Genomic DNA, 144,179 nt, shown 5'->3' with positions numbered 1-144,179 from the left:
TTGAGTCCGATTCAGATGATTAAGAAGAGGAATTTGTGATGTTGGACATTGAAATAGTGCAGCTGTTTAATTCAGATACAGAAGATGAAAACTTTGATGGTTTTGTGGCGGAAGAATGAATATTTTGTTCAATAAATGTGTCGAAACTCACTGTTTTACTTCCGTTGTCATTTTTTACTGTATGTTTCAGAATGCGCCTAATACGGTGCGCCTTATGTATGTTTTAAATACAGAAATAGCACCCATAACTGAGACTGCGCCTTTTAATACAGTGCGCCTTATGGTCGTGAAAATACGGTATGTAGGGTGAATGATCTGGGATGACAGCGATGTACCTGCTCTCTTAACATTATTGTTCTATGATTTCTACCCCAGTCTACAGATATTTCAGTAAGACAGCAACAAGCACTCACTTGGACTTTGACTATGATGGACCCTCCATGAAAACAACAGTTCCTGGTCCTCATTCACAAGTAACACACAAACACACAGAGATCTTCAACGGGACCAAAACACAACATTCACCAATGTAAGTGTTAAATTTTTTATATCTGCAGGATCTCTTGAAACAGCTGGGAGATATCCAAGTGAGTTTATCCTATATCTATATCTCTCTAACCATTTCTATTTATCTCACACCTCACCTGCCATTCTCTACATCCTCTCAGTACTTTCCATTACCTTACCACTCTGCCCAAACAGAGCTCACAAATCAGCCACACCTGCAACCCATCCACTTGCAATCAGACACACCTGCACTGAATTCACTTGCAGTCAGCCACAGTATTTTGGTATGCATACCTCCCTAGCATTTTTCCTCAGCTCGCTCAAGTAGTATTGACCCAGCCTGTTCCTGTTGTCAGCTTGCAGAAAATCTGACCTGCCGCCTGTCTCCAACCACGAGTATTTACTCGGGTCCTTTTTATCTTTTGTTGTTAAAAAAGACTGTTGCTGAATTAGAGGTTATGTGGCAAAATCTGTCAGTGCAATATGTCCAGAAATGATCATCGATCTCCTCTAGCCACCTCAAGAAGATCGAGGAGATTCTGCAGCAGCATGAGCAGTTGATGTCTGCTGACGTGGCAGAAGCCAGATAAATGACAGATTCCAATGGACAAGCTTACTAATGGACACAGCAACTAATGGTTGCTCATTCATGCCTTCTTCTCCTGTCACTGATGCAATAGTGCTGCCTGAGTCTCCAAAACTCCAAATAGGAGCCCCGGAACACTACTCCAGAAACCTGTAGTGCCTTACTGACCAAATCTTCTTCCATCCATGCACCTTCAAAACTGAGCCTGCCATCGTAGAATTTGTTTTCACCCACCTGACTGGCTGGGGGGCATCTGTGTAGAATGGTGATATGGGACTCCGCAACTCCTCAGATGAGAAGCAGGTTTTTGGCTTGGGATCTGCCAGATCAAGTAGGACAGGCGGCTTGATGGCATCTAAGCAGGGCGAAAGAACTTTGGCTGACTACTCATTGATTTCTGGACTCTTGCCAGCAAGAGTAAATGGAATTCTGTGGGGATGCTTGATATTTTTGCACTTTTCTTTTCACTAACACTAGATGGCATCACTGAAGAGAGGGAGGGGTAGAGACACCTGGGAATGCTTCCTTTCCAGGCAGGCAGCCAGAAGTTTTAGTTGTCCTACCTCTTCCAACAGAGATCCTTAACCCATGCAGCTGGGTCACACCTACCTCACTCCAGAGGAATTGGAATGATGACATTCATGTGTTAGTACTGTGGGGCATTCTGTGGCAAACCTTTGCTCATCCTTAATGAGATACTAGTAAGTCCAGCAACACTTTCTCCCCAGCCCCAGAGTCCCCTAGTACAAGCCTGACTTCTGCTTCCTGATGGTTCCCACACTTTGGCAACCCTGATTGACTCATCTGCTGAGGCCTCCATCATGGGACAGGCGGTGGCTCACCAGCTGGGGCTTGGAAAGGGTCCTCTGCCACTTCCGTCCTTCCCCAAGCACTCAGTGGTCACACGCTTGGCACTATCTCACACCAGACTCTCACACTAGCCATGCTCCTCTTCCTGGGCTTTCTAAATTTTCTTGTTGTTTTATTCAGAATTAGAGCTTTGTTGCTTCCCCAGCGATGGCTCTCACCAGGAGAAGGAGCTGACCATCTAGTAATTCCGGGTTCTGCCGTTCGGAACCACATGCAGCCCTTGCTGCACCAAATACACCGTCCAGCACCATGTTCAGGACAACTGTGGAGACAAGCCACCTGGTCGAGATCATGGAGTACTCCTAAGTGAACAGCTGCCTGCACAGCACCCACACTGCCACTAACGTGAGAGCTCTTGTTGACAACCTAAGACAGCTGTTCTTATTGGGGGCTTCAACCTCAGGCAGTGGACATGTAACATTCCAGCGGTGGTTGAGCATCTTCCCTTGGAGGCCAGATCGAAGCACACTGAGCTTTGGCTCTCCAAAGACGGGGTGGACCGCAAAATTGACTCTGATGCCATCAATGGGTCCTTTATAGCCAGGAGGTAGTATGGAGGCACAAGCATGGCTGCCGGAACTGCCATCTGTTGTGTGCTAAGCCAGTCTACCCAAGATGGTGGAAGGTCTCAATACGAATGCCCTCCTGCTGTCCCTGTGGTGATTAATCGGCAGGTATAGCATACCGTTCGAATTCTTGTATGACAATGGCACCAAGTTTGTCGGGGGAGAACACGAGCTGAAAGAAGCCTTCAAGGGCATGGCACCAGACTTGCAGGACCAGCTGGCAAAGAAGACCTCCTTCTAATTTACTTCCCCCCAAGGGCACCACATTTCAGAGGAGTCTGGGAACAGGAGGTATGATCCGTGAAGACACACTCAGGGTTATCCTCAGGATGCAAACGGTACCGGAACCAGTGCTGAGCACTGTTTTCAGCTAAGTCGAAGGGCTACTGAATGCCAAACCACTTGGATACATCTCAGCGGATGCATTTGATCCTAACCTGTTCATGCCACACATCCTGCTCATGGGACAGTATGACTCTTCGCTGCTGCAGGTCATATATGACCCCAGCAGTGCACTAGGGACCTGACGGCGGGGACACAGCCAGGTGCTAGCCGACAATTTACGGTTAACCTGCATCCAACATTACCTACCAAGCCTACAAGGCTGGTCCAAATGGCGGCAAGGGTCAGCTCGCCTGGGGTCAGGTGGTTCTGATAGCCGACACGCAGCTTCCACGTGCGCTCTGGCCTGTGGGCAGGATAATGGACATCCATCAGGGAAGGGATGGTCAGGTCCGGATGGCCACGTCAAGGTTAAAGACAGTATGTATGTATAGCCTGCTGCCTGGCTCATTCTGCTGCCTGAGATCAGCGACACAAAGGATCAACCAGCAGGCTTCTTTTCAGAGTTCAAATGTTCTCAAGACAGACAAAAGCACCACCAGCTGAAGCCCAGCGATCTCCTCCCAATGCGGGGTGAAGACCCACATGACCATGTCTCTTGATCCTCAGGAAGTCGGGAAGCCTTTGATCACCAACCATACCTGCCCTATGTTTAACCAATGTTTATGTACTTACCTTACCCTTAGACGCAGCTGCGTGTGCTTACAACTTAGCAGACTCCAGCTTTATGTCTTGTACACTCCTGTATCTACACAACCTAGATAGCACCTAGTTCACCATGTCTCTATCTGTAACACCGAAACTTCCAACCCGACCTCAACTCAGAATAAAATATATTAAATCCAGTCAGACTCATCCGCACCCTCATTCAGAGGCGCATTTGATTCTCTGAATCATAGTCCATAACCTCCCCCCCGCCTCGAGTCCCACTCTCACATAGTACTTGCGAGTTTCCAGGGAGAGGGGGTTCAGTACCAGGTGGACTGGGATGGATTATGGTCCAGAAAAGAGGTCTGGGGGTTGTGTTTGCCAGATTTTGGACACCAAACTGGTGGCCTATTTTCATCAACACCCTGACCAGCTAGCCAAAAAAATGTGTTAATCAAGAACTTTCCTACCCCTGTATGTCCAGAATAGACTTTACTGTCTATGAGGGTCCATCTCTATTTGCTCCCTGGGAATCTGACCTGCTGTCTGTCTCTAACAATGTCGTTTTTTAAATTTTTTTTATCTTTGTTGTTATTAAAGACCGTTACTGTATGTGACTGTATGCGTTTTATTTAAGAAAATTATTCAATCAAACACACCAAGAATCAATTCTTCATCCAACAAACACCAATATCCCAAATAACAAGACAGGTGACACAATACACTACTAAAAAACTTAAAACTAAACTTAAAACCGCAGTACATGCAAAGATACACTATCATTGTGGGTGTTTGCGTAAGCCATGAGAATAATGAAAGATGGGCTTGTCAGAGCCCCAAAATGGAGTGTCTCACAAGAGGTTGTTTTGCCTGATGTAAAATTGGCTGAGAATCCCCTTGAGTCTTGAACTGAGGAAGTAAAAATGTGCATAGTTTGCTGAGCTGACAACTAAGTGTCACTTGAAGTTACAGGTAATGTGGTGATATGCATATTAGTGGGCTAGTTGGAAACAGGTGAAATGTAAGCAGAATTGGCAACAAGAAAAAAAAGGGCCAATATTTTATCACGCAGCAGCTTGATCAGAGAATTGCTTGACAGGGCATGACATTATTTCTCTGGAACAACCCACTGTTTGGGATAACTGTTTTAGCACTTAATAACACTATAATATTATGCCTAGGTATAAACATCCTACTGGTTATTGGCTTTGATAGGGATCGGTGCGTTGCCGTACTGCAGGTTCTCTTGGGTGAGCCTGAGACAAGCAGCGGACTGGATGAAATCTTAACAGATGTTTATCTCTTCTTGACAAAAGATGGCTGTATTTTCCTCTCTAGGCAATAAAGTGGAGCAGTGTATTTTTAAAATTTTGACAGGTGTGATTTTTACATGTAGATCTCTTTCCTTATTCTACTGTGGTGAGGGCCCAACGAGCATTGTGAGGTTTTTCTGATTGTTCATGAAGATCAGATTCTTTGTTGAAGAAATATATGTTTCACTACCCTTGACTTATCTGATGATCAAATGACATTTTATGGCAAAGCAGACAAACCATGAAATTCCACATGGTTCACATACTTTTTAGTGGCACTGGATTTTTATGTTTTTCTATTCACCTATCTCTGTCATGAATGTCACCAATGCTATTCTGTATTAATATGTTTCATTTGTCTTTTTAGAATGTGGGGGCAATCAACTTCTTTTGTAACTATGAAAAGAGCAGGGGTAATTACTTGGTAGATGTGGACGACAACCGAATGTTGGACCTCTACACTCAGATCTCATCCATCCCAATTGGTTAGTAGCAAAACTTTGAACTCTGTTTTAGACAATAAATGTATTCTTTCTTGCATCTTGACCCATATATCAGTGTAGACATGCAGTGAGATCAATCTGAACTTTCATATAAATCTATTCATACTCATTATTCTAATGTTGTGTTTAATTGGTCACTGAAGACGTGTTAAATTGTTGATTTTGACTAGTTTCTTATATTTATTATGTAAGTTCAGTATAAACAATTTCACAACAAAAACAGATTTTCTTACATCAATGTCCACTCCCACTTTGTCCTCCTATAGGATACAACCATCCAGCCCTTCTTAAACTGATGTCTAACCCTAACAATATGGTAGGCATTCAAATGCATGTGCATGCACACACACACACACACACACACACACACACACACACACACACACAAGCCAAAAGATGTATTTTTATTTTACATTAAGGGTATTTTTGTCAATACAATATTGTAGTTATTTTTCCTAAATTTGCTTTTTTGTTTACATTTTTGCATGAGGTTTTATTAGAATAAAAGGTTAGAAAGTCTGGAAACATTCTGACTGCACTGTATATATTAAGTGATTTTCTCAAAATCATCCAAAGTAATTCAGGCTAGTTAGGGCCCCAGACTGCTACTTGAAAGTTTTTGTCTGTGTTCCAGTGGAGCTTTAATAAAATGTTAGCATATAATTGATTAAACAAAACTCAATCTCATTTGCTAAGTTTAAATAAAACCAAACATCTATGAAATTTTGAAATGTAAACACTCTCAATAGGCCAAATTGATACCTTGTTTAAAGTAATCAGAGAGCTGAAATCTCCTCCATTTTTTTCAAGGTGCTCCTTACTCTGTTTCATTATAAAATTGTAAAAACAACAAAAAAAACCCCTCACTAATATTGTTTAAAAAAATAATATTCCTCTTTAACTTTATTCCCTTTGGGAATCAGTTCATCTAGGATTTGAAGAACTGTTCACTTTTACAGAACTTTTTGTCAGGGGTGCCCAAACTTGCATGCCACAGTATGTGCAAATTGAATTACTTTTCAATACACCATGCAGAATTGTTTCAACATATCACAACAATGAATTGGAAAAGTGACCTTTTACTTATGGCTATCTATTAATTAAAGTTAATTAATTAATTAATTGATTGCATTTATGCAATGGTAACGGGTAAAGGCATCTTTTCTTCTCAGACAATACTGCTTATGTTAAAAAGCTCATGTTATTGTACTCTGGAAATGTTAAATGTTTTTTACTCACCAAAATCTTGTTTTTGTGTGGTTCCATTTTTAGAGTACATTCGTAAACCGTCCTGCTTTGGGAATCTTGCCGCCCCACAACTTTCCAGACAAGATCACTCAAAGTCTTTTATCAGTCAGTACCATGCATATAAACATTTTTATTTTATAAATGTGTGAACATTGCTTATTTTCAGACTGTATGTGTAAATGTATGTATGTATGTATGTATGTATGTATGTATGTATGTATGTATGTATATATGTATGTATGTATGTGTATATATATATATGCCTAACTTAATTTTTCAATTTGTCATTCTGGGTTGAAATTATTTAAGTAACTTGGATGTAGTCTGAAGGTCTGCACTTCAGTGATCTTCATTATACTATTTCATATTCATCAGTATGTATGAAGGAAAAATAATAAACAAAACAAAAGCATTATTATTGAAATACTGGCGTTCCCTGTGTGTATATAAGTATGTAATGTCAACTCTTTTATTTTAATCAGGTTGCTCCTAGTGGTATGACCCGTGTTCAGACTATGGCTTGTGGCTCTTGCTCCAATGAAAATGCCTACAAAGCAATGTTTATCTGGTATAGGGTAAGTAAACAGTGATGCAATCCATACAAACTTCGTCCTGTCTCGTCTCGTCTCATCTTCTTCCACTTATCCGAGGCTGGTTCACAGAGGCAGCAGCCTAAGCCCTCACCCCATACACAGCCCATCTCTTCCAGGAGTATTCCAGGGTGCTCCCAGGCCAGCCGAGAGATTTACCGTACTCTCTCCAGCGTGTCCTGGGTCTGCCTCAGGGCCTCCTCCTGGTGGGACATGCCTGGAACACCTCCCTAGGGAAGCATCCAGGGGGCATCTGAAACATTTGCCCGAGCCACCTCAGTTGACTCTTCTCAATGAGAAGGAGCAGCGGCTTTATGCCAAGCTCCTCCCGAGTGCCTGAGCTTCTCACCCTAAGTCTAAGGGAGCACCTAGCCACCCTGTGGAGGAAACTCATTTTGGCTGCTTGGATCCGTGATCTTGGCCTTTCGGTCACTACCCAAAGTTCATGACCATAGGTGAGAGTGGGAGCATGGATTGACCAGTAAATTGAGAGCTTAGCCTTTTGACTAAGCTCTTTATTTAGAATAGAGGGACGGTACACCGACTGCATAACTGCAGAGGCTGCCCCGAGCCACCTATCAATCTCATGTTCTATCTTTCCCTCACTCGCGAACAAGACCCCGAGATACTTGAACCCCTCCCCTTGAGGCAGGACCTCTCCACCAACCTGGAGAGGGAAAACCACCCTTTTCTAGCCGAGGACCATGGCCTCGCATTTGGTTTCACACTTGGTTGCCAACTTCCTCAGTAGGGCATGAGGGCATCATCTGCCAAAAAGCAGTATGACAAACCTTTCATACCACATTTCAGATAATCAGAGTGCTATAATCAAAGACAGCGTTCAAGGAATAGTGAAACCCCAGCAAAGTGCAGTTGCAACATTTCTTAATATTTCAAGATCATAGATCTCTTTTGTGTCATTAGGTTAAATTTATGGTTTGTGTCACAAATTTCACAGTAATTTCACTTTGTCAGTGATGTTTCTGTACTGTTATTTTTTATCCTGATGTGCACTCTGCATTAATTTATTGATGTGTGCTTTACATTTATTTTTGGCAATACCAGTCCACATGCCTTAAATCTTATTTCCATGAGTATCTATTAATTAATTGAATTCATTTATGCAATATTGTGTCAACTGTATTTAAAAAAAAATACAATTGACATGAAGTGTTATGTTGGAAATCGACCAGATCTGGGATTTTCTTTCAGGAAGTTCCTGTAATGTGTATTTTGCTCACTGTGGGACATGCAGCCTCTTTTAGAAATAGACTTCCAAAATAATTTTAGAACTTGGGAGTAAGTTAATTTCTTCTGTCATAGAACAAGGAAAGAGGTAAGAATACTCCATCTAATGAAGACATCAGCACATGCATGATAAACCAGGTGAGTGAAAGAAATTCTCTTCTAAAATTGTAGGACTTTTTTGTATTCATTATGTCTGTCTGTCTGTCTGTCTGTCTGTCTGTCTGTCTGTCATACTATACTATACTATACTATACTATAACCTATCCAAAATGTGTATTTTTTATATTCTTTGTTTTTTATTTATTATTTTTTACTTTTTTGAATTTCTGCCTTAGGCTCCAGGCTGTCCGGACCTCAGTATATTATCATTCATGGGAGCTTTCCATGGGAGAACCATGGGTATATAAAATACATTGCTGATATTCTTTTATACATGTATTTTTGTTGGAAATTTTTTAAAACCATATGTGCTTAAAATCCAGGAAAACATTTTTTTGTCAGTATAATGTCCAGATATGAAACATGCATCTATATTTAACTTATTTAGCTAATGTTTTATACTGTATGTTATATATGTTATATTGATAGTTCTTGGTCTCTCGCTTAAAGGTTGTTTGGCTACAACACACTCCAAATCAATCCACAAACTGGATGTTCCATCATTTGACTGGCCAATAGCCCCATTTCCCAGACTGCAGTACCCCTTAGAGGAATTCACTAGAGAAAATGGGCAAGAGGAAGCTCGCTGCCTAGAAGAGGTAGGCAGATTTGTGTGCAGAAAATATTACTCTGTGTCTTAAGATAGAGTGGTGAGAATTTGATAACCTTTTTGAATTTCATGGGGTTTTTTTTACATTAATTTATCATAGATTTGATCTGAATATCAGCCAAAGGTTTGTACTACACATTCTGTAGGAAACAAACATTTATTTCCATTTTTTTGAGTGCCTAAGAAAAAGGTTGGTTTGAACAGGACCTTTGAAACTTCCTAAAAGGTTAAGCATAGGGTCCTCTCTCAGCAACATAAAAATTTCCTTTTGCAACAGAGTTCTCGACTGCCTATAACTTAGGGTCTATAATATATTACCTACTTGTGTCTATGCTATTGCAGCGGTGTGTGTTTTTCCAGAGAGTTGATGTCTAAACTTATCAGTGCTGTCCTGCTGGATATGCCCTGTTTGTTTAATGTAAAACAGACATCCTGCTTGTTTAATGTAAAACATTAAACAATGTAAAACATTAAACAAGCAGTCTGCTTGTAAAACATTAAACAAGCAGTCTGCTTGTTGTTGAAATCATTTTTTAATCATTTCCAGGAGAAACCTGGATCCTTGTGATTTTCCTCAGGTGAAAAAAGGCACTTCTAGAGACTATTTTGATGTGTGAGTTAAAGGACAAATTTTGATCAAAGGTTACTCCAAGATTCCTCACAGAGAGACTACCGTATTTTCACGACTATAAGGCGCACCTCAAACTGAGATTTTCTCAAAAATCGACGGTGCTCCTTATAATATGGTGCGCCTTGTGTGTGGACTGAGTTCCAAAATCTGCTGTGTGCCTTTGGTAGGTGCAGTACGGTCAATCAATTAGCGGCACACCTATGCGTAAGAACCCCCTAAAATGGCGCCGGTCAAGCGACACGCCTATGAGGCTTACTTTAAACTGCAGGCCATCGAATATGCGGCTGAAAATGGCAATCGAGCAGGTGCAAGACATTTTAATGTAAATGAGTCCATGGTCAGAAAGTGGAGAAAACAAGGAAATGAACTGCGCCAAGTGAGGAAGACGAAGCTGAGTTTCCGCGGGAACAAAGCAAGGTGAGCTGGCAGCCTGAGATGGAAGACCGAGTGGAACAGTGGGTTGTGGAACAGCAAACAACTGGAAGGGGCGTCTCTACTGTGACCATTTGGCAAAAGGCCAAAGCGATTGCTGCAGAAATGGACATTGAGCACTTCCAAGGAGGTCCGTCTTGGTGTTTTCACTTTATGAGGAGGCGACATCTCTCCATACGTGCAAGGACAACTGTTGCGCAGCGGCTGCTCGCACATTACCAGGAGAGGGTGGCTATCTTCCGTACCTACTGCCGCGACAAGATAACCGTGCCCAGCCACATCACCAACATGGATGAACCGGCCGGTGAGTCTGATTCAGGTGATGAAGAAGAGGAATTCGGAATGTTGGACATTAAAATAGCGCAGCTATTTAATTCAGATACAGAAGATGAACACTTTGATAGTTTTGTGGCGGAAGAATGAATATTTTGTTCAATAAATGTGTCGAAACTCACTGTTTTACTTCTGTTGTCATTTGTTACTGTATGGTTTAGCATGCGCCTAATAATATGGTGCATCTTATGTATGTTTTAAATACAGATATAGCACCCATAACTGAGACTGCGCCTTTTATTACAGTGCGCCTTATGGTCGTGAAAATACGGTAGATGCTAGGGAGATACCATCTAGAGCAGTGCTTCTCAATTATTTTCTGTTACGCCCCCCCTAGGAAGAAGAAAACATTTAGCGCCCCCCCCCGACTATAATTAGTATCATTTGTCTATGAAATTGTTTTAAGTACACCTCTGCATAACATTGTATCCTTATTAATATTAAAGAAAACAAAAAAAGAAAGAAATATAGACCAAAGCGGGATGATTGTTGCCAATATTCGGCACGTTTTTGCCGAAATAACGTGACTGGGGTGTAATGTCTTTAAGTGACGCCTTCATTTATTTGGCTTCATGCTGTCCTGCCAACATTTTTAGACACAGTAAACACACCGGTCTTTCCTCGTCTCCCACCGTAGTCGCAGTGAAGCCAAGCGCTATATATGCTTCGTCATATTTCCTCGTCTTAGCTTTCGGGAGACTTTCGTATGTCTCATTATCTCCGTCTCTCTCCGCCTTTCTTTTCATCACTGTTAAGTATTTTTTCATGTTGTCTCTTGGTGGTTTGTTCACTGCACTTCCTATCTCTTGCTCTGTGGTGTGTGCGCGCGGGATGTGCAATTACACTTTATACGGCAAAAAAAAAAAAAAAGTTCTCCGGGGTCACACCCTGGCATCGCACCACTATTTGAGAAGCGCTGATCTAGAGTGATAATGTGATCTAATCTATCCCTGAGAGGTTCAGGACCAAACACCATGACCTCAGTTTTTCCTGAATTAAGGAGAAGGAAATTTGAAGACATCCAAGACTTTATGTCTTTAAGACAGGTCTGAAGCTTCACTAACTGCTCTGTCTCCTCTGGTTTCATGGATAAATATAGCTGAGTGTCATCAGCATAAAAATGAAAATTTATCCCATGCTGCCAAATAATGTTTCCTGAGGGAAGCATGTACAAGGTGAAAAGGATTGGTCCAAGTACAGAACCTTGTGGAACTCCGTGGTTAATCCTACTTTCTGAAGAGGGAACGCCATGGACATGAGCAAACTGGTATCTATCAGATAAGTATGATCTAAACCAGTCTAGTGCTGTCCCTTTAATCCCAATCACATGTTCCAGTCTTTGTAACAGGATGCTGTGATCAACTGTATCAAAAGCAGCACTGACGTCCAGCAGAACCAGCACAGAAACCAGTCCATGATTTGAAGCTATAAGAAGATCATTAGTAACTTTAATAAGTGCTGTTTCTGTACTGTGGTGAGCTCTAAAGCCTGACTGAAACATCTCAAACAGGTTGTTTCTCTGCAGGTGCTCCAGTAACTGAGTCACCACCACCTTCTCAAGGATTTTAGAGATAAAAGGAAGGTTGGATATCGGCCTATAGTTTGCTAACACATCCGGATCCAGTGATGGTTTTTTAAGCAACGGCTTAATCACTGCCACCTTGTAGGACCGCGGTACATAACCTGTCACTAAAGAACAATTGATCTGGTCCAGGATAGAACTGCCTATCAATAGTAAAACATCCTTCAACAGGTGTGTTGGGATGGGATCTAAAAGACACGTGGTGGTCTTGGATTTCTGAATTAGCGATGACGCCGCAGAAAAATATATAGGAGTGAAGCAGTTTAAGATTCAAGATTCAAGATGTACTTTATTCATCCCCGTAGGGAAATTGAATTGTAGTAGCAGCCTAACGTGGATTAATATAACTGTAGACTAGGTTTTGTATTTACAAAGTATAGAAACAGAATAAATAAATACAAAAGGGATTAGAACGTTATAAGCATATATACAGCATATATTATAAGCATATATATATATATATATATATATATAAAAACTCTTCCTCGCCCTCCTGGGCAGTGCCTCCTTCCTTCAGACTCGGGTCCTCTACCAGAGGCCTGGGAGTCTGAGGGTTCTGCGCAAGATCTTAGCTGTTCTTAGGACTGCGCTCTTCTGGACAGAGATCTCTGGTGTGGTTCCTGGTATCTGTTGGAGCCATCTACTCAGGTTGGGTGTTACTGCCCCTAGTGTCCCGATCACCACTGGGACTACTGTTGCCTTCATGCCCCACATTCTCTCCATCTCCTCCTTCAGCCCTTGGTACTTCTCCAGCTTCTCGTGTTCCTTCATCCTTATGTTGCTATCACTCGGAATTGCTACATCTGGCACTGTCTTCCGGTGTTTATCCACCACCACTATGTCAGGCTTGTTGACCACCACCATCTTGTCAGTCTGGATCTGGAAGTCCCACGGGATCTTGGCCTGCTCGTTCTCCACCACTTTCGGGGGTGTCTCCCACCTGGTCCCTGGGACCTCCAGCCCATACTCAGTGCAAATGTTCCTGTACACTATGCCAGCCACCTGGGTATGCCGTTCCATGTATGCCTTGCCTGCCAGCATCTTGCACCCTGCTGTGATGTGCTGGACTGTCTCAGGTGCATCTCCACACAGTCTGCACCTGGGGTCTTGCCTGGTATGGTAGACCCTGGCCTCTATTGCTCTGGTTTTCAGGGCCTGTTCTTGTGCAGACATGAGTAGTGCCTCTGTGCTGTCTTTCAGTCCGGTCTTTGTCAGCCACTGGTATGTTTTCTCGATATCAGCCACTTCCTCAATTTGTCGGTGGTACAGTCCATGCATGGGCTTGTCCTTCCATGATAGCCCCTCAGGTCCTCCTCCTTGGTGGGCTTTTGTTGCCTGAGGCATTCACTCAGCAGTGGGTCAGTGGAGGCCATCTTCTTGATGTATTCTTGGAGGCTTGTTGTTTCCTCCTGGACAGTAGTTCGGACACTTACTAGTCCTCGGCCCCCTTCCTTTCGCTTTGTGTACAGCCTCAGGACACTGGACTTAGGGTGAAACCCTCCGTGCATGGTGAGGAGCTTCCTTGTCTTGATGTCAGTGGCTTGTATCTCTTCCAGTGGCCAGGGTATTATGCCAGCAGGGTATCTGATTACTGGCAGGGCGTAATCAGATCTTGGCCTGGATCTTGTGCTTACCATTCAGCTGACTTTTCAGGACCTGTCTTAACCTCTGCAGGTATTTGGCTGTGGCTGACCTCCTAGCCGCCTCCTCATGGTTACCATTTGCCTGTGGGATCCCCAGGTATTTGTAACTGTCCTGCATATCTGTGATGTTCCCTTCAGGTGGTTCAACCCCGTCAGTTGCGATCACCTTTCCCCTTCTAGATATCATCTGCCCACATTTGTCTAGCCCGAATGACATCCCGATGTCTTTGCTGTAGATCCTAGTGAGGTGAATCAGGGAGTCGATGTCACGCACGTTCTTGGCATACAGCTTGATGTTGTCCATGTAGAGGAGGTGGCTGACGGTTGTTCCACTTCGGAACTGGTACCCATAGCCACTCTTGGTGATGATCTGGCTGAGGGGGTTTAGGCCTATGCAGAACAGCAGGGGGGGACAGAGCATCTCCTTGATATATGCCACATCTAATGCTTACCTGCGCAATTGGCTTTGAGTTGGCCTCCAGAGTCGTGTTCCACAGCTTCATGGAGTTCTGGATGAACTCTCTTAGTGTCCTGTTGATGTTATACAGCTTTAGGCACTCTAGTATCCATGTATGCGGCATTGAGTCATAGGCTTTCTTGTGATCAATCCAGGCAGTGCACAGGTTGGTGTGCCGCATCCTACAGTCCTGGGCGATTGCCCTGTCGACCAGTAGCTGGTGCTTGGCACCTCTGGTGTTGTTCCCTATGCCTTTCTGTGCTCTGCTCATGTATTGATCCATGTGCCTGCTGATCTTAGCCACTATGATGCCTGATAGGAGCTTCCATGTGGTGCTGAGGCAGGTTATGGGCCGGTAGTTGGACGGTATTGTGCCCTTCTGGGGGTGCTTCATTATGAGGACTGTTCGGCCTTGGGTTAGCCACTCTGGGTGGTCCCCTGATGTTAGCAGCTGGTTCATTTGTGCTGCCAGGCGTTCATGGAGTGCAGTCAGCTTCTTAAGCCACTAGGCGTGGATCTTATCGGACCCTGGTGCTGTCCAGCTCTTCATTTTGGACACTCTTGTTTGGATGTCTGCTAAGGTGATGACTACTGGGTCTTGTTCTGGGAGTTGGCTGTGTTCAGTCTGCAGGTCTTGCAGCCATCGGGCAGTAGTGTTATGCGTTGCCTCTTTCTCCCAGATACTCTTCCAGTATTGTTCCGTCTCAGCCCTGGGGGGGTCTGTTGTCATCTTGTTGCACTGCCATTGAGAGTAGACCTTTGCTGGATTAGTGGAGAACACCATGTTTATTCTCCTTTCCTCTACTTCTCTTGTGTACCGCTTTAGTCGGGTAGCCAGGGCTGTGAGCCTTTGCTTAGCAGTCTCCAGTGCCTCAGGTATGGACAGTTTGTTGTACTTCTTGGGCCGCTCTGTCCTTAGATTCACGCCTCTACTCAGCTCTGTTAGGAGGCTGACTTCTCTCCGTGTTGCCATGTTTTTTGCCTCTAGCCTTCTCCTCCATGGGGCCATTTGCTCCTTATGGCTATTCATGCTCTTCATCTTATAGCCAAGCATCTATAGGATTACCGTTGCCACTGCATACATCAGCTGATTGGTCTCAGTGATGGTAGTGGTAGGGATGGTTGACAGTGCCATGTTCAAGTCTTCCAGTAGAGATTCATCTGGTACTTTGTGTGTTTGGCTTGGCAGGGAGGTAGTTGGGTTCCCCCAGGACTCCATGATTCTCTCTCTCAGGTCAGCTGCCCTTGTCCCGATTCCGTCTGTCATTGGGGCTGTGTACCCAATCTCGATATTGGGTGACCTGGCGTCCTGGCTCCCCCTGCCGTAGCATATTTTGTACCGTGGGTGAGGCAGACCGCCGTGCCTCGTCAATCTCTAGCTGTGATAGCAGCTTCTTATTGCGGATATTCGAACACTGAGCTAAGAGCCGCTTCTTAGTCAGTGAGGATGTGGGGTTTCGAAGTACCCATCTCTCCCACATCCTCTGCATGTACCCTCTCTCGCTGGGGTTACTCCCGTAGTAACACTCCATCAGTACCATGTTCTCTTCCCTGCTCCATGAATGCCTTGTTCCAGTAGCCAATTTGACATCAGGCAGCCCTGGTTCCCTGACCCCTGACGCGGACCTTGTTGACCCGGGCGACGTCTGAGCCGGTATGACTCTATCAGTTACTGTTCCGCTCATACCGAGGTGTAGGCATATATGTGTAAGGAGCCTTGCCTAAACGTCGCCTCTTCGTCCTCTGTTTAACCCCAGCCTTACTCCCTCGTTGTTTCCTCCTCAGCTCCTTCGGGATTTGCGGTTTCTCTCCGACCACGAAGGATGGTGGTCTTAGAGCCATCAGCTGGTCTCGTGTGTAAACAATACCGGTCCGCTTCTCGGCACAGCTGATGGGGGCCACGAATAACCCAAGCACCGCAAAACAGAAAAAAGTATTCGAGCCTCCAGAACATGGTGCAACTGAATACTCCAGTTGTAAATGGAAAGAAAGAAAGAAAATCCAAATATAAAATAATCTAAACAAGTATAGCAAACACTACGAAAAAAAAGAACAATTAAGTGTAGGGAGCTGCTACTACTGGCTGCCGCCTGGGACAGCGCCATTTTTCATTTTAAGGGCTCGTTGGAGAACCTGTATGTTCCCACAGTAAGCACATCTGGTGATGGTCCAGTTGTTGGGATGGCCCGGTTGGCTTTTTCTCTGATAGCTAGAACTTTATCAGTGAAGAAGCTCATGAAGTCTTCACCACTAAGGGAAGAAGGGATACGTGGATCTAAAACACTGTGACTCTTAGTTAATTTGGCCACAGTGCTGAAAAGAAACCTGGGGTTGTTCTTGTTTTTACGGAGGGCCTTTTTGTAAAGTACCAGACAGTCTTTCCAGGCTACATGATAGCTATCTATTTTACAAGAATACCACTTCCTTTCTACTCTTCACACTTTCTACTTGAGGGTCCTGATATGTGAATTATACCAGGGGGCACACCTCCTCTGTTTTACTATTTTCTTTTTCAGGGGGGCAACAGAATCAAGCGTGATTCTCAGTGAGGTTGCTGCACCTTCAGCAATAGAGTCAACCTCAGCAGGGCTAAGGTTATAATGATTGATCCCTGGGGAAACACACAGTGGTCCTGGGATTAGCACAGGGATCACTTCCTTAAACTTAGCTACAGCATTATCTGAAAGACATCTGCTATAGTAAGACTGTGTACTGAGCATAGAAGAAACCTTAATCATAAATGTAAAAGTGATCAAAGAATAAGAATGATCTGACAGGAGTGGGTTCTGAGGGAACACTGACACATGTTCTACCTCAACACCATAAGTCAGAACTAGCTATAGGGTGTGGTTGAAGCTATGAGTTGGTTGGTTTATCTGCTGGAGGAAACCAACTGACTCAAGTAATGAAATGAAGCCATTTCTAAAGCTGTCATTTATAATGTCTATATGTATATTAAAGTCTCCAATAATAATGACTTTGTCTGTTCTAAGGACGAAGTCAGATAAGAAATCAGAGAACTCAGATAGGAACTCTGAATGTGGTCCAGCAGGGGGCCGATATACAACTACAAACAAAAGTGGCTTTTCTGCCTTCCAGTTCAGATGGGTGATGCCAAGAGTCAGGCTTTCAATCAATCAATCAATCAATCAATCAATCAATCAATCTTTATTTATATAGCATCTTATACAATCAAAATTGTTTCAAGGCGCTTTCCAGAATCCCAGGGCCTGACCCCAGACAAGCAACAGTGGCAAGGAAAAACTCCCCTTTAACAGGAAGAAACCTTGAGCAGGACCAGGCTCATGTAGGGGGACCCTCCTGCTGATGGCCGGCTGGGTAAAGAGAGAGGAGAAGGGGGAGGACAGGTAGAGGATGGGATAGGTAGGAGAGGAGAGGGGTAGAGGAGAGGAGAAGTAGAGTGAAGGGGAGGTAGAGGAGAGGAGAAGGAGGAGGAGGGGAAAGAGGAGAGGAAAGAAGAGGAGAGGGAGAGGAAAAGGAGAAGGAGGGGGAGAGGAGGGGAGGGGAGAGGAGAGGAGAGGAGAGGAGAGGAGAGGAGAGGAGAGGGAGAGGAGAGGCACAGAGCACAGAAACACACAAAAAAAATATGATGCACAATCACTTCAGCGGGGCCGGAGGTCATTATGCAGCTCCGAGGGCGGCGATACCTGTAAATAAATAGGGGGGGGAAGCAGAAAAACTACACAAGAATCAGCATAACTAGTCTGCTTGATGAGGAGAGGAAAGGAGAGGAGAGGAGAGGAAACCATGACCCAGTGGAGTGACAGAGGCCTGTCAGGTGATCATGTTTCCGGACCCCGGCAGCCTTGGCCTATAACAGCATAACTAAGATGTGACCTAACGATTAGACGACCCCCTAAGTATGATAATTTGTCTGTCTATGATAGTAACTGGAACTACTAAATTAGTAACAATAAGCTTTTTCAAAGAGGTAGGTTTTGAGTCTGATCTTAAAAGTAGCGATGGAGTCAGCCTCCCGTACCTGGACAGGGAGCTGGTTCCATAGCAGGGGGGCCTGGTAGCTAAATGCTCGGCCCCCCATTCTACTCCTGGAAACTCTGGGAACCACAAGTAGACCAGCATTCTGAGAGCGGAGCGGTCTATTGGGCTGGTAAGGTATCACTAGCTCCTCCAGGTAGGATGGAGCTAGGCCTCTGAGGACCTTGTAGGTCAAAAGAAGGGTTTTAAAAATTATTCTAAATTTAACGGGCAGCCAATGAAGCGACGCCAGTACAGGAGTAATGTGATCTCTTTTGTCAATACCTGTCAGAACTCTGGCTGCAGCATTTTGGATCAACTGGAGGCTTCTTAAAGAGTTGTTTGGACACCCTGATAATAAAGAGTTACAGTAGTCCAGCCTGGAAGTAACAAATGCATGGACTAACTTTTCAGCATCATGCCGCGTCAGCAGTTTCCTGATCTTTGTGATGTTCCTCAAGTGAAAAAAGGCACTTCTAGAGACTAATTTAATGTGTGAGTTGAAGGAGAGATTTTGATCAAAAGTTACTCCTAGATTCCTCACAGAGAGACTAGATGTTAATGAGATACCATCTAGAGTGATCATGTGATCTAATCTATCCCTGAGAGGTTCAGGACCAAACACCATGACCTCAGTTTTTCCTGGGTTAAGGAGGAGGAAATTTGAAGACATCCAGGACTTTATGTCTTTAAGACAGGTCTGGAGCTTCACTAACTTCTCTGTCTCCTCGGGTTTCATGGATAAATAGAGCTGAGTGTCATCAGCATAACAATGAAAATTTATCCCATGCTGCCGAATAATGTTCCCTAAGGGAAGCATGTACAATGTGAAGAGGATTGGTCCGAGTACAGAACCTTGAGGAACTCCATGGTTAACCCTACTGTATGAGGAGGGAACACCATGGACATGGGCAAACTGGTATCTATCAGATAAGTATGATCTAAACCAGTCTAGTGCTGTCCCTTTAATCCCAATCACATGTTCCAGTCTCTGTAACAGGATGCTGTGATCAACTGTATCAAAAGCAGCACTGAGGTCCAGCAGAACCAGCATAGAGACCAGTCCATGGTCGGAAGCTATGAGAAGATCATTAGTGACTTTAAGAAGTGCTGTTTCTGTGCTGTGGTGAGCTCTAAAGCCTGACTGAAACATCTCAAACAGGCTGTTCCTCTGCAGGTGCTCCAGTAACTGAGTCACCACCACCTTCTCTAGAACTTTAGAGATAAAAGGAAGGTTGGATATTGGCCTATAATTTGCTAATACATCAGGATCCAGTGATGGTTTTTTAAGCAACGGCTTAATCACTGCCACCTTGTAGGACCGGGGTACATAACCTGACACTAAAGAACCATTGATCTGGTCCAGGATAGAACTGCCTATCAATGGTAAAACATCCTTCAACAGGTGTGTTGGGATGGGATCTAAAAGACACGTGGTGGTCTTGGATTTCTGAATTAGCGATGACGCCTCAGAAAAATATATAGGGCTGAAGGAGCTTAAGGGCTCGTTGGAGACCCTGTATGTTCCCACAGTCGGCACAACTGGTGATGGTCCAGTTGTTGGGATGGCCTGGTTAGCTTTCTCTCTGATAGCTAGAACTTTATCAGTGAAGAAGCTCATGAAGTCTTCACCACTCAGGGAAGAAGGGATACGTGGATCTAAAACACTGTGACTCTTAGTTAATTTGGCCACAGTGCTGAAAAGAAACCTGGGGTTGCTCTTATTTTCAGGAGCATAGATGATGCAGTCTCCATAGCACTGCACTCTGTGCTCACACACCTGGACAACACGAACACTTATGCACGATTGCTGTTTGCTGACTTCAGCTCAGCTTTCAACACCGTCGTCCCCTCCAAGCTGATCACCAAACTTGGAGACCTGGGCATCAACCCCTCCCTCTGCAACTGGACTCTGGACTTCCTGACCGACAGACCACAGCGTGTTAGGTCAGGTCACAGCTGCTCCACCACCATCACACTCAGCACCGGTGTGCCACAAGGCTGTGTGCTGAGCCCGTTCCTCTACTCTCTATTCACCCACGACTGCAGACCTGTACATGGATCCAACTCCATCATCAAGTTTGCAGACGACACAACGGTGATTGGTCTCATCAGCAACAACGACGAGACAGCCTACAGAGAGGAGGTAGAGCGCCTGACCACATGGTGCGCTAACAATAACTTGGTCCTCAACACCAGCAAGACCAAGGAGCTCATCGTGGACTTCAGGAAAGCAAGAGGAGGCACACAGGACCCCATCCACATCAACGGGATGGCCGTCGAGCGTGTCTCCAGCTTCAAGTTCCTGGGGACCCACATCTCAGAGGACCTGTCCTGGACCACAAACACCTCCAGCATCATCAAGAAGGCTCACCAGCGCCTCTTCTTCCTGAGGACACTGAGGAAGAACCAGCTATCCTCGGCTGTCCTGGTGAACTTCTATTGCTGTGCGATAGAAAGCATCCTGACCAACTGCGTGTCAGTCTGGTATGGAAGCTGCACTATCGCTGAGCACAAGGCCTTGCAGAGGGTGGTGAAAACTGCCCAACGCATCACAAGGACTACACTCCCTGCCATCGGAGATGTCCAGAGGAAGCGCTGCCTGCATCGAGCACGCAGCATACTCAAGGACTCCTCCCACCCTGCCCACAGACTATTTTCCCTCCTGCCCTCTGGGAGGCGCTACAGAACCCTCAGGACTCGGACCAGTAGACTGAGGAACAGCTTCTTCCCCAGAGCGGTGTCCCTGTTGAACTCCTGCTGACCCTTACACACTCCACACCTCACTACACTACAGCAGTTTACACAACAACTCACTAGCTTAGTAACCAATGTAGCTACTGTTTAAACCTGTCCTGCGCACTCATGCACTTTATCATCTGTATCTGTATACACGTAATTTATAATTTGCACATCTCCTCTATCTTATGTAAATAGCTAAATAGCTCCTGCACTTATAGTCCAAGGCATTTAATGTAAACACCATCTGTAAAATATGTTTATAGCACAACCCGGTAAACAATTGTAAAATAACCGCCATACTGTATTTATTAAGTTATTATCCTCACTTGCTGCTTCTTTTGCACTTCTGGTTAGATGCTAAACTGCATTTTGTTGCTCTGTACCTGTACATGTGCAATAACAATAAAGTTGAATCTAATCTAATCTAATCTAATTTTCCTCAATCAAAGAAGAAAAATAAGCTGTTCTAGCCTTGCGAAGGGCCTTTTTTGTAAACTAATAGACAGTCTTTACAGGCTACATGGTAGCTGTCTAGAATGCCACTTCCTTTCCAGTCTTCGCACTTTCTGCTTGAGGGTCCTGATATGTGAATTATACCAGGGGGCACACCTCCTCTGATTTACTATTTTCTTTTTCAGGGGGGCAACAGAATCAAGCGTGATTCTCAGTGAGGTTTCAAATGAACTGTAGCCATGTTTTGGTCTAGGATTAATTAATAACTTGGAGTAATAGATTGCTGCCCCTCCCCCTCCTCGACCAATAGCACGAGGAATATGATAATTAAGATGGGTAAGAGGAGTAGATTAATTTAAGCTAATATACTCCTCCTGAAGCCAGGTCTCAGTCTGACAAAATAAATCAATGTGATAATCCGCTATCAGGTCGTGCACTAACAGGGATTTGCACAAAAGAGATCTAATATTTAATAGTCCACATTTAATTGTGATGTTAGTTTCTCCAATTTGTGCTATTGTATTAATTTTAATAAGATTATGGTGATTGACCGCTCCCCTGCACTGTGCTTGGTGAACTTTTAACTGTGGAACAGAGACTACCTCTATAGTTATTATTGGTGGATGGGGGTTCTATGGAAGCAGCAGAGAGGTGTGTAAGACTACAACTCTGCATCCTGGTCTGGACCCTGGATTGTCAGGTGACTTTGGGTCTAATAAAATTAGCCAAGTTACTAGAAATGAGAGAGGCACCATCCCGTGTGGGATGGACACTGTCTCTCCTAATCAGACCAGGTTTTCCCCAAAAACTGCAACTAAACATTTCATCGCTCGCCAGATTGGGGAGGGGACCAGAGAATGCTACGGAGTCCGACATCGTTTTTGCGTAGTTGCACACCGACTCCCTGTGCTTCATATTGCGCCATACATTTTCAACTGGAGACAGGTCTGGACTGCAGGCCTGTCTGGTACCCGCACTCTTTTACAAGGAACCCACATGCAGAATGTCCCTGGATGTCTCTGAAAAAGAAACTGCTCGGATGGCAGCGTATGTTGTTCCAAAACCTGTACAGTACTGAACTATAGAATGAAACCAAAAATCAAAACACTTTTTTAAAGCCCAAAATTTGTTTAAAACAATAATTTTAGTATAGTAATACAAGGTTGGAGACATTGTCACTCGCGTATTTCACAGTCCCAGCTGTGCCTCTTCGTCCTGACTCCGCTCCGCTGTAGCGTCTGTTTCTACTGAAGGCGCAGGAGTCTTTCTCCGAGAGAAGAACATTGTTATGGGTAGTTGTTGGCGCTCTTTCTTTTTCTGAGCAAGAAGATTTTTATAAACGGATATGCCACCTTTGATTATATTTGAGAACTGCAATGAACGACTTGCAAAAAAAATCCGTGAAGCAGCGAAGCCGTGAAAGATGAAACGCGATATAGCGAGGGATCACTGTATATACTTTTCACCATTAATTGTCTCTACATGGATGTGCAATTTACCTCAGGCCAGGGACACTAAAACACTTCATGCTATCACAGATGTTGGATTTTAAACTTTGCACTGATAAAATTGCATAATGTCCTTTTCCTCTTTGAACTGGAGGACACATGGCCTGTGATTTCCAAAACAATTTGAAATGATGACTTGTCAGTCCATGGCATACTTTTTCACTTTGTGTCCATCCATCTCAGATGAGCTCGGGCCCATGGTGGAGTTTTAACTTGCACTTGTAGATGTAGTAACAAACTTCATTAATTGAGAATGTTTTTCTGAAATATTTCTGAGCCCACATAGTCATATCCTTTACAGAATGATCATTTTGAAGGGCATTGAAGGTCATATCAATTCGATGCTGTTTTTTGGCTTTGCTGTTTCCATGCAATGATTTCTGCTGTTGATGATATTATGGACTGTAGATAATTTGAATTTATTAAAGGATAGCCCCTTGAGATGCAACATCTAATTTTCGAGTGGATCCAGGAGACACATACAGAATTATGAAAAATAAAATACAACATTTGCTACATACTAAGACATACAGACATTACAATACATTACAATACAATACTGCCCAATACAGTACAATAAAGACAATACATTATAAAACAAAATAGAGACAACTCGCTCACCCTCAACCATCCCACCCACATATCGCAGATATTACAGTATATGACACCAGCAATGGATTGCAATTTTACATTGCGAAACATTGTTCTTAGCCGGTTGGACTATTTGCTCACAAAGTAGTGAACCTTTCCTCATCCTTGCTTGTGAACAACTGTACCTTTTGGGGATGCTGTTTTCATACCCATTAGTGACACTGACCTGTTTCCGAATAACCTGTTCACAAGTCTGTCGTTGCCCTCAAAATCAAAATATTTGCCAAAAACAATAAGGTGGGTTTATTATTAAATATCTTGTCTATGTAGTGTATTCTATGGAATATAAGTTAAAAACGATTTGCAAATCATTGTGTTAAACGGAAATAAAAACAATACAATACAAAACTTTTTTGTTGAAACAAAAAGAACAGCAGTAGCATGTAGCCTATTATGCAAGTCTGTTAGATGCCACATTAGGACAGCTAATGCTAAGACTGTAGACTTGGCTATGTTTAAATAGAAAATAGGTTTTCAAATAATAGGAAGTTTTGAGTCTGTATGTACAAGTTCACTCCAAAAGAAAAATGAAAGTACATGTAAACCAATCCGATCCACTTATATAATTATTATATTAGACAACTATTAGATTCTATGTTCAAGCAAAAAGGCTCAGTGTACAGTATTATTTACAGGAGGTAGTGTGCAATTGATTAAAAATGTCTCCTTTTTATTAAAGGTAACCTTGTACAGTCCATATCTAAATAATGGATTCAGTGCAGAAGCACATTCAAGTGGCTGCCAAGACTGTTATTTTTTGAAGGTGTTATATATTATTGAAATTATTGTTTTAAACCCTTGCTGAAACCATTTACTCCATTTAACAAGATCTGTTAAAATTTAAACTTCACTCGTTAAAGTGTAAGTAAGACGTGTGTATATTATGTGGAGAGTGCATAATTAAGTGCCGTTGTTCCTTGTGTCAAAGATGAAGATCCATATTTTTACTTGATTTTTTTGTTTGTTTATCTTCAGGTGGAAGATTTGATTGTGAAGTGGCGACAGAGGGGAAAGCCTGTTGCTGGCATTGTGATTGAACCAATCCAGGCTGAAGGTGGAGATAACCACGCCTCTCCGGACTTCTTCCGAAGCCTTCGCAATATTGCACGCAAGGTACAAATATCAAGAAGCTGCTTTTCTAAAATTAATAAATCACTGAAAAACTTGGTTTGTTTGGACAAAATATTGGCACAAAAATGGCAAACTATGTGTATACACATTTTGGAAGAAAGCCTGCAAGGTGTGGTCCAGCGATGGCACCAGCAGGACTTCAATCCTGGTTCTGTAAAGGACCAGTGCCAAGAGGATTTGATCACAAAGCCCTCTACTACACTAAAAAGTTAAACATTGTGCTTTAGTTAACAACCTTAAGATGATGTCTGTAGCTAGTAAATAACTGGGCGAATGAATCTTTTGTAAACCACTGAACCACTTGGCCCAATTGTTTCAAAAAAGCTTCAGTTATAGTGTCCTCTTCTGGCGAAAAGTGAGTCTTGCACTTCAGGTTTGCAGTCAAATTAAATTACACGGGGTAATTAGTGAACAAGAGGCGAATACACACCTCAATTTGGTTGGATCTTTACTTTGATTTAGGATGGGGACACTCAAAGATTTTATTGAGGTACATTTTTTTTCAAACGGTATTTGGACTTAACCAGTTTTGTTTTTTGCTCACAATTGGGAGAATATCCTTTCACGTGGTACAAAAGATGCTGATGTGCATAAAAAATGTTTTGGCCATCTTAAAAAGGTTGGGGCAAGGGTGCATGTCTCAGGTTTAGCATTCTGACAGAGACAAGCATATCGGCTCCTGCATCAGTCACAATTGAAGTCATTTTTCCCTCAAAGCCCCATTCTCCAATAAGAGACCTGGCAGCAGCACTAATGTTTGCAGCTGTATCTGGTTCAGCTTCACAGGGTCCTCCACATAATGGCAGGTCACTGCAAGATATGCATTCATATTAATGGATACCCACATATCTTCTTTGAGACTCGCAGCCTCGTCCCCTACCACTTATGCCTTGCCCTTGGTTCTCTCCTTCTCATATATCTTCAGGACCATGTTCTTGGGAGCTTTTCTGGTGGGAAGAACATCTGTGGGTTCAAGCAATCCCACAAACTTCTTGAATCCACAGTCATCCACAATGAACAAAAAAGATTGCGAGTGTTTTACCACCATATTTATAAGAGCCCGAGCTCTTTCTTCCGGTCCACTATGACAAGTAAAAACAATGCAATAAGTAAATGGTTAAAACAAACAAACAAAAAAATCATGCCAAAATACATTTCAATGAAACAGGCTCATGGAACATCTTCACAACATATTACATGCTACTGTCTCTAGTTATCAATGAAATTATTACATTGTCTACCTTGATTTGTGTTAACCTGCTTTTCAGCAGCTCCATGTTTGGCAGTGAAGGGCCTAATCATGGAAAAAGTATTAACGTGACACTTCAGCTCAGTGGAACACACCAAGGACCAGACCTATACAAAAAGTCAATTGGAAATAACTTTTAACATACAGTACATGGTATAGATACACCATAGCTATAAGGAGTGACTTCACTTCCTGGCTGGCTCCATAATGATCTAATTCATCAACCCAACCCAACAGCAATAACTCTCTGGTAACAACCCACAAATTGTGCATTTTTAGTATGATATAAGTAGTTTAGTTGCTCAAATTTCAACCTGTCAGAATTGAGACGAGGCGGTGTTAATGAATCGTGCTTAGACCGCGAACCAGTCAGGTGGTTCAGTCAGGAAACAAAGCAGTTGCCGCTTTGTACGTCATTGCCACTTGACTTTTCCACACCGAAGCAAGCTTCGAAGCACTGGTTCTGTGGAATTTTAGTCCAGGATTTGAAGCCTGTACCAAAGCTTTGGGGTCGTCTTGCCATCACTTCTATGGCACTGCTTTAAGCTTTTTGCACCATCTCACTTCTGTTTCATTCTGACCAACTCTTTGGCAGCAAATTAATCTAGTCCATAATCTGCCACCCAACTAGTAATAATTCTTAAGTCTAATTCTTGAATATTGGTGCTTCCGGCCAGATTCAACGCAACCTAAAAAAAATCATAGATAATACAGTATCAGAGCATGCCTCACCCTCCAAGCTAAATTCCACCTATCTCTGTGCTCAGCTCCACCGACCAATATTTTCCTTTAGAGCAGCAACCGGAGCAGGTCATCCCACAGTTCACATACCCATAGTGGTTCCAGGACATCCACAATGGAATTAAGAAGACTCGTATGATAGGGAGCACCTGCTGCTGGATGATGATGAGACAGGAACAATGGCTCCAGGAGGAAGTGCAGCGGCACCGGGAGGGGTTCAAAGAAAAATAATCACTTATTAGGAAGATAAAAAGACAGTAGTGCCTAACAAGAGTGGAGCAGGTTGCCAGGCTGTGTTCTTCATTGCTTTACAATGGGATTCCTCTACCTTCTCCCAGACCACCAGACAAGCTTTTCCCTGACTAACCCTCACCAGTGCGAGACAGGCTTACATGCCTCCATCAACCCCTTACCTCTAACACTTATTGCTGTAATGGGCCCAGGCTGCTGGGCAGAGCAGCGGGCCATTCATAGGGACCCTTGGGCTACGGGTCCCTGGTGGTCCAGGACAGGTAAATGGCTCACATGGTAACTGGCCTCCTGCTGGTCCCTCAGGGTCTTGTAGGTTTGAGCGTTGTGTTCAGTGATGAACAACCTGTTGGCAGTTGGGGACAACAAGCCCATGAAATCCCTCAACCCCTCCTTGCCAGTGTTCGAGGGTGGTCAGGACTTTGCTGCCCTGACCACCTTGGCATCCTCTACTTAAGGTAGTCTTGAATGCCACTGTCAAAAGAACGAGGGTGATGGAGGATGCAACATTTGCCAAAAAGTGTAATGATTATCTGCCTTGTTAAACTTAAAAAATCAAATGGCTAAAGTAAAGTTTAATAAATTCAAAATTAAGGTCTGACTTGTCAATCTTTTGTCACTTCAGCATGGCTGTGCTTTCCATGTCGATGAAGTCCAAACTGGTGGAGGTTCCACAGGAAAGTTTTGGGCACATGAGCACTGGGGCATGGATGACCCTGCTGATATTGTTTCCTTTAGCAAGAAACTTCTGACTGGTGGATACTATCACAAGGATGAATTACAAGCTGATAAGGTTGGATTTTGGAGGATTTCAATATTTTATTTAATTGCAGCAACTTTATTATGTGTATTTTTTAAATTAAATGTACTGTATCAAGTCTTATTGTTTTCTCAATCCCAGTTTTTGCTTTTTTTCTCCTCAGCCGTACCGGATTTTTAATACATGGATGGGTGACCCATCAAAGAACTTGTTTCTACTTGAGGTTCTTAATGTTATTCGCAGAGAAAACCTTCTGGAACAAGTGACTCATTCTGGAAAAGCCTTGCTAGATGGCCTTCAAGAACTACAGGTAGTGTTCTTTATTGAACTAAAATTAATGACGCACCATGTATGAGTGAATATTGATGACAAAATTGTGGTGCTATAATTAGGTCATCATTTTTGATACAAACAAAATTAACCCTAAAATCATGTGAAATTAAACTATTTTGACCATTTTATATAACAACCATGAGCTTGCTTTTCAAAAGTGGGGAAAAAGCTAACTAAAATTCTATGTGATTTGACAACATAAATTATTTATCATTATTTTGTATGTTTTCATGTTGGTTGTCAGTGTTTTCAGACAAGTTAAATTGAACTTTTTGATGTTTTTACTTCTCTAGCCCTGAAAGTGTGGAAAATTTTGTATTTATTCTCAAAAAATGTTCTCAGTTGGGTCTTTATTACTGTTATCCATGCTTTCTCTTGATACACTGCTGCTTGCCAACATGAGTAAATTGGAGTTTCGTAATCACCTTAAAGTTGTGGCTGATTTTATTTTTGTTCCTATGATTAGTGTTAATTTATTTCTCTTTTCTCTCCTTTCCTTACTCCTTTGTCCCCACTCTACTAATTAGAGGCGTATCCTGTAATAATTTCTTTAATTAGGTGTATTCCTTAGAATGAAATTTCATTTTTCAAGGTTGTTATGAAGTCTTGTCACCATTTTGGCTTGTAAAACCACAAGGTCAGATTGGTTTTCATCTGCCCTGTTTTTTAAGCAGATCTATACTATACATATACTAGCAGGTTTATTCCCCCTTTCTTTCATCCTACTCTGCTTGCCATCATCTGGAGGGTTTATTCTTAAGAGCCCATATTGCCCATATTGCTTGCCCAGTGGTCAGGCACTGAATTTCTGAAATGCTTGCAGATGCCGATGCTGAAATGCTCTTGATTGTACCAATGGTATATAAAGTTGTGTTGAATTAGTTTCATTCACTGACACATATTTTAATGACAATACTAATGACCTTGTGGTCTTTGTATTTTAACATTTTCAATAGATATATCTAAATGTTTCCTTAGGTTCAATACCCCGGAATATTAAGCTGCGCTCGAGGGCAGGGAACATTTTGTGCCATTGATGTCTGTGATGATGAAACACGCAATAGTATCCTGCTCAAGACAAGAGACAAAGGTATACAGTTAATTATAGTTTATTTTGTTTCATGTTCTTGATCACTTTATTGTTTTCAGCATACACCGCTGGATGAGTCGGCAGCCAAGCGCAGGGCACTGTGCTAGCATAACTTTTGTACCATCTAATGTCAACTTTTCTTAAAAATCTAAGAATGCAGCAACAACCCTTGTGGAAGATGCCATTGTTGCCAAGTTTAGAATTGTCCATACATCCAGCTAGGGATATCTGTCCATTTAAAATGTCCGACCTTGTATTACCTTGTATTGCAAATCTTTTGTTCAAATCAGCTATCTATACTAAAAAAGGTAATCTATTGATTTATAAATCCTTCTGACAATATATCAGCCTCAGACATATTTGCCAAAAACATGACTATTAATGAAAGTTAAATTATTCTCATTAGAAATAGCATTAGGCTGTTATTTCTTTTTTTTAAAAAAAGGTCCCTGATATGCAAGGACTGAATATATTGAGTTCCTTAAGGCCCTGGATGTTGTAGGGCTGTCGTGGTTGACTCGACTCTGCAACATCACGTGGACATCGGGGGTAGTGCTGCTGAATTGGCAGACCGGGGTGGTAGTCCCTCTTTTTAAGAAGGGGGACCGGAGGGTGTGTTCCAACTATAGGGGGATCACACTCTTCCCTGGTAAGGTCTATTCAGGGGTACTGGAGAGGAGGGTCCGCCGGATAGTTGAACCTCGGATTCAGGAGGAGCAATGTGGTTTTTGTCCTGGGTGTGGAACGGTGGACCAGCTCTACACCCTCAGCAGGGTCTTCGAGGGTGCATGGGAGTTCGCCCAACCAGTCCACATGTGTTTTGTGGACTTGGAGAAGGCATTTGACTGTGTCCCTCGGGGGGTCCTCCGAGAGTATGGGGTGTTGGGCCCCCTGATACGGGCCGTCCGCTCCCTGTACGATCGGTGTCAGAGTTTGGTCCGCATTGCTGGCAGTAAGTCGAACTCGTTTCCGGTGAGGGTTGGTCTCTGCCAGGGCTGCCCTTTGTCACCGATTCTGTTCATAGTTTTTATGGACAGAATTTCTAGGTGCAGTCATGGTGTTAAGGGGGTCCGGTTTGGTGACCTCAGGATCGGGTCTCTGCTTTTTGCAGATGATGTGGTCCTGTTGGCGTCATCGGCCCGTGACCTCCAACTATCACTGGATCGGTTCGCCGCCGCATGTGAAGCGGCTGGGATGAAAATCAGCACCTCCAAATCCGAGGCCATGGTTCTCAACCAGAAAAAGGTGGAGTGCCTTCTCCGGGTCAAGGAGGAGATCCTGCCCCAAGTGGAGGAGTTCAAGTACCTCGGGGTCTTGTTCACGAGTGAAGGAAGAATGGAGCAGGAGATCGACAGGCGGATCAGTGTGGCGTCCGCAGTAACAGGGACTCTGCACCGGTCCGTAGTGGTGAAGAGAGAGCTGAGCCAAAAGGCGAAGCTCTCGATTTACCGGTCGATCTTCGTTCCTACCCTCACCTATGGTCATGAGCTTTGGGTAATGACCGAAAGAACAAGATCATGGGTACAAGCGGCCGAAATGAGCTTCCTCCGTAGGGTGGCTGGGCTCTCCCTTAGAGATAGGGTGAGAAGCTCTGCCATCCGGGAGAAGCTCAGAGTAGAGCCGCTGCCCTCCGCGTTGAGAGGAGCCAGATGAGGTGGCTTGGGCATCTAGTTAGGATGCCCCCTGGACGCCTCCCTGGTGAGGTGCTCAGGGCATGTCCCTCCGGTAGGAGACCCCCGGGAAGACCCAGGACACGTTGGAGAGACTATGTCTCTCGACTGGTCTGGGAACGCCTGGGGATCCTTCCAGATGAGCTGGAAGAAGTAGCTGGGGAGAGGGAAGTCTGGGCTTCTCTTCTTAGGCTGCTGCCCCCGCGACCCGACCCCGGATAAGCGGTAGAGGATGGATGGATGGATGGATGGATGGATGGATGGATGAATATATTGATATCTTTCAAGCTTATAAAAACTGAGTTACTGACTGTAATTCCTGAACTAATAAATGTGCATTGCACATAGTTTGCATGTGCAAACATTTATTTAAAGTGAGTGTACAGTTGTAAATGTCTAAACTGCTAATGTTTGTTACAAAGGACATGCCATTAATGTATAAAACAATCCGGGAAGATTTGTCTATGTGGGGCAGTGTGCTGTCAGTACCATTGTCTCTTTTCTGTTTCTTGTCTTTTCTGTTCTGTTGAGGCTTTTCTGTGTGAAGTTTGCCTGTTTTTCCTGTGTCTGCATGGTTCTCTCCCTTTCCCCATGGTTCAAAGACAATGCATCGGTCGACCCGAAAGGTTATTTTCTAAGATCAATTAAGTGTGAATGGTTGGGTCTGCTAGCCCTGCCATCAATCAATCAATCAATTTTTATTTATATAGCGTCTTTTACAATCAAAATTGTTTCAAGGCGCTTTACAGAATCCCAGGGCCTAACCCCAGACAAGCAACAGTGGCAAGAAAAAGCTCCCCTTTAACAGGATGAAACCTTGAGCAGGACCAGGTTCATGTAGGGGGACCCTCCTGCTGATGGTCGGCTGGGTAGAGAGCACGTGACTTGTCTGGGACCACTTGAAGGGCAAAAGGCTGTAGAAAATGGATATATATAATATATATTCATATAATAGATGAACTACCATTGCCATTCATCTATGTTTATTCAGCTATTCAGTCATTCAAATCCTCTTACAGTCATTCATCTGAATTATTCAAAATTAGACCAATGTATAATTTAAAGGCAGGCATAGTTTTATGTGATCATTATGTACAAGTTTAGTGACCAATCAGAAAGTCTAAATATTTCATTAATTTTGTACCAGTAGGAAGTCCAAACAGGCAAACAAATGTAAATCAACAGACAGCCTGGTCCTGCTCAAGGTTTCTTCCTGTTAAAGGGGAGTTTTTCCTTGGGGTCAGGCCCTGGGATTCTATAAAGTGCCTAGATACAATTTTGATTGTAACAGACACTGTATAAATAAAGATTGATTGAGACAGAATCAGGTCAGTAAACAGCAACAGTAATAAACCAACTCATTTTAATCCTAAAAGAGCATGAGGGTTCTGCTGTATTGTTTTCCAAAAGACAATATAAGTAATAAATAATAATTTAATAAAATTATTTTTTCCTCCAGAAAAAGATTGTAGTGTGAGATGAGATGCGAGTCATAAATTTCAACAAACTACGCTGTATTTTTATGAATGGATGTATTTGGTTCGGTTTCACTTCGAGCTCCACACTACTAGGAGCATTTTGATTCGAGCTCAGAGTATGCATCAGTTTAGTAAAGCTCAGATAGCAGTAGGTTGTTGGATGAACTGCTAATGGGCAAGAAATTTTAGACTTTCCAAGAAACGGCCCTCTGAGGTCACACTATACATACTTGAATGAAAGTTTTGGGTGTGGCTGAGAGTAAGGATCATCTTTACATATCATCTCAAGGTGCTTTGCAGAAACCCATGGTCTGACACCTAAGAAACAACAGTGACATAGAAAAAACCCTGTAAGCCTGGTCTTACTCAAGGCTCATATGAGGGGACCCTCCTGCCTAAGGCCAGCTAGGCAGAGAAGGGAGGACAGATATGATCTTAAAATCTTTATCTAATGTGCAATGTAGCATACATAGAGCCGGCTGATTATATGGGCTTAGTTGGATTAGTAGTAATTTCCTGTGTAGTTTTTCTGCTCCCCCCCCCCTCTGTATCCATTTACAGGTATCGCCGCCTTCAGAGCTGTATACTGACCTCCAACCCTGCTGACCCACTCAACCAGCAGCTTATTCAATTCAATTTAATTCAATATAATGTATTTTTGTATGTATTTCTATGCTCTATGCCTCTCCTCTCCTCCCCCCTTCCCTCTACCTCTCCTCTCCTCTCCTCTCCTACCTATTCTATCGTCTACCTGTCCTCCCCCTCTCCTCTCTCTCTACCCAGCCGGCCATCAGCAGGAGGGTCCCCCTACATGACCCTGGTCCTGCTCAAGGTTTCTTCCTGTTAAAGGGGAGTTTTTCCTTGCCACTGTTGCTTGTCTGGGGTTAGGCCCTGGGATTCTGGAAAGCGTCTTGAAACAATTCTGATTGTAAAAGACGCTATATAAATAAAGATTGATTGATTGAGTAAAGCTTGCAATGTAGTAGGAGCTTTGTGATCAAAGCCTCTTGGCGCTAGTCCTTTATAGAGCTAGATTCAAAGTCCAGGTCCTTGATCAACAGGCCACCTTTCATCTTATTCTGGGGATGAAGGGTCCTGACTAAAAAAATGTAAAACGTATCCAGTAGTATTGTCAAGTTGAATCACATATACTGCATAAATACCAATATTGTAACATTGTTTTTGACAGGTGTCCTTCTGGGTGGATGTGGGGATCGATCAATTCGCTTCCGACCAGCGCTGATTTTTAAGGAATACCATGTTCACCTTTTCCTCAACATCTTCAATGATGTGTTGGCCCAATTCAAGTGAAAGAAACAGATACTTCAATAGACTGTTGATTCAGAACATTAACTTCAAAATAAACACAAATCAGGTCAGATCCATGCAATAAGAAATAACGCAAGACCCTGGACCAATAAAAAGACCTGTCCAGAATTATATTTGTTGTCATAAATAATTTAACGCTAAGAGAGTGTACCACTGTTGGAACAACTTATTTTGTTGAATATTCAATTTTTAATATTTTAATGCTGGGTTTGATATGTGTAGTGTGTTACATATACTGACTTGAGTCATAGTATACTAGAAGATGGCATGTGTGTGTTACATCATAGTAATATACTCGACACCTTCTTCCACAAATTCTACAACCAAACACATAATCTTTTTTTAACACATATACATCAATAAAATAAAGAAAATATTTATAAATACAGTAGCTTATTAGCTTCTCTTAATAGTGCTCAATTTTAGGAGGGCAAAAAAGAAAAAGGAATTGAAGAAAATACTGTGCAATTGTGTAGCAATATACAAATCACTAAGCCTGCATGTAATTTAATGGTATCCAGTGATTTGTATTTGACAGAAATATTTTTTGCTCCTGTTATTTCTAAATGAGTTTTAATTGCAATGATTTTCCTGAAAAAAATGTGAATTTCCTTTTTGACCTTGTTTTGTCTTAATTTTATGCTAAACTGTAATTTGTTGTATATTTTTTTAAATGTAACATTAAAGTGATGGACTAAATATTTTTCCACTGCATTATCATATTTCATCTTTGAAATCATATCACATTTTTCAATAACCAATTCCCATTTGTAAAATGTGTACTTTGCAATACTGCACAATATTTTCCTTCAGGCATAATGAAGTATATTCTATTCTATACCAGTAGCCCAAAAGTAAAAAAAAAAGAATAGTGTGAAAAGTATTTCAACAATGACAGAAAGTGTAAATTTTTAGCAAAAATGATTAACTTGGTACACATGCTGTATGTTGTCTAGCTTGACAAGACATCTTATAAAAATGTCTGGAATGTTATTTCTCTTAAAAGGTTCTTTTTTAGCACTCTTACCAGATTAACGTAGTAATAACTGGACTTGGATTAAAGGGTGAAAAGGGTATGGTTACAGTAGTGGTAATGCAGCATTAAAGAATCTTGAGGTCTTGTCAGCAATGAATAAAGAAGAAGCTGCATTAAGACCACCAGGAGTCACTGGGCACAATACACAATATACAAATAACTGCCTAATTCTGGTCAAATAGGGCAATAACTAAGAGACAAGACTCCGAAGGTGGCTGAAGGTTAGGAGGCTGGAATGGAGAAAACAAAAGTTTTTGATGAAGAAACACAGTATTATTGATTTCACTACAGCCAGCAAGCTCAAGGCTCCTGTGATTGAAAGATTTAATTGCACTTTTAAGGGTAAATATGTCACACATGACTTGGTAAAAAGCTATAATCACAGCGACCATAGTATTTAAATAACCCCTCTAATGTTACAGAACCTCTATGGTGTCGCATCTGGTTGCAGATGCAAATACAAATTTGTAGAATATCTAGGGGTGGGCAAGTGAAGCCTCATGAAGCACTGAGGCTTTCCTAACAATTGTGTCGAAAAAGATTCAAAGCTTCGAGACTTCAGTGACGGTGACATCTGGTGGACAGCTGAAGCCATAGCAACCTCCAAAGAGCATGACTGAAGCACTGGCACCGTTTCAATCCCATGACACTAATAAAAGTTAATTGTGTGCTCATCCAGGGGTTTTGTTCATTCATACCAAATAATGATTATATCGTCTTTACAATAAAATATGCAGATGCTCTCCCCCTTACTCTAAAACACATTCAAGATTAACCCAAAGAATAAATGCAAATTATATTAAGGGTTCGGTGTTGGTTAAGGGTTCATTGAACACTTTGAGATTTATTTAAAAACTACTAAAAGTCCCTAACAGGATTAGAGATCCTTCCTACTTTGCTCGTGGTGTTTGAATTCAGAAACATTATTTTTGTGTGTGTGAAGTGTTTTTAAGGAAAACCTTTAAAGATAATGGTTTGCCTTTTGTCCTATGTTTGATTTGGAATGATTTTTCACAGAAGCAGAAAAGTTATTTGTCCTCACAAACTCTAGAACGTCGATTATTGGTGGTACTCGCCATGAAACTTGCCAAAATACTCTAACTCTCACTCTCCAAATCTCTATCTCCTCACAACCCAACAATTTTGGAGCATATTAATGCATCTTATATAGCTGATATGCCATCAAACCACTCAAATCTGTCTCAGAATGCATTGAAACGCCATGAGCCAATGACACACACTGAAAGGCTGAGCCAATGAAAGGCTTTGAAACATTTTGAAGCAATGAAGCGCGAAGCGAAACAGCGAACGTCATCGGTCACGTGACACTGGTGTTTCGTACAAGCTCCGACACAGTGTTTCGAATCACTCCGCTTCGGGAAGAGTGACACAAGCTCCGAAGCCTCGGTATCATTTGCCCATCACTAAAAATATCTAAAGTGAGAGGAGTGTTTGGTAAATATTTCTAGCTTAATGGATGAGGTGTTAACAGTGATCGAGCACATCCGGCGCTCAAAATGATGGGAATGATGAAACTCAAATGATGGGAACTTATGCAAGTTTCAGAAACTTATGAGGCTGAACTAAGGGTCAAAGCGGGCCCTGGCAAACTGTATAGTGGAGGAAATTTTAAAATGGTGTATGATTTGTGGTTAAAAAAACACTGGCTTTTGTGAAGTGCAAAAATTGGCCCGAAAACAGCTGGGCTGATGCTGTAAAATGTATAAAATAGTCAGACAGAGAGTATAAATCTACGCCTGTCAAAAAATTATTTATGACTGAATTAATGGATATGATTTATGACTCCACAGATGCTTCACATGATGGGTTTCCCATCCCTTGAAATCTTCCTGTCATAAAGTCCATTCATGTATACTGCAATTTAAGTCATAAAACCAGAGAAGGGTTTTTTACTCCCCAATGGAGCAGATTGTAAATGAGAATAATGCATCATTGTTCATATACAAGTTCGATATTCAATTGGTGTACAATGCTATCCACAGACAAATTCAATTTCAAGCGGCTGGGAATTTTCATTTGTTTTTCCCTCCTCCATGGGCTCACATCTTGGGTGTTGAAATGGCTGATTTTGAGAGGCTCACGCCCTAAAATGAAGATTTTACTGAAGAGGATGGTTTCTATCGTATGTACTGCTACAGTATTGTGGTGCACTAACTTGGGAACTTGTGAACAGTGAATAATGTTCCCTAAGGGAAGCATGTACAAGGTGAAGAGGATTGGTCCAAGTACAGAACCTTGAGGAACTCCATGGCTAACCCTACTATATGAGGAGGGAACACCATGGACATGAGCAAACTGGTATCTATCAGATAAATACGATCTGAACCAGTCTAGTGCTGTCCCTTTAATCCCAATCACATGTTCCAGTCTATGTAGCTGTTCCTGAGTTAAGGAGGAGGAAATTTGAAGACATCCAGGACTTTATGTCTTTAAGACAGGTCTGAAGCTTCACTGCTCTGTCTCCTCTGGTTTCATGGATAAATAAAGCTGAGTGTCATCAGCATACCAATGAAAATGTATCCCATGCTGCCAAACACCATGGACATGAGCAAACTATCTGATATTTATATGATATTTATCAGATAAATATGATCTAAACCAGTCCCCTCCCAATCACATGTTTCAGTCTATGTAACAGGATGCTGTGATCAACTGTATCAAAAGCAGCACTGAGGTCCAGCAGAACCACCATAGAAACCAGTCCATGATCTGAAGCTATAAGAAGATCATTAGTAACTTTAAGAAGTGCTGTTTCTGTGCTGTGATGAGCTCTGAAGCCTGACTGAAACATCTCAAACAGGCTGTTTCTCTGCAGGTGCTGTAGTAACTGAGTCACCACCACCTTCTCAAGAACTTTAGAGATAAAAGGAAGGTTGGATATTGGCCTATAATTTGCTAATACATCAGGATCTAGTGATGTTTTTTTAAGCAACAGCTTAATCACTGCCACCTTGTAGGACCGGGGTACATAACCTGTCACTAAAGAACCATTGATCTGGTCCAGGACAGAACTGCCTATCAATGGTAAAACATCCTTCAACAGGTGTTGGGATGGGATCTAAAAGACACGTGGTGGTATTTGATTTCTGAATTAGCGATGACCAAGACCACTAAGGGAGTTCATCTAGAACTCCATGAAGCTGTGGCACACAACTCTGGAGGCCAACTCAAAGCCAATTGCATGGGTGAGCATCAGATGCTGCAAATATCAAGGAGATGTCCTGTCCCCCCTGCTGTTCTGCATAGGTCTAAACCCCCTCAGCCAGATCATCACAAAGAGTGGCTTTGGGTACCAGTTCCCAAGTGGAACAACCATCAGCCACCTCCTCAACATGGATGACATCAAACAGTAGGTCAAGAATGAGCATGACATTGACTCCCTGATTCACCTGACTATAATCTACAGTAAAGACATCGGGAAATCATTCAGACTAGATAAATGTGGGCGGATGATATCTAGAAGAGGAAAGGTGATCCCAACTGATGGGGTCGAACTACCTAAAGGGAACATAACAAAAGTGCAGGATGCTTACAAATACCTGGGGATCCCGCAGACAAATGGTAACCATGAGGAGGCAGCAAGGAGGTCAGCCACAGCCAAATACCTACAGAGGTTAAGGCAGGTCCTGAAAAGTCAGCTGAATGGTAAGAATAAGATCCAAGCCATTAAAACCTATGCCCTGCAAGTAATCAGATACCCCACTGGCAAAATATCCTGGCCAGAAAGAGATCCAAGCCACTGACATCAAGACAACGATGTTTCTCACCATGCATGAAGAGTTTCACCCGAAGTCCAGTGTCCTGAGGCTGTACACGAAGCGAAAGGAAGGGGGCAGAGGACTAGTAAGTGTACAAACTAATGTCCAGGAGGACGCAATGAGCCTCTGAGAATACATCAAGAAGATGGCCCCCACTGACCAGCTGCTGAGTGAATGTCTCAGGCAACAAAAGCCCAGCAAGGAGGAGTAGCCCGAGGGGCTATCATGGAAGGATAAGCCCCTGCATGGTATGTGCCACCAACAAAGGAATTGGCTGCTGTTGAGAAAACATGCCAGTGGCTGGAAAAGAAAGCACAGAGGCACTACTCATGTCTGCACAAGAACAGGCCCTGAAAACCAGAACAATAGAGGCCAGGGTCTACCATACCAGACAAGACACCAGGTGTAGGCTGTGTGAAGATGCCCCTGAGACAGTCCAGCATATCACAGCAGGGTGCAAGATGCTGGCAGGCAAGGCATACATGGGGCGGCAGAACCAGGTGGCTGGCATAGTGTACAGGAACATCTGCACTGAGTATGGACTGGAGGTCCCAGGGACCAGGTGGGAGACACCCCCGAAAGTGGTGGAGAACGAGCAGGCCAAGATCCTGTGGGACTTCCAGATCCAGACTGACAAGATGGTGATGGCCAATCAGCCTGACATAGTGGTGATAGATAAACACCAGAAGACAGTGGTGATGATAGATGTAGCAATCCTAAGTGATAGCAACATCAGGAAGAAAGAACGTGAGAAGCTGGAGGAGTACCAAGGGCTGAAAGAGGAGATGGAGAGAATGTGTGGTCCCAGTAGTGATTAGGACACTAGAGGCAGTAACCCCCAAGCTGAGTAGATGGCTCCAACACATACCAGGAACCACATCAGAGATCTCTGTTCAGAAGAGGGCATTCCTAGGAACAGCTAACATAGTGCATAGAAACCTTAGACTCCCAGGCCTCAGATAGAGGACCCGAGTCTGAAGGAGACACTGCCCAGTAAGAGATTTTTTATATATATGTATATATATCCTTTCTCTATTGTCTAGTAGGTTTTTGTCTGTTTTGTAATTGTCCATCGGTTTACAGGTTCCCGATCAGTCGGGTTCAAGATTAATTTATAAAATAAATTCTTACTATTCATAATGGTACAGGATGGGTTTGTCAGGCCCATCCTAGCAGAAAACAAAAAAGGGGAGGAGAGGAGAAAGATTCTTAAGACTTTACTGCATAGTATCAAATCATCACATTTTATCTTGACTAGCAGTTCCTCACAGTTCATCACATGAAATTGCATAAACAACCCACATTTAACATTACAAGAAACTCTGTTGAAAAAGCAAGGAACTCCCACTCAATTAGAGCATCTTTCGTTTTGGTTTTCATGGGACTGATTTTCATAGTCATCGTACTCATTCTGGGGCATTTTCCCACAATAAATGCAGTGTAAGGCAATGTACCGGTAACTCAAGCTAAACTTGATCCAAAGACTAAATGTGGCAATAAGCTGTGGAAAGTTGACAGTTACATCGCAGTATTGTATAGATAATCTGAGGAATACACATGATTTGCATGCACGTGCATCCACACCCAAACATACACACACACACACACACGTGTAATACAGTGGAATGAGGTTGACGTGCCGATTTCCTCGTCTTCGTGATAAGAAAAATACAGAGTCTAAATGAGCACAGAATAGTAAAATCCAAAATGTTTATTCCGCCAAAGTAGCGATGGTACAGCAGAGAATAAACATGAGCAATCCCAAGAGAGCTCCAAGGAAGAACTAAAAACCAGTTTGCCTGTCTTTTTATACCTTAACGAATGGTCATGAGGACCATCCTTACGCCTCTTTTGCTCATGTAACTGTTACTTAATTTGTTGTATTGGTGAATTACTTTGGCTTCCCTTCCCTCCCCTCCCTGGTTCCAATTCTATTGATGTCTTAGATGCCTCACTGTTGTTTTAAAAAAAAAAAGTATAAATCAGGTGTCAGACTCTCTGGCGCCCTTCGAGGCCAGGGCCCTGTATACTCCCTCAGGCCCTCAGCCTCGGGGGCTTTCCACTATCCTACAGTCTTCTAAATGCATAATGAAGTCTGCATTGGACACATTTTATGAGAAGAATAATCTCATGTGGATTTGTGTAGGAAGGAAAAAGAAAATCAAAACTAATGGCAAACTGAAATACAACAAAAATCTAGTTGTATTTGGAAAAAACATTTTATTGAGCAATACAGAAATGGAGAATGTCACACCAAATGCTCTGTTGTCAAGATTTACAAATTGTACCAGAATTCTGTTCTGTGATCAAGCAAGTTTCAAACCAAATTGAATCCCACATACAAAAGGTTTTTATCAAGAAGCAGTCTTGTTAGTAAATTGAGTGGGATTATTAATTCAAAACAAACCGAAAGCAAAAGCTCAGGACTCCAGACGACAAATAGGGCTGTCATAGACCATCTGTAGATTGACCTTGTGTCCCACTAGTTCTCTGATGTTATTGATGCCATATTTGATCATGGTGGGCCTGTATGTTACAAGAAATACAGCAAGATTGAGGGATATTGCTCAAAGACAATTATCATTTTCGTAACCTGAAACTTTCGCATGTAGAGACGTTCGTAAGTAGAGGTCCCACTGTACTTACCTTTCCAGTGAGAGCCCCCAAGCAATCACAGATACATCCTCAGGAAGTCCCATGGGTAACAGCATTTCTGGTCGGAAGATACCTGAATTTCCTACTTCCACCCACTTGTTTAATCCTAAAAATTGCAAAATAGATTTTAAAATAATAATAAACCTGACATACACTCAAATGATATTCCAGTTCTACTTGAGTGTTTGTCTACGGTGAAATAAGATTTATGTTTCTCTATATAATTTTATAGGTTAGGTCTGATTGCCTGGTTCTGGTAAGAGTTGAATATGCAAAAAGTGATTAAACCTCACACTTTTTAACCAATATCCTAATTTTTCGCAACTACTCTTGTAGTAATATATTACATAGTAATATATAACTATACCTTCATGGTAGCTGAACACTTCCATGCTGGGCTCCGTGTATGGATTATAAGCAGGCTTGAAGCGCAGTTTTGTAATTCCTACAAAAAATGAAATCAACCATTTGAGTAACTTTAGCAATATTCATGACAGAATGTTACACAGTCAAACTTTATTGGCAAATAATCAGACCTCAAATATTTTAACCACAATTTTCACGAATGAAAAAGCCTGACCAGATAAGGCATTATAGACTTTGCCATATTTCCGTTACATTTCAAACTACATTTAAAGCTCTGAGTGTTAAAGCAGGCCTTTCTTGCTGTAGGATGATCCTGTGGAATCTATATTCATGACGATGAGAACTGAAATACTAGTGACCCTCATCACTTAATCTGATTAACTCGTGCCAATCAGCCACTAATTCTGTTCACATGCAGGAGAAAGGTGTTTCTATATTAATTCGATATGAGGATGAGAGGGATGAGCCTGAAACCATTATATTTTCTTATTAGCTTATATTTATGGTGTTACTGACTGACCCAATTTTGTGAAGAACTGGTGCAGGATGCCCATGAGGTCTCCTAGCGTGAGCCCATAATCTGCAACAACACCCTCTATTTGATGGAACTCTGCAAGGTGGGTGGCATCCAAGGTCTCATTTCGAAACACGCGGTCAATGGAGAAATACTTGATAGGACTGAACTCCTCCTGGTAAAAGAGTTGGAAGGTAGAACATTTCAGCCTTTTAGTGAGGACTATAACTGTGTCATGATGTTAGGTTTACATAATGTAAATAATTTACACACCATCAAAATGGATTTAAAGGAAATATAATTAGCTCTATACTAAATTACTTTCATGCTCTGCTCACTGGCCTTCCCAAAATGTTGATTTTTAAATGTCTTAATAGCCTCGGGCCTTCATATTTATCAGACCTGCTTTTACCATATCGACCCTCCTTTGGCACCGGCCTTTTGGTTATCTCCAAAGTTAGATCTAAAACCAAGGTTGAAGCTGCATTAAGTTTTTATGACCTACGTTTATGGACCAGCCTGCTGGAGAACGTCAGGACCTCAGGAACTGCTGATATTTCCCAAAAAGACTCATCTTTAGCTTTTAGTTAATGCTAATCTTATTTACACTTTACACTATTTTAGAGTACTTAAACTGTTTTGTTTTTTTTAACTTGCATTGCTCTGTATTTAATTCACAGCTCCAGTTTTTACTTGTGAGGGGCCATTCTCATCAAAGTTTGTGTCTGGTCTTTCGGCCCGTGTGGAGGATGTCTTGGGGCCCCGCTGGCCCTGGAATGCCAGGAAGCTCCCAGGTTTGGCGTGTTTTGCTTGGCACTTCCTGTGGCAATGGGCTGAGATACACCTAGCCATGGACAGCTCCTAAGGCCAGTTGTTTTCTCACTTGGGTCTTCGGTGCTGTACCATGTTTCCTGAAGTATGCTTTATGTGCGGGTGTGTGCTCAAATGTATGTACGTGTTTTTTTGCGTGGATTCTGGTTATTGCAATTGTGGGAAATGAGAGGGAGTTTTTTTTATTTTATTTTATTTGCATTGTTTTATTTTGTTGTGTTTTATCGCTGTAAAGCACCTTGTGTTGCTGTAGTATGAAAAATGCTATGCAAATAAAGTTGACTGATTACCTTAATTATCAATAAATTCCTTCTAAGTAATAAACACTTTAGAACATTATAATACAAAAACACTCAAGCTTTCACCTTGTCAATATGTAATTTTGTCAAAAGCTGTTCACAGAAAAAAAAAAACCCAAAGCAATGTGCATATCTAGAGGGCACAGAAGCAACAAAGCTGCATGTAGTTGGCATGCCTTTCACTCCAAATCACTGCGATTGCTGTAATCTTGATTATTAATTAAGTTGTGTGTAAAACTAAATCTATTAATGGCACTTAAAAAAAACTATGACTAAATAATAATTTTGGTTTAGATGAGTTTTTAAAAGTTTGAAATATAGTTAGTTGTGTAAATTCTGTATAGTGATCTGTATAGTGATCATCAAAAATGATACTCACTTGTTGTGCCAGTTTATACAACATGCGTGCGCTAACAGCTGTAGTATGAGTTCGAAGGATATTCTTCTGAGCTTCTTCTGTCTTCCACTCATATTTGTACCTAAGCCAGGAAAATAAAATTATAGATTAATCAATCAATCAATCAATCAATCTTTATTTATATAGCATCTTATACAATCAAAATTGTTTCAATGCGCTTTCCAGAATCCCAGGGCCTGACCCCAGACAAGCAACAGTGGCAAGGAAAAGGAAAAGGAAAAGGAGAAGGAGAAGGAGAAGGAGAAGGAGAGGAGAGGGAGAAGGAGAGGGAGAAGGAGAGGGAGAGGAGAGGGAGAAGGAGGTCGTCATGCAGCTCTGAAGGCGGCGATACCCGTAAATGAATAGAGAAGGGGGGGGGGGGGGGGGGGCAAGAATCAGCATAACTAGTCTGCTTGATGAGGAGGAGGAAAAGAGAGGAGAGGAAACCATGACCCAGTGGGGTGACAGGCCTGTCAGGTGATCATGTTTCCGGACCCCGGCAGCCTCGGCCTATAGCAGCACAGCTAAGATGTTAATCCAATGATTAGACGACCCCCTAAGTATGATAATTTGTCTGTCTATAATAGTAACTGGAACTACAGAATTAGTAACAATAAGCTTTTTCGAAAAGGTAGGTTTTAAGTCTGATCTTAAAAGTAGAGATGGAGTCAGCCTCCCGTACCTGGACAGGGAGCTGGTTCCATAGCAGGGGGGCCTGGTAGCTAAATGCTCGGCCCCCCATTCTACTCCTAGAAACTCTGGGAACCACAAGTAGACCAGCATTCTGAGAGCGGAGCGGTCTATTGGGCTGGTAAGGTATCACTAGCTCCTCCAGGTAGGATGGAGCTAGGCCTCTGAGGACCTTGTAGGTCAAAAGAAGCGTTTTAAAAATTATTCTAAATTTAACGGGCAGCCAATGAAGAGACGCCATTACAGGAGTTATGTGATCTCTTTTGTCAATACCTGTCAGAACTCTGGCTGCAGCATTTTGGATCAGCTGGAGGCTTCTTAAAGAGTTGTTTGGACACCCTGATAATAAAGAGTTACAATAGTCCAGCATGGAAGTAACAAAAGCATGAATTAACTTTTCAGCATCATGCCGCGTCAGTAGTTTCCTAATCTTTGTGATGTTCCTCAGGTGAAAAAAGTCACTTCTAGAGACTAATTTAATGTGTGAGCTGAAGGAGAGATTTTGATCAAAAAATACTCCTAGATTCCTCACAGAGAGACTAGATGTTAATGAGATACCATCTAGAGTGATCATATGATCTAATCTATCCCTGAGAGGTTCAGGACCAAACACCATGACCTCAGTTTTTCCTGAGTTAAAGAGGAGGAAATTTGAAGACATCCAGGACTTTATGTCTTTAAGACAGGTCTGAAGCTTCACTGCTCTGTCTCCTCTGGTTTCATGGATAAATAAAGCTGAGTGTCATCAGCATACCAATGAAAATTTATCCCATGCTGCCGAACAATGTTCCCTCAGGGAAGCATGTACAATGTGAAGAGGATTGGTCCAAGTACAGAACCTTGAGGAACTCCGTGGCTAACCCTACTGTATGAGGAGGGAACACCATGGACATGAGCAAACTGGTATCTATCAGATAAATATGATCTAAACCAGTCCCCTCCCAATCACATGTTCCAGTCTATGTAACAGGATGCTGTGATCAACTGTATCAAAAGCAGCACTGAGGTCCAGCAGAACCAGCATAGAAACCAGTCCATGATCTGAAGCTATAAGAAGATCATTAGTAACTTTAAGAAGTGCTGTTTCTGTGCTGTGATGAGCTCTAAAGCCTGACTGAAACATCTCAAACAGGCTGTTTCTCTGCAGGTGCTGCAGTAACTGAGTCACCACCACCAGAACTTTAGAGATAAAAGGTTGGTTGGATATTGGCCTATAATTTGCTAATACATCAGGATCTAGTGATGGTTTTTTAAGCAACGGCTTAATCACTGCCACCTTGTAGGACCGGGGTACATAACCTGTCACTAAAGAACCATTGCTCTGGTCCAGGACAGAACTGCCTATCAATGGTAAAACATCCTTCAACAGGTGTGTTGGGATGGGATCTAAAAGACACGTGGTGGTCTTGGATTTCTGAATTAGCGATGACGCCTCAGAAAAATATATAGGGCTGAAGGAGTTTAAGGGCTCGTTGGAGAACCTGTATGTTCCCACAGTCAGCACATCTGGTGATGGTCCAGTTGTTGGGATGGCCTGGTTAGCTTTTTCTCTGATGGCTAGAACTTTATCAGTGAAGAAGCTCATGAAGTCTTCACCACTAAGGGAAGAAGGGATACATGGATCTAAAACACTGTGACTCTTAGTTAATTTGGCCACAGTGCTGAAAAGGAACCTGGGGTTGTTCTTATTCTCCTCAATTAAAGAAGAAAAATAAGCTGTTCTAGCCTTGCGAAGGGCCTTTTTGTAAACTAATAGACAGTCTTTCCAGGCTACATGATAGCTGTCTATTTTACAAGAATGCCACTTCCTTTCCAGTCTTCGCACTTTCTGCTTGAGGGTCCTGATATGTGAATTTCACAATGGAATTCTTCCAACATCATTAAGGGGAGCCCTAATCACTTTATTACCAAAACCAGGCAAACCAAATAACAAATGTGAAAACTTTAGGCCAATCAGTCTCTTAAATGTGGATTTAAAAATTTTGAGTAAAATAATGGCCAGGAGACTGGAGAAAATAATTCCAAAAATTATTGACAAAGATCAAAATGGCTTTGTACAAGGTAGACAAGGCTTCCATAACGTTAGGAGAATCCTGAATATATTATTTGAGGAGAAGGGAGCAACAGATACAGCGCTTCTGTCATTGGATGAGGAAAAAGCCTTTGATAGAGTGGAATGGCTTTATTTATTTGAAATCCTCAGACGTTTTGGCTTTGGAGACAACTTTAATAAATGGATAAAACTACTATATACAGAACCATTTGCTGAAATAATGACTAACCGTAATATATCCAAAACCATTAAGATACAAAGAGATGTAGATAGGGAGATCCCCTATCCCCTCTCCTCTTTATTATAGCTATAGAACCACTGGCAATAGCAGTAGGAACACACAAAAATATAAACGGCATATCAATTGGACCACAAGAACACCGGCTGGCTCTGTTTGCAGATGACGTAATCATATTCCTTAGAAAGTTGGGAAAAATCAATCCCTGAATTATGAGAACTCCTTCATATATTTGGGAAAATCTCAGGATATAAATTAAACAAATCGAAATTGTCAATAATGCTTTTAAATCAGTTAGAAAGTAAATGCCCTCCTAGAACAGTCAATTTAAAATTGTTGACTGTTTTACATATCTAGGAATTCAAATTGTCCCACAACTCAAACATATTGTAGCCAGTAATTATGATCCCTTACTACAAGAAATCTCAAAATTATTGGAAAGGTGGACACCTTTACCCATGTCACTAATAGGAAAAATAAACGTCCTTAAAATGAATATAAGATTAAGATTAAGATTAAGATGGACTTTATTCATCCCCGTGGGGAAATTGAATTATAGTAGCAGCGAATGCAGAGTAAAGAGACAGAAAAAAATAAATAGATAGATTAGAATGTTATAAGCATATATACAGCATATATTATAAGCATATATATAATATATACATAATATAATATATACATATTATAAGCATTATAAGCATATATACATAAATATAGAATAAATTAGAAATAAAATTACAACATAAACATTACACAATTATTGTTGAGTTGGTTTGAGTGAATTGTACAGTTTAATGGCGGACGGCAGGAATGACTTCCTGTACCGTTCCTTGGAGCAGCGAGGCTGCAGGAGTCTGTTGCTGAAGCTGCTCCTCAGTTTGTCCACTGTGTTATGGAGGGGGTGGGAGGGACTGTCCATGATTGTCCGCAGTTTCAACACCATCCTGTCCCTCACCACCTCGTCCAAGTTATCAAGTCTACAGCCAACAACAGACCCTGCCTTTTTGATGAGTTTGTTGAGTCTGTTGGCATCCTTTGCTTTAATGCCTGCACCCCAGCACACTGCAGCAAAGAAGATGGTGCTAGCCATAACAGACTGGTAGAACATCTGGAGCATCCTGCTGCAAACACTGAAGGACCTGAGTCTCCTGAGGAAATAGAGTCTGCTCATGGCCTTCTTGTAGACAGCATCGGTGTTTGTGGACCACTCCAGTTTATTGTCCAGCTGAACACCCAGGAACCTGTAAGATGGGACTATTTCCACGTCCTTCCCACTGATGCAGACTGGGGAGGGTGGGGACTTGCTTTTTCTGAAATCCACCACCATCTCCTTCGTCTTGGTCACGTTGAGCTGCAGAAGGTTCTCCCTGCTCCACCTGACAAAACTCTCCACAAGGTCCCTGTATTCATCCTCCTGTCCATTCTCCACACACCCGACTATGACTGTGTCATCCGAGTACTTCTGGAGATGACATGTCTCAGAGTGGTACTGGAAGTCGGCTGTGTAGGTGGTGAACAGGAATGGGGAGAGCACAGTTCCTTGAGGAGCTCCTGTGTTGCTCATCAGGGGGTCGGACACACAGCTCCGCAGTCTCACAAACTGTGGCCGACCTGTCAGGTAGTCCTCGATCCAAGAAACAAGGGGAGCATCCATCTGCATCTTCTCCAACTTCGCCCTCAGCAGTCTTGGCTGGATGGTATTGAAGGCAGAAGAGAAGTCGAAGAACATGACCCGCACTGTGGTGTTTAGTCTGTCCAAGGAGGAGTAAGCCCTCTGCAGCAGGTATATCACTGCGTCATCAACCCCCACCTTGGGCTGATAGGCAAACTGCAGAGGGTCCTGAAAGGGGGCTCACCAGAGGTCTGAGGTGTGACAGCACCAGCCGCTCCATGACCTTCATAATGTGGGAGGTCAGTGCTATTGGCCTGTAGTCACTCGGTGCCACAGGATGGGTCTTCTTTGGCACCGGGACCAGGCAGGATGTCTTCCAAAGCACTGGGATCCTCTGAAGATGAAGGCTCTGGTTGAACAGGTGCTGCAGTATTCCACACAGGTGCCTGGAGCAGTTCCTCAGCACTCGTGGGCTGATGCCGTCCGGTCCGGCAGCCTTTCTCTGGTTGAGCCTCTCCAGCTCTCTCCTCACCTGGCCAGACGTGAAGGATAGTCCTGTCGGGGGGATGGGTGACATGCTGGGATCCATGTAGGGTGTCAGCAGGGGGGAGGGGGAAGAAGTTGGCAGAGGTGTTAGGGGCTCTGGGAGGTGTGAAGGGGACCCATTGTTATCCAGAGGAATATTGGGACAGCTGGGGGAGGGGGAGCTAGAGTCAAACCTGTTGAAAAACTGGTTCAACTCATTGGCTTGGTCCACGTTCCCATCAGCTGAGCGTATTCCTTTCTTCTGGAAGCCAGTGATCGTCCTCATCCCACTCCAAACATCCCTGGTCTGGTTCCTCTCCAGTCTCTCCTCCAGCTTCTTCCTGTAGGCGTCCTTGCTCTCCTTCAGACTGCGTTTCAGTTCCTTCTGTACACTCCTGAGCTCAGCCGGGTCCCCAGCAGTGAAGGCCCTCTTCTTCTTATTCAAAAGGGCCTTCAGGTCACTTGTCACCCATGGTTTGTTGTTTGGGTAACAGCGTACCTTCTTGGTGGGGACGGAGTTCTCAGTGCAGAACTTGATGTAGTCGGAAACACAGTCTGTCAGTCCATCCAGGTCCTCACCATGTGGTTCACAGAGAGCAGACCAGTTGGTGGTCTCCAGGGCATCCCGCAGACAGTCCATGGCACCATCAGACCATTTCATAACAGTCCTCACAGTGACTGGTTGCTGCTGAACCACAGGTGTGTATGATGGGGAGAGCAGCACGAGATTGTGGTCAGACTTGCCTAGCGGAGGGAGTGCAGTGGAAGTGTATGCACTGGTGACATTAGCATACAGTAGATCCAAAGTCTTCCTGTCTCTCGTGCTGCACTGGACATACTGGTGGAATGTAGGGAGAGTGGACTTAAGGGAGGCATGATTGAAGTCCCCTGTGATGAGGATAAAGGCTCCGGGATGTTTAGTCTGCAGGTCAGCCGTGACAGAGTGGATGACGTCACAGGCCGAGTCCGCTTTACCGGTCGGAGGAATATAAACGGTGATGGCGATGACGTTAGTAAACTCCCGTGGCAAATAGTATGGACGGAGTCCGATAGCAATAAGTTCCACGTCGGGACTGCACACGCGCTCCTTGACGTGAATATGCTCCGGGTTGCACCACCTGTTGCTAACGAACACGGCCAGTCCCCCTCCTTTCTTCTTACCGGCCGCGGTGGTGTCTCGGTCCGCTCGCACAGTGGTGAAACCAGCGATCGTCACATTAGAGTCCGGTATCAGTCCATGGAGCCACGTCTCCGTGAAACACATGATACTGGCCTCTCTGTACTCCCGCTGGGTCCGTGTGAGCGCCTCCAGCTCGTCCATCTTATTCGCCAGGGACCTGACATTCCCCGTTATGACCGCGGGGACGCAGGGTTTAAAACGTCGCCTCTTCATCCTCTGTTTAACTCCAGCCTTAGTCCCTCGTTGTTTCCTCCTCACCTCCTTAGGGATTTGGGGCTTCTCTCCGACCACAAAGGATGGTGGTCTTAGAGCCATCAGCTGGTCGCGTGTATAGACAATACCGCTCCGCTTCTCGGCACAGCTGATGGGGGCCGCGAATAACCCAAGCACCGCAAAACAGAGAAAAAAGTATTCGAGCCTCCAAAACATGGTGTCTGAATACTCCAGTTGAAAATGGAAAGAAAGAAAGAAAATCCAAATAGAAAAGAATGTAAACAAGTATAGAAAACACTACGAAAGTTTAAAAAGAACAATTAAGTTTAGGGAGCTGCTACTACTGGCTGCCGCCTGAGACAGCGCCATTTTAGAATGATAATGCCCAAATTGTTGTATTTGTTTCAAAACCTTCCACTTCCTCCTCCAAGCAACCAAGCAAAATAAATGTTTAGTAGATGAAAGTACAGAAACATCAGCAGGGCGGCTGGGAGCGTGGAGAGAAGATCTGCAGGAGGACATCTCAATAGAAAAGTGGGGCGAGGCATGCTCTCGAGCACAATCAAAATCTACTAACACACGGCTGAAAATATTACAATACAACTGGTTGATGCGAACATATATCACTCCAGAAAAACTTAACAGTTACTGATACTTGTGTTAAATGTGGGAGGGAAAAGGGTACATTTTTCCATTGTATCTGGCAATGTATAAAAATACAAAAATTCTGGCAAGAAATAAAACATGTATTCAAAATATTTTACAAATTTGAATACCATTAGTTCAAATGGTATACCATATAAACGAATACCATTGTTTATATTAGGTCTATATCCAGATAATTTGAAGCTTAAAAAACATCAACGAATATTTATAGATTTAAGTGTATTAATGGCAAAGAGAGTACCGTATTTTCACGACTATAAGGCGCACCTAAAAGCCTAGAATTTTCTAAAAAATCTACGGTGCGCCTTTTAACCCGGAGCGCCTTTTGTATGGATTACGGTAATATTGGTTAATCGCGGCTACCGTAGTCAGTAGGCGTGGCCGAGGTAACAGCAGTAAATTCAGTCCCAAACCATTTCTGTCTGTAAAGACCCCAAAATGGCTCCTCGCAAGAGACGCGCTTTTGACGCAGAGTTCAAACTGAAGGCTATCAGTCACGCAGTTGAACACGGAAATAGAGCAGCGGCAAGAGAATTTAACGTGAACGAATCAATGGTGCGGAAGTGGAGGAAGCAAACAAGACGACCTGCGCCAGGTAAAGAAGACTCAGCGGAGCTTCCGAGGAAACAAAGCATTAAGTGGATTAACAAAGGAACTCCAGCCGCTAGATATTAGTGTCAACGGGGCATTCAAAACTAGACTGCGAACTGCGTGGGAGCGGTAGATGACGAACGGCGAACACACGTTCACCAAGACGGGGAGACGGCGCCGAGCGTCATACGTCACTATCTGCCAGTGGATCGTAAATGCCTGGGCATCGACCGTGGTCCGAGCTTTCGGGAAGGCAGGGATTGTCACTGAAATGCCAGACAACACCAGCGACACCGACCCTGATGACGACTTTGACGAGACGGAGCCGGCCATGTTGGACGCCGTATTAGCACAACTGTTCAATTCGGACACCGAAGAAGAAGAATTCGAGGGATTCCTGGATGAGGAATGAACTGATAAAGTGATCTTTACGTGTTTCATTTGTGTGTTCACAACTTAACAAGGCTGGTCATACTGTGAATATGGACATTACCGTTTGAACAACGTTGTTATGTTGCTATTGTTATATTGCTATCGCTTTGCACTACTTCGAGAGTTCGAGTTACCGTATATTGTGTTTGCACTAACGTTTGATTTACCGCAACGGTACTACGTGATAAAAATGTTGCACTAAATCGAAGATTTATTAAACTCCACTTGTGATAAAAATGTTGCACTGCCTGTTATAACTCGCTGTTATTAAACGAACTGTGTTACGCAAAAACACTACGTCACTCGGGGAAAAAAAATAAAACAGCTGTTTATTCGTTTTGGGAGTGAATAGAGTTGTGAGAACGACGGTTTGTATTCTATTAATAAAGTTTGACTGACTTATCTGGCTGTTTTATTGACATTCCTTTTAGCGCAGCTCGATCTAGTGAACGCGTCATGAAACCACAGGCACTACGCAGTTTCTATGCTATGCGCCTTATAACACGGTGCGCCCCGTGTATGAAAATATTTCTAAAATAGGCTGTTAATTGAAGGTGCGCCCTATAATACGGCGCGCCTTATGGTTGTGAAAATACGGTAATAGCCCTTTCATGGAAAAACACCAGTAGCCCAAGTGTGAAGAGGTGGTTGTCTGAATTGTCTTCAACTCTCCCTCTAGAGAAAATCACATATACAATAAAACACCAACAGTATAACTTCCATCGGATCTGGGACCCCTTTATCAGTTATGTATCGAGGACTGACTTGTCTCATATGTTGGAAACACCTGGGGACATGTAAATAGTAGTGCGTTGCAGTATTTAGTATTTAGGATCACAGAAGTGTTTGTTTTACGATCATTTATTTTTTTCTTGTATAACTTAATTCCCAACCAGGAAACTGAAAGCCTGTAATGACCGGGGGTGGGGCGTTGACATGTTCGTTCATACCATGTAACTGTATTTTTTTTGTATTTTCTTGTTATATTGTGAAAACAATAAAAAGAATGGTGGTAAAAAAAAAACCGTCTGTACCGGGTATTAAGACCTGCAGGATTAAAGAAGCATGTAACTCACCCTTGTGAACCAAAACCTCCTTCTGTGTGGACCGTTTTCACTCTCACAAGGTAGTCATGGGGAAATTCATGGGAGATTTCTGGGTCTAAAAAAAATTATTTCAGAAAGAAAATTATTTTCATAAATTACTTGTATACAACTAATGCGTAGTTGAGAAAACCATGAAACACACCAGACAAGAAGAAGGTATCATGCTGGTCTCTAGCTGGATGCTGCTGGGGCTGGAACAGGGAGTCAAAGTTCCAGAATGAACTCTCTATAAAATTGTTGGTTGGCATCTCTGTGAAGCTTAAAATGCAAACAGATTGGAGGTCATTTTGACTGTGACTAAAACAGGACATAAAAAAAGTTTCTGTAATTTAAATCTGTGAAAATATTAGTCTGGAAATGCATTAGCCTGGAAATCTTCATATTAAACAAACACCTAAATAATGAATTTGTAGATCTGATATTGCAACTATCAAAAATCTAATTCAAATTGAAGCGAGTGTCATAACCATTTTCAACATGTTCTACAACCTAGTAATTGACCTTTAGTCAGTTAAAGATGCAACAAAACAAGAAGCCAATATATATAAAGACAAAAGCAACAAAATTTGCTAAATAGAGGGCATCTACCAATATAGATGGATTCTCATTTTTGCACAGCACAAATAAGTATTAGTTTGCCAATAAATAGCATTTTTGTTGAATGTTTCCTGGGTGAGGGAAGAATTCAACTGGTAATCAATATGAATCTGTAAGGGGGGGAAAACGATCAGTTTTAGCTGCTTTTGAAGAGAGATAACTGCATTCCAACTAAATGGCCTAGTTGAGCAATTACTATTACTATACTAAGATGAACTGTGAATAAATTGTGGTTATAGTACCAACTACTCACCCCATTTCCAGGAAGATTTGCCTAAACTCTGTTCTCACTTTCATTAGTGGATGGAGATGGCCAGAATCAGGGGCCGCACCCCAGGCATCAAAATTATACGGTTTAAACTTCTTGCCTTTCCAGCTGCCACTTAAAAAAAAATAAAAAAATAAAAAATAAAACTGTCAGAAAAAAACATTTTAAAGCCATCAGTCATTTCTCACTATTTCTCACTTATAGTAAGGTAGAATACATACGTACATACAAGTGTATTACTTACGCTACAATCATTTCAGCGGTGAGATCTGTGTCATGTTTAGTTAATGTTGTGCTAAACGAGCTGCCTTTTACAATCCAGTATGATTTTACCGTCCTAAGCAGAGAGGGAGACACAGTTTGTTAGAGCAGATATTTGGTTGACAAGAGCTCCACAAAATTAATTTGCGTTTTGTCCTACATATCCATGTCCTACAATTTTCTGGAAATATTGATAATGGACCAAGAAAGGGCTCATTAAAATTTGGTGATTGTCTGGATTCTGGAGAGCCTTATATGTATATGTGGGACAACACAAGTGTCATCACTTCTGATCAGCCCATTTTAATGAGGCTCAGTGACACTCCAGGCGCCAGCAATGGCACAAAAAAAGACGGTTTGCCTTCTTCATCTCGCACCTCTGGTCAGCGAGCGTCCTCTCAGCCTACTCCTGAAGTGGACCCCCCAGACACTCCTCAAAGCTCTCTTCAAGTCCACCGCACAGCCCACTTCTTCCACTGAGCTCCCCAGCTCACAGGCCACCGCATTTCACATCAACATATGACTTGTAACTAGATTGCCAGTGTTCATAATACAATAAAGCACTTTCTAGATTGGCTTGAGGACAACTGGCTCTTGATGGACGTTGGGACAATCACTAATCATCACTTCAATGACGGTCTTAGTGATTATCCTGTCAGGAAAGCTATGGTGAACTCAGCTACACAGACCTAGTATTTTCATCAGTTTCCATCCCAGGTACTCCTTGTGCCTCCTCAGAAACACAGACAGTTTTTAGTCGATACACAATCCGCAGAAGCTAAATTTAATTAAGAACGCCCTCCAGCCATGGTATGATGTATAAGATGGTCTGTTGTAATGTTTTGCTTAAATAACCAGCATCTTTGTTTAATTTAAATTGATATTGAACAAATTTAGATTACAAAACTCAAAACAATAAAACCTACGACAAAACAAAAAGTAAAGTCGGAAAAGTGACACCCAGAAATAATGTTCGCAAACCAATGATGACTCCCCTGATTTACTCCCCTCTATCTGTGTAGGCACAATTTATGGATGCAAATTGCGTCTCTGTGGCGGTTCCAGTTATTACAATACCAATGCAAACCCCCTGTAAGCTACACAGATGGAAAAGCATAATAAGGCCTTAACCAGCATAGATGACTATGAATTGCCCCAGTCCTAAACTTGTCACAAGGTGTGTCCACTTGCACAAAAGAAAAGTGTTGGACACCGTAGCTCGACTACAATCAGCTCAGAGTAGTCCAAATGTAGAGACACTACCAGCCCCAGATCGCTAGGTTGTGAGTCGACTTACAAGAGCATGTGGATGGTGAACTGCCCTGTGCGCATGCGTATCATTTCACTGATATTTAGCTAACCTAGATGCAAAAGCTTTATAAATAGCAACCAGTTCCAAATACACTTTGCCAACGTATTATTGGATTGATGCAGAGACCACCAGAATGCTTATGTATCTTAAAGAACTCAACATTTTAAAGTTCATGGATGGGTACAAAACCCAAAATTGAGATTCATTTAAAAGAGTTGCAGAGCGACTATATTTTCCGAGAGCCCATAACAATATACTTTTTCCCTGTGAACAGAACATACAAACAGCATGCCAAGTATTGAAGTATAAACTCATCATTTGAATCACTACTATGATAATAATAGTGCCCTGACTGGTATGTGAGTGAAACATTACCACTTACACTTCAGAAAGAAGTGTTCTCTTCTTTAATTCAGTCTTGTCTTTCTCATTCAGCTCAGTTGCATTGCCCTTCATCACCAAAAGCAGCTTCTCTCTGACATGATCCTCTATGTTCTTTACCTAGTGGCCAATACAACATCGTGCCCCATGAACATTAAGAAAAATAGTGATGATCATGAGGTGACATTAATGGTACAATTTTGGGCCACATATTATACATACATTTCGGAATATCTTTGGGCCACCCTCAGAAGTCTTGTCAAGTCGGATCCACTTGTTTAACAAAGCTTTGCTGAAACCAATTTTCCCGAAGGGCAATTTCTATAAAATAAGTACAGTTTAACAATCAATAAACTGTCTCTCTTTAATATAGATCTATAGATATAGATTTTTTGACAGCCTATGTGAATGCACTTACCATCAGGTCATTGTGTGGAAAGCCCTCTGGCGGGATGCAGTTGAAAACCCGAGCTTCATGACTGCCTTGCTCAACTACCTCTGTACCCTCCGCAGTCAGTCCGCAGTGTTTGGAGGAGCGCAATTCAGCAGAGATTACCTGATAATTAATACAGAACAATGCCTTCTAGGTTGCACGAAAGAATAGTGATACAGTGGATGCAGTGCACTGTGTCAGTAAAAACGACGATTTAAAAGAGTGTTTAAAATAGACACTTTAAAGTTTGATTTAATATGACTGGGGTATAAGATTTCAGTCTTTAGCATTTTAGTATTTGTCAAATAGCAATACAGTAAATTTCCGACACAAAATCTAAAATACTTTTGCCACGAAATTACCTTTAGGAAGACGAAAAGTATTTAAAGCAATTTTTGCACTGTACATTGCATCAGCCATAACAGAGACGAGATAACGCTCGCTAATGTGCAGTCGATAGAAACTCACATTTCCAATAGCCTGCAGACTTTTTACGGCGCCAACAATGGCCTGGTGGTCGACGCCGAGGCTACTGGCAGCCTCCAAGCTGTCAATGCCATTGTTTAAGTTTTCAAGCAACTGCAAAAGCGACTTGACAACGCCACCATCCGCCATGGCAAAGAGAAGGTGTCAGAACATCTCCTTCTCTACGTTCCTTACGGGTCGCAACCAACTTGTTAATGTTTATATCGCCACCTACTGTCCTGGAGTGTGCAACCTCATGGTAGCGTGCACTACAAGTTACAATCTAAATATATCAAAATTTTTAAAAAAGCGGGAGATGACACACAAATCATTTCCGGCATTCACGTCCTGTAACTTTTTAAGAAGAACACCAGAACATTAGATCATTCTCTCATTTTGTCCCTTCTCCCTAACAGGCTAAATCATTTGACTCCATAGTCAATGCAGTTCATACATTATCTTTTAATTCCTTCCTTTCTGTTTCCCACTTACTGCATTCAATAATTGCATTTGTTCATTTATGTATCAAGTGTGTTAATTTCAATCCTGAATATCCTAATCTTTAAAATCTTTTTAAAAGATTACTTCCTCTTTTCTACTTTCCTATGAAATGTTTCAAGTTCTCTTATAATTAGAATCTGCATCCTATTCCATTTGCCATAAATTCCTCATGTCTTTATAATCATGGGTGCTTCCACGTCAATTAAATCTAACTATTCAACTCACACAAATAGCATGAATGCAAACAGACTTTCTGTCTTCAAAGCAGTTTGTAGTTGTTGGATTATGGGTGTTCTTTAAATTCATTTAATTTTATTCATAGTTTGTATTCAGTAAAAAAAAATTGCAAAAGATAAAGATTAAGATATTTTTTCTACTTCATGTTTTTTTCCCTCTGCATTCCTTTTGCTATTCTGTATTTTGAGTAAGGTTTTACTAATATATCACTTGATTTTTATCTCGTGCATTGCAAATATGTAAATAACGTTTTCATTTAAATGGCTATCGCACACTGCCCTCTTGTAAACACAAAGGCAACGACCCATTCTTTGACCTGCTTTACCATTGTTGTTGACCTCTGTGTTAAGAACTTCAGACAAGAACTGAACCCCAAAGACAGATATACACACACTACTGAATCAGGTGTAAGTCTTTACTGAGGTTTGGCAGTAGAAACCCACAATTCACAAAAATAAAAGTCAGTGAGTTTGAAGTTGGCTGGGCGAGATGGGCAGGATCAAGCAACAAAGTTGAAGAACTGCAAAAAGGACAGACACTGTAAGTTCAAGGCACGAGAATAGGAATAACCAAACATGTCAGTCAGAAAAGAGTTTTGGGCCAATCTGTTACCACGGAGGGTTGAGCAACGAATTGCCGATGATGTGTGAACCAGTCTTGTGCTGGGGTTAGGTGCGGGTTTGGAAGTAGGGTGTTGGGGTTCTGGGTGTGTCTGTCTTTGTCCTGCAGGGGGTGGAATGGAGCACAATTGTCTGATAGATACCAGTTTGCTCATTTCCATGGTGTTCCCTCCTCATACAGTCGGGTTAGCCATGGAGTTCCTCAAGGTTCTGTACTTGGACCAATCCTCTTCACCTTGTACATACTTCCCTTAGGGAACATTATTCGGCAGCATGGGATACATTTTCATTTTTATGCTGATGACACTCAGCTTTATTTATCCATGAAACCAGAGGAGACAGAGAGGTTAGTGAAGTTAAAGACATAAAGTCCTGGATATCTTCAAATTTCCTCCTCTTTAACTCAGGAAAAACTGAGGTCATGGTGTTTGGTCCTGAACCTCTCAGGGATAGATTAGATCACATGATCACTCTAGATGGGATCTCGTTAACATCTAGTCTCTCTGTGATAAATCTAGGAGTAACTTTTGATCAAAATCTCTCCTTCAACTCACACATTAAATTAGTCTCTAGAAGTGCCTTTTTTCACCTGAGGAACATCACAAAGATTAGGAAACTACTGACGCGGCATGATGCTGAAAAGTTAATTCATGCTTTTGTTACTTCTAGGCTGGACTATTGTAATTCTATATTATCAGGGTGTCCAAACAACTCTTTAGGAAGCCTCCAGCTGATCCAAAATGCTGCAGCCAGAGTTCTGACAGGTATTGACAAAAGAGATCACATAACTCCTGTAATGGCGTCTCTTCATTGGCTGCCCGTTAAATTTAGAATAATTTTTAAAACCCTTCTTTTGACTTACAAGGTCCTCAGAGGCCTAGCTCCATCCTACCTGGAGGAGCTAGAGATACCTTACCAGCCCAATAGACCGCTCCGCTCTCAGAATGCTGGTCTACCCAGAGTTTCTAGGAGTAGAATGGGGGTCGAGCATTTAGCTACCAGGCCCCCCTGCTATGGAACCAGCTCCCTGTCCAGGTACGGGAGGCTGACTCCATCTCTACTTTTAAGATCAGACTTAAAACCTACCTTTTTGAAAAAGCTAATTGTTACTAATTCTGTAGTTCCAGTTATTATCATAGACAGACAAATTATCATACTTAGGGGGTCGTCTAATCATTAGGTTAACATCTTAGCTATACTGTTATAGGCCAAGGCTGCCGGGGTCCAGAAACATGATCACCTGACAGGCCTGTCACCCCACTGGGTCATGGTTTCCTCTCCTCTCCTTTCTATCCTCTACCTGTCCTCTCCCCTCTCCTCTCTCTACCCAGCCGGCCATCAGCAGGAGGGTCCCCCTACATGAGCCCGGTCCTGCTCAAGGTTTCTTCCTGTTAAAGGGGAGTTTTTCCTTGCCACTGTTGCTTGTCTGGGGTTAGGCCCTGGGATTCTGGAAAGCGCCTTGAAACAATTTTGATTGTAAAAGACGCTATATAAATAAAGATTGATTTGATTTGGTGTAACACATAGTTTGTGAACCTTTTAAAAAAAGAAACAAAAAACTGTCATTAAATGTTAGATTTTATTAAAACTGTCTTACCAAATTTTGTAGCAAAAATAATTGAATTACATAACAGCAATAACAACAATAATAAACATAAGAACACACACACACACACACACACATTATTTATCCAAAAGTATTCCTTCACCCACCTTCACTCGCATTTGAACCTAAGTGAAATCCCATTCCTAATCCATAGGGTTGAATATGACATCAGTACACCCTTTACAGCTATAACAGCATCGACTCTTCTGAGAAGGCTGTCCACACGTGTGTTTTTGGGAATTTTTGAAAATTCTTCCAGAAGTCCATTTGTGAGGTCACACATTGATGTTGGATTAGAAGGCCTGGCTCTCAGTCTCCCCTCCAATTCATCAGGTTGAGGTGAGCACTCTCTGCAGAAGAGTCAACTTCATCCACACCAGACTGTCATCCATGTCTTTCAGGACCTTGCTTAGTTCACTGGCGCACAGTCATGTTGGAAGAAGAAGAGCTCCAAACTGTTCCCACAAAGTTGAATGCTGTCCAAAATGTCTTGGTATGCTGAAGCATTCAGAGTTCCTTTCACTGGAACTAAGGGGCCAAGCCCAGCTCCTGAAAAATAATCCCCCTCTCCATCAAACTTTACACTTGACACAATGTAGTTCGACAAGTATCGTTCTCCTGGCAACCACCAAACCCAGACTTGTCCATCGCCCATGGAAACCCATTCCATAAAGCTCTCTGCATGCAGTTCTTGAGCTAATCTGAAGGCCACATGAAGTATGGAGGTCTGTAGTGATTGACTCTGCAGAAAGTTGGCAATCTCTTTGCACTATGCACCTCAGCATCCACTGACCCCACTCCATCAGTTTACGTGGCCTACCACTTCGTAGCTGAGTTGCTGTTGTCCCCAAACACTTCCATGTTACAGATGATAGTTGACTGGGATATTTAGAAATGAGGAAATGTCACAACCGGATTTGTTGCACAGGTGGCATCCTATCGAAGTTCCACACTGGAATTCACTGAGCTGAGAGTGACCCATTCTTTCACAAATGTTTGTAAAAACAGTCTGCATACCTAGGTGCTTGATTTTATACAACTGTGGCCATGGAAGTGATTGGAACACCTGATTCTGATTATTTGGATGGGTGAGCAAATACTTTTGACAATATAGTGTATATGAGAAATACACATTACTGGAGGGGGAAAATAACAGATTCTTGCAATTTTAAAACACCACAACAGTCAAAAAGCATTACAAAGTTTATCAGCCTTTTAACCATCAGAAATAATTTTTCTGAAAATAAAGAAACTCCTAAAATCAGTAATTACAACACCAAACAGTACGTTCAGCTGAAAATCAGCACAAAATAACTGAGGTTAACATGGAAAAAAAGTACAATTTAAGCCAATACAATAAACACCTACAAGCCATCTGTAACTTTCTTAGGAATCACAAACTAATACAGTATAATTGATGTCAATAATCCAGAGAGCATGTCACAATCTATCTGTATTGGTAATTGGTAATCCCTACATCTCCTCTAATATAGCCACCTGAATCGTGGTAATGTGAGTGATTAGTGCCAAATCCCTGGTTGCCACCTTCTCCGCCACCCTGTGAGTTGTAGTTGGACTGATTGCTGAAACCTACAAATAGTTTCAAGTAAAACAAATGTTAGTAACACTATCATTGGCAACATATGCAGATACAAAAACATTATTAGTTCGTCTTGCATATGTCAGAATGTTTTCCAATAATGTACACTTTAAAGGGTAAACATCTTGTACACACAATATATATACACACACACGTCTGTCTATCCGTGTATATATACACACATACATGTGTATATTTATGCACATTTGTGTATGTGTGTACCGGTATATATGCGTGCATATAGATAAGGTATTTCTGCTGACAGAATGAGTAGCTTAGAGTGCAAGGATTGTAACAAACCCAAAAACATAAGGGACTGAGGTTACTTGTAGAAGCATAAACACAACAGCAAGATGGAAGATGAAGGCAGGTTGAATGAGTTTACTTTCCACTTCAAAAGCAAAATCTACATACAGTATTGTTCATCAATGTTCGAGGACGAGGTTAGTTCTGGCAATTAATTTTTTCCATTTTAATGCACGCACACACACACACACACACACACACACACACACACACACACACAAGCATCAATGGCACTCAATGAGATCAGAAGAGGCTTTCTCGTTAGAACCCCACTTGTAATTTTGCCACCATCTCTGAAAAAAACCTGTCAGCATCCTGAATGCATTTGCCTCCATTGTTGATATAATATGGCTGGAAATCATGGTTTTCAAACATGATGAAATCCTCCCTCCCAACCTTCTGGATTAAATTTAATAGGATAAAGAAGAATGTAAGACACAAGCTTTTCGATATGGTTTCATCTCTGAATCCACAAGTCAAGATGTGATACATAAATGAGGAAGGGGTTGCACCCATCCAGGCCAGGCTGAGATGACTACATCTGTGAGTAATGTAAATAATTGTAGATACATAGATATAGCGAATATTAGTTCAAGAAAAACTAAAAAATGTAAAATGTGCTAATGAAAGTGCTATTAATTAATGTGCTCTAATATACATTTTGAATTTGGATGTCAAATATATTTCATTAAACATTTGTTTTCAAGACGGGCCCAATTAATAGTGAGACTTCAAACACAGCAAAGGATACACCCAGCATATTGGAGAGAAAGGAGATCACTGGGAGAGCCACCTCAACCCGTCCTAGTCCACTGAGTTTACCGTGACTATCAACACTGGCCAAATAATACGTGACCACACATGTAACAAACGCCCCCTCGGAAAAGAGCCTTTAGCACTGGGGGAATATAGTGACCTGCCTCAGGTCAGCTCGAATGCCAGAAAATGTGGACAGATGTTTTTTTTTTAAATTTGTAGGCCTGTAGTATGTTCCCATTTCTTGCAGTAAGTACCTTTGATGCATAGGCTTTAGTATTTTTGCACTTTATAAGTCCACTATGCAATGGCAATTTGTCTTTTGTAAGCCTGTAGAGTATTTTCAAAAAATTATTTATTAAATTTCTTTGAGACTTCATTTTGAATAGAATTGCTTTCTTCACATACTATTTATTTAAAAGTACAAAAAATATCTTCAATTGACAAGAAATAATTGAGATTAATAATCCCAATTTCAATACTGATAAAATAATCCTGATTATAATTTTGGCCATAAACATATAGCACATAAATATATAGCCCTTAACGGTACAAAAGAAATGATAGAAAAGCAGCGGTGGTTGTTGTAATAATTGCAAATGATAGTAGTGATACCTATGGGTGGGCTCATAGAGGAACTAAACAAGATGCAAGAGGTAACTGCAGCGGTATTGCCAGTAGTGATTGCTGCACCCAAGGCTATGACACCTTATTCCAGCTTTGGGATCAAAAACATGTGCTCAAAAGGCAATCTCACCTTCATAGCTGTATTCCTGGCCTCCTCCAGAACCCCCCGTCACCTGGCTTGGGTAGGCTGTGTTGCAAGTGTATGCACTTGTACTCCCCTGGCTGTGGCTGAAACTTCTCTTTCCCTGTCCATAGACCTGGCAATATTGGTTATTGGATGGTTGCCCTAAACCACTGCTAGACAGGTAATTCCCCGCACTTATTGTCCCTAGTGGTCCTTGAAAAAGAGTCTTTCCTCCTTTATGGAAGGGGGGGTTCTTTTTAGGGGCTTTGGCTGCAGATGTGGGAGTGTTGTAGCCATCACCTTGGTAGTATGATCCCTGTGCTGATCCTGAGGTCGATGGGCTTTTGGATAGCCCACCTTCTCCCTTTTTACCATCAAAGTTGAAGGAATCTGAGAAATAAATGCATGGTACATACTTAAACTTGGCATGAAAACCTATATTTCCATAAAATTGATGACTGGCACTACAATGAAGGCTGTTATTCCTTTTATTTAACAAACATAAATCCAGAAGCCCTGGTGATATTTCTAACACATGGAATATTGCAATCAGTATAGTAGAATAGCTCCTCATGCAATTGGCAGACACAAAGTGCAGAATTAACATTAAAATAAGTTGAATACAAACTGCTCTGTTATGAGTGTTATGCTGTACCTCTTTGTTAGTACCAAATACAGCAGGTGCAACAATGAAATTACCGTATTTTTAGGACTATAAGGCGCACCTAAAACACTGAGATTTTCTCAATCGACGGTGCGCCTTATAATATGGAGTGCCTTGTGTGTGGACTGAGTTCCAAAATCTGCTGTGCGCCTTTGGTGGGTGCACTACGGTAAACGCTCCACCCATCGATTAGCGGCACACCTACGCGTAAGGATCCCCTAAAATGGCGCCGGTCAAGCGAGACACGTATGAATGAGGCTTACTTTAAACTGCAGGCCATCGAATATGCGGCTGAAAATGGCAATCGAGCAATCTTAGTGTTTTCGCTTTATGAGGAGGCGGCATCTCTCCTTACGCGCAAGGACAACTGTTGCGCAGCGGCTGCCCGCGGATTACCAGGAGAGGGTGGCCATCTTCCCTAACCCTGACCCTAACCAGGAGAGGGTGGCCATCTTCCCTAACCCTAACCAGGAGAGGGTGGCCATCTTCCCTAACCCTAACCAGGAGAGGGTGGCCATCTTCCCTAACCCTAACCAGGAGAGGGTGGCCATCTTCTGCACCTACTGCCGCAACAAGATAACCGCGCCCAGCCACATCACCAACATGGATGAGATCCCTCTGACTTTTAACATCCCTTTGACCCACAAAGTGGAGAAAAAGGGACCAGCACAGTGGCGATACGCACAACGGGGCACGAGAAGTCGTCGTTCACCGTGGTTCTCGGCTGGCACGGAAACGGACAGAGCGCTGGATGACGGAAGGCGAACACTCCTTCACAAAGACTATGAGGCAGCGGCGGGCAAGTTATGCCACCATATGCGGGTGGATTGTAGACGCATGGGCTATGATACCGTCTTCATGTATTGTAAGAGCTTTCACAAAATCAACGCTGAACCGGAACCGGTCAGTGAATCCGATTCAGATGATTAAGAAGAGGAATTCGGGATGTTGGACATTGGCGGAAGAATGAATATTTTGTTCAATAAATGTGTCAAAACTCACTGTTTTACTTCCGGTGTCATTTTTTTACTGTATGTTTCAGCATGCGCCTTTTAATACAGTGCGCCTTATGGTCGTGAAAATACGGTAACTATTTTACTTCTAAAGATCATCTTAGCACAGGTCAAAGTGAAAATTATCTAAAGGAAGCATTTTTGCAGAGTTCCTGAACTCAAATGAAGTCTTATTTCCCAGAGAACAGATATACAGTGGTTTATGGCAGTGGGGTTCCCAGGTCTTCAGGTAAATCCACTGCATTTGGAAATATAAATGTCATAAGAGGTGTTCCTTTTCACTTATTCCTCAGGGTGTGCACTTGGAGATGAAGGAGATCAAGATGCTGCTGGACCACTACAAGTGAATTGTCTCCTTTTATGCTCTCTATGGAAGTCTATATATTTTGCTAGCTCGTAGGAGAAGATCTATGTTGCAAACTCATTGTAGCCACAGAAGTCTGACACAAAGTCACCTAAAGAGTGAGACAGGGCAGAGAAGAAAAAAAATTAGATTTGTAATATTGATGCCATAATTGTGGCAGTTAAATGAATTATCTGATTGTGTTTATCAAATTGAGTTTAAATGGAATTGGATTTTTTTTAGATTTCTCTGCCCCTCTCACACTCAAGTAGGTCAGTCCACAGAACAGGCTGCCAAAGAGGAAAATGGTAGTCTTGAATAAGGGAGGTGCTTGACAAAAACTGATTTCAATCCTGTGGCTTTAAAGCAGAGAAATGTAAAATCATCAAACTGGGATAATCCTAATTATTCTGCATCAGGACATTTTCCACAACACATTGTTGACACGTGGACACATTTAGTAAATCAACTTTTGACTAAAGTACACTATAATGGATTAAATAAATACTTACTGTATCCACTGTTAAGATTGTTGCTGTAACCATATGTTCCATAGCCACCTGCAAAAATGACATGTTAGACATGCTCCCTTTCTCACCATATAAACTCCATCTACTCTATCAACTACCTCCTTGGCCATTATGGAATGCTCTGCCTCTTCCACGACCTCGGCCACCTCGCCCTCTGCCATGTGAAGAAGCTGGATCTCCAACTCCTAGGGTTTCCATCATGCTAAAGGCTGGAGAATGCTGTTACAAAACAAGGATTTTTCAACATGTTTATACCAGCGGACTGGAAGGTGAGCACCACACTGTTAATGCATATACCGGTAAATAAAAATCCAATATATAGACATGATTTTAAGCAGGATAGAATAGATTACATTGAATGTGACACTAATACTGTTATGAGGTTCATAAAGGTTCATAAATTTACAACTGCTGCTTCTGCTTCAGAAGTTAAGGTACATCTTTACTAAACCACTACACACCGAGAATAAAAAAAACATTTTTCCCCAATTATTTTTCTAGTTAGATTATAATTTACAAGTGTGACTTTACATAGAGGCAGTTTGATGTATGATAAATTCTAATTCTGAGCTTAAATCATCTGCTTTAGTTAGGTACAGTAGTCTCAGTGCTCACCATGAGTGGTCCCTTTTTCTTTTTTGATAGGTCTGCCAGAGATCCCTCACTGGAGAGCCACTCCAATGCAGCCAAGGCAGCGTAGGCTTTGGCAACCTTCTTATTGGACCCACTGCCCTGAAACTTCTGAGTGTCTATATCCACTTCCATTACAAAGCGTTTGTCATGGCTGCCACCAGTCTCTGAAATTAGCTCATATTTAAGGCCACGTCGTTTCTCGTTCAGCTCCATTACAGGGTTCTTTCCATTTTTAGTCAAAATTGGACCCTGCTGCCGGACAGTCTAAACAAAATGAGTTATGACTGGTAAAAAAAAGAAAATCTCAAGAACTTTTTTACTTAATGTCATAGAGTAAATTGTTACCTCTGCAGTATCAGGGGCCTCTACATTGGATGTTAATGAGGGTACAGAGGTTGTTTCAACAGGTTTGATGACCGTCTTTAATTCTTCTAAAGGGGCCATTATGACCTCATCCTCCGACATTACTGGTTTAGTCTTTAGTTCAACTCCTGTGGCAAGGCCCATGTCTTGAAGAACCTACAGTTAATTCAGAAAAACAAGTTGTAAAAGATGACATGAGAACATTGGAACTTTGCGACTTTATAATATTGCAATTAAGGTTGATTTTCCTCAACCTTAAGCATCTAGGTCATTTAGAAATAACTCTAAATTCTGTCTACATGTCATTCTGGGATATGAAACATTCAGAGCAAACAATTTCTACTGCTTAACAAAATGTGAAAGACTGAAAAGTATGGAATGCACTGTTAATTGTACTGAATTTATGCTGCTCTCACCTTCACTGCTACATGAAGCTTAGCAGTACGTTTAGAAGGGCCTGAAGCTTCAAACACTGTTCCATCCACTTCCACAGACATAGTAAAGACAGGAACATGAACTGGGCCAGTCTGAGATACTAATTTATACTGAAGACCTGGCTTCAGCTGATTTAGCCTCATCAATGCATTCATAGTTTGTGGAAGATCGGTCTTTTCCTCTGGAGCTGATAAAATGAAAACACAGCGATGAAGCAAGTAATCACATATGTATATGCACACGCGCGCACACACACACACACACACATTTAGGTATATATGTGTATACATATTAATATATGTACGTTTTGTATTTATTTTCCAGACCCTTTCATCACCATCTAATATGAATACATTCACTATCACTGATCAGTATATCCTATTAATACTGAAAGGGTGACCAGATGTAAACAGAATTTTTGCCAATTTATAACAAGAAGATGCTCCCTGACTTATATATATCCCATAATCTTTTACGAGTGACATGCGGGAAGCTAAACATGATGCTAATTATTAAGTTAACTTTTCGGGACATAATAGTAAACCAACAAGCAAATAACCAATGTATCTTACATTTATTAATCAGTAAATTAAATTAAATAACATTACTGCAGTGCTGACCGATTTATCACTGAGTGTACAAAGTAGTGTACTCAAGCCAATTCCTTATATAGTGAATGAGGAATAGGGAAGGAGAGTGTAATTTGTAAAACTATTGATCTCCACTTGCAGTAAAGTCAATTGAATGGACACAATTTGTGAAGACACACAGTATTGTCTGGGCATGGTCTTAACGCTGAATTTGAAGTCTTAGAGTAAAAACCAAATCACAAGGTCAGAAGATTTGTCTTTAGAGATCAGGATTGTCTCGAGGCACAATCTACGACAGATGTACCTCCATAATTCTGATATGTAGTTCTGTATGTATTCTCTATGATCTATGCCTATTCTCTCCTCTACCTCTCCTCTCCTGCCTATTCTCTCCTCTCCTCCCTATTCTATCCTCTACCTGCCCTTCCCCCTTCTCCTCTCTCTCTGCCCAGCCGGCCAGCAGCAGGAGGGTCCCCCTATATCCTGCTCAAGGTTTCTTCCTGTTAAAGGGGAGGTTTTCCTTGCCACTGTTGCTTGTTTGGGGGTCAGGCCCTGGGATTCTGTAAAGCGCCTAGAAACAATTTTGATTGTAAAAGACGCTATATGATTGATTGATTTGGAAATTTGAAACAACCAAGTCTCAGGGTTGGCTTGATTTTGAGAAAATACAGGCACCACATCATCTGCATACATCATCCATCAGCCAAGCATGGCAGTAGCAGCATTATGTGGTTGGGAGTGTTTTTTTTGGCAGCTGAGACAGGGATACTGAACAGTATCAAAGGTGCTCTTGCCCCTCAGAGTGGACCAGATATTTGGCCTCCAAAATATGAGCTTTAAGCAACCACTATACAGAGTCCATCTTGCCTTTTTTGTGGAAAAATTAATAAAATAAAAATAAACTTCCACATACCTAAAACATAACTGTAGCCTGCTGTTTTAAGAATAATAAACAAAATTAGGGCAGTTTGTATTTAATATTGGAATGACTGCATTTCAGTGTGCCGTCATCTATTTTTTCACTCAGCTGTTTACAGAAATCACCCATTAAATCTGAACATAAACCACATAAGCTCGGGTCCATAATGTTGACAGAATGTAATGTAATGTGTAAACCCTCCGCTGTCAAAGGGGCTTTAACAACGCACTAAGTGAAGACTTGCGTGAATGCAATATCTTTGTTTCTGCCTTTTGATGTTTCCAAACAATTCTAAAAATTGTAAATATTTCTAAACTTCAGTTGTAGGGTATGGAGTGTAGACTGATTAGCAAATATTAAAAGTTTTTCTTTTGTTTTAGCAGAAGGTTGCAACATTACAAATTGAAAAAAAGACTTGAAAGGCTCTGGAAAACAAAAAAAATAACGACTCCCCATTTTCATACACATGTGGAGTGTTCAGAGTTGAATAAAACACATAAATACATATTAATTATGTGTATTTACATTTTTTTTGCAACTTCTTCTTCTTCTTATTTGGGCTCTTGTCATCAGTCCCATCTTCTTCCTCAATAGGCCTTTTCATTGAAGGGTTGTACATTGTGCTGGGTGGAATTTGCACTGAATTGCAGACATATACGTTTACCACAAGATCATACTATGCACATTTTACAATGCACCAACATAACAGAAATCTTAAAAAAATAAAAAAATAAAAATAACCAAAAACAGAACAGCAGCTCCTACTGATGTGTATATGTCAAAGTTTACCTGTGTACTCAATAGGTGTTTCGCTACGAGGCTTTTTGGGCATTTTAGAAGGAAGGGGATCCATTCCAAGCACTTTGTGAAGTTGTCCAAATGCTGACAGTCTTAAAGCATGCTGAGAATGCCAGAAATGGGGTTTGGTTTATCATTAACCACCATATAAAATAGACAGATACACAAATACACAGTGTTTTATCCGACTCACTTGTGCACTTATTGTAATGTCTTCTCGCTGCTGTAGATCCAAGTGATCAATTGCATCTATGGCCTCCTTTTCACATGGGTCAGAGATTCCTGCTCCATCTACAGCATGGATATTGCATAATATATTAAAAACATTATGAACAAAACACTTAAAACACACAGAGGAGGCATACATAATTACCTGCCAAAAGGATTCCTGAAGCCAGGCACTCTAATACCCTCCGCAGAGCTTCCCCTGCCCCCATGGGACGGTTCCCTGTCCCAATGGCTTTCTCACAGATGAGCTCCAGAGGCTACAGAGCATATCATGGAAGGACATATCCATACTTTTATGTGTCACAAATCTTTGGTCACTGCGCTATAAACCAGTGATCAAATGGTGCTTTACATTTTCCCTTGGCATTCCATGAGGAAAATATACTTTTTAAGGTCTATGATACAGTTCCAAGTATCAAACCCCCATGTTGTTTAGCAGCACTCTCAAAATGACTCAATTTTCTGTCAAGAAAAAAGCAACTCAATAAAAACAATGTGATCATTCACAGACAGACAGGCAGACAGAAATATAGACACCACATAAAGCTAAAAAGATTGCAAAATATATTAAATTATACAACTCTTAATGGAGGACATCTCACCCATCCACGAAGCGGTGCCCAAGTGGGGACGCGGGCACAAAGGTCCCGTAAGATCCGGATGACAATGACACAAGAACGTAGGCCATTGGCTCTGGCCTGGGAAAACAAATTGGATCGAGACATGCACTTAACTGTATAAAGCACAAGAGGCAACAAAGGTACAAGAAACAGTATACAAATGAATTCATATGGACTGTATGGAAATAATTATGACAATATTGCTTTCCTGACCCTATTCAAAAAACATTATCACATTTGTGAGCGCATGTTCATAGCAAACAATATTATGGGTGTCAATTAAACCTTTGAATCCATTCAAAAAAGATGTAGCGGAACATCAATAAAATTTAGTAGATGAAATTGTTTCTTAAAAAAAAAAAGTGACGTGTCTAGAGCACTACCAGAGAAAAGCACGTTAAGATGTAATAGTCTTGTTTCGGTTAATCAAAGCGTAAAAAAACTGTATGATTTGGAAAGTTATTAAAATTTGAATCATTTATGTAAGCTATTAATACTGTACACACATAACAATATACACTGTGATAAACAACAAAGGAGATCACACATCCCAGATCTCAGTTAATTAAATTTTGTCATTGAAAATCGTCATTGATTAAATAGTGTAACCACGTGAGAACAAAATAATCAAAGAAGCATCAGTGGAAATCACCTAAATCAATCACCTAATATAATCATCTAAATTCAAAAGGGAAAAATTAAAACTGTTCCACAGGCTGATCCAATTTATGTGGATTTCCGCAAGCATTCACACACCTGAATGCACAGCCTACAATGCCTGGGAGGCATACTTTTGATTAGATGGTCTCCTAAATTTTGGTCAGAGGAATAGCCACCCACTCAATAGCCTTCATTATTCAGGTGTTGAAATACTGCAGCTACATATACCCAGCATTAATTTGTATTGCTTCCGATGAAACCCAGGGCACTATGTTCCAGCATATTGTTTGGTAATGGAAGTTTGTGTGGACCCTTTTAAGGACATGCATCTAGGGCTGGGCCAAAAAAAAAAAAAAAAGATAATGATATGTTCCACGATAGATATGCAGTCAATATCAATAAAAATGCATTTGATAAAATGCGTGATAATTTTCTTTTGCTGTTAGAAACCAGAAGTTGTGAAGCGCAGTTGGTTGCCTGAATAAAGGCACTCGCTCTCTGGTAACCTGTCAACATAGAGTGATCACTGATCAGTTAAAGTGAAATGCTAACAGTCAATAATGTAACAGTATGTTTAACTTCGCCATTTTCTCAACTTGGTTCTTCACATGGAGTATGGGAATAGTAAATGAGTGCCACAGTGCGCAAAGAAATTGTAAATAAACCGAGCAAAATCAGCTCATCAGTATTGCAGATTTTTGGTTTCAACAAATCGGACCGTAGTCAGCCCAATGTGGTCTGTAACTTTCTGTATGTAAGACCATCATCCCCACTAAGAGTGGCAAAACAACAAACCTTTTTTTACTACCTCAGCCCAGCTTTGGAGCAAATACGTATTTGCCAACGTCCAACATCTACAGCCGCAGCACTACCTAACAAGCAGCAGTCCACCATGGAGAGATACTCTGCAACGGTATCTCAAATCACAGAAACGTCTCCATTTTTCCACACACAAGCTGGTCACAGAGTCAAAAACTAGGTAGGACTCAAGACAGAAGATGTTGGAAAGGGTTCTAGAGCAACAAAAGGCCATCGCTGAAGTTCTCTCTTCTGACAAACACAACAGACACCTGATCCCAACATAGTGGGATATTGACATTCTTGAGAGTCAATGAATGCAGCATTAAACCTTACAGACTCCCTTTCTGGGGAGTAGCATGTGACAGTTTCTTACATTAAACCTCTGCTCCACTTTTTCCACTCCAATTTGCTGAAAGTCAGTGAGAGAGACACTTAGCTCACAAAAGAAATGAAAACAACAATAATGGCCTCTCTTGATGAAAACTATGCTTGTGACACAGTTGATCTCCTTGATATGGTTACCCTCGTGGACCCTAGGTTATAAGCTCCAATACATCAATCCAGAAAAGGTAGGGGCTGTTAAAATGAGATTGGTGTCTGAAATCATGGATGAAGACCAGGGCTAGGACCAGGGTCACAGGCAGGGCCAGGCAGGGAGCAACAGACCAAAGTGCAGAAGGAGGGCTACCAGCGGACCACCTCTGCCATTGGGCTTGAAAAAGAAACCGAATTCATTGGGGAGCTTCTTTAATATACTCCTCTGGACTGGTGGAGAAAACATGAACATAATTTCTCCAGGTTGTCTCGGATGGCAAAAAAGAACTTGTGCATCCCTACAATCAGTACCCCCTCATATTTCCATGCCATTTTTACTGTATATATATATATATATATATATATATATATATATATATATATAAACTGCTTAAAAAATTAAAGGAACACTTTGAAACCACATCAAAAAATTATGTTGGATATCTATACAGATAGACAGGGCAATGCCACATCCTTTAAGCAAAATAAAAGTTTTCAGCCTACAGAGGTTTTAATTGTATAGACACCCTGAAAATCAGAGTCAAATAATGACGCGGCAGGCTAGTCCATTTTTCCACAATTCAATTTCTGCAAGTCAAAATGCTTCTCAATATCTTGTGTGGCCCCCACGTGCTTGTATGCATGCTTGACAACATTGCAGCATGCTCCTAATGAGACGACAGATGTTGTCATGTGGCATGGCCTCTCAGATCTGAGTATGGGCATCCCTGAGCTCCTGTAAAGTCTGAGGAGCCCCTTGGCAGTGCCTGATGGACCGAAACATAATGCCCCAGAGGTGTTCTATTGGGTTTAAGTGAGGTGATCGCGAAGGCCATTCAATTGTATCAATTCATTCATCCTCCAGGTACTGCCTGCATACTCGTGCCACATGAGGCCTCGCATTGTCGTGCATCAGGAAGAACCCGGGACCTCCTGCACCAGTGTAGGGTCTGACAATGGGTTCAAGGTTTTGATCCCGATACCTAATCGGAGTCAGACTGCCATTTTCTAGCCAGTAGAGGTCTGTGCGTCCCTCTATGGATATGCCTCCCCAGACCATCATTGACACACCACCAAACCTGTCATGTCGAACGATGTTATAGGCAACATAGTGTTACCCTCGTCTTCTCCTGACTCTTTCACGTCTATCACAGGTGCTCAGGGTGAACCTGCTCTCATCTGTAAAAAGTACAGAGCACCAGTGGGGGACTTGCCAATTCCGGTGTTCTCTTGCAAATGCCAGTCGAGCTCCCAAGGTGCTGGGCAGTGGACACAGGGTCTGCTACGGGACGTCGGGCCCTCAGGCCACCCTCATGAAATCTGTTTCTGATTGTTTGGGCAGAGGCCTTCACACTAGTGGCCTGCTGGAGGTCATTCTGTAGGGCACGAGCAGTGCTCAACCTGTTCTGCCTTGCACAGAGGAGCAGGTATAGGTCCTACTCATGGACTGAAGACCTTCTATGGCCCTGTCCAGCTCTCCCAGTGTGACTTCCTGTCTCCTGTAATCTCCTCCATGTTCTGGAGATTGTGCTGGGAGACACATTGAATTTTCTTGCTACAACGCGTGTGGCTGTGCCATCATGGAGGAGTTGGACAACCTGTGCAACTTCTATAGGGTTAAGGAATCGTCTCATAATGCCAGTAGTGATAATGATCACAGCCAAAACCAGCACTAGTGGAAAACCAGCCAAAAAGATCAGGAGGGAGTAACTTGAAATTACCTCCATGTGTAAAACCAGTCCTATTTTGGGGAGTTTTCTCATTGTTGCCACTCTCGTGCACCTGTTGTTAAGTCCATCAAAACCAATATAGCTGGATATGATTAACAATGCCCTCTGCCACTTAACTAATCAGATCATTATCAGAGAGGTTCAATTGATTTGATTCCATGCTCAATAAAACATGTTCCTTTCATTTTTTTGAGCAGTGTATATCAACCGATACAAAAAACGTATATAATGATACCGTTTCCAGCCCAGCCCTATATGCGTCCCCATATCACTACTAACCAACCTGTCATGCTTTAGATGTTGCAGGCAGCAGTATGAACTGTGAGTTTCTCAAATCTGTTTTATGTGGTCAGTGTTAACCTGCTCTCATCTGAAGAGTAAGGGCTACCAAGGTGACTGCCAATTCTAGTGTTCCCAGACACCTCAAAGCTGTGAATACCCCACAAGACCCCATGTTGTGTATTTGCACCACCTTCTTAGAGTGTGTCTCAGAGTAGTGGCCTCTTGGGGCTGTGACAGCTTTCGCTTGCACTGGTGTAGCCTGTCTCCTCTCGGTAAAAATGTCCAGCCCTTAAAGTCGGAAAATTCTTCTTTTCAGTTTGAAATAGGTAAACTTTGAAGGCATTTTGAGCAGAAAGGCCAAGGAAAAGGGCATTGCCTGCACACTCTTCATATTTAACAAACCACAAAGAACTATAAGAAGTCGACCTTTTGATTACAATAAGTGTGGGGTGCAATCAGCCATAATACAGGAAAACCCTGTGTGGGTGCAGAAACCACCACTAGTGGTAAGGACACTGAAAAGACAAAACTTGCCCAGAATTACCCAGAAAAGATGGGGACAGAATATGGTCTATATATTCACAATATAGTATGCATATATCTTTAAACTCATTTAATATAGTTTGAGATTCATAAACATTCATCACTATGGTCTTGAGTCAGTTTGAAATGCAACACTCCAGTAATATCTATACTGCAGTGGTATTCAGAAGGTATACACATGACTAGGTTAATCATAAAGGTTTCCTATGTAACAATCACCTTAAGTACACTTCAAAGGAGTAATAACAAAATATACAATATACACATGGGATGTTCAAATTAAAGGCAAAAGAACATTCAACAATAAAACCATACTTTAAACTAATTCTGTTTAAGAGACAAAGACGAGATCCAAACCTGGAACCACTTTGCGTGGCGAAGAGATGCCAAGGCAGTTAGGCATTTCTGCCTGTCCAGAACATCCAGGGGATCGTTGACTGAAAGCGATTCTATTGGCAGGTGGAATAAGAAGACAAGGTACAGTTTGACCAAGGGGAGTTCTGTCAGACGGCCAAGGGGAACACAAGCAGCCTTTCCAAACCACAGGCAGGAGGAGAAAGAGAAGGGGGAGACATCTCTCCAGAATGATTATTTTAACCTCCCTGCATAACTAAGCCCAGTACTATGAGTACGGTAATGTGATATCATTAGCTGTATTTAGTAGAAAATAAAATTCATGTTCAATAAAATAAATACATAAAATATGTATTTATTATTGCATGTATTTACAGTACCAAAATGTTAAAGTAGGATTTTTTTAATGGTAAAGAGGTGCAATGATACACAGAAAATCTTTTCTGTACAACAAAAAAATCAACCAAATCAACTGTGTGACCAAATAGATCTAACTACTCTTTCTAATAAGTCTGTCAATACATCTGCAAAAGTCTCCAACCTGTATGTGTAAAGCAAAATTTTAAATAAATTCTAAAGTGCAATTACTTGTTACACTGTGTTGCAAAACAAATCCACTAAAATTTTGTATTCTATTCTATTTAACTCATATACTTGTGTTGTATTGGTAAAAAAAATTAAACATACTGACAATCACTGCACCCCTTCATACGTCATACAGTGCTTCTGAGGGAGGTAGGGTCTGCTCTAATTTAGGTGTTACTAACAGGAGGTAAAACCCCCTTCCCCTTTTCCCCTATACTGGGTGCACTGCAATTTGCCCCTTCCGAGACAGAGAGCGGCCAGTTGGTCAAAGGTCCAGCGTCCCTATAAATTGACAAACTAGAAGGCTTGACAGAGAGAATCAGAATTTGAACCTGAGGTTCACAAGTTATCAAGTGCACAAAAGGGGTGTATCTAAACAAGTCCACACTGCAGCAAAACTGATGGCTTAAAAAAGAGCCAAAATGGGTATCAGTGTTAGCTCAGGGATACAGATAATGTCAAGGTTAATCCCCTACATACAAAGAAATACTCATCACTATCAAACTTTTATAATGCAAAAACAATTTTGTCCTCTAATTTCAAACCTTGTTTTGCAGTACAGTTAGCTTTATGCTCATCAACCTAAGTTATAACCAAGGCTGAACTGTGTGAAGCTAGACATAACTACAGTGCCCCATGCCATAATCTGTGACCATAAGCCTTCACTGTTATGTCCGAGACCAAATTGGTCATTTGTTGGGTCAATATTTACTGCATGTTCTGCTACTCATTTTTGCTGCAATGCAAACTGTCCATCATGACAAAAACATGCAAACAATGTAGTTTCTTCCATGTTTGGGCAAATTCTCAGTGAGCCTTCATTTTGCTAATATTTGTGTTGGGGAACCGCATAAAAAAAAAAAAATCTTCAGCAGTCAGCTCAAGGTCCTTCTGTTTAAACTTACCTCCAGCAGAAACCTTTTCTACATCCTCCCGAACCACTGGGGAGGTCAGGTGAATAGTCAGAGTAAGGGGAGGCACCTTGCTGTTCTTGATAATTATGCAAGCTTCATTTGTTTTCGCTGTCACCACATACTTGTCTTCTGTTGCCTGAAGATATAATATTGAAGACATAAACCACTTTCCTTAAAAATGGATAAACTCAGTTATAGGAACTAACTTGCCAGGGATCTTTCAATATCTTGGTACAATTTGTTACAAGTCACAAGTTGGGCTGACTTAACAACGATATATCATTTATACATAAATATATTTCTATACTGCAAAGCAGAGCTGTGGCAGAACCTTGAAAAATCATGTATCCAATATTGGATGTGATGCAGATGTAATGTATTGTGTCATAGTCATGGCCATTTTTAATACTTAAAAAAAATTGAAACAAGCCAAGAACCTATGGTACTCAGCTATGTTATGTTATGCCTAGAAAATTGCACTGAAAATCCCAAAATGAAAATAAAGATATTACATATTTTTATTGCTTGTTTTATTGCTTTTGAAATATCCATTAAGGCCTGGGGGGTGATAGATTTATCAAAATGTATTTTCAAATATCAGTCATATTCATCTTTAAAAGTATCCCCCCTCCTTTGAGTGACATCCTACTTATGCAAGAAGATACCTGTCAAACACATACCAACATCCAAAAGATATCTGTTCTTCGTTAAAAGGACAAAGGCTACAGACAAAGTTTTTAAGCATGTGCTCAAAGCACCAAAAGCTGATGTTTCCACAAATTTTGCTGCAACTTTGGGGACAATAAAGATGTTATTTTATGTGTATGATTTGTAAAAACTGAATTAAAAAGCTGCCACAAAGATGAACCTATGCAACCAATTTAAGAGGACACCGAATGATCATATTACCAGGTGCTGTTTGGTGCATAAACACCTCAAGAGTCAGAAGTCAGGTCTTTGAGAAGTGTAGAAATCAGAAATTTAGGGGGCTATTACCAAAGTACTCTGTCTTCATTTTTTAAGATTAGAACAATATCATCCCTTTTTGTGCTGCAAGGTTTCAAAGAAATTTTGCCCAAAGAGCTTACAGTGCTGTTTGTCCTGAAATGGTTCATAGTTCTGCCCCTCAACTATCACAATAGGACACCACAGGGTACAACAGTCTGGGTTAATGGGGAAATGGGAAAATGAAAATAAACCCAATAAGACCAATCTGTAATGAATTGTGTTATTCATGACAGTATTCTGCATTAAATTTTTTCATTGTCATTCATTTTGAAATTCAGCCACATTTGAGATTTTTTTTTTAAACCTATCTCTTCTCCTTGCTCCACACTTTCATCTTTCTCTGCCATTTTCTCCTATACAATCTCCTCTCCTGAACTTTGATGCTCTTTAGAAATCGATATTCTTTGATTTATATACACTATATAATGCCTTGACAGAAGATTTGCATGATTTTATTTATTTATTTTTTTAAATCAACTACTAGCATTAACCTGCTCATGTATCACAGACTGGAACTATACTCGATTTGGGTTTAACTTTGTAATCTGTCCTGTTCCTTGATGCATCTAATGTTGCAGGAGTGTATTTAGTTAACAAATTTAAACGTGTACTTTTTGTGTCATCATTAAAATATGTATTCTGGTCTTCATTGGAATAGAGGGCTACAATTATATAAAGCATCTTTACAAATGCATGTCAACTTTTAGAAATGATTAAATAATTTTATTATACCTTAAAAATAACAGAAAATACATAACGGACAGTTGATATTCTTACCTTGAGTTGTGTGACAAGATTTTCTGATACATTTTTCAGCAGATCACTAGTAGGCTTGTCCCTACATAGAAGAACCAGCTCTATGTCCAGGTCCCCTTTCAGGAGTAGGCCCTTGGCAACTAGTCCCACCCTCATTACACCACGCAGAGTGCGTGTAGCCTGATCTTTGTTTTCACTGTCATAAAAACAGATGGAGGAAAACAAGTTTAAAAAAACTTCACAAATAACTACACATCTTGTTTATGGATTAATTCACTAGTGAATTCATGAAAATTACTAACCTTTCCTTATCATTGTCTGTGCTGTCAGACTCAGACTTTGTGTTTCCTTTCTCTTCCTTATCCAGCCAGTCAGACACAGCCTTAAGGGCTCGCTCCGTGTGGGATACCATATTTTGTACATTTTCCAGTTCCTCCTGACTTGGGTAGATGACCGAATGTTTAGCCATAACATGTCGGTCATCATTCATGAAGACACGCATGGAACGATGACGCATTGGTGGAGGCTGGATGAAAGAGGAAACTGAATTTTACACTTCAAGCTTTATCTGTATGCAACTTTAATATATACAATGTAATACAAATTGTTTCACATGGAAGTTAAATGAAAAAGTAAAAACCAGATCAACCCTACCACACACCCATTCAAACATGCATACAGCTATTAGCAGAGATAGTGGATTTAGGTCCAGACCACTGCAGCAATGTGAGAGCTAAGGCCCTAGCTTCTGGTTACACTGCCTTCACAATCAGTTACACCAGGGGTCGCCAACCTGTGGCTCTGGGAGCCACGTGTGGCTATCTATTCAAAGACATATTGTGCAGAAAACCAGATATGCCTCCATTTCTCTCTCACTCACTCACTCACTCACTCACACACACACACACACACACACACAGATTTGATTGATTTTTCAAAAACTCAATTTAATTTATGTAATTTTCAGAACAAAATCATGATCCAAACAAAAAGAAAAAGACATTCAGTTGATGAGACCTCCAAAGACCAGCTCCTCGACCTCCACCAGACATAGTTCATCTTTGAGGCACCATGCGCTCTTAAACTCATAAAAAATTGCGTGTTGCTCTGTAAAAATTAAAATCCGTTCTTATTTGAGCTTTCACCATCCTACAGAAGATGGTCTGAAGATCCCAGTCCAGAGATCGGCCTATCTTGTTCCTCCTGTTAATGTAGATGTAATGTAGGCCAGTTTTGTCTGACCCATAAGGAAGTTCAGTAACTGGCACTTAGCTTTCTCTCTCCTGTTGTATCTGAAACCCATAATAAAGACAGTTTGTGTAGAAGGCTTCACCAAGTAGGGAGAACATCTGACTGAGCATCAAGAACAGCACAGAGAGGCGACCACACTCTGAGAAACAGTGGAACACCATCTCTCTGTGGTCACAGGATGGACACTCAGCCCCGTGAAGGATCCTCCATTGTAGGTTGCACGTTTTTCAAAAGCAGCTGCGAGTCAGGAACATTCCCCAACGCGGGTGTTAACCTCACGTCCAGAAAAGGGTCGTTATGATTAGCTGGCCTCCGTCCTTTACAGAACTCACTTATCAGCTCCAGTTGATGTCTCCACCCTCCCAACAGCTGGTTCAGGACCCTCACTGACCTCACGCCTGCATGCCGAGCCAGTGCTGCTGCATTGTCCAACCGGGGCCCACACACGTTCACCAACTGCCCCAGTGGGATGACACCAGCCTTATGCATTTTCTGGGCCAGTTGTGGTCCTGCCTCACACCCGAAATGGGTCCCATAGATCACCAGTTCCTCCAGAAGCCAGAAAATGGAGTTGCAGGTAGCCCATCTCCCCTGTGTAAACAACCTCCATACCTTAGAAAGTCTGTGATAAAACCCTGGGAGGTCATCCATTCTGACCCCTCTTAGGTCCATTAGAAACATGGGTGCTGCCAACCCCAGTCCACTACATCGCCTCAACACAGCTTTAGCCACAGGTCTCCAGACCAGATCCGGTGGACCACACAGCAGCTTTTGGACAAACTAGAGCCTGAACGTCGCTCCTCTGCTCTCCAGGTGGACCAAGCCAAGTCCTCCTTCCTATGATATCCAAAACAGACAGTCCCAGAGAAAATCCACAATGAACGCCTGTATCCTGGACAGCAGGGTTGGGGGCTATCTCTTTGTTTGTTTCTTTGTTTGTTTGTTTGGGTCTTTGTTATTGCTTAGAACTATGGACACTTGTCTTCTAAAGGATGTCTCAGCAGTGGGGACTTGCAGCCCAGAGGAATCCACCTCATCGGGAACACGACGCGTCCATGTCAGCTGAGCTCCCGCAGCCATAACTTGTTCTAGAGGAAGGGAGGGACATTCGAAACCACCACCTTCTTAACTGGCCAGAGGAAACAGCGGCGTCAGCACACCATAGATAACCACTACAGCCTCCACCAGCTGATCAGCCTTATCGGTGCAGTCCACAAAAACCACCACCGTGCTGTTCATCCTGGAAGCAGACTTCATGCTTCCGTGACCCACAATCCTTCCCACAGCACACACCTCCATGGACACACCGGTGAGGAGAGTTTGACGGCATGTGTGTGGGTTAGTTTTTCCAACCTTGAGACTCCCAGCCAAAAAATTCCAAAAAAGACAGTGAACAAACGACCAACAATTACAGAAAAGTGCTCCCCAATGTGATTAAACACCACCCAGGGTGACAATATAGGTTAGAAATTAGAAAAGGTTTGGAAAATACACTCCTAACAATCACTCACTCCCATAGCCTGACACACTCACCATTACTCAGAAAGAGAGGACAGAAAGTGGCTGACATTTTATTGCAAACCTGCCAATAACTGCCACTGTGCACTCAAAAACTTTGGCCGGAATGCACAGAGGTGATGAATGTTGTCATTCAGACTGTAAATAGCAAAAACTTTAAAGAGCCTTCAGTTTCGTTTGTCACTGGATGAGATGGAAGTATGTACTTCAATGTCTTGCTGTCTTACAAAGATGTGGCTGTCCAGAAGGTTTGTGCTAAGGCATTTGACTGCATGTCTGGAAATTGTTAAACATTCCTGAGCAGCAAAGGGCTAGCCTTTTCAGAGCTAGAACAGCCAGAGTAACTGGAAAAGCTGCACTTTTATGGTAGACATGACAACACACCTGAACACACTGAACACTGAGTTTTGTTGTATACAGAAATAAAATGTAATTTTCTGTAGTACTTTATTTATTACATAAATTCAAAACACTATTCGTACTATGAGTACGTGTCTGCTTTGTTAACTTAACATATTAACAGTTATTCAGATAACTATACCATAAAGAACATCCGAGCAAGGTTACCAAACAATCAAGTCTAACTCCATAGACGAAGCACCGCTTCTTCTTCTGCGTCGCTAAAGGAACTCGTTCCTCAGGTACACACGCCTAGAGCTCCCTCTTGTGGTTGTCAGTGTGAAAATAACGAACATGTGAAATTCTGTAATAATGTATTTATATAAGTCGCTCCAGAGTACAAGCCCTGACAAACTTTGGAAAAAAAGGAGTCCGGAAAATACGGTACATTTTAAATGTCAAAAAAGAATTGCAGCTCCTGGCAATTTCTTTTTTATGGAAACTGGGTCCAAAAGGCTCTTTGAGTGTTAAAGTACCGTATTTTCACGACTATAAGGCAGACCTAAAACACTGAGATTTTCTCAAAAATTGACGGTGCGCCTTATTAATATGGAGCGCCTTGTGTGTGGACTGAGTTCCAAAATCTGCTGTGCGCCTTTGGTGGGTGCAGTACGGTAAACGCTCCGCCAATCGATTAGCGGCACACCTACGCATAAGGATACCCTAAAATGGCGCCGGTCAAGCGAGACGCATATGAATGAGGCTTACTTTAAACTGCAGGCCATCGAATATGCGGCTGAAAATGGCAATCGAGCAATCTTAGTGTTTTCGCTTTATGAGGAGGCGGCATCTCTCCATACGCGCAAGGACAACTGTTGCGCAGCGGCTGCCAGCGGATTACCAGGAGAGGGTGGCCATCTTCCCTAACCCTAACCAGGAGAGGGTGGCCATCTTCCCTAACCCTAGCCAGGAGAGGGAGGCCATCTTCCCTAACCCTAACCAGGAGAGGGTGGCCATCTAACGCGACAAGATAACCGCACCCAGCCACATCACGATACGCACAATGGGGCACGAGAAGTCGTCGTTCACCGTGGTTCTCAGCTGCCACGGAAACGGACAGAGCGCTGGATGACGGAGGGCGAACACTCCTTCACAAAGACTATGAGGCAGCGGTGGGCAAGTTATGCCACCATATGCAGGTGGATTGTAGACGCATGGGCTATGATACCATCTTCATGTATTGGAAGAGCTTTCACAAAATCAACGCTGAACCGGAACCGGTCGTTGAGTCCGATTCAGATGATTAAGAAGAGGAATTCAGGATGTTGGACATTGAAATAGTGCAGCTGTTTAATTCAGATACAGAAGATGAAAACTTTGATGGTTTTGTGGCGGAAGAATGAATATTTTGTTCAATAAATGTGTCGAAACTCACTGTTTTACTTCCGTTGTCATTTTTTACTGTATGTTTCAGCATGCGCCTAATAATACGATGCGCCTTATGTATGTTTTAAATACAGAAATAGCACCCATAACTGAGACTGCGCATTTTAATACAGTGCACCTTATGATCGTGAAAATACGGTATGTCAACCCCTGACTTACACCCAGGGTAGCCTTCACCTCAGCTCCAAGATCACCATTGCTGCATGTCATCCTCTCGGATTGAGTTCCTCTTCTCACAAATTTTTAAATACTATTCAGAGGCAAAAATGTGCCATAGCCTGAATAGTCCAAAATATGTGCCGGATAATCAACCTTCAATCACTTTCATATAACCAGACAGCCTTTAACAAATTGACATTGTAAAAAAAAAAAAGCAATATTTACCATTGTCAAAGATCTGCCAACTTCAATATCCAATGAACACTTCAAATTCACAAAGGATCTCCTTTCAGAAAATTCTTCTTCTATAAAGAATAAACATGTACATTTTAGGAACATTTTTGTTTCAAGATTAAATTGTGTTCTATGACATTTAATATCTCACATGAAAAATGTATCCAAAATTTTATCATGTATACAAACATTGTCCATGCTTATCCCTGAACATGTGCATTTCTTGGGGTGTATTGTCGATTTGTTTTTGTGGGTTTTGCATGTTTAATTTTTACTGGAGCCTCTTGGCAAGGTCATGTTTTCAAAATTCCACATTTTACCTGTATGAAAGGGTTAATTTTTTTTAATTTATTTTTTATTTATTATAAGAAGTTAATTTCCCCACATTTATTGTGACACACACACACACACACACACACACACACATATATATATATATACATACATGTGTGTGTGTGTGTGTGTGTGTGAATATATGAACTGCCCATTACCGTCCAAGTCATGGACCTATTTTGCACGTCCTGTAAAGGTCCAGAAACGGTTATTGCCCGGCGGATGCAATATATAGAGTAGACATCCTGCACGTCCATCAGACGTCTAATGTTTAGTGGGCAGTAACTTCATGCTGGCGCCGGGCCTATTGGCGATGCCGTTACATTTCACCCTACAATACAATTTTCAGCAACTAAAAACATATTCTAATTACGGTATGACAGATACTCAATGTAAACAGATTGTTTTATTTTACTGTTATATTCTATAAAATAATCAGGACGGCAGCTGTTTAGCCACTCTTAGCTGTTAGCTTACCAACGCGGCATTGTGCTGTGTGTTAAACAAAATTAAAAACATCAAAAAGCTGTTGTAGCAATATTGTTGTGCATTGTTGATATATCTTACACACATGCTAACATTTGAGGGACATTTCTCTTTTTACTTACCGGGGTTTTGTTACTGCGCTGTTACGATGCAGAACAAGCAACCAGTTTCGGCCGCAACAATGCAAATAAAAACACTCCCATTGAGCTCATTGGTCAAAACTCTCACGTGACAAATATCAGCGTATTGCATACAGAGTATTGCACAAAGGCCCTAGAACAGGGGTGTCAAACTCAAATTCACAGTGGGCCAAAATTAAGCGGTGAAGTAAAGTCACGGGCCAAACTCAACATTTATTGAAAAATTAACTGCAACTGATATGTAATGTTTAACCTTTTCATATGGAAACAAACTTTAGTTTTGCTTATATACTGAATCTGGAACAACCAACGCTTGATATTGCAAACACATGAGAAATTAAATTTGAAATAAAAGACACATCAGTGGTATTAATTCCTTATTTAAATACATAAATAAAGTATGTCTCTCCCCGTATCCTTTCAAGTTCCTTTTTAAAGTAAATATTTTTCAAAGCCAACAACAAAAGAACCAAAAATAATAATGTCATTCAATAAAAATCCAACATTTCAACTATTAACAGACCATGCCTTGCAGTAGAAAAAGTGCATAAGAAACAGATATATTCAAGCTCAGTTTACTACACTCTGGTTTACTCTGCACATTGGTCTAAGCCAGATACCTGGCATCTTTTCTTAGATGCAAGTTCATCAATGTCTGGGGTCAGGCTCTGAGCTGAGGAAAGCCTCAGGACGGAGTGAAGGTGTTCATCAGTGAGTCGACTTCTGTGAGGTGTTTTGTTCACCTTCATCATAGAGAACAGTTGTTCACATAGATATGTGCTGCCGAACATTGAGAGCATCTGAGCAGCTTGGGTGCGTAATTGAGGCATTGTGTCTGGGAGGAAACATGGAAACCGCGCAGCACCAACAGAGTCATATTTTGATTTGAGCATGTCATTACATTGGAGTTCAATTAGATCCATTTGGAGGCTGGTTGGTGCGCTATCCACGTCGATCGCAAACGGTTTACTGAGCAGTTCAAATCTCCCTTTCTGAGCCTCAAAGTCGGCAAATCGCCGGGAAAACTCGCCGCTGAGTGCGTTGATTTTTTCAGCAAACTGTGCGCTAGGCAGCACAGCAGGAGAAATTTGCTCTGCCATGGTTTGGCAGCACGGAAAATGACCCAAGTTTCCTTGCAGCATCTGAGTCTTCCACAGACACAACTTAGTTTTAAAGGCCCTCACTGCTGCGTACATGTCTGTGATGATGTGGCCCCGTCCCTGAAGCTGCAGGTTAAGGACATCGAGGATGGCTCACAATGTCAGACAGAAATGCAAGCTCACACAAAAACTTTTTATCTCTCAGCTCTGTTGTGTCCTTCCCTTTGTTTTCCATAAACTGACAGATTTCCTCACATAGCTCAAAACATCTGTTCAGTACTTTTCCTCTGCTTAGCCATCTCACCTCTATGTGATAGGGCACATCTCTGTATTCCCAATCCAACTCCTCCAGAAAAGACTTGAACTGTCGGTGATTCAAACCTTTGGCTCTTATGAAGTTGACTACTAGCTTTATAGAGCTCATAACATGTTCCATTTGCAGAGCTTTGCCACAGAGTGCTTCCTGATATATGATACAGTGATAAACTGTAAGTTCACCTGCATCTTCCTCCTGCATCTTCTCCTGAATCCTGCCGACCAATCCACTCTTTTGACCACACACCGCGGGTGCACCATCTGTCGTCAGTCCCACAAGTTTATCCCAAGGCAGGCTCATTTCAGTTATACATTTGGATACCTCTTCAAAGATATCTTTTCCTGTGGTGGTGCCATGTATTGATTTTAATCCTAAAAGTTCCTCTGTGACGCACAGGCTCGAGTCTACTCCACGGATGAAGATTGACAGCTGGGCAGTATCAGACGTGTGGCTGCTCTCATCCACAGCAGGGGAGTATGCAATAAAATCTTTTCCCTTTTTTATTAGTTGTTCATGTAGATTAGTGGAAAGCACACACACGCGGTCAGCCACGGTGTTTCTGCTCAGGCTCACATTTAAAAATTCTTGCTTTTTATCTGGGCACACGATGTCGCAAACTTTGACCATGCACTTTTTGACAAACTCTCCTTCATTAAAGGGCCGGGCTGATTTTGCTATCTCTGCTGCCACAATAAAGCTGGCCTTTACAGCAGCTTCACTTTTTGATTTTGCTTTCATGAACATAGACTGCCGGCAAACCAGACTTCTTTCCATCTCCTCCACCTTCTGCAGCTTCTGTTTTACGTCCAGGTCCTTGTACTTTTTATAATGTTTTGTTTCATAGTGTCTTCTTATGTTATATTATTTCGTTACAGCCACGTTAACTCTGCACACAAGACAAACAGGTCTGTCCTTTATATTCGTGAAGAGATAATCTGCCTCCCACCTGTTTTGAAAGCTCCTGTTGTCCATCCTTCGTTTGGCCATTTTTGTTGTCAATGACTGTCAACAGAAAAAAGGAGCGCTTGCCGGTTTCAACTGTGCGCCAATATATGCTAGCAAAGCATTGTGGGATTTGTAGTATTAGCGGTACAGTACTGTATTTTCACAACCATAAGGCGCACTGTAATAAAAGGCGCAGTCTCAGTTACGGGTGCTATATCTGTATTTAAAACATACATAAGGCGCACCGTATTATTAGGCGCATGCTGAAACATACAGTAAAAAATGACAACGGAAGTAAAACAGTGAGTTTCGACACATTTATTGAACAAAATATTCATTCTTCTGCCACAAAACCATCAAAGTTTTCATCTTCTGTATCTGAATTAAACAGCTGCACTATTTCAATGTCCAACATCCTGAATTCCTCTTCTTAATCATCTGAATCGGACTCAACGACCGGTTCCGGTTCAGCGTTGATTTTGTGAAAGCTCTTACAATACATGAAGACGGTATCATAGCCCATGCGTCTACAATCCACCTGCATATGGTGGCATAATTTGCCTGCCGCTGCCTCAGAGGCAGGTTATCTTGTCGCGGCAGTAGGTGCGGAAGATGACCACCCTCTCCTGGCAATCCGCGGGCAGCCGCTGCGCAACAGTTGTCCTTGTGCGTATGGAGAGATGCCGCCGCCTCATAAAGCGAAAACACCAAGACGGACCTCCTTGGAAGTGCTCAATGTCCAATTCTTCAGCAATCGCTTTGGCCTTTGGTGACAGTAGAGACGCCCCTTCCAGTTGTTCGCTGTTGCACAACCAACTGTTCCACTCGGTCTTCCAGCTCGGGCCACCTTGCTTTGTTCTCGCAGAAACTCAGCTTCGTCTTCCTCACTTTCGTTCACTTTCTTGTTTTCTCCACTTTCTGACCATGGACTCATTTACATTAAAATGTCTTGCAGCTGCTCGATTGCCATTTTCAGCCACATATGCGATGACCTGTAGTTTAAAGTAAGCTTCATACGCGCATCGCTTGACCGGCGCCATTTTAGGGGATGCTTACACAGAGGTGTGCCACTAATCGAAGGGCGGAGCGTTTACCGTAGTGCACCGACCAAAGGCACACAGCAGATTTTGGAACTCAGTCCACACACAAGGCGCACCGTATTGTAAGGCGCACCATCAATTTTTGAGAAAATCTCAGTGTTTTAGGTGCGCCTTATAGTCGTGAAAATATGGTATATACCGCGGGCCAGCTCTAATGCACATTTGATATGATCTCGCGGGCCAATTGTAATTACACTGGCCTGAGTTTGACACATGTGCCCTAGAATAAGCTTTATTGATAGATAAAGATTTTTTTTTAATCTTCTAGTCTCAAATTTGGGCATGCCCGTCAATATACGTAATAGTATGCCTTGCTTAAAAAAAAATCATCCATTTGTTGAACAATAACAAGCATGTGCTGTCATACTCAAGCCTAAACTTATCAATAAAGGAATCAAAATTCCTAGGAATACATCATGAATTGTGTGTGCTGGTTTCAAATAGGAGAATATATACAAATTATATTGTGACGTAAATATTAATGGCATATGGTTGGATAAGTTATTCTTATGTAGCGTCTATGGCCGCTCTTACGCAGACAAAGGAACACGTACTCTTGGAGAGAAGATATGTCGCAAATCCCACATGAGGCTTATATTTGCCTATAAGCATGTGGCTCGGTTCAAAATGGATATAGCTGACGGAAGACTGCCTTTGTTTACATGCCATGAGCAGCCCTTTTTTTTTTTGCTGGTGCTCTTTAGCTTGGAAAATCACCTGGACATTATTAGATTTTTGAAGACGTATTAAGTGTCATCCAGGAGGTTTCTTCAGTTCTAAGCTAAATGGGAACCCCAGATTTTATGTACTGTTTTGGTTTACTGAATGCTAACAGTAGTGGTCATTTTAATTATTAAAGAGATGTCAATCAAATCAAATCAAATCAATCTTTATTTAAATAGCATCTGCAATCAAAATTGTTTCTAGGTGCTTTAAAGAATCCCAGGGCCTGACCCCCAACAAGCAACAGTGGCAAGTCCCCTTTAACAGGAAGAAACTTGGAGCAGGACCGGGCTCATGTAGGGGGACCCTCCTGCTGATAGCCGGCTGGGTTGAGAGAGAGGAGAAGGAGGAGGACCGGTAGTATGGTTTAGTTAGACTAGATAGATTATAGATAGATTAGGCAGAGATCATAGAGATACATTAACAGTACAAGCTGCTGGTATAAGAGTAGAGTGGGTCATCATGGTCGGAGGTCGGCAGGCCAGCATACAGCTATAAAGGTGGTGATACTTTTAGATGGATACAGAGAGAGGGAGGAGAGAAACTACCGTATACAAGAAATAACATGATCAATGATCTCCTCGGAGAGGAGAGGAGAGGAGCATATAAAAGCATATCTAAGATTTTAACCTAATAATTAGACGACCCTCTAAGTATGATAATTTGTCTGTCTAGGATAATAACTGGAACTACAGAATTAGTGGTAATAAGCTTTTTCAAAGAGGAAGGTTTTAAGTCTAATCTTAAAAGTAGAGATGGAGTCAGTACCTGGACAGAGAGCTGGTTCCACAGCAGGGGGGCCTGGCTAAATGCACGGCCCCCATTCTACCTTTAAAGACTCTGGGGACCACAAGTAAACCAGCATTCTGATAGCAGAGCGGTCTATTGGGCTGATAAGGTGTGACTTCCTCCTCCAGGTAGGATGGAGCTAGGCCTCTGAGGACCTTGTAGGTCAGAAGAAGAATTTTTAAAAATATTATAAATTTTTAATGGGCAGCCAATGAAGAGACACCAGTCCAGGAGTTATTTGATCTCTTTTGTCAATACCTGTCAGAACTCTCGCTGCAGCATTTTGGATCACCTGGAGGCTTCTTAAAGAGTTGTTTGGACACACTGATAAGAAAGAATTACAATAGTCCAGCATGGAAGTAACAAATGCATAAACTAACTTTTCAGCATCATGCCTTTATGTCTTTAACACAGGTCTGAAGCTTCACTAACTGCTCTGTCTCCTCTGGTTTCATGGATAGATATAGCTGAGTGTCATCAGTATAACAATGAAAATTTATTCAATGCTGCTGAATAATGTTCTAATGTTCTTCCTAAGGGAAGCATGTACAAGGTGAAGAGGATTGGTCCAAGTACAGAACCTTGTGGAACTCCATGTTAACCCTACTGTATGAAGAGGGAACGCCATGGACATGAGAAAACTGGTATCTATCTGATAAATACAATCTAAAGCAGTCGAGTGCTGTCCCTTTAATCCCAATCATATGTTCCAGTCTCTGTAACAGGATGCTGTGATCAACTGTATCAAAAGCAGCACTGAGGTCCAGCAGAACCAGCATAGAGACCAGTCCATGATCTGAAGCTATGAGAAGATCATTAGTAACTTTAATAAGTGCAGTTTCTGTGCTATGGTGAGCTCTAAAGCCTGACTGAAACATCTCAAACAGACTGTTTCTCTGCAGGTGCTCCAGTAACTGAGTCACCACCACATTCTCAAGAATTTTAGAGATAAAAGGAAGGTTGGATATAGGCCTTGTGAGGGTGAAGTTTTGATCACCCGCACTGTTCATTCACTAGACTCAGAGTAACCACGCAAACAACTGGAGTCCTTGCAAGGGAGAGCTGAGCAGCAGTTCAAGCTTCCTCTGTCAACTCCGCTCGTCTGCTGCTCACTCACCTCTTTTATTGGTGCAAACAGAATGTGTGTCCAAACAGGATCTCATAACTCATTGCCTTCTGACATCTTCTCCCATCTTAACAAACTTCTCTTATCTTGACAAACAGGATACATCTGGGTGCTGGGTCTGGTTGTAAGCAGCTTCAGCACTTTTGCAACACATTCTCATGTTCTTCTTTTCCTGTCAACATTCCTGAAACACTCAAAATCTACACATCACAGCATCTAAACGATAATACATATAACAACAATTCTTCTCACAGCCTATAATTTGCTATCACATCAGGATCCAGTTATGGTTTTTTAAGCAACAGTTTACCGTATTTTCACGACTATAAGGCATACCTAAAACACTGAGATTTTCTCAAAAATTGACGGTGCGCCTTATAATATGGAGCGCCTTGTGTGTGGACTGAGTTCCAAAATCTGCTGTGCGCCTTTGGTGGGTGCACTACGGTAAACGCTCCGCCAATCGATTAGTGGCACACCTACGTGTAAGGATCCCCTAAAATGGCGCCGGTCAAGCAAGACGCATATGAATGAGGCTTACTTTAAACTGCAGGCCATCGAATATGCGGCTGAAAATGGCAATCGAGCAATTTTAGTGTTTTCACTTTATGAGGAGGCGGCATCTCTCCATACGCGCAAGGACAACTGTTGCGCAGTGACTGCCCACAGATTACCAGGAGAGGGTGGCCATCTTCCGCACCTACTGCCTCGACAAGATAACCGTGCCCAGCCACATCACCAACATGGATGAGATCCCTCTGACTTTTAACATCCCTTTGACCCACAAAGTGGAGAAAAAGGGACCAGCACGGTGGCGATACGCACAACGGGGCACGAGAAGTCGTCGTTCACCGTGGTTCTTGGCTGCCACGGAAACGGACATAGCGCTGGATGACGGAAGGCGAACACTCCTTCACAAAGACTATGAGGCAGCGGCGGGCAAGTTATGCCACCATATGCGGGTGGATTGTAGACGCATGGGCTATGATACCGTCTTCATGTATTGTAAGAGCTTTCACAAAATCAACGCTGAACCGGAACCGGTCGTTGAGTCCGATTCAGATGATTAAGAAAAGGAATTCAGGATGTTGGACATTGAAATAGTGCAGCTGTTTAATTCAGATACAGAAGATGAAAACTTTGATGGTTTTGTGGCGGAAGAATGAATATTTTGTTCAATAAATGTGTCGAAACTCACTGTTTTACTTCCGTTAAACATTTTTCATTTTTTACTGTATGTTTCAGCATGCGCCTAATAATACGGTGCGCCTTATGTATGTTTTAAATACAGAAATAGCACCCATAACTGAGACTGCGCCTTTTAATACAGTGCGCCCTATGGTTGTGAAAATACGGTAATCACTGCCACCTTGTAGGACCAGGGTACATAACCTGTCACTACAGAACAATTGATCTGGTCCAAGATAGAGCTGCCTCACTCACTCTCACTCACTTTCTACCGCTTGTTCCTCCACTGAGGGTCGCGGGGGGACTGGAGCCTATCCCAGCTCAATGGGCGGAGGCAGGTTACACCCTGGACTGGACGCCAGTCAATCGCAGGGCTAACACATATAGACACACAACCATTCTCTCTCACACTCACACCTACGGGCAATTTTAGAGTTTCCAATTGGCCTAATCCCCAATCATGCATGTCTTTGGACTGTGGGAGGAAGCCGGAGTACCCGGAGAGAACCCATGCAGGCACAGGGAGAACATGCAAACTCCACACAGAAAGTAAAACATCCTTCAACAGGTATGTTGGGATGGGAAGTAAAAGACACGTGGTGGACTTGGATTTCTGAATTAGTGAAGACGCCTCAGAAAAATATGTAGGGTTGAAGGAGTTTAAGGGCTCGTTGGAGACCCTACATTTTCCGTTTAAAAGTTTTTTGCCTTGTTTTTATTTGGACTTTTCCCTCCTGTGGTCTTGTGGTGTTTTTTGCATGCCCCAGAGGTTTGTGATTCCTTCAGTGCTGTTACCCGCAAGTTTTTAATAAAGCCATTTATTAAAGCTGTCAGGAACTGATGTGTTTCGAGTGGATCCCACCACACACGTGCCAGTACAATCTGGCCAGGAATCGATCCAGCACACGGCCCCTCACTACTGGCTCACCTTCAGAGGATTGAGGTGGTTATACAGCAGCATGAGACTATGATGGCCATGGCCGCTGCAGAGGCCAGACAAGCAGCACAGACCCAATAACGCACACTTGCTGGGCTGGTATGACAGCTACAACAATTAACCACTGCATTGTGTCAAGCTGCTGCTGCTCCTGTTGCCACTGGTGATGATTCTGCCCCCGTTCATGCTCCAGCTTCTGTTCTTGTCCTGCCTGCAACTGCAGAGCCAGAACCTCGGGTAGGAACCCAGAAATGCAATGATGGGACCCGTGAGACCTTTCACCTTTTCCTCACCAACTGCTCACTCCTGTTTGCTCTGCAGCCCCGCACCTTCACCACAGAGAAAGCAAAGGTGGCATTTGTCATTAACCACCTGATCAGCAGAGCTTGGCTATGGGGAACAGCTGAGTGGGAGAGCTGTTCGTCCGCCTGTGCTCACTTGACCAGCTTGCTGCAGAGCTGCATATGCTACTGTGGTGTGGAGGAATCTGGTGGGCTCATAGGACTGAGGCATGGAGTACATAGTGTGGCAGATTATTCCATAGACTTTCATACCAGAGCCAACCAGAGCGGTTGGAATAGTTCCTTTCTTTTTGATGCTTTCCACCATGGTCTAGAGGACCCACATCGACCTCAGAAGCTATTTGCTATTTGCTGCAGGTCTCATCTGTCCTTCTTCTTCCCCTGCAGGGGCCGCAAGAATAACGGGACACTGAGACCCTGTATTGCCTACCGAGGTCTTAACAGCATTACCATCAAGAATCGGTACCCCCCCTCCTTTTGTCTGCTTTCAGATTGCTCCAGGAGTCCACTATTTTCACGAAAGTAGACCTATGCAACGCCTATCATCTTGTCCGCATTAGAGAGGGGGACGAATGGAAGACAGCCTTCAACACACCCACAGGACACAACAAGTACCTCTTCATGCCGTTTGGCCTCACCAATTCCCCAGCTGTCTTTCAAGCCTGAATTAAAGACATTTTATAGGACATGCTCAATAGATTTGTGTTTGTCTATCTGGATAGCATTCTGATCTTCTCGCTTTCTCGGCTTTGCCAATTTCTCCAGTTGTTTCATTCAGAACTATAGCACCGTTGCGGCTCCTCTTACTGCACCGACCTCCTCTATAGTGCCCTTTTGATGAACTCCTACAGCAGAGGAGGCTTTCCAGGCTCTAAAAACCCGATCCACGTCTGCACCCATCCTCTAGATGCCTGACCCTACACGTCAGTTTGTTGTGGAGGTGGATGCCTAGGATGTAGGGGTAGGGGATGTCTTGTCTCAGCGGTCTTCCACTGACCAGAAACTCCTCCCATGTGCTTTTTTTCTTTTTCGCCTATCCCTGGCAGAGAGGAATTACGACTGATTGGGATTTGCTGGCTGTTAAGTTAGCCCTCGAAGAGTTGCGGCACTGGTTGGAAGGGGCTAGGGAGCCTTTCCTCCTCTTAACTGACCACAAGAATTTGGAATACATCAGGTCCTCTCCTCTACCTGTCCTCCCCCTTCTCCTCTCTCTACCCAGCTGGCCATCAGCAGGAGGGCTATATGAGCCTGGTCCTGCTCAAGGTTTCTTCCTGTTAAAGAGGAGTTTTTCCTTGCCACTGTTGCTTGTTGGGGTGAGGTCCTGGGATTCTGTAAAGTGCCTAGAAACAATTTTGATTGTAACTTACAATAGTAACAATAAACTGTAACTTGTAATATAAGTAAAGATTGATCGATTTATTGAGGTCCACCAAGAGACTGAACTCCCATCGAGCCCGCTGGCCTTTATTCTTCACCTGGTTCAACTTCACCCTCTCCTACCACCCAGGATCCTGCAATACCAAACCTGATGCCTTGTCCCAGTAGTTTCAAAATGAGGAGACAAACACTGGGTCCAATTCCATCCTTCTGGAGTCATGCTGCATCGCCATGGTTACCTGGGAGATTGAAGAGAAGGTGAAGAGAGCCACTGAGGGTCACCCAGGTCCTAGTGCCTGTCCGCTGAACTGTCTGTTTGCCCCCCTCCCTTCCTGCCACGGTCAGAGGTGTTACAGTGGTTTCGATCTTTTAAACTTACCTGCCATCCTGGAACACTACGCACCCAACAGGCCATTTGCCATTGCTTCTGGTGGCCCACGTTGAGGGAAGACACCCGGGAGTTTATCAAGGCCTGCCCAGTCTGCAACCGGTGCAAGACCCCCCGCCAACTTCGTGCGGGATGCCTGCAATCTTTACCTATCTCACACTGCCCTTCCTTTCACATCTCTTTTGACTTTGTCGCAGGACTTCTCAGTCATATTGACCATTGTTAATCACTTTAGTAAGATGACCCATTTAGTTCCATTGCCCAAGCTCCCTTCCGCCAAGCACAGCTGATTCTGCTCCATGTAGTCCGTCTGCATGGTCTCCCTAACGATGTGGTGTCAATATTCTGGAGGGAATTTTTCAAGCTGTTGGGTGCCACCACCAGTCTGTCTTCCGGGTTTCAACCAAAAATGAACTACTGAATGGGCAAAGGGAGCCTGTGAAACAGGAGATGGAGACAGCCCTGCGATGTATGGTGAATGACAATCCCTCCTCCTGGTCAGAGAAGCTTCTGTGGGTTGAATATGCCCACAACTCCCTCATCTGCTTTGGGAACATAATGGATGTTTATTGTTTATTCTCATTATTTCTATCATTTGACATGTATCTTCTAATATGACAGTACCATCAGTATAATGTGACCAGTATAATCCACAAGCTAGAAGATGCAGTTAGGTAGAACACAGCAGAATGTAAATTAGTAGAAGAGAATGGAATGTAGAGGGCTGGAACAGGAGGGCCCAACGCTGGACTTAGGCAGAGAAGTTATGACCTGCAGATAACCATATATAGTAGTGTTCTTGGTGTGAAAAGCTCCCCAAAACTGGAATATTGCCAAATAAGGTAACCAAAGTGGAAGGAGACAACGCTCCTGATTGTATATTGTCTTCCATACATTCTTGTATCTCGCTTTTCGTCTGCAACCCTCAGTGTGTGGTTGTCTGTCCGAGGGCCCCAGCTGAGTCCTTAGTTCTCAATTCACTGACCCTTGGATTTGTTTTATTCCATGCTGAACACCTAAGAATATTTTGTCTCATGATGACACTGCTCAGCCACTGGTTTTTCACCATTTCAGTGCCGTTATGGGTACCAACCCCTGCTGTTTCCTGCCCTTGAAAAGGTGGTCACTTGTCTTTCCGCTGTTGCCTTCATTCACCTCTGTAGTCGCAAATGGTACCAAGCACGGGCGTCTCTTCTTCGTGCTGCTGACCGTTATTGTGTCGCCACCAATCAACACCGACCTCAAGCAATGGTCTTCAAAGTTGGTCAGAAGGTCTGGCTCTAATCATGTACATTTTTTTTCTGTTTTTAGTATACTGGAAGTACAAGTCCTTTGCGTTCATATTTAAGAATAATTGTGTTGTGTTAAAAAGAAAAAATAAACAAACAAAAAAGAATAAATCTTCCAGCAACCAATGCCAGTGGTGTATTGTCCTTATTTTCTGATTGGCTGAATTATAGGGACAGCAGATTCCCTGTTCTGTTATCTGAGGCTACAGATATTGAGAAACAGACATGAAAGAAAAAATAATTCTGACTACAGAGCATATCATCCCTAGTGAAATAAGTCACCTTTAATGAGAAAGCAATGATATTTTGCTACTTTTCTAGGGCATTGTACATGCTTATTTTTTGCAGTATATCTCTACTTGGTTGTAGGCATTCACTGATGCTTGATGTAATATTATAGACTTGAAGAACAGCAAAAATTCAGACTATAAGACAACTGGGCCTTTGTAAAAACAAGACAAATTGTCTATAATAACAATGAGGCTGCTCAGACCAAAGACTACTGAATCAAACACAAGAATATGAAATATTACATACATTATGTGGCAGTGCTTAAATACAATGCAAATGGTATGCTACATTTAGTGTACAGTATATATTCCAAACATAGCACTTGAAGTTCTATTTTACACATTTAAAGGGGACATATTATGCTCATTTTTATGCAAGTTAACATGGTTCCTTGTTGTCTAAATTAAGTGTTAATAATGTGCTTTGTTCAAAAAAGCCAAAGAATTAAGCACAGATGGACACTAAATGCATCAAGGCTGTAATGCCCTGCTCTGAAAGACCAGACTGACTGTCTTTCCCTCTAAATCCTACTGAGCTACTGTTAGCACCACACAGACAGGTTTTGCACCATCCAAGACTTGAGGGCAGTGTAGGTACAAAATGTGTCCAGCTGCCAGAATTATTTTAGAGGGCTTTGCCTTATGATGACCAAGCATATCATGATTGGTTGTGATTATTATTGATTATTATTATATCATGATTATTATTGGCTGTCTATTTACATGGCCAGGATAAAAACATGAGAAACAGGAAGAACTGTGTGAAAGTATGGCGAAAATTAAAGTGATGAAGGACTTCTACAAGGTGAGACAGGAGCGGACAGTGGGCTTCAGTGCCCCATCCCCATCTTAATTTGACAACTAAACAAGATCTTCAGTGGGACAGTGATTTTTAATCAGTAATATATCATATCTCAACAACATATTCAGCAGTATGATGAGTACAGGAGGTTAACTGATGTTAAGTTGGGACATTTTATACTTTTAATCGATTTGTCCTTATTGATATTTGGCATTGTATGATTACAAATAATGAATGTTCAATTGCACATCATAAATGGTTATAGATCTTCATTTTCAGTTCATATTGTTTGCTACACTCATTATGCTACACATATTTTTCTTAGGTGATAACTGTAAGAGTTAAGAACTATTGTTGATAGTTGTTGATTTTGTTGATATATTATTCCTTAACCTTATATTATATTCCCTTATATGTTACATGTTTTGCACCATGGTACCAAAAATACCATCTATGTTAACATACTTTGGACAATAAACCTGATTCTAAGAAAACATTGGTTTTATCCCTGCAAATTCACAATCAAAAAATTAAAACCAGACACGAATATATTAAATTTGAAAAATCTTGTGTAAAGATGTGTCACTCTAACTGTATCAAAAATCCATTACTGAATGGTTACCCACTTATCTCCAAAAGATACATTTTCAGATGATAATATCTCGACATAAGATATCTGTTGTAATGGTTTGTCCTACATAGCATTTGTTGCGATGTCATCGCAATGCAAATTGCTGGGCACATTTGGTACCTACTTCAGTGTCATGTGACCACAGTTTTAAAGATGTACATGACACGGTCCAGGCAGTTGCATGCAGTTAAAGCAAGAATGAGAAAATGGTGCCATAGGCAGATCCATGCACAGATAGCTGTGGTTGTGTGGAAAGAGATACCCAGCATCAGGGTGAAATTATACCAATCACCCAAACTGTTACTTAATAGTCCCGTGGAAATTCAAATGGAGCTTTTAAGACACATTATCTTACTCCAACAGCTTTTAAAACGTTGGATTACTTTTCAAAACTGACATTTATGAGGTGGAGAGGCACACTGAATATACAAAAATATGTACATAAGCAAAAAAGTGAGGTTTCCTTAATATGTCCCCTTTAAAATCAAATTTTAAACCTTTAAAAGAAAAAAACTGTGAGCTTAAAATGATAATTCAGTTTTAGGAATGCTTTAGGATATTAATATTGACTTTGGGTTTTATTGTAGAAAACAGTGCTCATCCCTTTCTGTGTTTAAAGCAAGTAAGCACACAGTATACAGGAAATTCTTTTACAACATTTCACCCCAAAACAAAACTTGTACACGTCTGAACACAGATTTTTGAAGCCAAAATGTAACGCTGGTACTAAACTGTGCAATAGAAAAGCCTCAAAATATACAACATTAAGAAGTAATATTGTAATGTTTTATATCCGATCACTTAATGTGATTCTGCGTAGCATATAGGCAATGAGATCACATTTCAACAAACTGTTGTCTGGTTCGCAATGCAACGCCTCAAATTTAGATCCAAATGAGTGGAAAAGCAACATTGATTATTTCTATTTACAGCCAGTCACTTTTGATTTGATTATAAAGTATCTGGTTAGCAAACAGCACACACAACATATCTCTCATATAAAGATTAGTCAAAAAAACAGAATACAAGTGAGCAAAAGGAAAAATACACCAGATATTCTGGTTGTCATGTCGTTCAAATGGGCCTGGAGGCTATATGACCAGGCATCTTTGTTAACTTTAAATAGACAGTGAACAACTGCAGATCACCTTGACCAGAATGATTTACTTATGATACAATAAGAGGGAGTAAATTTGCAGAAGCGACAAGACAAAATTACATATTTTGGCGGGTCTGCGTAGGGTCTGCAATTCCTTTTTGAGTAGTTACAATTTTTGGAAGGTGTGTATTGCATCTCTGCAGCAGTTGTAGAGGGCCCGCAGACTTGACTACACAAAGGATAAACTAGGCTTCAGTCTAACCCCCGACTCATCAGGAAGTTCTTAGTGATATTTGTTAGTGTTTGCTTGAATTATATAATCTTTAGATGAGAAAGTGGTACAGACCTGGGGCCTTATGTACAAAGAGTTGTGTGGATTTCATACTAAAACCATGCGAATGCTCAAATCCAGGAAAGTGCATATTTGCTTTGTACATTCGAATCAACGTGGAACTGAGTGTACGTTTTTGAGTACCAGTCTCCTCCCTCACCACACCCTAAAAAAATATGCAAATTAGTATATAAACAGGGTGGGATTCCCCTCTTTGCACGATCAGAAACAAGCCATGAGTCACAAAGGTAGGCAGAGGAATGTAATAGATTTGCGAGTTGGAGACACTCGTCATGACGCCGAGGCACGAAAAATACATTTTTGGCACATTGTCCACTGGTATTAATAATGAATGGAAGATTAGTTATATTCTGTACAAAATGCAATCAGTTGCCATTTTGGAACATTACACAGATAAAAGAATTGTTGTAGCGTCTGTAGCATAATAAGCAACCCACACCACTGACGAGTGTACACCGAATATAATGATGCTGAACTCTGCATCATTATATTTAGGGGCGAAGATGCTCAATGTCTGTCAGGGGGAGTAATTTTAGGACAGATAAATTATTTACTTACTAAGAAGCCACCCATCCTTCATGCAAGCTTGTATGCTGAGTATGTTGGTCAGAATGAATTAATTGTGTGTTGATCCAGGACACCTCGCATCAATATTAATTATTTGCATTTACGCATCACAGATGATCATATACATTGACCGGATGAAAATGCTTCCTATATACATAAATTCATCATCTGATGGTGCCTGTATAGAAATGTGTGTTCAGCTGATAGCTCCGATTTCATTTAGAAAACTGGCTACAATTTACACTTTTATCTTGGCCTGTTCGACTGTAATGTATATGGGAATTTGATATAGGTTACTAATATTTGGATAACTCAGAGCAAGGCAAGTATTCAACAATGATTTCTCCTCATAAAACTTGATACCTCTAATTGCCATCCACCCCAATGCACAGTACTACCAAGAGTGACTGATTTACAGAAGTGCTGAACACCATTTAAATAGCTGCTGAGGGGGCTTGACAATTGTTTTGAATGATAAAGTGGAAAGGTGCTAAAATGTAAAGGCACGAAAAACACACTCACGTTAATCAAATAAGTAAAAGTGAGGCAATGAGCTTAATTTTAAACTGTTACAGAGGACATGACACGAGAAGCTAGATGCTTCTCTGAGATCTTTGTAATATCTGTGGCAGCAACAGTGATACCCTCACAAGAGTGAATAGTCGGTGGAAGCCTCATGTGGCCTGGAGTCATTCGGAGGGCAGTTGTTGTGAAGGTGGTAGAACAGGTGGAGGTGGCAGCTTCTAAAGTTAATAGTTTTTCCTCTGGAAGTTTTAATTTGGAATCTGCAGGCTTGTCGTAATTCATCTTGAGGATGTGCTGTTGGAGATGTCTGATCCAGTCCTCTTGCACAGACAGTGGACCATGAAACTCCACTTCACAGAAACTGATACAAGTACAAAACAAATTAAAGCTGGAATATTTTCAAGCAGCACTGAAGAACCAAAACTCTTCAAAACTTCTTCTTATTTCTTATTTATTTGTTCCTATCCTTATTTTTGTTTGTTAATTTTGTGATTTCTATATTGAAATTTACCAACTGAAACCAAAGCTTTAGGACAAATATTTACTTCAAGACCCAAAGCTGGAACACACAACTAAAAGCTAAAAACACACTACTTTTTCTATTTAACATAGAAAACAGTGTTTGATCAGTGTTTGACAATGTTTGATCCTTATTCCACACTTAATATGTTTTTCCATTAATAAAGACAGTGTTTTAAGTCATTAAACTTCCAAATTATGTGAGTTTTCACAGTTACAAGTTTTAAATACAACACTTTGGAGTCCATGCAATATAATATTTTGGAAAAGCAAATCAGAACATGTAAATGCAGGTGTAAATATTAATGCAAGGAGTAGATAAATGTGTGGAGCCTGCATTAATGTTAAGCATGTCTTTTGAAAATATGAAATATTTTTGTGTTATTTTTGTATTTAACTTTTATATTATTTTATATTAATGTACAAACCAACAGTAAAATTGTGGTTAATTTAAATGTAGGTAAAAAAAAAAAAAAAAAGTATGGACACTTCCGGACAGCATCGAGGCTTTTGGATGAAGGGGTGCACACATGTCCTTTAAACATCAATAGATCAAGACCTTCAGAAGTATGTAGTCGTGCTAGCCCAATGAGGTTTTGTTTCCATATTTACAGTTAAGCAGAACAGATGAAACAATGTGTGGCGGTAGCGATACAGAGAAAAAGATGACTTGACTATTTTAATAGGCCAGTATGTTGAAGTTTTGAAAGTTAGTAAATTTTCCTTGTAACACATCTGTGTCGTTTGCCAGCTTTAAAGTAAGTAATTTCCTCCACCATCCTTCAGATCTGGTGTGTGGTACTATTTTGGTTTTTGTGTGACACTGATGGCAAACATGTCATTGGACAATTATAGATAAGACATATATACATAAACATAGATGGGGCGATGGCTACTTTTATTGCTGTTGACACGCAACCTTTTTCTGCTGTGGAAAACACTAGGTTTCAGGACATGTTGTGGACACTGGAGCCACGTTCCAAGATTCCTTCAGAGACCTATTTCACAGATATTGTTGTTCCTGCTTTGTACAACAAAGCAGAAGCCCAATTAGAGCAATCAGTGTCCGTAGCACCCACTGTTGCTCTGACCTCGGGCTGCTGGACCTGAAGAACTACAACAACCTCTTAAAGCACATTATATTACAGCAGAATGGGAAAAGAAAAGCCACATTCTTCAGACATGCTTCCACAACAGCCACAACACTGATGGTTTAGCCAACGGTCTGACAGAAGCTGTGGAAGTTTGTGTCACTAACCTGTGACTACTGATAATGATAAGAATGTATGTAATGGTGTCACAGGCCATGGCCTGGGGCCACAAATGTGATGCTTTGCACATACCATTAAGCTAGCTGCTCTAAAATGAATGGCAGTGTAGAAGATTAATAATTAAAAAAAAGTTGTGGCATATTGCTACGCAACCTGTACGTATATAAACAGTACCCGATGTTGATCACTAAATCTGCACCATCTGCATCCATGATCCTGCCTTTAAAAGCCAAACTTCTACAATGCATGACCCCAAGTGAGTAAAAAGCACCATCACTTAAGATGTCAAACAGCCATTAGCGAGGACCCAAAGCCCAGATATACTTCACCCCCTAGTCGATCTTCTCAGATCTACTGCACTGATCCCAGATTAAAGTCCCTAACTCACCTAGACCCTTTCCTATGCCAGAGGAGAAACAGTGACCTCTGAGATTGAATAGTCAGACAATTGTTTTATATGCCGCTATGTACTAGCAACACTCCAGAAGATGGGTGACTTGAAGCTCCATCAGAGAGAAACTTGTTTTATAAGATCTATTGTGTTATTGTTTAATATGCTGGTAAGAATATAGCCTAGAAGAGGAGATCGATATTTTTTTGTACAATATACTTTGCTGTTAAGAAGCAACACAGAAGATGGGTCATTTCTCCATCAGATACATTTATTCTACTATTATTATTTTTTACATGTCTTATTTTTATTTTACATGGTGCAAAGTATGCACAGCAGAAATTGTGACTTGTTCTTATTCCTATTCTTATAGAATTTTGTTATTACAATGTGTCAAAATAAGAGTTATTATGTTTTTGATCTGTTCAAGCTGGTCAAAAGTGGTGATTATTACATGTATTATTGTGCATGTCTGCACAATAGGAAAATAGGGATGCAATGAAAGACATACAGTTATCAAGGCAATATGCTCATCTTCTCTGCTGATACAGGTGGTTCTAAGATGGTAATGCTCTTAAGTTTGATTGTGCAAAGAAGTGGACATGTGAGGGCGATGCCTACATTTTTAAGTCCTGGGAAACCTAAATCCTGAAAGCACAACATTTTTAATGCTGGTTGATTAACTGGGGTTATGCACATACGACAGGAGGTTGTCAACTTATTCCTTCCATCTCTTAATGATGCATTATAACCAAATTAATGGGATGTCTAGTGAGTTCAAAATCATTTTGTTGCCATATCCTGTCACATTCTTATCAATGAATTTTTCTCTGAGTTGCTCGGAGTGTTCCTTTTTTAGCTCAACGAGTCACAGGACACACAAACACCAAAGGTGTTAACACTCCAATAACCTGTTAGACAACTACACTCTCATCTCCATTTCCCTAATGGTGTCACTGCTGCTAATGACCAGTTGGACTTCTGTTGAATAAGGCCAGTCTCTATTACATGTATTCCACAATGTATATTTTGTAATTAATTAGTTTCTATCTGTCTGTTTTCACTTTGACATAAAATTTGGTCAAAGGTCTTGGTCAAAAAAGTATTATATTGATCATAATTTTAGGTATGAAAACAACAAAAGGGGTAAACATCCAAGGGGTGAATACTATTTACATTGTACACTGGAGTGATAAAGTGTTTTCACTGAAACTATGTTGTTTGTTTGCCCTTCTGCAATGTTTCTGATCATAACTGTGTGTTTTTATTGAAGAGGCTCAGTCATGGTCAACTCATACTGGTTTTCATAAAATGATAGATGTAATCATTACATTCTGAAGATAATGACATTCACAAATTTTGAGAATAAAAAGGTAAGACTTTTAAAGAAATTTTAAAGAAGCTTAATTAGACATTGTAGTATTCTGCCAGCTACAGTCCTTTTGATTTACACAGCAATGAAAGGTTTTGACTTACCGGCATTTGAGGGTATAATACTTGCCCACCATTTTGACCAGTGGATAAGTGGGTGGTTTGGGCACCAGCGCTGGGACAGTGCCACTGCGAGGCATGCTTGCAGTAAGCCTGTGACTCTCTGTTCCATCTGGACAAGTTGGATGTTTTAGGGGCCGACGTTCAAAACCTTGGGAAGAACATGACTGTTTATTGTATATGATGCAATAACACCAGCAAAAGGTATTGGTTCCTATTTTGGATGTGATTGTCAGAAAACATTATTAGTAGTGACAAACACATAGCCTCCACACCCCTGACTGACTGCATTTTATCAGTGTATTAAAAGGTCTCATATATATATTTGTGTAAATACTTTTGAATTTAGTGGCATAGACTAGGGATACAAAAGAAACTATGCGGCATGATGTCTGTATTTTCAAAATGTGTTAAACGTGTGAAACAGAATTGTTTTTTAAATTTTTTGAGTACATCCCAAGCCAATATGTGATAATATGTGATATATCCTACGTTTGCAACAACAGTAAATTTAAGGTGCAATCTGATTAATAATTAAACGAAATTATAAAATAATACAATTTTACAAAAAAATATATCAAAATTTTAAAGAAATATCATGATAGTGCACACTCACAACCAGGTATAGACCAATCATTTATGTCAATTAAATATAGATTACATCCAATTATTTATGTTCTCTAACCAGGGTCTTCATTACTGATCTTCAGGTCAAAGAAGTCAATATTTTTTGGAAAGGAGCCAGTGAAAAAGTGATTATTCTCCCAAAAGGATAATTAACTTTTTGGGTAAAGATTTTTTATGACATATAATAATGTGTGGAAGATCCTCGCTCTCTTAAATCACTTATGTTATTACTTGAGGACACTAAACTGAACTTTTCCAAAATAATGAAAAAAGAAGCAGAGGTGATCCCTGGTTCATTTGAACTGGGCATGATGACTTGGACCATTTTGCAGACTATTTAAAGCCTCAAACTTGAATTTTAAGGTGGAAGGTGATTTTAACTTAAATCAACAAATTGCTGCTATAGTTAAGTCCAGCTTCTTTCATCTTAGACAGCTGGCAAACGTGAAGCCCTTCCTTGCACGAAAGCACTTAGAAACAGTAATCCACACCTTCATCACATCTTGGCTGAATTATTGTAATGCAGTTTACTTTGGAGTCAACCAGTCCTGCTTCATATACCTCCAGTTAGTACAAAACACTGCTGCTTACCTCTTAACTGGAATAACTAAGAAACTAAGAAAAACACATTACTCCCATTTCCGGGAGGCTGACTCCATCGCTACTTTTAAGATCAGACTTAAAACCTACCTCTTTGAAAAAGCTTATTGTTACTAATTCTGTAGCTCCAGTTACTATCATAGACAGACAAATTATCATACTTAGGGGGTCGTCTAATCATTAGGTTAACATCTTAGCTGTGCTGTTATAGGCCAAGGCTGCCGGGGTCCAGAAACATGATCACCTGACAGGTCTCTGTCACCCCACTGGTTTCCTCTCCTCTCCTCTCCTCTCCTCTCCTCTCCTCTCCTCTCCTCTCCTCTCCTCTCCTCTCCTCTCCTCTCCTCTCCTCTCCTCTCCTCCTCCTCATCAAGCAGACTAGTTATGCTGATTCTTGTGTAGTTTTTCTGCCCCCCCCCCCCCCTCTCTATTCATTTACAGGTATCGCCGCCTTCGGAGCTGCATGATGACCACCGGCCCCGCTGACCAGCTCTCCTCTCCTCTCCTCTCCTCTCCTCTCCTCTCCTCTCCTCTCCTCTCCTCTCCTCTCCTCTCCTCTCCTCTCCTCTCCTCTCCTCTCTCTTTACCCAGCCGGCCATCAACAGGAGGGTCCCCCTACATGAGTCTGGTCCTGCTCAAGGTTTCTTCCTGTTAAAGGGAAGTTTTTCCTTGCCACTGTTGCTTGTCTGGGGTTAGGCCCTGGGATTCTGGAAAGCGTCTTGAAACAATTTTGATTGTAAAATACGCTGTATAAATAAAGATTGATTTGATTTGATTTGATTTGATTTGATTTGATTTGATTTGGGCCTCTCTCCATGTGCATTTTAGAGTTAATTTAAGATCCTATATATTTTTAAAAAAAATCTTTAAATGATCTCATCCTGTCCTACCTGTCTGAGGTGCTCTGTCCCTACACTCCTGCTTGGTGCCGCAGGTCAGCTGATCAGCTGGTACTGGAGGTACCAAGGTCTAAGCGGAGGTGATCAGATCAGAGGTGAAAGAGCCTTTTCTGCAAACTATGGAAAGACCTCCATCTACACATCAGAAAAGCTCCTTGCCTATCCATTTTTAAAACCTTTCTTAAAACACACTTCTATTCCTTGGCTTTCAACCCAGCACAAGATTCTGCCAGTTAAAGCATCTCATTGGTTTTGGTATAAACTCCCTCACTCTATGCATCATAAACCCAAAATAAACCTTTTGGAAGCCCCTACGTATTAAACTCATGAATTACATTACATTCTTAATTCCTTTATTTCTCACCCTCAGATTCTCTGTCAGTTCTGTAATGCCTATATTACTTCAGGCTACTCCAATAATAAACCGCCCTAACTCCCCCCACCTCTTTGCTCTCTGACTCTCACAACTTCGGGCCATCGGCTGATATCCTCTTAGCTACCCAACCTGCTTGCTTCCTGACTCCTGTTATCTGCATTGAAATCTTGTTGATAACGCAGTTATTACCAAACTCTGGTAAAATCTGCTATGCTATTTAAAGCTGCTGTATACCAGATACCAAACCATTCACTGAGGCAAAGGCCGCTTTTTGTTTGAGCGTGAAAATATGTCGGGAATATGTGGATCCTCTTCATCAGAGAAAATCGGAGAAGCTGTATTTGCCCAATGCTGAATAATGCAGTGATTCCTTCTAACAATAACGCAGGAGGAGGAGCTCTATCCTGGTTTAGCATGCAGCATGCGGTGGGCCCAATCAAGTGACATTTTAGACTCCAGGTAAAGCAGGAGTTAGAGGGGACCCTCCATCCCCTCAGGGAAAGCCAATGCATCTGATGAGTTATTTTATCTGGAGTGAACCTCCAGTTCCTTACACTTCCTCCTCATGAATTCCACTGTTGCTGTCAACGAAGCTACATTAGCTTGCAGGTCAGCTGCTTGGCTATCCTGCTCATTAGTACATTTTTCTGGAATGACGACAGAAGATATAGTCTCCTTTGGGTCATCCAGAGGTCACATGTGACATTGTTGGTATATATAACCGGACTGCGCATGCGCGAATGGGAATATTAAGTATAAAGCATCCCCTTTGGTGGTCATTCATGATTAATCGATTCATAGTTACATCCATAACTTTTCATTTTATCTCAAAGAAATGAAAATAAAATTGTTAACTCTGATACATAGTTAAACAAGCAAAACAAAACACAACATTTCCAATTCATTCAAGTAAAAAACATGATTTAGCTTTGCATACTTCTGGGTAGTCGGACGTTCAGCTCACTATGTGCTACTTGTGCTTGAACTGGGAGGCCAGTGCATCTAGGGTGTTTTCTCGCCAGGTGATCAGACCTAGCATCACCTTCAGCATTCCTGAAAGAATCCCAGACAGCCTTGCCACAGTGCGGTTGTGCCAGTCGAATAGCCAGAGATGAAGACCACTGGGAAAAGGAGGAAGAGTGCATGGAACAGGAGTCCTGCAATTATATGGGGAGGTTTGTGATCATTTTCTGCAAACAAGAGAGAAGAGCTTACAAATAAGAATAATAATGAAATGCTCTAGAAATGGTGTAATGGAGAATTTGTCATTAGTCATACCTATGCTAGGAGTGCAGTTGGAAAGTTTTCAGACCCTTTTAAACTTTTTGTGTGTTTTCATCATATGAATGCCCACCTGAAGTAAATAAAGGACTTAAAGGACTGGCAGACTGTAAAATGTACCTTTTGTGGTCTGTTGAAACCAAGTCTAAACCTTTTTGGAACTCTAAGCATAATTTTTGGAGGAAAATGTCCTTCCCTAACATGAAGCACAGTGGTGGGAGCTTCATGCTATGGGGATGTTTTTCAGCAGTTGAAGCATGGAGACTGGTCAGGCCTTGGAAAAATTCTGAATGGAGCAAAGTAAAGAGATGTCCTTCATGAAAACTTGTTTCAGACCACACAGGACCTCAGACTGGGGTGAGGGTGCTTAGGGTGACCCTAAGCCAGGGGTGCTGAGTACATCGATCACGATCTACCGGTCGATTGCCAAGGTACAATCGGTAGACCACGTGACATTAAAAACAGACGTCAGCCTATCATCTGACCCGTCACTTGATTGATCTACAGGGCAGCCAGTCAGATGACATCTGAATTTTGGTGACACTTAGGTCACTGTGCATGCACAAACAACAGCAATAAGTGCAGCAAAGCCAACAAGCTAGTCATCTTATTACTGCGATTTTTTCGCTTTTGTTTTTTTCCTCTTAAACTTAAGATATTAAAATGAGTGAGGGAGCTTGACCACGTAAGAAGAATAAAACGTATCACTTTGATACAGAATAGGAGGAAATAGGAATAGGACTTTTTGTTCACGATTACATTTTCAAAGTGCGTTTGCCTCATCTGCCAGTCTACCATCGCAATACCAAAGAAGGGAAATGTGGAGCGGTATTTTCAGACTGTTCATGGAAAATACGACGCTAAATACCTACCAAAAAGTGAGCTGAAAAAGAAAGGGAAAGACCCAGTTGTTTTTCACAATGGCAAAAAATACATAGTTAATTATGTTGTGTTGGGTAACTGAGACCTGGCTTCAGGAGGAGTATGTTAGCTTAAATGAATCTACTCCTCCTAGCCATCTTAATTAGCATATCCTCATGTTACTGGTCAAGGAGGGGGAGTTGCAGCAATCTATCACTCCAAGTTATTGGTAAAGTTATTATTCACGTCGGAGCCAACGACACCCGGCTTCATCAGTCGGAGGTCACCAAAATTAACATAGAGTCGGTGTGCAACTACGCAAAAACGATGTTGGACTCCGTAGCATTTTCTGGTCCCCTCCCCAATCTGGCCAGCGATGAGATGTTTAGCTGCATGTCGTCGCTTTGTCGCTGGCTGTCACGGTGGTGCCCCGAAAACCAGGTGGCTTTTATAGACAATTGGAGCACTTTTTGGGGAAAACCTGGTCTGATTAGGAGAGACGGTGTCCATCCCACATGGGATGGTGCCTCTCTCATTTCTAGTAATTTGGCTAATTTTATTAGACCCAAAGTGACCTGACAATCCAGGGTCCAGACCAGGATGCAGAGTTGTAGTCTTACACACCTCTCTGCTGCTTCCTTAGAACCCTCATCCACCAACAATAACATATTTAGCACTATAGAGGTAGTCTCTGTTCCACGGTTAAAAGTTCACCAAGCACAGAGCAGAGCAGAGCGGTCAATCACCATAATCTTATTCAAATTAATACCAAAGCACAAGTTGGAGAAACTAATATCACAATTAGGTGTGGACTGTTAAATATTAGATCTCTTTTGTGTAAATCCCTGTTAGGGCAAGACCTGATAGCGGATTATCACATTGATTTATTTTGTCTGACTGAGACCTGGCTTCAGGAGGAGTATGTTATCTTAAATGAATCTACTCCTCCTACCCATCTTAATTATCGTATTCCTCGTGTTACTGGTCGAGGAGGGGGAGTGGCAGCAATCTATCACTCCAAGTTATTAGTTAATCAAAAAAATCAAAATCAAAATCAATCTTTATTTATATAGCGTCTTATACAATCAAAATTGTTTCAAGGCGCTTTCCAGAATCCCAGGGCCTGACCCCAGACAAGCAACAGTGGCAAGGAAAAACTCCCCTTTAACAGGAAGAAACCTTGAGCAGGACCAGGCTCATGTAGGGGGACCCTCCTGCTGATGGCCGGCTGGGTAAAGAGAGAGGAGAGGAGGGAGGACAGGTAGAGGATAGAATAGGTAGGAGAGGAGAGGGGTAGAGGAGAGGAGAGGTAGAGTGAAGGGGAGGTAGAGGGGAGGAGAAGGAGGAGGAGGGGAGAGAGGAGAGGAAAGAAGAGGAGAGGGAGAGGAGAGGAGAGGAGAGGAGAGGAGAGGAGAGGAGAGGAGAGGAGAGGAGAGGAGAGGGAGAGGAGAGGCACAGAGCACAGAAACACACACAAAAAATATACACAATCGCTTCAACGGGCCGGCGGTCATTATGCAGCTCCGATGGCAGTGATACCTGCAAATAGATAGAGGGGGGGGGGGGGGGGTGGAGAAGCAGAAAAACTACACAAGAATCAGCATAACTAGTCTGCTTGATGAGGAGAGGAAAGGAGAGGAAAGGAGAGGAAACCATGACCCAGTGGAGTGACAGAGGCCTGTCAGGTGATCATGTTTCCGGACCCCGGCAGCCTTGGCCTATAACAGCATAGCTAGAATGTGACCTAATGATTAGACGACCCCCTAAGTATGATAATTTGTCTGTCTATGATAGTAACTGGAACTACTGAATTAGTAACAGTAAGCTTTTTCAAAGAGGTAGGTTTTGAGTCTGATCTTAAAAGTAGCGATGGAGTCAGCCTCCCGTACCTGGACAGGGAGCTGGTTCCAAAGCAGGGGGGCCTGGTAGCTAAATGCTCGGCCCCCCATTCTACTCCTAGAAACTCTGGGAACCACAAGTAGACCAGCATTCTGAGAGCGGAGCGGTCTATTGGGCTGATAGGGTATCACTAGCTCCTCCAGGTAGGATGGAGCTAGGCCTCTGAGGACCTTGTAGGTCAGAAGAAGGGTTTTAAAAGTTATTCTAAATTTAACGGGCAGCCAATGAAGCGACGCCAGTACAGGACTTATGTGATCTCTTTTGTCAATACCTGTCAGAACTCTGGCTGCAGCATTTTGGATCAACTGGAGGCTTCTTAAAGAGTTGTTTGGACACCCTGATAATAAAGAATTACAGTAGTCCAGCCTGGAAGTAACAAATGCATGGACTAACTTTTCAGCATCAGGCTGCATCAGTAGCTTCCTGATCTTTGAGATGTTCCTCAAATGAAAAAAGGCACTTCTAGAGACTAATTTAATGTGTGAGTTGAAGGAGAGATTTTGATCAAAAGTTACTCCTAGATTCCTCACAGAGAGACTAGATGTTAATGAGATACCATCTAGAGTGATCATGTGATCTAATCTATCCCTGAGAGGTTCAGGACCAAACACCATGACCTCAGTTTTTCCTGGGTTAAGGAGGAGGAAATTTGAAGACATCCAGGACTTTATGTCTTTAAGACAGGTCTGGAGCTTCACTAACTTCTCTGTCTCCTCGGGTTTCATGGATAAATAGAGCTGAGTGTCATCAGCATAACAATGAAAATTTATCCCATGCTGCCGAATAATGTTCCCTAAGGGAAGCATGTACAATGTGAAGAGGATTGGTCCGAGTACGGAACCTTGAGGAACTCCATGGCTAACCCTACTGTATGAGGAGGGAACGCCGTGGACATGGGCAAACTGGTATCTATCAGATAAGTATGATCTAAACCAGTCTAGTGCTGTCCCTTTAATCCCAATCACATGTTCCAGTCTCTGTAACAGGATGCTGTGATCAACTGTATCAAAAGCAGCACTGAGGTCCAGCAGAACCAGCATAGAGACCAGTCCATGATCGGAAGCTATGAGAAGATCATTAGTGACTTTAAGAAGTGCTGTTTCTGTGCTGTGGTGAGCTCTAAAGCCTGACTGAAACATCTCAAACAGACTGTTCCTCTGCAGGTGCTCCAGTAACTGAGTCACCACCACCTTCTCTAGAACTTTAGAGATAAAAGGAAGGTTGGATATTGGCCTATAATTTGCCAAGACATCAGGATCCAGTGATGGTTTTTTAAGCAACGGCTTAATCACTGCCACCTTGTAGGACCGGGGTACATAACCTGACACTAAAGAACCATTGATCTGGTCCAGGATAGAACTGCCTATCAGTGGTAGAACATCCTTCAACAGGTGTGTTGGGATGGGATCTAAAAGACACGTAGTGGTCTTGGATTTCTGAATTAGCGATGACGCCTCAGAAAAATATATAGGGCTGAAGGAGCTTAAGGGCTCGTTGGAGACCCTGCATGTTCCCACAGTCGGCACATCTGGTGATGGTCCAGTTGTAGGGATGGCCTGGTTAGCTTTCTCTCTGATAGCTAGAACTTTATCAGTGAAGAAGCTCATGAAGTCTTCACCACTAAGGGAAGAAGGGATACGTGGATCTAAAACACTGTGACTCTTGGTTAATTTGGCCACAGTGCTGAAGAGAAACCTGGGGTTGTTCTTATTTTCCTCAATCAAAGAAGAAAAATAAGCTGTTCTAGCCTTGCGAAGGGCCTTTTTGTATACTAATAGACAGTCTTTCCAGGCTACATGATAGCTGTCTATCTTACAAGAGTGCCACTTCCTTTCCAGTCTTCGCACTTTCTGCTTGAGGGTCCTGATATGTGAATTATACCAGGGGGCACACCTCCTCTGATTTACTATTTTCTTTTTCAGGGGGGCAACAGAATCAAGCGTGATTCTCAGTGAGGTTGCTGCACCTTCAGCAATAGAGTCAACCTCAGCAGGGCTAAGATTATAATGATTGATCCCTGGGGAAACACGCGGTGGTCCTGGGATCAGCACAGGGATCACTTCCTTAAACTTAGCTACAGCATTATCTGAAAGACATCTGCTATAGTAAGACTTTGTTCTGAGCATAGAAGAATCCTTAATCATAAATGTAAAAGTGATCAAAGAGTGGTCTGACAGGACTGGGTTCTGAGGGAACACTGACACATGTTCTACCTCAACACCATAAGTCAGAACTAGATCTAGGGTGTGGTTAAAGCTGTGAGTTGGTTGGTTTATCTGCTGGAGGAAACCAACTGACTCAAGTAATGAAATGAAGCCATTTCTAAAGCTGTCGTTTATAACGTCCATATGGATGTTAAAGTCTCCAATGATAATGACTTTTTCCGTTCTAAGGACCAAGTCAGATAAGAAGTCAGAGAACTCAGACAGGAACTCTGAATGTGGCCCAGCAGGGGGCCGATATACAACTGCAAACAGAAGTGGCTTTTCTGTCCTCCAGTTCAGATGAGTGATGCCAAGAGTCAGGCTTTCAAATGAACTGAAGCTATGTTTTGGTCTGGGATTAATTAATAACTTGGAGTGATAGATTGCTGCCACTCCCCCTCCTCGACCAGTAACCCGTGGAATATGATAATTAAGATGGGTAGGAGGAGTAGATTCATTTAAGCTCACATACTCCTCCTCCTGAAGCCAGGTCTCAGTAAGACAAAATAAATCGATGTGATGATCCGCTATCAGGTCGTGCACTAACAGGGATTTACACAAAAGAGATCTAATATTTAACAGTCCACACTTAATTGTGATATTAGTTTCTCCAACTTGTGCTTCAGTATTAATTTTAATAAGATTTTGGTGATTGACCGCTCCCCTGCTCTGTGCTTGGTGAATTTTTAACCGTGGAACAGAGACTACCTCTATAGTGTTAAATATGTTATTGTTGGTGGATGAGGGTTCTAAGGAAGCAGCAGAGAGGTGTGTAAGACTACAACTCTGCATCCTGGTCTGGACCCTGGATTGTCAGGTCACTTTGGGTCTAATAAAATTAGCCAGATTACTAGAAATGAGAGAAGCGCCATCTCGAGTGGGATGGACACCGTCTCTCCTAATCAGACCAGGTTTTCCCCAGAAGGTGCTCCAATTGTCTATAAAGGCCACCTGGTTATCGGGGCACCACCGTGACAGCCAGCGACGAAGCGATGACATGCGGCTAAACATCTCATCGCTGGCCAGATTGGGGAGGGGACCAGAGAATGCTACGGAGTCCGACATCGTTTTTGCGTAGTTACACACCGACTTCAAGTTAATTTTAGTGACCTCCGACTGACGAAGCCGGGTGTCGTTGGCTCCGACGTGAATAATAACTTTACCAAATTTACGATTACGTCTCGCCAGCAGCCATAAATTTGCTTCTATGTCGCCCGCTCTGGCCCCCGGAATGCACTTAACTATGGTCGCTGGAGTCGGCTTCACGTAGCGCAAAACAGAGTCGCCAATTACCAGGGTCGGTTTCTCGGCGGGTGTGTCGCCGAGTGGGGAAAAGCGGTTAGCCACGGGAAGCGGTTGGTGGTGCACCGTGGGCCTTTGTTTTGGGCTACGCTTCCTACGAACCGTCACCCAGCCGCCCTGGCTAGCCGGCTGCTCGGCTGCTGCCGGGGGACCGCTAGCTGTAGCTACGCTAGGCGGCTCCGCAGCAGCTAGCTTACCCTGGCTACATGACGCAACTCCAGCTAACTCCAAGCTGCGGAACCGCGTCTCAAGCTCGCTAAGTCTCGCCTCCATAGCCATAAATAAACTACACTTCTTGCACCTATTCCCTTCACTAAGGGAGGCAGAGGAGTAACTAAACATTTCACACTCTGAACAGACAAAGACACCGGGTGAAACAGACGGTGAGGCCATGCTAACGCTAGTGATCGGCGAAGCCCTGTATTTGTTTAATATGGGTTGTTTCTTACTGTTGATATCAGGTGACTAGAATGTCTCAAGTGTTCAAAATTTTAAGTAAAGTGAATACAACACACCAAGTGTTCAATATTAAGTGAATACAACACACCAAGTGTTCAATATTAAGTGAATACGGCACCCCGTGCACAATGCAACCAACGAACGATAGAAGGGACAGGAAGTGACGCAATACTCACTCACCCAACAATCGAGTGCTTAATCATAGACCAAAACATGGCTCCAGTTCATTTGAAAGCCTGACTCTTGGCATTACCCATCTGAACTAGAAGGCAGAAGGCAACTACTGTTTGTAGTTGTATATTGGCCCCCTGCTGGGCCACATTCAGAGTTCCTGTCTGAGTTCTCTGATTTCTTATCGTTATCATTGGAGACTTTAATATCCATGTAGACGTTGTAAATGACAGCTTTAGAAATGGCTTTATTTCATTACTTGAGTCAGTTGGTTTCCTTCAACAGATAAACCAACCAACTCATAGCTTCAACCACACCCTAGATCTAGTTCTGGCTTGATTGAAAGACTTTTGGAAAGGGATTGCATTGAAAAAGCAACTCAAAAAGTAGGGAAACAAAAACAGGAAAAACATTTTTAGTCAACCATTAAGCTGTAAGACAAAGTGTCTGAAGCTTTCAATGAAATAAAACATCTAAATTCTACTCCAAGGAAACCCCCAATGCAAGTTGGTAGCAACAGTAATGATGGAAATGAGAGGAAATAGAAATACTCTGTCTGAATGTATGTCAGTGTTTACAGGCAGGCTCTACAGAATGTCTCACCTTCTTAAGCGTGGAGTGCGTGCTCTGCATATAGCTGCGGTGCATCTCCAATACCTTTTGTGGCCTGGTGCGTATCCATGCACTGAGAGTCTCAATGGGGGATCCATTTACACTCCACTCAGTCACACCAAACTGTCTCAGATGGGCTCGGGCATGACTGGCAAGAGCCTTCCTGTTCTCAAAGAAGAAGCCACACAGCTCACAACTTGGATCTAAGAACAAAAATTGATCATTAATGAGGATGTTATAAGGTGCTGAACACATAATTATTTGAAATAAAATTAAACTAATAATCACTCACCACTTAATGACCTACCCTGATGTCCAGGCTTATTTGGGGAGGACTTTCTTGTGACAGTGAAATTATGTGTGTGAGATGAGATCGCCTTAACTCTAGGTGGTAGTGAGTTGTCAGAATCTACAGACTCGGGTCTTTTTACTGGTGAGATGATCCTGAAGACCTTTCCTGTGGAAGGGGCAGCAGATGTTGATACCAAACCTTTTGGAAACCCTTTATGGAGCCTTGACTGCAGAAATCTGAGAGGTGATTTGTGGAATTTGGAGAGCTGCCAACTGGAGGTAGGCAAACCTTGTGAACTGCCAGTTTTCTCTATGCTCTCCCATGATAAACTGTTGAATCCCCGACTCCTTTCCTTCTTCAATCCAAGGTTTGGCAAGGAAGACTCATACTCACATTTCTTCATCATTATCTCCCTCAGGGTGTCAATGGGTGAGCCATTTACAGACCACACAGTAATGCCCATCTGGCGAAGGTGGGAGCGGGCATGACTGGACAGGCCTTTGCGGTTCTCAAAATATTCACCACAGAGCTCACAACAAATATCCTTTGTGGGTTCTGGTTTTGATACCATTGCTATAAAGAAACCAGAGGGACAAACATGTATAAAACAAATGACCATGCAATTCAATTTGTTATTTATTGGTAATGTTTTCTATTTTCCCTCCACACATCTAAATAAGTCAGTCAAATTTTGAAGTTACCCAAGTTAAGTGGGAACACACTAGCAGAGCTGCTCCAGTTGTGTGTTTCACAAGGGAAATTGTGAGATTTTTCCACAGGTCCAGACACAGTGACATCCACTTGTGCTGGTTCAGACTTTAGCTTTATCGTTAAGCCTCTAGAACATGAGATTGGGTGTAGAGATATTGATTTAGATGCCGCCAAAGGCTGAGGAATGCTAAAGGGCTGAATGCAAGTTGAAGAGACTCTGCTGAGAAGAGAGACTTGAGGAGATGATGAGGCCTTCAAAGACTTAGGGGGTCCAGGAGATGATGGTGATGTTTTCTTAAAAGATTTAATCGAAGAAGAACAAGACAGGCCCTGTCGTGTCATGACATCTCTGAGAGTGTCGATAGGTGAGCCGTTGACAGACCACTCAGTGATTCCCATCTGACGCAGGTGGGAACGGGCATGGCTGGATAGACCTTTACGGTTCTCAAAATATTCCCCACAACAGTCACAACCTATTTCCTTTGGAGGCTTACCTATTTAATGAAGAAAAATGAAAAGCAAAGAAAAATGAAACCCAAGAAGTATCCAAGCTATTAATAGTACCTTGCTTTCTACATTTATGATTCCCACAAATACAACCAATTTATTTTCTAATTATTGATAACCATTAATGATATACAGTGTCTATTGTACATGTAAATTTTTAATATAACTTATTAAAGTTATAAACAGTAACAAAGGTTACATAAGACACTTATTAAAACTAAAAGAAAAGGTGTCGTTTTTTCTAATTGCTTATAAACACAACTTATAAGAATTGGGAATTTAAAAAAAAAAAATTGAAAATCAAAAGAAAATTAATCTGTCATGCTGCACAATCGACCTGTGAAATAATTACTCACTGTGTGGAAGGGCCATGGCATCCCCACTACTTAGGTGGAAGACTTGCATACAGGAAGACTTTTGACGTTTTGCAGGTGGGCCAGGCAATGATAAGGCAGATGAAGAGTAAGGTTTGGATGTTGATTTACCCTCAAGTGCAGTTACCTTATACAGCAGGGATGAAAATGAAGAGGATGAGGAGGAAGGAGAACTCAGCAAGGGGGACTGCTTAGAAAAACAAACTGTGTTTGAGAGACCTGGTAGTTCATTTAGACTTTCCGGTTGCAATGTACTGGAATTGTTTTTGAAGTTATCAGTTTGAATGAGCTGGTTCAGCAGGTCGATAGGAGAGCCCTTCGATTCCGAGCACTCCAATCCAAAGTGTCGCAGGTGGGCTCGAGCATGGCTGGATAGACCTTTCCGGGTCTCAAACCAAGCACCACATAGTTGACAAATAATGTCCTTGTTGGGGTTCACCTCCAATGCTGCTCAAAGATAAGTCATTAAAAAAAGTAATTAGACAGTAAAAAACCAAAAACAAACTCAATGTTATTCAGACTTTTTTGTGACATTTGAAAAGAAATTATTAAGATTATATTGCAATATCGTGAATATTTGTAAATACTTGTCATTTAATGATTACTCAAGATCTGGAGCAAATCCACATCATTCAATTCTGCATTTACTCTCTGGAAATCTATCAGGCTGCAGGATAGCCACAATGAGCTGTCCTTCAAGACACCAGTTTTAGATTCAAGCATCCTCAAAGTGCATTCTTTCTCTTTGAGAATGTGCAAAATTGTTTATTTGGCTGTTTCAGCATCATGCATTTCATGTTGGGTTTTTTAAAAAAAATAAAAAATTATCTGACAAAGAGAAAATATACAGTATGTATGTCGGGATATTTACCTTCCTACCTACCTACCTACCTACCTAAGCAATACTGTGCCAAACCTACATGCAGGCAAGAAAAATACTGTAAACTAACCCTAACCCTAACCAAAACTGAAAGTGTTAAAAGAGAGAAAGAACAAAGGGAAAATCTAAATCAAATAAATATTTGATGCCACCACCTAATGCCTTCATACAGCATACATCTTATTTATCACCTCTGGCAGTTTTTGTTTACACTGAAGATACCGTATTTTCACGACTTTAAGGCGCACCTAAAAGCCTAGAATTTTCTAAAAAATCGACGGTGCGCCTTTTAACCCGATGCGCCTTTTGTATGGATTACGGTAATATTGGTTAATCGCGGCTACCGTAGTCAGTAGGCGTGGCCGAAGTAACAGCAGTAAGAGCGATAAATAGGAATTCTAGTCCAGTCCCAAACCATTTCTGTCTGTAAAGACCCCAAAATGGCTCCTTGCAAGATACACGCTTACGATGCAGAATTCAAACTGAAATCTATCAGTCACACAGTTGAACACGGAAATAGAGCAGCGGCAAGAGAATTTAACGTGAATGAATCAATGGTGTGGAAGTGGAGGAAGCAACAAGACGACCTGCGCCAGGTAAAGAAGACTCAACGGAGCTTCCGATGAAACAAAGCAAGATGGCCACAGTTGGAAGACAAACTCGAACAGTGGGTTGTTGAACAGAGAGCAGCAAGTAGAAGTGTCTCTACAGTCACTATTCGAATGAAGGCAACAGCGCTAGCAGACGAACTGAAGATAAATGATTTTAGAGGCGGTCCTTCTTGGTGCTTTCGGTTTATGAAAAGATGCCACCTCTCCATCCGCACACGAACGAGTGTTTCACAGCAACTGCCTGAAGACTATCAAGAAAAGCTGTCCACTTTCCGTGCATACTGCAGAAACAACATCACTGGAAAAAAGATCCGACCAGAACACATCATCAACATGGATGAGGTTCCACTCACCTTCGATATTCCTGTGAACCGCACTGTGGACAAAACGGGAGCACATACGGTGAATGTTTGCACCACAGGGAATGAGAAGGCATCCTTCACCGTAGTCCTCGCCTGCTAGGCTAATGGCCAGAAACTTCCACCCATGGTTATTTTCAAAAGGAAGACTGTGCCAAAAGAAAACTTTCCAGTCGGCGTAACCATCAAAGCTAACTCAAAGGGATGGATGGATGAAGAAAAGATGAGAGAAATTTACGTCAAGAGACCCGGTGGCTTTTTTCACGCAGCTCCGTCCCTATTGATCTGCGACTCCATGCGCGCCCATATCACCGATGGTGTAAAAAAACAAGTAAAGCACACTAATTCAGTTCTTGCCGTCATTCTGGGTGGATTAACAAAGGAACAGCAGCCGCTAGATATTGGTGTCAACAGGGCATTCAAAGCTAGACTGCGAACTGCGTGGGAGCGGTGGATGATGGAAGGCGAACACACGTTCACCAAGACGGGGAGACAGCGCCGAGCAGCATACGCCACTATCTGCCAGTGGATCATAAATGCCTGGGCTGATATATTAGTCTCGACCGTGGTCCAAGCTTTCAGGAAGGCAGGGATTGTCACTGAAATGCCAGACAACACCAGCGACACTGACCCTGATGACGACTTTGACGAGACGGAGCCGGCCTTGTTGGATGCCGTATTAGCACAATTGTTCAATTTGGACACCGAAGAAGAGGAATTTGAGGGATTCCTGGATGAGGAATGAACTGATAAAGTGAGCTTTACGTGTTTCTTTTGTGTGTTTACAACTTAACAAGGCTGGTAATACTGTGAATATGGACATTACCATTTGAACAACGTTGTTATATTGCTATTGTTATATTGCTATTGCTTTGCACTACTTCGAGACTTCGAGTTACCGTATATAACGTATGATTTACCGCAACGGTACTACGTGATAAAAATGTTGCACTAAATCTAAGATTTATTAAACTCCACTATCCACTTGTGATAAAAATGTTGCACTGCCTGTTATAACTCGCTGTTATTAAATGAACTGTGTTACGCGAAAACACTACGTCACTCGGGAAAAATAATAAAACAGCTGTTTATTCATTTTGGGAGTGAATGGAGTTGTGAGAACGCCGGTTTGTATTCTATTAATAAGGTTTGACTGACTTATCTGATTGTTTTATTGACATTCCTTTTAGCGCAGCTCGATCTAGTGAATGCGTCATGAAACCACAGGCACTACGTAGTTTCTATGCTATGTGCCTTATAACACGGTGCGCCCTATGTGTGAAAATAGTTCTAAAATAGGCCGTTAATTGAAGGTGCGCCCTATAATACGGTGCGCCTTATGGTTGTGAAAATACGGTAGTTCTAATAACGTTGTCTGTGTGTTTAGCATGCTTGCCATTGTGGACACACTTAACCCTGAATAAATCTAGAACACCATTTACAGAAATGCAGCTGTAAACTTGCCAGGATAGTTAACCATACTTCAGTGTTGCCTGCAGACACAAATGGTCTTGTGCTACAGGCATTTCAAAATTTGACTCATTCCAGGATCAATTCTGTTCTTGGCAGAAGTAGGAGACTCTGTCTAGAGGTTATGCTGGTTTGGAGGTAAAGGCTAGTAACAGCAAAAAAGAATTTAAAAAAATAAAGGAACACTTTTTTGATCACAGTATAACATTTAGTCAATAACCTCTCGGATATTGATCTGGTCAATTAAATAGCAGAGAGGTTTGTTAGTCTCCCAAAACGAATAGTTTTACAAGGGGATGTCACTTACACTTCATCTGCCTCATCGTCTTTTCTTACTGTTTCCATTAATTTTAAATTTGGCTATTGCCAGCATCAGTACTGGTAGCATGAGTTAATACCTAGATGCTACAGAGGCCACACAGGCAATCCAACTCATCAAGGATGGCAAATCAAAGGTTTGATGCACTACCCAGCAAAGTCTGATGATGGGTCAGTGACGGTCTAGACAGGTATAGATACAGAGATACCCACAAACCTGTGTTACGTAAGTTAGTGTAGTGGTGCCTCATGCGAGACTGTGCAGGCATTTGATAGCACCAACTGGTCCTGACTTAATCCAGTAGAACGCATTACTGAGCTCTTGGATGGTCTGAAATCTGTACGGTTGAGATCTGATCTATTTTGAGTGTTCATTTATTTTTTTCTATATCTATCCATCCATCATCAACATACACACACATTATATATATATATATATATATATATATATATATATATATATACACACACTCCAAAGACCAGAAGTAGTTTTTCATTCACTTATATGGTCTAAAAGCCTAAAGCTATTTGAAAGTTGGTCTAGATTTTTATAGTCATGTTTTTATGTTCAGTTGAGTCTTTTTTTAATATAAAACAATGTGTACTACATCTCTCGGATGAAAGGTGCTATACAAATAAAATGCATTTCTTCAATACTGTTAATATCAATTATAAATAAATGCAACTCTAAGGAATGTCATAATACCAACATCAGTTCAGTTATTCCATATGTAATATATTGATAAAAACAATATTACATTCAAGAACAAAGGCTAATGAGGGCCCAAAAATGTGGCGCAAACTCATAAAATCATAGTATCTTGAGGTATGTGAAAGAACACTTGTCTTTGTGTAATGTGTTAAGTTTTTCATTCATTTCTGCCTCTCTGTACCTCCATCCAATATCCATGCTGGTTCCCAAGACAGAGCACTTAAAAAATTCCATGACAAAAATGTAGAATTCAAAGAATAATTGACCACATTTGTGGCTGGAAGTTTCCTGTCAACAGTTTTAGAGACATCTATTTTTTTTTTTTTTTAATTTCTCCTACATCGTTTAACATAATGTCTAGATCTACTGGCCTAGGCACAACAGTATTGGTAATTTCTGAGTGTTCCAAATAAGCATTTGAAAACAGGTGGGTTCCTTGGTATTTGTTGATCACTTTAATGTGTTTAGGGGGGGATTTTCATGAGATCAAACAGTGTGGGACAATGAGTTTAGCCTACCAAGACATTACTCTAACATACAGAAAAAAAGGCTTGTCAATGGAATCCAAATAACATGATTCAGCATGGTAGCAGGTGAAAAAAAGCCTTGATCCTACTACTCAACCCTTCTACCTCTCCCCAGTAGTTAGAAATATTAATGACCACATACGCAGAAAATTTGCAGTTTTTTTTTTCTTTTTTTAAATACTGTGGCAGTAGCAATAGAACAGAAAATTGGTGGTCAGTCAACACATGAGTGTTAATTGGAGAAAAAAAGAATCATCCTGTGTTTGGGCACTAAGAGATCTGTCCTTCACTGAACTGATAAGGGATGCAATTTGAAAATTCGTGTTGGGCAATTTTTATTACAATGAGCTTCTAACTGACCAATAAAACACCAATATTCTGCTGTTTCATGTTGCTACAAGAATTTAGATGTCCAAAAGAAAGTTAGTATTGCTAAGATATGACTAGTGTGCTACCCCCACATGTGCGGGGCAAATAAGAAAAGGCGATACCAGAAGTATAGAAAGAATAATAAAATAAACAGGAATATCAGGGAAATGTGAGAGACAATTGAGACTAAGCTAACGACACATCTGCCAATGAAATGTCGCCATTATACAGAAGGAATCACTGAGTTTAAAAAACCTGGGTCAGGAGACAACCGCAGAGGTACAAAAGGCTTCAGAGGAGTTGAGCAGTTCTTTCACAGTCTGTTGACCACCAGGTATCTCCAGAGGCTGATACAGCATGTATTAATAGTCATTTTGATTTTCTTAAACTAGAATCTGGTTGATAGATCGGCTAGACCAGGAAAGTAATCTGAAAGCATAGTTATGCATTTATATTACCTCCCCTGTCCTGTGAACCCTGTTCCTTATTTTCATTTCCAAAAATTGGTAACACTAGGTACTCATCATGGAATAATAAAACATCCATTCATGGTCTGATCATTCTCTCAATATGGAGATTTCTGTGGTGTGTCCGCACTTTGACGTCAATTGGCTTCTTGAGAAAGACTGGCATCAATCCACAGGTTTCAGCTTAAGGGTTCATCTCAGGTTTGACTAACAAGATTTTCTCTAAACCTGCTTGCTGGAACAGGCACCAGGTGTAGTAGAGGTTTATATCTACAAAAGGTTTTGTTTTTTTTGTTTATAAGAATTCTGAGGTGGAGTTAAGGCAATTTATTTGGCAAGGTTTTAAAACATTTTGCCTACTTAACAACAAAAGAAAAAAATCTGTTTGAAAACAAACCAGTTAGCTTGGAATCATGTCTACCCAAATATGAGTTTTGCATTATTTATAAATAGAAATATTTGGATTTTGCTTTCATTTCATATTCCTACAAAACAATGCACTGTTTTTGTTACTGTGAGCAGAATGCAATTAATCACAATTAAAAATATTAACCATTTGATAGCAGGCATGCACACACACATGCACCCACACATATAGATATTTTCTAAGGAGTAATAAAATACATAAAAGAAACGAAAGAGAACCTTTTGTGAAAGAAAATCCTTACTGAGGTTGAGGGGAGCATCATTCTTCTGTGGTGCCCAGAGAGGTTTGGTAGATGTGGTGGTTGCTACACCAGTAAAGTTAGAGTTCAGACATTTTATTCCCATGACCTTATGCTTAGATGAAAGTAAGGGGGTAGATGCAGGCAGCAGAGAGGAGATGGTGGCCTTTTTCACCACAGAGTTAGCAGATTTACAATGTGTCCTAGCTGAGGAAGCACCCGGAGAAGACTGAGGCGTGGAAGGTGACACTGCATCAGATGGTCTAGCCAGGTTGCACATGGGAATGAGCGTCGTGTCTAAGTCCATGTCTTCTAAGTACTCCTCTTTATGAGGAACTGACAGGATAAATTCAAGAGTTCGTGGATAAATAGTGATCAGGAACAGCTAAACTAAGGATACAGCTGCTTGTACTGTGCTTCTTGATAGTTTGTTAGAGGTTGACAGAGGGTGTTTGTCTGCTCACTTGAAATCCAAAACAAGCTGATGCACATTTTAGCAGGCATGGCACGATGATCCCTGAGTGCTTTCAAACTGATCTCCACAGACCTCATACTTCAAGCTGTAGGGTACAAGAACAATATGGTTGGGATAATATTTCAGATAAAAAAATTATATATGAAAAATACACATAGACACAGACACATACACGCACGTGCATGCACACACACATGCTACAAAAAAAGATAAGTTAATCTAATGACTGGCTATGTTTCCAGTTAATGGTACCCAGTTAATCATTCATTTAAAAAAGACAATCTTATAGACAGAAGAGGGGGCAGATGTCCATTTTTGGACTCTAAAACAACATTAAAAAAAAGATGAAAGTCAATGACGTGGTTGCACTTTAAGAAACAGGTGGCTAAACCTAGCACTGGACTGGGCAAGACCAATGCTTGGACTATACTGGGAAAAACCACTGCTAGATTTGGCACGTTCCTCTACCTCTTCTCGCACCACTACACCACATTGCCAGATAAACCAACCAACTCACAGCTTTAACCACACCCTAGATCTAGTCCTGACTTATGGTGTTGAGGTAGAACATGTGTCAGTGTTCCCTCGGAACCCAGTCCTGTCAGACCACTCTTTGATCACTTTTACATTTATGATTAAGGATTCTTCTATGCTCAGAACAAAGTCTTACTATAGCAGATGTCTTTCAGATAATGCTGTAGCTAAGTTTAAGGAAATGATCCCTGTGCTGATCCCAGGACCACCATGTGTTTCCCCAGGGATCAATCATTATAATCTTAGCCCTGCTGAGGTTGACTCTATTGCTGAAGGTGCAGCAACCTCACTGAGAATCACGCTTGATTCTGTTGCCCCCCTGAAAAAGAAAATAGTAAATCAGAGGAGGTGTGCCCCCTGGTATAATTCACATATCAGGACCCTCAAGCAGAAAGTGCGAAGACTGGAAAGGAAGTGGCATTCCTGTAAGATAGACAGCTACCATGTAGCCTGGAAAGACTGTCTATTAGTATACAAAAAGGCCCTTCGCAAGGCTAGAACAGCTTATTTTTCTTCTTTGATTGAGGAAAATAAGAACAACCCCAGGTTTCTCTTCAGCACTGTGGCCAAATTAACCAAGAGTCACAGTGTTTTAGATCCACGTATCCCTTCTTCCCTTAGTGGTGAAGACTTCATGAGCTTCTTCACTGATAAAGTTCTAGCTATCAGAGAGAAAGCTAACCAGGCCATCCCTACAACTGGACCATCACCAGATGTGCCGACTGTGGGAACATGCAGGGTCTCCAACGAGCCCTTAAGCTCCTTCAGCCCTATATATTTTTCCGAGGCGTCATCGCTAATTCAGAAATCCAAGACCACTACGTGTCTTTTAGATCCCATCCCAACACACCTGTTGAAGGATGTTCTACCACTGATAGGCAGTTCTATCCTGGACCAGATCAATGGTTCTTTAGTGTCAGGCCCCGGTCCTACAAGGTGGCAGTGATTAAGCCGTTGCTTAAAAAACCATCACTGGATCCTGATGTCTTGGCAAATTATAGGCCAATATCCAACCTTCCTTTTATCTCTAAAGTTCTATAGAAGTTGGTGGTGACTCAGTTACTGGAGCACCTGCAGAGGAACAGCCTGAGATGTTTCAGTCAGGCTTTAGAGCTCACCACAGCACAGAAACAGCACTTCTTAAAGTCACTAATGATCTTCTCATAGCTTCCGATCATGGACTGGTCTCTATGCTGGTTCTGCTGGACCTCAGTGCTGCTTTTGATACAGTTGATCACAGCATCCTGTTACAGAGACTGGAACATGTGATTGGGATTAAAGGGACAGCACTAGACTGGTTTAGATCATATTTATCTGATAGATACCAGTTTGCCCATGTCCACGGCGTTCCCTCCTCATACAGTAGGGTTAGCCATGGAGTTCCTCAAGGTTCCGTACTCGGACCAATCCTCTTCACCTTGTACATGCTTCCCTTAGGGAACATTATTCGGCAGCATGGGATAAATTTTCATTGTTATGCTGATGACACTCAGCTCTATTTATCCATGAAACCCGAGGAGACAGAGAAGTTAGTGAAGCTCCAGACCTGTCTTAAAGACATAAAGTCCTGGATGTCTTCAAATTTCCTCCTCCTTAACCCAGGAAAAACTGAGGTCATGGTGTTTGGTCCTGAACCTCTCAGGGATAGATTAGATCACATGATCACTCTAGATGGTATCTCATTAACATCTAGTCTCTCTGTGAGGAATCTAGGAGTAACTTTTGATCAAAATCTCTCCTTCAACTCACACATTAAATTAGTCTCTAGAAGTGCCTTTTTTCACTTGAGGAACATCTCAAAGATCAGGAAGCTACTGATGCAGCCTGATGCTGAAAAGTTAGTCCATGCATTTGTTACTTCCAGGCTGGACTACTGTAACTCCTTATTATCAGGGTGTCCAAACAACTCTTTAAGAAGCCTCCAGTTGATCCAAAATGCTGCAGCCAGAGTTCTGACAGGTATTGACAAAAGAGATCACATAAGTCCTGTAATGGCGTCGCTTCATTGGCTGCCCGTTAAATTTAGAATAACTTTTAAAACCCTTCTTCTGACCTACAAGGCCCTCAGAGGCCTAGCTCCATCCTACCTGGAGGAGCTAGTGATACCCTATCAGCCCAATAGACCGCTCCGCTCTCAGAATGCTGGTCTACTTGTGGTTCCCAGAGTTTCTAGGAGTAGAATGGGGGGCCGAGCATTTAGCTACCAGGCCCCCCTGCTTTGGAACCAGCTCCCTGTCCAGGTACGGGAGGCTGACTCCATCGCTACTTTTAAGATCAGACTCAAAACCTACCTCTTTGAAAAAGCTTACTGTTACTAATTCAGTAGTTCCAGTTACTATCATAGACAGACAAATTATCATACTTAGGGGGTCGTCTAATCATTAGGTCACATTCTAGCTATGCTGTTATAGGCCAAGGCTGCCGGGGTCCGGAAACATGATCACCTGACAGGCCTCTGTCACTCCACTGGGTCATGGTTTCCTCTCCTTTCCTCTCCTCATCAAGCAGACTAGTTATGCTGATTCTTGTGTAGTTTTTCTGCTTCTCCCCCCCCCCCCCCCCCCCCCTCTATCTATTTGCAGGTATCACTGCCATCGGAGCTGCATAATGACCGCCGGCCCCGTTGAAGTGATTGTGCATATTTTTTGTGTGTGTTTCTGTGCTCTGTGCCTCTCCTCTCCCTCTCCTCTCCTCTCCTCTCCTTCTCCTTTTCCTCTCCCTCTCCTCTTCTTTCCTCTCCTCTTTCCCCTCCTCCTCCTTCTCCTCTCCTCTACCTCCCCTTCACTCTACCTCTCCTCTCCTCTACCCCTCTCCTCTCCTACCTATCCTATCCTCTACCTGTCCTCCCTCCTCTCCTCTCTCTTTACCCAGCCGGCCATCAGCAGGAGGGTCCCCCTACATGAGCCTGGTCCTGCTCAAGGTTTCTTCCTGTTAAAGGGGAGTTTTTCCTTGCCACTGTTGCTTGTCTGGGGTCAGGCCCTGGGATTCTGGAAAGCGCCTTGAAACAATTTTGATTGTATAAGACGCTATATAAATAAAGATTGATTTGATTTGATTGCCTTGTCTGTGAATGAAGATCTTTAAAGTATGAACATATTGCCATTTAGTGATAAATGTCAAGTACTCAGTAAGTAACTTACAACATAATTTCTTTATGACCTGTTGACAGTACACAATTTTAGCCCAATCAGCCGGTTGCCGACTGGCTTTGCTCTCCTCTTCCAACTATGAGGCAGCCCTTCCCTCGGAAGTCTGGGTCTTTACGCGTGAACACCTTAAATACGTCAGTCAGGCTGTCAGCGACTTCCCAAATCAAACTTGGTTTACAATGACATAAAAAAAGCTACAGCCAATAAGAGCAGACATAGGGTTGCTATTTAGCGCTGTCAAAGCTCCTCTGGCAAGCTTGCGTGTCATTAACATATTGCTCAAAATGTTTCCAGATTCATTCTCTTACATACATTTAGTGTAACAATATCCTGATTCCTACCCCCCCCAAAAAAGATGTGGGTGGTTGCCATAAAATGCACTATTGCTGCTGATGGAGAATCGTTAACTTCATCCATCCATTCATCCTCTACCGCTTATCCGGGGTCGGGTCGCGGGGACAGCAGCCTAAGAAGAGAAGCCCAGACTTCCTTCTCCCTAGCTACTTCCTCCAGCTCATCCGGAGGGATCCCCAGGCGTTCCGAGACCAGTCGAGAGACACAGTCTCTCCAACGTGTCCTGGGTCTTCTCGGGGGCCTCCTACAGGAGGGACATGCCCTGAACACCTCACCAGGGAGTCGTCCAGGGGGCATTCTAACTAGATGCCCAAGCCACCTCATCTGGCTCCTCTCAATGCGGAGGAGCAGCGGCTCTACTCCGACCTCCTCCCGGATGGCAGAGCTTCTCACCCTATCTCTAAGAGAGAGCCCAGCCACCCTACGGAGGAAGCTCATTTCGGCCGCTTGTACCCGTGATCTTGTTCTTTCGGTCATTACCCAAGGTGACCATGACCATAGGTGAGGGTAGGAACGAAGATCGACCAGTAAATCACTCGTGAACAAGACCCCGAGGTACTTGAACTCCTCCACTTGGGGCAGGATCTCCTCCTTGACCCGGAGAAGGCACTCCACCTTTTTTTCCGGTTGAGAACCATGGCCTCGGATTTGGAGGTGCTGATTTTCATCCCAGCCGCTTCACACGCGGCGACAAACCGATCCAGTGATCGTTGGAGGTCACGGGCCGATGACGCCAACAGGACCACATCAAAGAGCAGAGACCCAATCCTGAGGTCACCAAACTGGACCCCATCAACACCATGACTGCACCTAGAAATTCTGTCCATAAAAGTCACGAACAGAATCGGTGACAAAGGGCAGCCCTGGTGGAGACCAACCCTCACCGGAAATGAGTTTGACTTACTGCCAGCAAGGCGGACCAAACTCTGACACCGATTGTACAGGGAGCGGAAGGCCCGTATCGTTATTAGTTAACTTAATAACGAAAACCAAAATTACTACATGAACATCTAGTTAAACTGGATGGAACTGGAGGTCTTGACAGTGTAGAGGTTGGCAGAATTCAATAGTGCAGCAGTAAACAAATAGCAGGTTTGTTTCAGAGGCATTTATTATTATTCTTTGTCTTCAGGACAAAGAAAGGCACATTGTGAATGGGTTATGAATGGTGAGCCTCCATTGCTCACTCACAGGTCGATGTCGGACTCGGTAGCATTCTCTGGTCCCCTCCCCAATCTGGCCAGCGATGAAATGTTTAGCCGCATGTCGTCGCTTCGTCGTTGGTTGTCACGGTGGTGCCCGTGACAGGTGGCCTTTATAGACAATTGGAGCACATTTTGGGGAAAACCTGGTCTGATTAGGAGAGACGGTGTCCATCCCACACGGGAGGGTGCCTCTCTCATTTCTAGTAACTTGGCTAATTTTATTAGACCCAAAGTGACCTGACAACCCAGGGTCCAGACCAGGATGCAGAGTTGTAGTCTTACACACCTCTCTGCTGCTTCCATAGAACCCTCATCCACCAACAATAATATATTTAACACTATAGAGGTAGTCTCTGTTCCACTGTTAAAAGTTCACCAAGCACAGAGCAGGGGAGCGGTCAATCACCATAATCTTATTAAAATTAATACCAAAGCAAAAGTTGGAGAAACTAATATCACAATTAAGTGTGGAGTGTTAAATATTAGATCTCTTTTGTGTAAATCCCTGATCCTCTGATTTCTTATCTGGGCTGCTGGGGTCCAGAAACATGATCACCTGACAGGCCTCTGTCACCCCACTGGGTCATGGTTTCCTCTCCTCTCCTCTCCTCTCCTCTCCTCTCCTCTCCTCTCCTCTCCTCTCCTCTCCTCTCCTCCTCCTCAAGTAGACTAGCTATGCTGACTCTTGTGGAGTTTTTCTGCTTCTCCCCCCCCCCCCCGTATTCATTTTCAGGTATCGCCGCCTTCGGAGCTGCGTGATGACCTCCGGCCCCGCTGACCCACTTGGCTGGCAGCTTGCATAGTGCATTTTTGTATGTGTTCTGTGCTCTGTGCCTCCCCTCCCCCCCCTCCCCTCTTCCCTCCATTCTATCCTCTACCTGTCCTCCCCCCTCTCCTCTCTCTCTACCCAGTTGGCCACCAGCAGGAGGGTCCCCCTACATGAGCCTGGTCCTGCTCAAGGTTTCTTCCTGTTAAAGGGGAGTTTTTCCTTGCCACTGTTGTTTGTTGGGGGTTAGGCCCTGGGATTCTGGAAAGCACCTTGAAACAATTTTGATTGTATAAAAAAAAATTGATTTGATTTGATTTGACAGGTCCAGGTCTCAACAACTCCCATGTCCTGACTCTAAATTGTTTCGAGGAGTTGAAAAAACGGGCATGGCTGTCCTGCTGAAGCAATGTTTTTGTAATTTTCCAAAATTAGGCAAACGTGTGCCATCATTGCCTCTTCTTGCATGTCCTCTTCCATGTTGCATGCATGTTTTCAAATTGTTGGAATGATTCTTCTTCTTTTGCTTTTATTAGACTGCAAGTGATCATACAAGATTTTTTGCTTGGGGAACAAGATTCTAGATTGGTGGTGAGACAGAATCATGTGTATGGTATGTTGTGTTGAAATTAGAGCACACCACTCATAGTATGATCAAATCTGTTCATTGCCTGATTTTTATATTCATGGGTGGGTTCTCTAACAGATAAAAAAATTTAGAAAGTCCTTATACTGTATGTGTACCGCACTGTAGGTTGAACTGTATGGTGAGTCAATGACTCCAAAAGTCATGTAGTGTGAACAAGTCATTAGGAGAAAGGGGATTCACATGAATGTACATGAATGCACAGCTTGACTGCCCTGTAAACACAGGGCTAGAGATCAACATGCAAACAGCTTGTGTTACATCACAGTATGCTCCAGATGAAATTACACCTATAGATTTTACATAGTCCTTATTTTAAATTTCTTCAAAAAATGATAGATTTTGCTTAATGCCCCTTTAACCGACTTTATTTCTGTCAAATCAAAAATTTGCAATATCTATGAGAAGGGAGGCTAAGACTGTCTCTCAAAACATTTTACTGCACTGTACACTCCTGCCATGGCCTAACTGATGGTGAGATATTTGCGGTATTATTATGTTTTTCTAAATGGCATATACGCTTGTCATTAGATCAATGCAATCAAATTTTTAAGGACCTAGGACCTTATGTACATACGCACTTTTCAACTCTGATATCAACTTTTTGCCTACCATATGCAATTTCTATTGCTTTTGAGCCATTGGAGACCCTGAGGTGATGCTGGGAAACTGTTAATAACCTGACAGGCCTCTTCACCTGACAGACCTCTGTCACCCCACTGGGAAATGGTCTCCTCTCCTCTCCTCTCCTCTCCTTTCCTTTCCTTTCCTTTCCTTTCCTTTCCTTTCCTCTCCTCTCCTCTCCTCTCCTCTCCTCTCCTCTCCTCCTCATCAAGTAGACTAGTGATGCTATTTATTGTGTAGTTTTTCTGCTCCCCCCCCCCCCCCTTCTGTATCTATATCTCATCTACAGGTATTGCCGCCTTCAGAGCTGCATACTGACCTCCAACCTCCGCTGACCCACTCAACTTGACTCTACTGGCAGCTTACTTTACTTAACATAAACAATTTTGATTGTAAAAGACGCTATATAAATAAAGGTTGATTGATTGATTGATTGACTGATTGATTGATTGATTGATTGAAATATGTATAAAATGGTGCAGAAAATGTTCTTTACAATTGCAGCTTTTGGAGCTATAAGATTTTTTTAGAAGGATTTTTTGGCTCAGTACAATGACTAGCTTTCAGTACCCAAGGACAGTCCTCGTGGAACTGTACACAGAGTTCAGCACTTGCAGTGCAACAAAGCCAGGAACCATCCCCTACCTCTGCCCACACAGGTACTGTGACACAGGGTCGGTTCAGCGAGAGATGTCTGACCGATCGGGACTCAGCCAGTCGACACTGAGCCAAGCCAGGCCAGCTGTGTGGGATGGAATTTGGAGTTCTTGACAACGTAGAGGTTGGCATATTTCATGCTTGTGCATCATTAGATTGACAGCAGGTATATTTAAAAGCAATTTATTAACAAGAAAAAGGGTAAACATGCAATCTATCTAAAGTGTACTTCTGTGTAGTTGTGTGTCTCTGTGAAAAGGGCCTCCTGAGGCCTTAGGCCTAGGAAAAAGATCACCAAATGGCTGAACATGTGGGATATTCAGGCCTTATGCATGTGTGAAGTTTGATAAGTAGTCTATGTATTTCAGGTTCAAGGTTAGAAGAAGGATGGTTTGTTTAGTATGCAAAAGACCCCGAGTCTATATATTGCAACTAAACTTAACATCAACTTAACAATGAGTCAATGAACCAATACCTGAGTACCAAACCGAGTACCAAACACAACAATTTGCTAAAACACAAATATAACATCAGGTCAAAGGTCTTTGCTTAGCTTAGCCCACCTAGGCCCAGTTGGTTTTACCAGTCCTGGAGGGGTGCTGAATACAATGGGCTTCCTAAACACAGGATCAGTTCAGAGGACTGAACCAGTCGATACTCAGCTGAGTCATGCCAGCTTTGTGGGATGGAATCATCTAAATGTCAGCCAAATCCAAATCCCATGTTATACCAGGTTAATGCATGGGTAACCTTTGGTGTTTGCCTGCTGAGGCTATTAAATGTTGGAGTTAAGTAATTGATAATTACCAAATATAATTATTATTAAATAATAGGATATAAGTACATAAGTACAACCATCCTTCTGAAAGGGATACAGATAGCCAATTTGTTTAATCTATCACATAAAATATTCTTGGTTGTGAATTTAGCACTCTGATAATTAACTTAATAACTAGAACAAAAATTACTACATTAACAGTTGGCTAAAAGTAAAGATATATACAATAAAATTATAATATGTGTTGGTATTAATAACACCTGACTATGAAAATCAGATGTTACTAAAATTAATGTGGAGTCCATAATTATGCCAGGATGACGTTGGTAGTTTTCTCCCTAATATGACTAGTGATGAAATGTAATGGTATAGCCACATGTCTTCATTCCACTGGTAGTTAATGAGGTGGTGTCCAGCAAACGGCATGGGCTACATTGATGACTGGCTGGCACTTTTTTGGAATATGTGGCCTGATTAGGACTGATGGAATCTACCCCACCCTAAATGGGGTCGCTGTCCTGTCTAGAAATATAGCACATTCTTTTAGTCCTTATCCATTACAAACCAGAGCTGGGGCCAGGAAACATCTTTGTGCCTCCATTAAAACAGTCAGAAGGATAATATTGTACAGAAACTGTGTGTGCCCAGAAATAAAAATGAAGGAGAGTCAATAAAAATAATCTAATAATAATTAACACAATTTATGTTGCATCTTAACAGCCGTGCAAAGAAATTAAATGTGGCCTCTTAAAAATCTGATCTCTGGCCTCTTAGGCTGTTCTGATAAAAGACATGATGTCAGACTCAGACTGATATAGATTTATTTTGTCTAACTGAAACCTGATTATGGCAGGACTATTTTGCTTGTCTAAATGAATCTACTCCACCCAGTCATTTGAATGTCCATATTCCTAGAGATGCTGGCTGAGGCAGCAGTTTTGCAGCCATTTTTAAATAATCCCTATTAATAAATTATAGGCCTAAAGAGTGCTACAGCTCAATTAAAAGTCTTAATTTTGTTATTTCAAAGTTTATTTGCTATATATTTTGCTATATATTTTGGTCCTTGCATATGTCCTTGCCCCAAAATCCTATTTTGTCAGACCATCATTTAATAACATTTAAATAAAGATTACATTGTAAAAAAAAAAATGTTTTCTCTTAGTGGTTACTTGATTATGCCAAGAGTAATTTTCAGAAGGCAGTTCTAAGAGCTTTAAATGCAGTAAACTGCCTCAATATTTCTTAAGACTCCTTTGGTAATGCCAACTCCTACCAATTTGACCAACTTGTAAATAACACCATGGACACTTAAAAGCATTCTGGATTCTGTTGCAACCCTTAAAATTAAGTATATAAAACAAAAGAAATTGGTTTAATCCTTAAACTCGCAAGTTAAAACAACCAACATGACAATTCAAAAAGAAATGGCACTCCAACAAGGTAGAGGACTCTTGCTTGGCCTAGAAAGAAAGCCTCAAAACATATAGGAAAGCACTGTACAGTACAACAGCCTACTTAATAGAGGAAACAAAAAATTGGTTTCTTTTCAGCCAGGCTGAAAGAGAGCCAAAACTCCATTGACCCTCCATCCCCTTAACCTTAATAGTAATGATTTCATAATAGTAATGATTTCATAATTTCATAATAAAATTTTGAGCAATAGGGAAAGGGTCTACCTCGGTCTGACCCCTCTCAACTCTAATTTCACACTATCTATCTTATCGTTAGACTCAGAGACAATTAAACCCGACAATTGCCTAGACAGTCTGACTCCCATTAGCCTTTCAGATCTCTCCTCGCCAATGTTTTCATCCAAACCATCAACCTGTCTCTTATGCCCCTCCCAAATACATTGCTTGGGGAGATCTTTCCATCTATGAACACATCTCTGTTAGACATAATCAATCTGTCTTTAATATTAGGTTTTGTATCAGTTACAAGTAGCTGTAATTAAACCATTAATTTAAAAAAAACTACATTCGATGCAGGAGACTTACCTAAGCTAACTATAGGCCACTCTCCAACCCCTTTTGTCCAAGATCCTCCAGAAAGTGCTTGCCAGGCAATTATGTGACTACCTCCAAAGCAATAGACTTTTTGAGGACTGAAAACTTATTTCTATTCTTGTCCTGTTGGACCTCAGTGCTGCTTTTGACATAGTTGAACATAACATTCCTTACTAAGAATGGAAATATTACTTGGTATAAAAGACTCTGCCTTAAATATCTTACCTTTCAGACCACTCTCAAATTGTCCTATTAACAATGAATCCTCTGCTCCTACGAAAGTCTACCATGGAGTTTCGTAGGGATCAGTACTCGGTCAAATCTTATTTATCTTATAAATGGTCCCTCTTGGTCGTATAATCATTGTCCATTGCTATGCTGATGACACCAAAATTATATCAGTGGAGCCATTTTAGGACCAAAACACTTGAGGAACATGTTTTCTAGAGATGTAGTCTTGCTGGGTGGCAGTAACCTGCCTCCCAGTATGAGTGCAAGGAACCTTGGTGTCTTGTTCAATCAGGATTTGTCTTCAGATACCCATATTAAGCATGTCTCAAGGTCCGCCTTTTATCACCTGTGCAACATTAAAATTAGGAACTTCCTGTCCCAAAGTGATACAGGAAAATTAGTCCATGTATATATATCATCCAGGCTGGATTATTGTAAGTCACTTTTATCGGGCTGCACAAAGTCATTACAGTCTCTACAGCTGGTCCAGAATGCCGCTGCTCGGTGCTGACCAGAACCAGAAAAAGAAACCACATTAGCCCAGTGTTGGCTTCTCTGCATTGGCTCCCTCTTAAGTTTAAAGTAGATTTTAAAATCATTCTCTAACCATATAAGACTATTCATGGTATTGGTCTCTCTTATTTAAATGAACTTAGGAATTCTTATCATCCAACCAGAGTCCTGTGCTCTCATAACAATTACAGTACCCAGGGTTTTGAAAAGTAGTATAGAGATAGAGCCTTCAACTACCAAGTCTGATTTCTCATGAGCCAGTCCCAGTTTGGATTTGAGAGGCAGACACAGTATCATTATCTAAAATGAGAATTAAAACTTTTTGATAAGGCTCCTAATTAGGGTGTACACAGAAATGCTCTGCTCTACTGCTATAGGCTCAGGCTGCTGGAGCTTTGATAATAGGTCCACACCTCTCCCTCTTTCTCCACTTCCCCTACCCTTAGAAAATGATATGTTAATGTCAAATAAATGTACATGTTAATGCTGGAGCTGGTCTTGTTTTTCTTTTTCTAGTTTTGCCGATCCTGGATATGGTCCATCAAGACCCAAAGGATAGGTGGGCCAGATTTCTGTATAAGGACACCTGACGCTGCACCTCGGCCCCTAGACTTATTTCTATACATTGTATATATTACTGATGTTAATGTCAATGTTTTCTGTACATTTGATATGTACTGCACTGTCCACCACAGGGAGAAGGGCTTTCCTTCCGGTTTCTTCTTTTCCTTTAAAACAAATTTAAGTTTTTCCTGACCCAGTTTGAGGGTATCACGACAGAGGATGTCACAACTGTGCAGCTTATAAAGTCCTCTGGGGGAGTGTTTCTGCTTTTGGGCTCTAATTACGATAAATTTAAACTTAAGCTTAAAGAAATTTGGAATTCTTGACAGTGTGGAGGATGGCAGAATTCACTCTTGTGAAACATTAAACAGACAGCAAGTTTGTTTAAAAGACATTTATCGACAAGAATAAAAGTAAACACACAAGCTATTTACAGTGTATTTCTGTGCAGTTGTGTCTGTGTAAAAAGGGCCTTGAGTCCAAGAATAAAGATCAAACAAAGAAGATTCACCAAAGCCCCATTCACACCACAGAAAATGCTCATGTCGAAACCTAAACAAAATGCAAATCAAATTTGTAGCTACACAATCTTTAATGGAATATATATGTGAAGTACATCATGCTTGAGAAATCAGAGATTGTTTATATACAGCTTATGTAGCGATATGACACAGCTTGAGACATCTGACATGAGATCTGTGAGCTGCTGTACTTCTGTGAGATTCAGTGGCAGATTTCTGACACTGTGGGGGACAGATATTGATGGCAATATTATAAGCCATAGATGTATGGAGTGGTTGTGTAATGGACTTTGCAAATTCATATATGGCCAGTCAGTGCTGGCTAAACATCCTGCGTGTCTTCAACGCAGTAGGTGCACCACTAGGCCCTCCGCATCCTCCACTAATTTTGGTGTGAAAGCAGTAAAAGATGGCTGACTGTGAGGTAATCAAACCATTCGCTGGCTGAGGTCACATGCATGGACGAAATGTGATAATGTATTTCATAGGGTGCCAGGTTAGAGGAAGGAGGGTTGGTTTAGCATGTAAGAAACCCTGAGTCTATGTATTGTAACTTAATTAACATCAATTTAACAATGTGGCAGAGCCAACTAAACCATGGGCTGAACATCAAAATGATCACAAAAACTTTGCTTATCTTAGCACAGCTTCACTAGACTTGGCGTGTGGGCGTTACCAGTCCTCAAGGGGGAGATGCTCCCTCTGAGGTGTTACCCTTTTAGCTGGAGACCCTGGTGGGGGAACCAGCAAGGCAACCCTTTTTGTTTCCACAAGGCTAACTGAACTTTTTACAGTATTCAATGATTCCTCTGTATTCTCTTGCATCACTGCGGTGAGGAAGAGTAGAGCACAGCTGTTTTTTTTTTGCAGGCAGCCTGAGATATTTAGTTCCACAGCTGGGGATCCTTGGGAGTGGTGGTGAAGTGTGCCGCAGCAGGTAGGAGATGGCAGAGCTAAGAGAAAAGACAAAGGCTGAGCAGGTTTTCACACCTGAATGATTGTGGGACATTTGGAGTTCCAGTGCTCCCTTTGTCTTCAAAACAAATAAAGACATGTGGTCAACTCAAGTTATGTATGGTGAGCCTCCAGAAGGCTTCTTCGGTTCTGAACTGAAGAAGCCTTCTGGAGAGAAGTTGAAACGTCTTCAAGGAAACCTTAACAAGTCCAGTCGACGCAGAGATCTAACTTTGGATAACTATGACCTTGATGAATGAGAAACTGCACAGATGCCACTTACATGGATCATGCACTATTGTAATTGAATGCAGTTGTGTGTAGGGGATTAACTTAAAGTTGAACAAGTGACTTTAACACCTTGTGCACGTGTTTCATGACATAAATACTTTAAACACAGAGAAAATAATGGGCTTGTAATGAAATCCATAATGCAAGTAGCAAAAACAGCGATTTACTAACTTAAACAACTGCTGTGTAATAATGCTGAACTCGGGGTTATAATTGGGGTGCACATGCTCAACATCTGTCAGGGGGATTATTTTAGGAGAATTAAATGATTTACTCACCAATAAACCAGTCATCCTGCACTGTGCCAGCTTGTAGCCTGTTGCCAACCATGCTGCTGGTCAGAATTAATGAGTTGTGTGTGGGTCCATAAGTTAATTTATCTTGCAATGGTGCCCTTGTAGCAGTGTGTGTGATAACGAAGGCATCACGCGATAGCATCATGCATTACATTAGGAAAACTAGCTCTCACTAAAAATTGCAGTTTTATGTTGACTGCACTGTATGGGAATTTGCTATACCTGGCTGATATTCCATCCCACACAGCTGGCATTGCTCGGCTCAGTGTCGACTGGCTCGACTGGCTCATCCCACATCGGTCTGCTCTGGCTGAAATGATCCCTTGGCTAGGAAGCCCAGTGTGTTCAGCAAAAAGAGGCTTACAGATTAAGCTGTACCAGAATGTACTCTTTTGTCTCCTCTTTAAGTCACTAACCTCCAACCAAAACATTTATTTTAGGATCCATATTGAAAAATGTGTAAAGAACCTGAGGATAAGGTTAGGTTATTGTTACTCCAATAAAGCATTAATAATTATATTTTTCCCAAGCATTGCTGAGTGTTTATATTATTGCAACATATTACACATGAATACTGCCTCACTTCAATTCAATGCCTTGACTTTGTCTCCTTACTTTCTCTCCTAACAACTTCAGCATGTCAAAGTCATCACTGTGTTCTCAATCATCTTTTATCTTGGCAGCAACATCACACGTTTATATAGAAAGCTAGATTGAGCACTCTTTCATCCAATCGATGTTCTCTGCTGACTCCAACTAACAGTTCCTCCATTCTTTACTCCGCTAGGTGGCAGCTTTTCCAGGTCTTCGGTGTTTCACTAAACTTGAAAAATCGGCATTATCATATTTCACTCCCTGGTCATGCAATAACCTTCAGGACACCTAAAAGCTCACTGATTTGGTGCCTCTTAGGGCAGTCCAAACAATCTAAAGAAGAAGTGCTATAAATGAAAGAATAATACATTTTACTTAATCACATTTAAAATTTTAGCCCCATCTATCATTTATAATAGCGTGTCATATTGGCCAGGTCTCGTAAAAAGAGATTTAATCTCAAGGGAATTTCCAGAGAAACAAAGAATAAATAAAAACACAAATGATACTTCAAAAAACATGCATTTTTAAATGCAATCCCAATGCGGACCTCCTTGGAGGGAGAGAGAGAGAGATAATTCTGGAACACTGGGCTGAAAGAGATGCTGTCAGGCTTAGAGAAAAGACGACCAGATAAATACTTGTCTTCAGATTTATTTTGGCTGTATTATGCTGAATCAAAATACTTTTTGTGGGAGATGCAAAAACGTTTTTTAAATTTCAGAGGTGACCACTTTTGTGAAAAACATTCTTTACTTGAAAGCAGTTTTTTGACTCTATGGGGAAACAATTCACAATTTAAAAATGTGTATTTACGCATAATAATGAAATTTTAAGTAAAAAATCTTATAATAATATGAGAATATTTGTCCATCCATCCATCTTCGACTCCTGTGGGGTGTGCTTACTTGTGCGCCACTTATCATCATAAGAGGGTCAGTGATGTCATTAACACATTTTCTGGTGTAGTTTTTCTGCTTCTCTCCCCCTCCCTCCCCTCTCCTTGTATCTGTCTACAGGTATCATCAACTTCATAACTGTGTGCTGACCTGCTGACCTCTGACCTGGCTGACCCACTTAACTCTTATACTAACAGCTTGTTATAATTAATGTACTTCCATGATCTATACCTATTCTCTCTTCTACCTGTCCTCCCCCTTTCTCCTCCCTCTCTACCCACCCAGCCATCAGCAGGAGGGTCGCCCCATATGAGTGTGGTCCTGCTTAAAGTTTCTTCCTGTTAAAGGAGTTTTTCCTGGCCACTGTTGCTTATTGGGAGTCAGGTCCTGGGATTCTGTAAAGCCCTAGACAATTTTGATTGTAACAGACACTGTATAAATAAACTGATTTGATTTTGATTTGATAAGAGAGCAATTTGTATCAGTACAACTGAAATAAAATAAAACGGTCCCAGGAGATCTATCTATCTATCTATCTATCTATCTATCTATCTATCTATCTATCTATCTATATTTTACTGTATAGATTGTATTCTTCCATGTTCACATACACATATGGGGATAGGTTAAAAAAAAATTAATTTTAATTAAAACCATACCATAACTATCCGTATAAAAATGAGAGTTAAAACCAAACACAAAAACTGTTTTCCGCAGTCACACGTTTCCACGATAAAATTCGCCTAGTAAAAAAAATTGGTCAGACAACGCATTTTATCTTGTGGGCGGTTCAGCAACTTTAATTTGTTGTCCAGACCGACGGGTAATGTGACACCTTGGAATATGGCTGTACAACACCACGAGGTAGTTAATAGACAAGTAAAACAGTTGCTACAATGGCAGTGAGCTAACTCGACTGTACCCAGTCAGACGCAAGATCGGTCTCTGTTTCGAGTACGAAATACTGGGTGGTTATAATTGTACAATGCTTGCAAAAATTTTAAAACCAAAGCGATGAAAATGGCGTGGGTAAGAAAATTTGGCTTCCTGCAGCACAGAACTACTAGACGTCATCCAAGACGTGCACAAGAGAAACGCTCATTCACATCAGGAAATTACAGTGTACAATTAAAATATACATTGAACAAAATGAAAAACGATCACAATTCATTCACACATGCTAAGTGGAAGCAATGGCAAAATGAACATGTAACATACCCGGGTTACCTGCATATCTCTACGCAATATGGATTCTCTTCAGATGTTCTCATGTGGCAAATACTTTCAGATGACTGATGTCTGGTAACAATGGCGCAGGAGATATCACAACGACCTGGCGTCCAACAACGACCTGGCACGGGGAGGTACTCACCCGCCTTGAGCCGCAATGCATCGGACTTCTGACAGCTGAGGCCAGGCAGCTTTTTTGCTATTGTGCGGGTCTAAGGGGACCTGTAAGCAGCCATTTTGCGCCATTGGCACCGCTGTTGAAGCGCGACCAATAGAGGGGAGACGGAGGGTGGGAAAAACTTACATTAACCACGGGCATAACCACGCGCCCGCACATGCGCGCCCCCACACAAACACACACACGGACTGTAGGGATATATGGAAAGACAGGGCATGGCATCGGTCGCTTATTCTGTGAATTATATGGCACATTTTTAATGAATAAAACAATCTCTATCTCGTCTACAAATAATGTATACAGTAAAATCTGGTACCAGCCACGTTGTGCTCCTCCCTGTCGTTTCCTCTTCATTTTTATCCTCTTCCTTACTTTGTGGCTCTTGTCTTTTGGTTCCTCTTCATCTCAGTCCTCACGGCTTGCTATATCATCACACATATACACCATTATCAAAACATTTTTAAAAAGAAAATCCTCTTGATCAGAGTCCAGTCCAGGAAAGGTCCAATGACGGTATATGAAGCATGTGATAATCCTTATAATCATGCAGTCAACATCCTTCTAAATACTGCTAGTGTTTCAATAAATATCAGGTCTATCTGGATAAGTGGACCCCATGTTTCCACAGATCTTTCATCACTGAAAGCCATTGAAAATCAATGCATGTTTAGCTTGTGCTTTTATCAGTGCTTCTCCCTGACATCACTGATGCCCAATCCTAACCTTGACCTTAGCGTTTAAGACACATTGTTATTTTCTGATGCATTTAATTAATAGGAAATGATTTCTGGGAATCAAAAAAGCTTTTGCAAACTGCAAGATCAAATTTGTAACTTAGTACCAATTACAGGTGGTCCGTTTGCTTTAGATGTTTTGTTTCAACTGCAAGAACAAAAACAAACAAAAAACCCAAAACAAAATCCAACAAACACGAAACAGCAAACTTCCTTAATTCCCCTTCTTATGCGTTGGCCTTAAAGAAGCAGTAAATACTGACATCTTCTGGACAGAAGAACATATGACATGCAAAGTAATAATAAATATCAATCTTTAATCTCAATCTTTATTTATATAGCGTCTTTTACAATCAAAATTGTTTCAAGGCGCTTTCCAGAATCCCAGGGCCTAACCCCAGACAACCAACAGTGGCAAGGAAAAACTCCCCTTTAACAGGAATCCAAGGTAGTTTTCTCTGTCAACTGGACTGGGTTTCTTCTCTTGAAGACGTTTCGCCTTCTATCCAGAAGGCTTCTTCAGTTCTGAAATCGCTGGGGAGAGAGCTTGAAAATATATAGCCCCTGTGGACCATTAGCATGCTAATGATCTGGGTGGTCACCTGAGAGTCGTTAGCAGGGTCGTTCGTCGGGTCGTTCACCTAGTTTCTGTTGAGGTGTCTCCCCTTTGTCTGCTGGATCACATGGTGATGAGTCACTGGGTCTCCTGGAATGGTGTGAATGTTTGTTTTGTTGTTGAAAGGAGTGGAGGACTGTATTGTATGTGGGTGACAGGAAGTGCCTCAGGCCACCACCTCTGTTTAAGGATGGTTTTTCCAATTTAACATGGATAGCTTCCTTGACCCCCCTTTAACAGGAAGAAACCTTGAGCAGGACCAGGCTCATGTAGGGGGATCCTCCTGCTGATGGCCGGCTGGGTAGAGAGAGAGGAGAAGGGGGAGGACAGGTAGAGGATAGAATGGAGAGGAGAGGAGAGGAGAGGAGAGGAGAGGAGAGGAGAGGAGAGGAGAGGAGAGGAGAGGAGAGGACGGGCGCAGAGCACAGAAACACATACAAAAATACACTATTTATGCAAGCCGCCGGCCGAGTGGGTCAGCGGGGCCGGAGGTCATCATGCAGCTCCAAAGGCAGCGATACCTGTAAATGAATACAGGGGGGGGGGGGGGGGGCAGAAAAACTACACAAGAATCAGCATACCTAGTCTATTTGATGAGGAGGAGAGGAGAGGAGAGGAGAGGAGAGGAGAGGAGAGGAGAGGAGAGGAGAGGAGAGGAGAGGAAACCCAGTGGGGTGACAGAGGCCTGTCAGGTGATCATGTTTCCGGACCCCGGCAGCCTTGGCCTATGACAGCATAGCTAAGATGTTATCCTAATGATTAGACGACCCCCTAAGTATGATAATTTGTCTGTCTATGATAGTAACTGGAACTACAGAATTAGTACCAATAAGCTTAGGTTTTATAAGGTAGGTTTTAAGTCTGATCTTAAAAGTAGAGATGGCGTCAGCCTCCCGTACCTGGACAGGGAGCTGGTTCCATAGCAGGGGGCCTGGTAGCTAAATGATCAGCCCCCCATTCTACTCCGAGAGACTCTGGGAACCACAAGTAGACCAGCATTCTGAGAGCGGAGCAGTCTATTGGGCTGGTAAGGTGTCACTAGCTCCTCCAGGTAGGATGGAGCTAGGCCTCTGAGGACCTTGTAGGTCAAAAGAAGGGTTTTTAAAATTATTCTAAATTTAATGGTTCATGGATTCATGGATAATTAAAGCTGAGTGTCATCAGCATAACAATGAAAATTTATCCCATGCTGCCGAATAATGTTCCCTAAGGGAAGCATGTACAAGGTGAAGAGGATTGGTCCAAGTACAGAACCTTGAGAAACTCCATGGCTAACCCTACTGTATGAGGAGGGAACACCATGGACCTGAGCAAACTGGTATCTATCAGATAGATACGATCTAAACCAGTCTATATGAATTACCTTTGTGCAGTAAAAAAAATAATCAGTTGACTTGATTTTAACAGCCTTGCTCATGGGAGTGAAGATGCTGGGGAAAATAGTTGTTATATGAACCATCACATATTACTTAATCCTTACCTGACCCCAGCTTTATTGAAAAAAATCTGATCAATAAAATGTTGTGGCATTAATTACAAATAGTACAACTAACACACTGCTCACGCAAACACACAACTGCCACTAGGACCCCACTCCCAGCAGACCAACAACCCCTCACACTATCCTCCAATGCTGTTTAGACAGCCCTTAGCCGGATCAATCCACGGGCTGCTGGCTGCTGGTCTTGATGGCAGCCCTGGTCCTGATGGCATCCCTGTGCTCAGGGCATGTACAGAACAGTTTGCCAGGATTTTTACGGACATCTTCAACCTGCCCCTTGCCCTTGCAGTGGTTCCGTCATGTTTCAAGGCTATAACCATCGTTCCAGTACCAAAACATTCGAAACCGACTTGCCTCAATGACTACCGCCCGGTAGCACTCACCTCCATCATTATGAAGTGCATCGAGTGGCTGGTCCTGGCACACCCGAAGGACTGCCTCCCACCCAGACTCGATCCACACCAGTTTGCCTAACACAGCAACAGCATAGATGATGCAGTCTCCACTGCACTGCCCTCTGTGCTCACACACCAGGACAACAGAAACACATACACACGGTTGCTGTTTGCACACATGACCCCATCAACATCAACGAGATGGCCGTCTCCAGCGTGTCTCCAGCTTCAAGTTCCTGGGGACCCACTTCTCAGAG

At 41.9% G+C, this 144,179-nt stretch overlaps 4 protein-coding genes and 1 pseudogene across 29 annotated transcripts in view; 1 reads left to right on the top strand and 4 right to left on the bottom strand.

Moving 5' to 3' along the window:
- abat (4-aminobutyrate aminotransferase) overlaps positions 1-34,365 on the top strand; it is a 38,830-nt gene extending 4,465 nt beyond the window's left edge. For all 6 annotated transcript variants that reach the window (XM_029839761.1, XM_029839762.1, XM_029839759.1 and 3 more), the window contains 14 exons: positions 376-473; positions 558-587; positions 5,200-5,317; positions 5,602-5,651; positions 6,608-6,688; positions 7,066-7,158; positions 8,497-8,559; positions 8,757-8,820; positions 9,031-9,179; positions 24,597-24,734; positions 27,617-27,784; positions 27,915-28,061; positions 29,063-29,174; positions 33,512-34,365. In XM_029839761.1, the coding sequence (XP_029695621.1) occupies positions 376-473; positions 558-587; positions 5,200-5,317; positions 5,602-5,651; positions 6,608-6,688; positions 7,066-7,158; positions 8,497-8,559; positions 8,757-8,820; positions 9,031-9,179; positions 24,597-24,734; positions 27,617-27,784; positions 27,915-28,061; positions 29,063-29,174; positions 33,512-33,633 (1,433 nt within the window). In that variant the 3' untranslated portion in view covers positions 33,634-34,365. The remainder of the gene's footprint in view (positions 1-375; positions 474-557; positions 588-5,199; positions 5,318-5,601; positions 5,652-6,607; positions 6,689-7,065; positions 7,159-8,496; positions 8,560-8,756; positions 8,821-9,030; positions 9,180-24,596; positions 24,735-27,616; positions 27,785-27,914; positions 28,062-29,062; positions 29,175-33,511) is intronic.
- A 6,301-nt stretch (positions 34,366-40,666) lies between these two features.
- farsa (phenylalanyl-tRNA synthetase subunit alpha) lies at positions 40,667-56,738 on the bottom strand. The gene is made up of 13 exons (XM_029840650.1): positions 56,555-56,738; positions 56,072-56,209; positions 55,876-55,974; positions 55,655-55,773; positions 53,944-54,036; positions 53,685-53,813; positions 52,977-53,092; positions 52,805-52,889; positions 43,511-43,610; positions 42,008-42,176; positions 41,489-41,566; positions 41,113-41,227; positions 40,667-40,992 (listed from the first exon to the last, which is right to left on the bottom strand). The coding sequence occupies exons 1-13, from the start codon at positions 56,699-56,701 to the stop codon at positions 40,887-40,889; spliced, it is 1,494 nt and encodes a 497-aa protein (XP_029696510.1). The 5' UTR covers positions 56,702-56,738; the 3' UTR covers positions 40,667-40,886.
- Positions 56,739-59,469: 2,731 nt separating this feature from the next.
- On the bottom strand, positions 59,470-84,225 carry ilf3b (interleukin enhancer binding factor 3b). 7 transcript variants are annotated; one of them, XM_011606017.2, is made up of 18 exons: positions 84,120-84,224; positions 83,170-83,249; positions 78,534-78,757; positions 78,253-78,427; positions 76,459-76,603; positions 74,972-75,063; positions 70,047-70,142; positions 69,590-69,701; positions 69,410-69,507; positions 69,208-69,319; positions 68,944-69,057; positions 66,891-67,096; positions 66,457-66,630; positions 66,094-66,375; positions 65,577-65,697; positions 65,461-65,508; positions 62,935-63,318; positions 59,470-61,105 (listed from the first exon to the last, which is right to left on the bottom strand). In XM_011606017.2, exons 2-18 carry the CDS (start codon positions 83,170-83,172, stop codon positions 60,963-60,965), a joined length of 2,529 nt encoding a protein of 842 aa, XP_011604319.1. In that variant the 5' UTR covers positions 83,173-83,249; positions 84,120-84,224; the 3' UTR covers positions 59,470-60,962. The 7 variants fall into 7 exon arrangements, with proteins under 7 accessions (XP_011604319.1, XP_011604318.1, XP_011604320.1 ...); XM_011606016.2 differs by lacking the exon at positions 74,972-75,063 and adding an exon at positions 74,262-74,359; XM_029839755.1 differs by lacking the exons at positions 59,470-61,105; positions 62,935-63,318; positions 74,972-75,063 and adding exons at positions 64,559-65,060; positions 74,262-74,359 and having other exon boundaries at positions 84,120-84,225.
- Positions 84,226-84,642: 417 nt separating this feature from the next.
- LOC115250726 (general transcription factor II-I repeat domain-containing protein 2-like) lies at positions 84,643-86,671 on the bottom strand (annotated as a pseudogene).
- Positions 86,672-95,974: 9,303 nt separating this feature from the next.
- wizb (WIZ zinc finger b) lies at positions 95,975-140,874 on the bottom strand. 15 transcript variants are annotated; one of them, XM_029839878.1, is made up of 10 exons: positions 140,487-140,625; positions 123,212-123,768; positions 116,813-117,277; positions 115,940-116,443; positions 115,527-115,811; positions 115,239-115,403; positions 114,938-115,149; positions 107,095-107,314; positions 103,641-103,806; positions 95,975-100,344 (listed from the first exon to the last, which is right to left on the bottom strand). In XM_029839878.1, exons 2-10 carry the CDS (start codon positions 123,513-123,515, stop codon positions 100,020-100,022), a joined length of 2,646 nt encoding a protein of 881 aa, XP_029695738.1. In that variant the 5' UTR covers positions 123,516-123,768; positions 140,487-140,625; the 3' UTR covers positions 95,975-100,019. The 15 variants fall into 15 exon arrangements, with proteins under 15 accessions (XP_029695738.1, XP_029695732.1, XP_029695741.1 ...); XM_029839872.1 differs by lacking the exon at positions 140,487-140,625 and adding an exon at positions 140,641-140,874 and having other exon boundaries at positions 115,239-115,811; XM_029839881.1 differs by lacking the exons at positions 123,212-123,768; positions 140,487-140,625 and adding an exon at positions 140,641-140,872 and having other exon boundaries at positions 115,239-115,811; positions 116,813-116,957; positions 117,050-117,277.
- Positions 140,875-144,179: the final 3,305 nt, after the last annotated feature.

Source organism: Takifugu rubripes, chromosome 8 (genome assembly GCF_901000725.2).
Source record: "Takifugu rubripes chromosome 8, fTakRub1.2, whole genome shotgun sequence".
Taxonomy (NCBI): domain Eukaryota; kingdom Metazoa; phylum Chordata; class Actinopteri; order Tetraodontiformes; family Tetraodontidae; genus Takifugu; species Takifugu rubripes.
The sequence above is the reverse complement of the archived record's forward strand: the minus strand, read 5'-3'. Positions and strand labels throughout refer to the sequence as shown.

What these genes read in the sequence shown, in the direction of transcription:
- farsa (XM_029840650.1), bottom strand. Translation starts at nt 56,701, where the DNA reads ATGGCGGATGGTGGCGTTGTCAAGTCGCTTTTGCAGTTGCTTGAAAAC. An exon ending in TTCCACACAATGACCTGATG is followed by an intron (nt 55,975 to 56,071) that starts GTAAGTGCATTC and finishes CTTATTTTATAG; the next exon opens with AAATTGCCCTTCGGGAAAAT. An exon ending in CCAGTTCTTCACAAAATTGG is followed by an intron (nt 41,567 to 42,007) that starts GTCAGTCAGTAA and finishes CATTTTTTGTAG; the next exon opens with GAATTACAAAACTGCGCTTC.
- ilf3b (XM_011606016.2), bottom strand. An exon ending in CTGAGACACACTCTAAGAAG is followed by an intron (nt 70,143 to 74,261) that starts GTGGTGCAAATA and finishes TTGTTTTCCCAG; the next exon opens with GCCAGAGCCAATGGCCTACG. An exon ending in AGGCCCCTGATACTGCAGAG is followed by an intron (nt 66,376 to 66,456) that starts GTAACAATTTAC and finishes CATTTTGTTTAG; the next exon opens with ACTGTCCGGCAGCAGGGTCC.
- wizb (XM_029839872.1), bottom strand. Translation starts at nt 123,515, where the DNA reads ATGGACTTAGACACGACGCTCATTCCCATGTGCAACCTGGCTAGACCA. An exon ending in TCAGGGTAGGTCATTAAGTG is followed by an intron (nt 115,150 to 115,238) that starts GTGAGTGATTAT and finishes TTTTGTTCTTAG; the next exon opens with ATCCAAGTTGTGAGCTGTGT. An exon ending in CGCACTCCACGCTTAAGAAG is followed by an intron (nt 107,315 to 114,937) that starts GTGAGACATTCT and finishes ATATAATTGCAG; the next exon opens with GACTCCTGTTCCATGCACTC.